This window comes from Thamnophis sirtalis, unplaced genomic scaffold (assembly GCF_051295495.1).
Source record: "Thamnophis sirtalis isolate CommonGarterSnake01/CBP01778 unplaced genomic scaffold, rThaSir2_p1.2 scaffold_13, whole genome shotgun sequence".
Lineage (NCBI taxonomy): Eukaryota > Metazoa > Chordata > Lepidosauria > Squamata > Natricidae > Thamnophis > Thamnophis sirtalis.
In genome coordinates this window covers 2,358,747-2,499,444 of record NW_028261393.1, presented here as the reverse complement: position 1 = coordinate 2,499,444, position 140,698 = coordinate 2,358,747, and the positions used below count along the sequence as shown (strand labels likewise).

The 140,698-nt window shown below is 45.5% G+C and overlaps 5 protein-coding genes and 3 long non-coding RNA genes across 8 annotated transcripts; all 8 read right to left on the bottom strand.

The window, feature by feature from the left end:
- Positions 1-28,490: 28,490 nt before the first annotated feature.
- On the bottom strand, positions 28,491-51,008 carry LOC148042887 (galectin-6-like). The gene is made up of 19 exons (XM_087727946.1): positions 50,764-51,008; positions 49,874-49,906; positions 48,791-48,826; positions 46,794-46,829; positions 44,972-45,010; positions 43,892-43,960; positions 42,592-42,624; positions 39,970-40,002; positions 38,149-38,237; positions 37,582-37,783; positions 37,053-37,187; positions 34,847-34,876; positions 34,009-34,097; positions 33,500-33,698; positions 32,986-33,120; positions 32,352-32,381; positions 30,940-31,028; positions 29,533-29,695; positions 28,491-28,819 (listed from the first exon to the last, which is right to left on the bottom strand). Exons 1-19 carry the CDS (start codon positions 50,812-50,814, stop codon positions 28,673-28,675), a joined length of 1,638 nt encoding a protein of 545 aa, XP_087584072.1. The 5' UTR covers positions 50,815-51,008; the 3' UTR covers positions 28,491-28,672.
- A 2,461-nt stretch (positions 51,009-53,469) lies between these two features.
- On the bottom strand, positions 53,470-68,202 carry LOC106552658 (galectin-6). The gene is made up of 16 exons (XM_087727944.1): positions 68,101-68,202; positions 67,356-67,391; positions 66,837-66,875; positions 65,757-65,825; positions 64,545-64,577; positions 63,888-63,976; positions 62,689-62,899; positions 61,736-61,861; positions 60,230-60,318; positions 59,706-59,904; positions 58,447-58,581; positions 57,708-57,737; positions 56,210-56,298; positions 55,351-55,513; positions 54,078-54,383; positions 53,470-53,502 (listed from the first exon to the last, which is right to left on the bottom strand). The coding sequence occupies exons 1-15, from the start codon at positions 68,200-68,202 to the stop codon at positions 54,237-54,239; spliced, it is 1,557 nt and encodes a 518-aa protein (XP_087584070.1). The 3' UTR covers positions 53,470-53,502; positions 54,078-54,236.
- Positions 68,203-68,263: 61 nt separating this feature from the next.
- Positions 68,264-72,247, bottom strand: LOC106552661 (uncharacterized). The gene is made up of 6 exons (XR_015698330.1): positions 72,075-72,247; positions 71,321-71,356; positions 70,106-70,141; positions 69,609-69,647; positions 69,038-69,109; positions 68,264-68,302 (listed from the first exon to the last, which is right to left on the bottom strand). It is a non-coding gene; the product is annotated as an uncharacterized LOC106552661 (long non-coding RNA).
- Positions 72,248-73,375: 1,128 nt separating this feature from the next.
- On the bottom strand, positions 73,376-77,000 carry LOC148042886 (uncharacterized). Its single transcript, XR_015698299.1, has 5 exons — positions 76,964-77,000; positions 75,792-75,863; positions 75,217-75,255; positions 74,755-74,790; positions 73,376-73,800 (listed from the first exon to the last, which is right to left on the bottom strand). It is a non-coding gene; the product is annotated as an uncharacterized LOC148042886 (long non-coding RNA).
- A 1,750-nt stretch (positions 77,001-78,750) lies between these two features.
- On the bottom strand, positions 78,751-80,702 carry LOC148042885 (uncharacterized). Its single transcript, XR_015698298.1, has 4 exons — positions 80,614-80,702; positions 80,307-80,336; positions 79,993-80,025; positions 78,751-78,781 (listed from the first exon to the last, which is right to left on the bottom strand). It is a non-coding gene; the product is annotated as an uncharacterized LOC148042885 (long non-coding RNA).
- A 3,661-nt stretch (positions 80,703-84,363) lies between these two features.
- LGALS4 (galectin 4) lies at positions 84,364-97,903 on the bottom strand. Its single transcript, XM_087728295.1, has 9 exons — positions 97,749-97,903; positions 93,793-93,881; positions 92,425-92,626; positions 91,185-91,319; positions 90,381-90,425; positions 90,234-90,263; positions 88,223-88,311; positions 86,636-86,795; positions 84,364-84,656 (listed from the first exon to the last, which is right to left on the bottom strand). Exons 1-9 carry the CDS (start codon positions 97,791-97,793, stop codon positions 84,510-84,512), a joined length of 942 nt encoding a protein of 313 aa, XP_087584421.1. The 5' UTR covers positions 97,794-97,903; the 3' UTR covers positions 84,364-84,509.
- A 3,934-nt stretch (positions 97,904-101,837) lies between these two features.
- Positions 101,838-120,381, bottom strand: ECH1 (enoyl-CoA hydratase 1). Its single transcript, XM_087728294.1, has 10 exons — positions 120,239-120,381; positions 115,657-115,855; positions 114,090-114,178; positions 112,176-112,300; positions 112,044-112,092; positions 109,735-109,799; positions 107,060-107,130; positions 105,429-105,500; positions 103,593-103,743; positions 101,838-102,240 (listed from the first exon to the last, which is right to left on the bottom strand). Exons 1-10 carry the CDS (start codon positions 120,282-120,284, stop codon positions 102,136-102,138), a joined length of 972 nt encoding a protein of 323 aa, XP_087584420.1. The 5' UTR covers positions 120,285-120,381; the 3' UTR covers positions 101,838-102,135.
- Positions 120,382-122,336: 1,955 nt separating this feature from the next.
- Positions 122,337-134,346, bottom strand: HNRNPL (heterogeneous nuclear ribonucleoprotein L). Its single transcript, XM_087728112.1, has 13 exons — positions 134,112-134,346; positions 131,865-131,983; positions 131,511-131,748; positions 131,166-131,251; positions 130,648-130,744; positions 129,756-129,828; positions 126,534-126,605; positions 126,175-126,455; positions 125,252-125,373; positions 124,954-125,155; positions 123,874-123,931; positions 123,603-123,698; positions 122,337-122,765 (listed from the first exon to the last, which is right to left on the bottom strand). The coding sequence occupies exons 1-13, from the start codon at positions 134,319-134,321 to the stop codon at positions 122,707-122,709; spliced, it is 1,713 nt and encodes a 570-aa protein (XP_087584238.1). The 5' UTR covers positions 134,322-134,346; the 3' UTR covers positions 122,337-122,706.
- Between the last annotated feature and the right edge of the window lie 6,352 nt (positions 134,347-140,698).

Here is a 140,698-nt window from a genome sequence, read left to right as displayed (position 1 = left end):
CATAGCATGGTTCTTAGAACCAGAAAACAGCTCAATGGCCCATTTTAAGGCTAGGCGTGGCTGTTGGCTGTGAGTAGATTTTGTAGTTTGCTTGCCTGGCATAATTTTTGCCATGGCATGGTTCTTAGAACCAGAAAACAGCTCAATGGCCCATTTTAAGGCTAGGCGTGGCTGTTGGCTGTGAGTAGATTTTAGAGATTTCTTGCCTGGCGTAACATTGGCCATGGCATGGTTCTTAGAACCATAAAACAGCTCAATGGCCCATTTTAAGGCTAGGCATGGCTGTTGGCTGTGAGTAGATTTTATAGTTTACTTGCCTGGCATAACTTTGGTCATGGCATGGTTCTTAGAACCAGAAAGCAGCTCAATGGCCAATTTTAAGGCTAGGCATGGCTGTTGGCTGTTAGTAGATTTTAGAGATTTCTTGCCTGGTGTAATTTTGGCCATGGCATGGTTCTTAGAACCAGAAAACAGCTCAACGGCCCATTTTAAGGCTAGGCATGGCTGTTGGCTGTGAGTAGATTTTATAGTTTACTTGCCTGGCATAACTTTGGTCATGGCATGGTTCTCAGAACCAGAAAACAGCTCAATGGCCCATTTTAAGGCTAGGCGTGGCTGTTGGCTGTGAGTAGATTTTATAGTTTACTTGCCTGGCATAACTTTGGCCATGGCATGGTTCTTAGAACCAGAAAGCAGCTCAATGGCCAATTTTAAGGCTAGGCATGGCTGTTGGCTGTTAGTAGATTTTAGAGATTTCTTGCCTGGTGTAATTTTGGCCATGGCATGGTTCTTAGAACCAGAAAACAGCTCAACGGCCCATTTTAAGGCTAGGCATGGCTGTTGGCTGTGAGTAGATTTTATCGTTTACTTGCCTGGCATAACTTTGGTCATGGCATGGTTCTTAGAACCAGAAAACAGCTCAATGGCCCATTTTAAGGCTAGGCATGGCTGTTGGCTGTGAGTAGATTTTATAGTTTACTTGCCTGGCATAACTTTGGTCATGGCATGGTTCTCAGAACCAGAAAACAGCTCAATGGCCCATTTTAAGGCTAGGCATGGCTGTTGGCTGTGAGTAGATTTTATAGTTTACTTGCCTGGCATAACTTTGGTCATGGCATGGTTCTCAGAACCAGAAAACAGCTCAATGGCCCATTTTAAGGCTAGGCACGGCTGTTGGCTGTTAGTAGATATTATAGTTTACTTGCCTGGCATAATTTTGACCATAGCATGGTTCTTAGAACCAGAAAACAGCTCAATGGCCCATTTTAAGGCTAGGCGTGGCTGTTGGCTGTGAGTAGATTTTGTAGTTTGCTTGCCTGGCATAATTTTTGCCATGGCATGGTTCTTAGAACCAGAAAACAGCTCAATGGCCCATTTTAAGGCTAGGCGTGGCTGTTGGCTGTGAGTAGATTTTAGAGATTTCTTGCCTGGCGTAACATTGGCCATGGCATGGTTCTTAGAACCATAAAACAGCTCAATGGCCCATTTTAAGGCTAGGCATGGCTGTTGGCTGTGAGTAGATTTTATAGTTTACTTGCCTGGCATAACTTTGGTCATGGCATGGTTCTTAGAACCAGAAAGCAGCTCAATGGCCAATTTTAAGGCTAGGCATGGCTGTTGGCTGTTAGTAGATTTTAGAGATTTCTTGCCTGGTGTAATTTTGGCCATGGCATGGTTCTTAGAACCAGAAAACAGCTCAACGGCCCATTTTAAGGCTAGGCATGGCTGTTGGCTGTGAGTAGATTTTATAGTTTACTTGCCTGGCATAACTTTGGTCATGGCATGGTTCTCAGAACCAGAAAACAGCTCAATGGCCCATTTTAAGGCTAGGCGTGGCTGTTGGCTGTGAGTAGATTTTATAGTTTACTTGCCTGGCATAACTTTGGCCATGGCATGGTTCTTAGAACCAGAAAGCAGCTCAATGGCCAATTTTAAGGCTAGGCATGGCTGTTGGCTGTTAGTAGATTTTAGAGATTTCTTGCCTGGTGTAATTTTGGCCATGGCATGGTTCTTAGAACCAGAAAACAGCTCAACGGCCCATTTTAAGGCTAGGCATGGCTGTTGGCTGTGAGTAGATTTTATCGTTTACTTGCCTGGCATAACTTTGGTCATGGCATGGTTCTTAGAACCAGAAAACAGCTCAATGGCCCATTTTAAGGCTAGGCATGGCTGTTGGCTGTGAGTAGATTTTATAGTTTACTTGCCTGGCATAACTTTGGTCATGGCATGGTTCTCAGAACCAGAAAACAGCTCAATGGCCCATTTTAAGGCTAGGCATGGCTGTTGGCTGTGAGTAGATTTTATAGTTTACTTGCCTGGCATAACTTTGGTCATGGCATGGTTCTCAGAACCAGAAAACAGCTCAATGGCCCATTTTAAGGCTAGGCGTGGCTGTTGGCTGTGAGTAGATTTTATAGTTTACTTGCCTGGTATAACTTTGGTCATGGCATGGTTCTCAGAACCAGAAAACAGCTCAATGGCCCATTTTAAGGCTAGGCGTGGCTGTTGGCTGTGAGTAGATTTTATAGTTTACTTGCCTGGCATAACTTTGGTCATGGCATGGTTCTCAGAACCAGAAAACAGCTCAATGGCCCATTTTAAGGCTAGGCATGGCTGTTGGCTGTGAGTAGATTTTATAGTTTACTTGCCTGGCATAACTTTGGTCATGGCATGATTCTTAGAACCAGAAAACAGCTCAACGGCCCATTCTAAGGCTAGGCACGGCTGTTGGCTGTGAGTAGATTTTAGGATTTACTAACCTGGCGTAACTTTGGCCATGGCATGGTTCTTAGAACCAGAAAACAGATCAACGGCCCATTTTAAGGCTAGGCGTGGCTGTTGACTGTTAGTAGATTTTAGAGATTTCTTGCCTGGTGTAACTTTGGCCATGGCATGGTTCTTAGAACCAGAAAAACACTCAACGGCCAATTTTAAGGCTAGGCGTGGCTGTTGGCTGTGAGTAGATTTTAGAATTTACTAGCCTGGCGTAATTTTGGCCATGGCATGGTTTTTAAGAACCATGGGTTAGACCCCCTTGAATTCGGAGAGTAAAACCGACCTCGCCAATGGAGTCCAGCATTAGATATGATGAAACTGGGTGACCTTGGGCCAATCCCTAGGAGACAGTGAGTTCTAGTGCCACCTTAGGCAAGAAAGCAGGTGTAGGTGACTTTGGATGAGCCCCCCTCACAGGGTTGTTTTGTGCTAAACATATTATGTATGATTGCCACCTTGACATAAGTAATAAAGGTGGGATTAATTTTTTAAATATTAGTATCAAAACTTGCACACAGAAATAATTGCTGCTTAACTGAGCTGGAGTTTGGGGTTTCTGTCTGGAAGGCCTTTTCACCACCGCTTCGAAAGAGTCAAAAGCGGGTGATATGACCAACATCTCCCTGGAAACCTAGATAGTTAGCTAGGGAATTATTTGCTATCTGGCCAGATAATCATTTGAACTGGGATGAGGCAGCTTCACATGACTAAGGAGGTGTCTTTTCCAGCAGGTCTCCATGGGAAACATGAATGGTCCACCACCATTGCTTTACAGTGGCAGCCACAGCGCCAGCAGACACTCCAATTTCTAGTTTCTATGCAACTGCATCATGTTATGATTGATATGTAGAAGAACTATATAAACAGGCCTGAAAAGTTGGACCGTGGGTCTGGCTCTTATGTGCAATGTGCTCACAGCAGACACATGGTAATAAAACATGCATTTACTCCTAGGAGAATGCATGCACCTGCCTCCTTACAACTCGTTGAAAGGTGGCCTAGAGCAGTGTTTCTCAACCTTGGCAACTTGAAGATGTCTGGACTTCAAGTCCCAGAATTCCCCAGCCAGCGAATGCTGGCTGGGGAATTCTGGGACTTGAAGTCCAGACATCTTCAAGTTGCCAAGGTTGAGAAACACTGGCCTAGAGAGTGCTTCACATTTGAATTGCCCAGGTCACCCATCTGAAATGGGTTAAGAGCAAGATCAATCAGAACAGAGATGAAAGGGACCCCCAGAGGTCTTCTAGTCCAACCCCTTGCTCAATGCCGTAGCGGACGGTGCCGTAGTCTCTTGCGCCCTGAAGTAATTCTAGCAGAGGCTTAGAGGTGGTGTGGGATGGGGCGCTAAGGTATACCCTATTCTCGAGTAGTAAGGATAGCACCTATGGTAATTTTAATTCTTAAAAGTCCATTCATAGGAGTAAAAATACTCTTAGGAGTAAAATGCCAGGAATGGCTGAGGTAATATCTCTGCATCTTATTTAAAGGACTCCAAAGTACCACAGTTACCTCACTCCATCCCAGGAAAAGTGCTTTTCCCTCAGGGAAATGAGGCAAACTTCTGGGTGCTGAATTCTTTTTTTCAGCCAAGTTTTTAAGGAGTCAAATAAAATATTTGGTGGAGCCTGAGGTAATTTCAGCTGTGCCTTGTTAAAAATTAGGACCAAATCATCCACAGGTGGGGAAGAGTAAAAGAATTACTTCAGGAGGCACAAAGCTGAGGCAGTTTTTCTAGGCAGTTAAAAAGGGCTAAACCACAGCAGGTGAATTCAGTGTTAAAATCAGCTTAAAAAGCCAGAATTGCTTCAGTCTCTGGAATAACAGCTCACTCTCTTGGGCAAAGTGAAGTTGTTGGCCCTTGAGGTAACTTTAGCCAAGGTTTAAGTTCTTCTAACAGATTAGCAGAGTTGGAAGGGGCCTTGCAGGTCATCTAGTCCAACCCCCTGCTCAAGCAGGAGACCCTACATCTGCCTCTACCTAGGGTTGAACTCACAACCTCTTGATTGTGAGGCCAAAAAGAAGCAAAGCATGCAGAGGACCAGCTAAACTTCAAGTAACTAAAGGTAAAATTGCTTTATGTCTATAAGTTGACCTTACTTTCTGGAAATAAAGTTAAAGAAGGGTAATTTTAACCAAAGCTGAAGTTTTTAGAGTAAAATATTGATGGAACTGGGGTAAATCACAAGCCAGGTCCTCTTAAAAGGACCAAACTACCACTAGCAAGAATTAAAAATAACTTTTAAGAGTAAAAATCCCCCAGGAGGTGACCTTCCTCTCTGGAATTAATGAATTCTTGGGACTTGAGGTATAATTTTAGTCAAGGCTCAAGTTCTTAAACTCCTGGGCCAAATAAAGTATTCTATTCTAAAGAACTGCAATTAACTACAATTACTTCAGCTCCAGGAGTTTATCCTGGTTTGTGGAATAAAGTCAATTCTTGGGAATTGAGGCAATTCTAAGCCAAGACTCAAGTCCTTAAAAAAGCAGAATATTTGGGAGACTAGCATCTTCAATGAACTAAAGGCAAAAGTTAACTAAAATTGCTTGAGGTCCAGGAACTGAGCCACCTTTCTTGCAGGAAGGTAAACTCCCAGGGCCTGGGGCAATTTTGGGGATGTCTTCCTGTTCTTGGAGAGAAAGAGAAACTCCAGGGCTGGAGGCCATGTCTCTGGGAACAGGAGAAAAATCTGCTCTGAGCTTTATTCTCAAGGGCACAATATTCAATTCTTTGTATCTTGCTTTTTTCACTGATAGGATAAAAGTTCCTTTGTGAAATTGTTGAATTAGTTTTCTAGTCCTACGGGATTGGGCGGCATATAAATGTTATTAAACTTTAAACTTTAGTCTTTGAGCACCAGGTGGACATTTGGTGATATTGAGTTTTTATTTATTTCAGAGTTACTCACTGAGTAAAATCAGTCAAAACTGAAGACATCAAAGGTAGGACATTGGTTTCTTTAATTATCCAGTGCTGCATTTAGCCAAGAAGCCTGGCAGGTACTATTGGCAACATGAGGTTTGTTTTGGCAAAAACCACCTATGAATAATGCGATAAATGTCTCTAAAACTTACATTTCCAACTGACCCCCTGGCCTGACCCCCTGGAGGCCATTCAGTCCCTGAGTTTCCAGCGTCCGGCGTCCAGACTGAATGAGCCTGGTACTGGGCCTCTGCCTGTCTCATTCAACCCCCCCCTGCACACACACACTGGAGACTCACACTGAATGGCCTTCCGGGGGTCCCACTGGGTGACCCTTCCCAGTCCCTGAGCGAGCAGTGAGGGCGAATCAGCCTGGAGGAGTCAAGAGCGCTCAGCTGCATTGCCTCCTCCAGTCCCTGAGGACCCCCCATTACTCCGACTGGAAGGGAATCCTTTCGGACCCCCTTCACTCCCTTAGGAAGAAGGCCAGTACCAGCCAGACTTCTTAGCCCTGAAAGTAAAGCTGGTGATGCATTTTAATGCGATGCCGTATGCAATGCAGGACAGGATTTGTGGCTGAGGTTTGAAATGAGTTGTCTCTGGTGCTCTCTCAGCTTGGTCTCCTTGCAGATGTTTCATTGAAGGACAAGTGAAGTGCTAGGAGGGAAAGAATTTGCTCTCCACTTGGCATTTTAGTGGCTTGTTGTTTCAGTGTTGGTGGAAGGAGTCTTGGAGGTTCTTTGGTTGAGCTATTTATTTACTGAATGTTGATCTGATGTGAATCTTTGATCAATTTGTTTCCTTTTGGACTTGTTGATTGTCTCTTGTGGAAGGATTATAGACAGTGTTGCTTGATGGCTAATTTGAAAGAGTTGCTGGACTTTTAGAATTTTCCTAATGTCTTGGCATGCTTTGAGTCTCCAGACTGAAACTATGGTTAAGTCTGTCAATATTTGGTGAAGCTAGGGAGATTTAATGAGTTATTTGGATGGCTAGTTGCTCTTATCGCATATATCTTTCTACATTTCATTCCATGGTTCTTAGAAGCAGAAAACAGCTCAACGGCCCATTTTAAGGCTAGGCATGGCTGTTGGCTGTGAGTAGATTTTATCATTTACTTGCCTGGCGTAACTTTGGCCATGGTGTGGTTCTTAGAACCAGAAAACAGCTCAATGGCCCATTTTAAGGCTAGGCGTGGCTATTGGCTGTGAGTAGATTTTATAGTTGACTTGCCTGGCATAACTTTGGCCATGGCATGGTTCTTAGAACCAGAAAACAGCTCAATGGCCCATTTTAAGGCTAGGCGTGGCTGTTGGCTGTGAGTAGATTTTATAGTTTACTAGCCTGGTGTAATTTTGGCCATGGCATGGTTCTTAGAACCAGAAAACAGCTCAATGGCCCATTTTAAGGCTAGGCATAGCTGTTGGCTGTGAGTAGATTTTAGAATTTACTAGCCTGGTGTAACTTTGGCCATGGCATGGTTCTTAGAACCAGAAAACAGCTCAATGGCCATTTTAAGGCTAGGCGTGGCTGTTGGCTGTTAGTAGATTTTATAGTTTACTAGCCTGGTGTAACTTTGGCCATGGCATGGTTCTTAGAACCAGAAAACAGCTCAATGGCCATTTTAAGGCTAGGCGTGGCTGTTGGCTGTGAGTAGATTTTATAGTTTACTTGCCTGGTGTAACTTTGGCCATGGCATGGTTCTTAGAACCAGAAAACAGCTCAATTGCCCATTTTAAGGCTAGGCGTGGCTGTTGGCTGTTAGTAGATTTTATAGTTTACTAGCCTGGTGTAACTTTGGCCATGGCATGGTTCTTAGAACCAGAAAACAGCTCAATGGCCCATTTTAAGGCTAGGCGTGGCTGTTGGCTGTTAGTAGATTTTATAGTTTACTAGCCTGGTGTAATTTTGGCCATGGCATGGTTCTTAGAACCATAAAACAGCTCAATGGCCCATTTTAAGGCTAGGCGTGGCTGTTGGCTGTGAGTAGATTTTATAGTTTACTAGCCTGGTGTAATTTTGGCCATGGCATGGTTCTTAGAACCAGAAAACAGCTCAATGGCCCATTTTAAGGCTAGGCACGGCTTTTGACTGTTAGTAGATTTTATAGTGTACTAGCCTGGTGTAACTTTGGCTATGGCATGGTTCTTAGAACCATAAAACAGCTCAATGGCCCATTTTAAGGCTAGGCGTGGCTGTTGGCTGTGAGTAGATTTTATAGTTTACTTGCCTGGTGTAACTTTGGCCATGGCATGGTTCTTAGAACCAGAAAACAGCTCAATGGCCCATTTTAAGGCTAGGCACGGCTGTTGACTGTTAGTAGATTTTATAGTTTACTAGCCTGGCGTAACTTTGGCCATGGCATGGTTCTTAGAACCAGAAAACAGCTCAATGGCCCATTTTAAGGCTAGGCACGGCTGTTGACTGTTAGTAGATTTTATAGTTTACTAGCCTGGCGTAACTTTGGCCATGGCATGGTTCTTAGAACCAGAAAACAGCTCAATGGGCCATTTTAAGGCTAGGCGTGGCTGTTGGCTGTTAGTAGATTTTATAGTTTACTAGCCTGGCGTAACTTTGGCCATGGCATGGTTCTTAGAACCAGAAAACAGCTCAATGGCCCATTTTAAGGCTAGGCACGGCTGTTGACTGTTAGTAGATTTTATAGTGTACTAGCCTGGTGTAATTTTGGCTATGGCATGGTTCTTAGAACCAGAAAACAGCTCAATGGGCCATTTTAAGGCTAGGCGTGGCTGTTGGCTGTTAGTAGATTTTATAGTTTACTAGCCTGGCGTAACTTTGGCCATGGCATGGTTCTTAGAACCAGAAAACAGCTCAATGGCCCATTTTAAGGCTAGGCACGGCTGTTGACTGTTAGTAGATTTTATAGTTTACTAGCCTGGCGTAACTTTGGCCATGGTATGGTTCTTAGAACCAGAAAACAGCTCAATGGCCCATTTTAAGGCTAGGCGTGGCTGTTGGCTGTGAGTAGATTTTATAGTTTACTTGCCTGGTGTAACTTTGGCCATGGCATGGTTCTTAGAACCAGAAAACAGCTCAATGGCCCATTTTAAGGCTAGGCGTGGCTGTTGGCTGTTAGTAGATTTTATAGTTTACTAGCCTGGTGTAACTTTGGCCATGGCATGGTTCTTAGAACCAGAAAACAGCTCAATCGCCCATTTTAAGGCAAAGCATAGCTGTTGGCTGTGAGTAGATTTTATAGTTTACTTGCCTGGTGTAACTTTGGCCATGGCATGGTTCTTAGAACCAGACAACAGCTCAATTGTCCATTTTAAGGCTAGGCACGGCTGTTGACTGTTAGTAGATTTTATAGTTTACTAGCCTGGCGTAACTTTGGCCATGGTATGGTTCTTAGAACCATAAAACAGCTCAATGGCCCATTTTAAGGCTAGGCGTGGCTGTTGGCTGTGAGTAGATTTTATAGTTTACTAGCCTGGTGTAATTTTGGCCATGGCATGGTTCTTAGAACCATAAAACAGCTCAATGGCCCATTTTAAGGCTAGGCGTGGCTGTTGGCTGTGAGTAGATTTTATAGTTTACTAGCCTGGTGTAATTTTGGCCATGGCATGGTTCTTAGAACCATAAAACAGCTCAATGGCCCATTTTAAGGCTAGGCGTGGCTGTTGGCTGTGAGTAGATTTTATAGTTTATTTGCCTGGCGTAACTTTGGTCATGGCATGGTTCTTAGAACCAGAAAACAGCTCAATGGCCCATTTTAAGGCTAGGCACGGCTGTTGACTGTTAGTAGCTTTTAGAGTTTACTTGCCTGGCGTAACTTTGGCCATGGCATGGGACCCAACCCTGACCTGGGTGACCGAGACTCTCCAGAGATGCTGCGTCTCTTGTGCCTTCGAAAGAGACGCCGCTGCAAGTGCGCAGGGGAGGGGGGGGAGCCCCTCTCCCATCTGCGCTTCCGCAGCTGAAGACTTCATTCCTTGACGGGACGGGCGGCCTCTCGCATCCTAAGGTAATTCTAGCGGAGACTTAGAAGTTGTGTGAGGTGGGGTGCTAATGAATACACTTATTTTAGGATAGTAAGGATAGCACCGGTGGTAGTTTTAATTCTTAAATGTTTATTTTTGGGAGTAAAACTGTGCTTAGGAGTAAAAAAATAAAAAGCAAAAAATGTGGGGGACTAGAATCTTCAATGAACTAAAGGCAAAAGTTAACTAAAATTGCCATGTCTTTGGGAACAGGAGAAAAATCTGCTCTGAGGTTTATTCTCAAGGGCCCAACATTCCTATTCTTTGTATCTTGCTTTTTTCACTGATAGGATAAAAGTTCCTTTGTGAAATTGTTGAATTAGTTTTCTAGTCCTACGGGATTGGGCGGCATATAAATGTTATTAAACTTTAAACTTTAGTCTTTGAGCACCAGGTGGACATTTGGTGATGTTGAGTTTTTATTTATTTCAGAGTTACTCACTGAGTAAAATCAGTCAAAACTGAAGACATCAAAGGTAGGACATTGGTTTCCTTAATTATCCAGTGCTGCATTTAGCCAAGAAGCCTGGCAGGTACTATTGGCACCATGAGGTTTATTATGGCAAAAACCACCTATGAATAATGCGATAAATGTCTCTAAAACTTACATTTCCAACTGACCCCCTGGCCTGACCCCCTGGAGGCCATTCAGTCCCTGAGTTTCCAGCGTCCGGCGTCCAGACTGAATGAGCCTGGTACTGGGCCTCTGCCTGTCTCATTCAACCCCCCCTGCACACACACACTGGAGACTCACACTGAATGGCCTTCCGGGGGTCCCACTGGGTGACCCTTCCCAGTCCCTGAGCGAGCAGTGAGGGCGAATCAGCCTGGAGGAGTCAAGAGCGCTCAGCTGCATTGCCTCCTCCAGTCCCTGAGGACCCCCCATTACTCCGACTGGAAGGGAATCCTTTCGGACCCCCTTCACTCCCTTAGGAAGAAGGCCAGTACCAGCCAGACTTCTTAGCCCTGAAAGTAAAGCTGGTGATGCATTTTAATGCGATGCCGTATGCAATGCAGGACAGGATTTGTGGCTGAGGTTTGAAATGAGTTGTCTCTGGTGCTCTCTCAGCTTGGTCTCCTTGCAGATGTTTCATTGAAGGACAAGTGAAGTGCTAGGAGGGAAAGAGTTTGCTCTCCACTTGGCATTTTAGTGGCTTCTTGTTTCGGTTTTGGTGGAAGCAGTCTTGGAGGTTCTTTGGTTGAGCTATTTATTTACTGCATGTTGATCTGATGTGAATCTTGGATCAATTTGTTTACTTTTGGACTTGTTGATTGTCTCTTGTGGAAGGATTATAGACAGTGTTGCGTGATGGCTAATTGGAAAGAGTTGCTGGACTTTTAGAATTTTCCTAATGTCTTGGCATGCTGTGAGTCTCCAGACTGAAATTATGGTTAATTCTGTCAATATCTGGTGAAACTAGGGAGATTTCATGAGTTATTTGGATTGCTAGTTGCTCTTATTGCATATATCTTTCTACATTTCATCCTAGGTTTAATGTTATCCGTGGTTCTTAGAACCAGAAAACAGCTCAACGGACCATTTTAAGGCTAGGCACGGCTGTTGACTGTGAGTAGATTTTAGAATTTACTAGCCTGGTGTAACTTTGGCCATGGCATGGTTCTTAGAACCAGAAAACAGCTCAACGGCCCATTTTAAGGCTAGGCACGGCTGTTGGCTGTTAGTAGATTTTATAGTTTACTTGCCTGGCATAATTTTTGCCATGGCATGGTTCTTAGAACCAGAAAACAGCTCAGTGGCCCATTTTAAGGCTAGGCACGGCTGTTGGCTGTTAGTAGATATTATAGTTTACTTGCCTGGCATAATTTTGACCATAGCATGGTTCTTAGAACCAGAAAACAGCTCAATGGCCCATTTTAAGGCTAGGCGTGGCTGTTGGCTGTGAGTAGATTTTGTAGTTTGCTTGCCTGGCATAATTTTTGCCATGGCATGGTTCTTAGAACCAGAAAACAGCTCAATGGCCCATTTTAAGGCTAGGCGTGGCTGTTGGCTGTGAGTAGATTTTAGAGATTTCTTGCCTGGCGTAACATTGGCCATGGCATGGTTCTTAGAACCATAAAACAGCTCAATGGCCCATTTTAAGGCTAGGCATGGCTGTTGGCTGTGAGTAGATTTTATAGTTTACTTGCCTGGCATAACTTTGGTCATGGCATGGTTCTTAGAACCAGAAAGCAGCTCAATGGCCAATTTTAAGGCTAGGCATGGCTGTTGGCTGTTAGTAGATTTTAGAGATTTCTTGCCTGGTGTAATTTTGGCCATGGCATGGTTCTTAGAACCAGAAAACAGCTCAACGGCCCATTTTAAGGCTAGGCATGGCTGTTGGCTGTGAGTAGATTTTATAGTTTACTTGCCTGGCATAACTTTGGTCATGGCATGGTTCTCAGAACCAGAAAACAGCTCAATGGCCCATTTTAAGGCTAGGCGTGGCTGTTGGCTGTGAGTAGATTTTATAGTTTACTTGCCTGGCATAACTTTGGCCATGGCATGGTTCTTAGAACCAGAAAGCAGCTCAATGGCCAATTTTAAGGCTAGGCATGGCTGTTGGCTGTTAGTAGATTTTAGAGATTTCTTGCCTGGTGTAATTTTGGCCATGGCATGGTTCTTAGAACCAGAAAACAGCTCAACGGCCCATTTTAAGGCTAGGCATGGCTGTTGGCTGTGAGTAGATTTTATCGTTTACTTGCCTGGCATAACTTTGGTCATGGCATGGTTCTTAGAACCAGAAAACAGCTCAATGGCCCATTTTAAGGCTAGGCATGGCTGTTGGCTGTGAGTAGATTTTATAGTTTACTTGCCTGGCATAACTTTGGTCATGGCATGGTTCTCAGAACCAGAAAACAGCTCAATGGCCCATTTTAAGGCTAGGCATGGCTGTTGGCTGTGAGTTGATTTTATAGTTTACTTGCCTGGCATAACTTTGGTCATGGCATGGTTCTCAGAACCAGAAAACAGCTCAATGGCCCATTTTAAGGCTAGGCACGGCTGTTGGCTGTTAGTAGATATTATAGTTTACTTGCCTGGCATAATTTTGACCATAGCATGGTTCTTAGAACCAGAAAACAGCTCAATGGCCCATTTTAAGGCTAGGCGTGGCTGTTGGCTGTGAGTAGATTTTGTAGTTTGCTTGCCTGGCATAATTTTTGCCATGGCATGGTTCTTAGAACCAGAAAACAGCTCAATGGCCCATTTTAAGGCTAGGCGTGGCTGTTGGCTGTGAGTAGATTTTAGAGATTTCTTGCCTGGCGTAACATTGGCCATGGCATGGTTCTTAGAACCATAAAACAGCTCAATGGCCCATTTTAAGGCTAGGCATGGCTGTTGGCTGTGAGTAGATTTTATAGTTTACTTGCCTGGCATAACTTTGGTCATGGCATGGTTCTTAGAACCAGAAAGCAGCTCAATGGCCAATTTTAAGGCTAGGCATGGCTGTTGGCTGTTAGTAGATTTTAGAGATTTCTTGCCTGGTGTAATTTTGGCCATGGCATGGTTCTTAGAACCAGAAAACAGCTCAACGGCCCATTTTAAGGCTAGGCATGGCTGTTGGCTGTGAGTAGATTTTATAGTTTACTTGCCTGGCATAACTTTGGTCATGGCATGGTTCTCAGAACCAGAAAACAGCTCAATGGCCCATTTTAAGGCTAGGCGTGGCTGTTGGCTGTGAGTAGATTTTATAGTTTACTTGCCTGGCATAACTTTGGCCATGGCATGGTTCTTAGAACCAGAAAGCAGCTCAATGGCCAATTTTAAGGCTAGGCATGGCTGTTGGCTGTTAGTAGATTTTAGAGATTTCTTGCCTGGTGTAATTTTGGCCATGGCATGGTTCTTAGAACCAGAAAACAGCTCAACGGCCCATTTTAAGGCTAGGCATGGCTGTTGGCTGTGAGTAGATTTTATCGTTTACTTGCCTGGCATAACTTTGGTCATGGCATGGTTCTTAGAACCAGAAAACAGCTCAATGGCCCATTTTAAGGCTAGGCATGGCTGTTGGCTGTGAGTAGATTTTATAGTTTACTTGCCTGGCATAACTTTGGTCATGGCATGGTTCTCAGAACCAGAAAACAGCTCAATGGCCCATTTTAAGGCTAGGCATGGCTGTTGGCTGTGAGTAGATTTTATAGTTTACTTGCCTGGCATAACTTTGGTCATGGCATGGTTCTCAGAACCAGAAAACAGCTCAATGGCCCATTTTAAGGCTAGGCGTGGCTGTTGGCTGTGAGTAGATTTTATAGTTTACTTGCCTGGCATAACTTTGGTCATGGCATGGTTCTCAGAACCAGAAAACAGCTCAATGGCCCATTTTAAGGCTAGGCATGGCTGTTGGCTGTGAGTAGATTTTATAGTTTACTTGCCTGGCATAACTTTGGTCATGGCATGGTTCTTAGAACCAGAAAACAGCTCAACGGCCCATTCTAAGGCTAGGCACGGCTGTTGGCTGTGAGTAGATTTTAGGATTTACTAACCTGGCGTAACTTTGGCCATGGCATGGTTCTTAGAACCAGAAAACAGATCAACGGCCCATTTTAAGGCTAGGCGTGGCTGTTGACTGTTAGTAGATTTTAGAGATTTCTTGCCTGGTGTAACTTTGGCCATGGCATGGTTCTTAGAACCAGAAAAACACTCAACGGCCAATTTTAAGGCTAGGCGTGGCTGTTGGCTGTGAGTAGATTTTAGAATTTACTAGCCTGGCGTAATTTTGGCCATGGCATGGTTTTTAGAACCAGAAAAACACTCAACGGCCAATTTTAAGGCTAGGCATGGCTGTTGGCTGTGAGTAGATTTTAGAATTTACTAGCCTGGCGTAATTTTGGCCATGGCATGGTTCTTAGAACCAGAAAACAGCTCAATGGCCCATTTTAAGGTTAGGCATGGCTGTTGGCTGTGAGTAGATTCTATAGTTTACTTGCCTGGCGTAATTTTGGCCATGGCATGGTTCTTAGAACCAGAAAACAGTTCAATGGCCCATTTTAAGGCTAGGCGTGGCTGTTGGCTGTGAGTAGATTTTATAGTTTACTTGCCTGGCGTAACATTGGCCATGGTGTGGTTCTTAGAACCAGAAAACAGCTCAACGGCCCATTTTAAGGCTAAGCATGGCTGTTGGCTGTGAGTAGATTTTAGAATTTACTAGCCTGGCATAATTTTGGCCATGGCATGGTTTTTAGAACCAGAAAACAGCTCAATGGCCCATTTTAAGGCTAGGCATGGCTGTTGGCTGTGAGTAGATTTTATAGTTTACTTGCCTGGTGTAACTTTGGCCATGGCATGGGACCCAACCCTGACCTGGGTGACCGAGACTCTCCAGAGATGCTGCGTCTCTTGTGCCTTCGAAAGAGACGCCGCTGCAAGTGCGCAGGGGAGGGGGGGGAGCCCCTCTCCCATCTGCGCTTCCGCAGCTGAAGACTTCATTCCTTGACCGGACGGGCGGCCTCTCGCATCCTAAGGTAATTCTAGCGGAGACTTAGAAGTTCTGTGAAGTGGGGTGCTAATGAATAAACTTATTCTAGGGTAGTAAGGATAGCACCGGTGGTAGTTTTGATTCTTAAATGTTTATTTTTAGGAGTAAAACTATGCTTAGGAGTAAAAAAAAAAAGCAAAAAATGTGGGGGACTAGCATCTTCAATGAACTAAAGGCAAAAGTTAACTAAAATTGCCATGTCTTTGGGAACAGGAGAAAAATCTGCTCTGAGGTTTATTCTCAAGGGCCCAACATTCCTATTCTTTGTATCTTGCTTTTTCACTGATAGGATAAAAGCTCCTTTGTGAAATTGTTGAATTACTTTTCTAGTCTTTGAGCAGCAGGTGGACCTTTGGTGATGTTGAGTCTTTATTTATTTCAGAGTTACTCACTGAGTAAAATCAGTCAAAACTGAAGACATCAAAGGTAGGACATTGGTTTCCTTAATTATCCAGTGCTGCATTTAGCCAAGAAGCCTGGCAGGTACTATTGGCAACATGAGGTTTGTTATGGCAAAAACCACCTATGAATAATGCGATAAATGTCTCTAAAACGTACATTTCTAACTGACCCCCTGCCCTGACCCCCTGGAGGCCATTCAGTCCCTGAGTTTCCAGCGTCCGGCGTCCAGACTGAATGAGCCTGGTACTGGGCCTCTGCCTGTCTCATTCAACCCCCCCCCTGCACACACACACTGGAGACTCACACTGAATGGCCTTCCGGGGGTCCCACTGGGTGACCCTTCCCAGTCCCTGAGCGAGCAGTGAGGGCGAATCAGCCTGGAGGAGCCAAGAGCGCTCAGCTGCATTGCCTCCTCCAGTCCCTGAGGACCCCCCAGTACTCCGACTGGAAGGGAATCCTTTCGGACCTCCTTCACTCCCTTAGGAAGAACGCCAGTACCAGCCAGACTTCTTAGCCCTGAAAGTAATCCTGGTGGTGCATTTTAATGCGATGCCGTATGCAATGCAGGACAGGATTTGTGGCTGAGGTTTGAAATGAGTTGTCTCTGGTGCTCTCTCAGCTTGGTCTCCTTGCAGATGTTTGATTGAAGGACAAGTGAAGTGCTAGGAGGGAAAGAGTTTGCTCTCCACTTGCATTTTAGTGGCTTGTTGTTTCAGTGTTGGTGGAAGCAGTCTTGGAGGTTCTTTGGTTGAGCTATTTATTTACTGCATTGATCTGTGAATCTTGGATCAATTTGTTTAATTTTGGACGTGTTGATTGTCTCTTGTGGAAGGATTATAGACAGTGTTGCGTGATGGCTAATTTGAAAGAGTTGCTGGACTTTTAGAATTTTCCTAATGTCTTGGCATGCTGGGAGTCTCCAGACTGAAACTCTGGTTAAGTCTGTTAATATCTGGTGAAACTAGGGAGATTTCATGAGTTATTTGGATTGCTAGTTGCTTTTATGGCATATATCTTTCTACATTCCATCCTAGGTTTAATGTCATCCATGGTTCTTAGAACCAGAAAACAGCTCAACGGCCCACTTTAAGGCTAGGCGTGGCTGTTGGCTGTGAGTAGATTTTATAGTTTACTTGCCTGGTGTAACTTTTGCCATGGCATAGTTCTTAGAACCAGAAAACAGATCAATGGCCCATTTTAAGGCTAGGCGTGGCTGTTGGCTATGAGTAGATTTTATAGTTTACTTGCCTGGTGTAACTTTTGCCATGGCATGGTTCTTAGAACCAGAAAACAGATCAATGGCCCATTTTAAGGCTAGGCGTGGCTGTTGGCTATGAGTAGATTTTATAGTTTACTTGCCTGGTGTAACTTTTGCCATGGCATGGTTCTTAGAACCAGAAAACAGATCAATGGCCCATTTTAAGGCTAGGCGTGGCTGTTGGCTATGAGTAGATTTTATAGTTTACTTGCCTGGTGTAACTTTTGCCATGGCATAGTTCTTAGAACCAGAAAACAGCTCAACGGTCCATTTTAAGGCTAGGCGTGGCTGTTGGCTATGAGTAGATTTTATAGTTTACTTGCCTGGTGTAACTTTTGCCATGGCATAGTTCTTAGAACCAGAAAACAGATCAATGGCCCATTTTAAGGCTAGGCGTGGCTGTTGGCTATGAGTAGATTTTATAGTTTACTTGCCTGGTGTAACTTTTGCCATGGCATGGTTCTTAGAACCAGAAAACAGATCAACGGCCCATTTTAAGGCTAGGCATGGCTGTTGGCTGTGAGTAGATTTTATAGTTTACTAGCCTGGCATAATTTTGGCCATGGCATGGTTCTTAGAACCAGAAAACAGCTCAATGGCCCATTTTAAGGCTAGGCACGGCTGTTGGGTGTGAGTAGATTTTATAGTTTACTAGCCTGGCATAATTTTGGCCATGGCATGGTTCTCAGAACCAGAAAACAGCTCAATGGCCCATTTTAAGGCTAGGCACTGCTGTTGGGTGTGAGTAGATTTTATAGTTTACTTGCCTGGCATAATTTTGGCCATGGCATGGTTCTTAGAACCAGAAAACAGCTCAATGGCCCATTTTAAGGCTAGGCACGGCTGTTGGCTGTGAGTAGATTTTAGAGTTTACTAGCCTGGCGTAACTTTGGCCATGGCATGGTTCTTAGAACCAGAAAACAGCTCAACGGCCCATTTTAAGGCTAGGCACGGCTATTGACTGTTAGTAGATTTTAGAATTTACTAGCCTGGCGTAACTTTGGCCATGGCATGGTTCTTAGAACCAGAAAACAGCTCAACGGCCCATTTTAAGGCTAGGCACGGCTGTTGGCTGTGAGTAGATTTTAGGATTTACTAGCCTGGCGTAACTTTGGCCATGGCATGGTTCTTAGAACCAGAAAACAGCTCAACGGCCCATTTTAAGGCTAGGCGTGGCTGTTGACTGTTAGTAGATTTTAGAATTTACTAGCCTGGCGTAACTTTGGCCATGGCATGGTTCTTAGAACCAGAAAACAGCTTAACGGCCCATTTTAAGGCTAGGCACGGCTGTTGGCTGTGAGTAGATTTTATAGTTTACTAGCCTGGCATAACTTTGGCCATGGCATGGTTCTTAGAACCAGAAAACAGCTCAACGGCCCATTTTAAGGGTAGGCACGGCTGTTGGCTGTTAGTAGATTTTATAGTTTACTTGCCTGGTGTAATTTTGGCCATGGCATGGTTCTTAGAACCAGAAAACAGCTCAACGGCCCATTTTAAGGCTAGGCGTGGCTGTTGGCTGTTAGTAGATTTTGGAGATTTCTTGCCTGGTGTAATTTTGGCCATGGCATGGTTCTTAGAACCAGAAAACAGCTCAATGGCCCATTTTAAGGCTAGGCGTGGCTGTTGGCTGTTAGTAGATTTTGGAGATTTCTTGCCTGGTGTAATTTTGGCCATGGCATGGTTCTTAGAACCAGAAAACAGCTCAACGGCCCATTTTAAGGCTAGGCACGGCTGTTGGCTGTGAGTAGATTTTAGGATTTACTAGCCTGGCGTAACTTTGGCCATGGCATGGTTCTTAGAACCAGAAAACAGCTCAACGGCCCATTTTAAGGCTAGGCGTGGCTGTTGACTGTTAGTAGATTTTAGAATTTACTAGCCTGGCGTAACTTTGGCCATGGCATGGTTCTTAGAACCAGAAAACAGCTTAACGGCCCATTTTAAGGCTAGGCACAGCTGTTGGCTGTGAGTAGATTTTATAGTTTACTAGCCTGGCATAACTTTGGCCATGGCATGGTTCTTAGAACCAGAAAACAGCTTAACGGCCCATTTTAAGGCTAGGCATGGCTGTTGACTGTTAGTAGATTTTATAGTTTACTTGCCTGGTATAACTTTGGTCATGGCATGGTTCTCAGAACCAGAAAACAGCTCAATGGCCCATTTTAAGGCTAGGTGTGGCTGTTGACTGTTAGTAGATTTTATAGTTTACTTGCCTGGCTTAATTTTGGCCATGGCATGGTTCTCAGAACCAGAAAACAGCTCAATGGCCCATTTTAAGGCTAGGCGTGGCTGTTGGCTGTGAGTAGATTTTATAGTTTACTTGCCTGGCATAACTTTGGTCATGGCATGGTTCTCAGAACCAGAAAACAGCTCAATGGCCCATTTTAAGGCTAGGCGTGACTGTTGGCTGTGAGTAGATTTTATAGTTTACTTGCCTGGCATAACTTTGGCCATGGCATGGTTCTCAGAACCAGAAAACAGCTCAATGGCCCATTTTAAGGCTAGGCGTGGCTGTTGGCTGTGAGTAGCTTTTAGAGTTTACTTGCCTGGCGTAATTTTGGCCATGGCATGGTTCTTGGAACCAGAAAACAGCTCAATGGCCCATTTTAAGGCTAGGCGTGGCTGTTGGCTGTGAGTAGATTTTATAGTTTACTTGCCTGGTGTAACTTTGGCCATGGCATGGGACCCAACCCTGACCTGGGTGACCGAGACTCTCCAGAGATGCTGCGTCTCTTGTGCCTTCGAAAGAGACGCCGCTGCAAGTGCGCAGGAGAGGGGGGGGAGCCCCTCTCCCATCTGCGCTTCCGCAGCTGAAGACTTCATTCCTTGACGGGACGGGCGGCCTCTCGCATCCTAAGGTAATTCTAGCGGTGACTTAGAAGTTCTGTGAAGTGGGGTGCTAATGAATACACTTATTCTAGGGTAGTAAGGATAGCACCGGTGGTAGTTTTGATTCTTAAATGTTTATTTTTAGGAGTAAAACTATGCTTAGGAGTAAAAAAAAAAAGCAAAAAATGTGGGGGACTAGCATCTTCAATGAACTAAAGGCAAAAGTTAACTAAAATTGCCATGTCTTTGAGAACAGGAGAAAAATCTGCTCTGAGATTTATTCTCAAGGGCCCAACATTCCTATTCTTTGTATCTTGCTTTTTCCACTGATGGGATAAAAGTTCCTTTGTGAAATTGTTGAATTAGTTTTCTAGTCCTACGGGATTGGGCGGCATATAAATGTTATTAAACTTTAAACTTTAGTCTTTGAGCACCAGGTGGACATTTGGTGATGTTGAGTTTTTATTTATTTCAGAGTTACTCACTGAGTAAAATCAGTCAAAACTGAAGACATCAAAGGTAGGACATTGGTTTCCTTAATTATCCAGTGCTGCATTTAGCCAAGAAGCCTGGCAGGTACTATTGGCAACATGAGGTTTGTTATGGCAAAAACCACCTATGAATAATGCGATAAATGTCTCTAAAACTTACATTTCCAACTGACCCCCTGGCCTGACCCCCTGGAGGCCATTCAGTCCCTGAGTTTCCAGCGTCCGGCGTCCAGACTGAATGAGCCTGGTAGTGGGCCTCTGCCTGTCTCATTCAACCCCCCCCTGCACACACACACTGGAGACTCACACTGAATGGCCTTCCGGGGGTCCCACCGGGTGACCCTTCCCAGTCCCTGAGCGAGCAGTGAGGGCGAATCAGCCTGGAGGAGTCAAGAGCGCTCAGCTGCATTGCCACCTCCAGTCCCTGAGGACCCCCCAGTACTCCGACTGGAAGGGAATCCTTTCGGACCCCCTTCACTCCCTTAGGAAGAACGCCAGTACCAGCCAGACTTCTTAGCCCTGAAAGTAAAGCTGGTGATGCATTTTAATGCGATGCCGTATGCAATGCAGGACAGGATTTGTGGCTGAGGTTTGAAATGAGTTGTCTCTGGTGCTCTCTCAGCTTGGTCTCCTTGCAGATGTTTCATTGAAGGACAAATGAAGTGCTAGGAGGGAAAGAGTTTGCTCTCCACTTGCATTTTAGTGGCTTGTTGTTTCAGAGTTGGTGGAAGGAGTCTTGGAGGTTCTTTGGTTGAGCTATTTATTTACTGCACGTTGATCTGACGTGAATCTTGGATCAATTTGTTTCCTTTTGGACTTGTTGATTGTCTCTTGTGGAAGGATTATAGACAGTGTTGCGTGATGGCTAATTTGAAAGAGTTGCTGGACTTTTAGAATTTTCCTAATGTCTTGGCATGCTGGGAGTCTCCAGACTGAAACTAGGGTTAATTCTGTCAATATCTAGTGAAGCTAGGGAGATTTCATGAGTTATTTGGATTGCTAGTTGCTCTTATCGCATATATCTTTCTACATTTCATTCCATGGTTCTTAGAACCAGAAAACAGATCAACAGCCCATTTTAAGGCTAGGTGTGGCTGTTGATTGTGAGTAGATTTTAGAGATTTCTTGCCTGGTGTAACTTTGGCCATGGCATGGTTCTTAGAACCAGAAAACAGCTCAACGGCCGATTTTAAGGCTAGGCGTGGCTGTTGGCTGTGAGTAGATTTTGGAGATTTCTTGCCTGGCGTAACCTTGGCCATGGCATGGTTCTTAGAACCAGAAAACAGCTCAACGGCCGATTTTAAGGCTAGGCGTGGCTGTTGGCTGTTAGTAGATTTTAGAGATTTCTTGCCTGGTGTAATTTTGGCCATGGCATGGTTCTTAGAACCAGAAAACAGATCAACGGCCCATTTTAAGGCTAGGCGTGGCTGTTGGCTGTGAGTAGATTTTGGAGATTTCTTGCCTGGCATAACCTTGGCCATGGCATGGTTCTTAGAACCAGAAAACAGCTCAACGGCCCACTTTAAGGCTAGGCACGGCTGTTGGCTGTGAGTAGATTTTAGAGATTTCTTGCCTGGTGTAACTTTGGCCATGGCATGGTTCTTAGAACCAGAAAGCAGCTCAACGGCCCACTTTAAGGCTAGGCGTGGCTGTTGGCTGTGAGTAGATTTTAGAGTTTACTTGCCTGGTGTAACTTTGGCCATGGCATGGTTCTTAGAACCAGAAAACAGCTCAACGGCCCACTTTAAGGCTAGGCGTGGCTGTTGACTGTGAGTAGATTTTAGAGATTTATTGCCTGGTGTAATTTTGGCCATGGCATGGTTCTTAGAACCAGAAAGCAGCTCAACGGCCCATTTTAAGGCTAGGCGTGGCTGTTGGCTGATAATTAAGGGGTGTATGGGGTGTTCAGGGAGGGGTAGCACCTCTGGTGTAGGGGCGTGTCGTGTCCTTTTAGGGCAGCTCTTCCACCTTTGGTCCCCACCTGTCACTCAGCTCTCACCTGTGGCTCCTAGTAGCTGTAGCATGCGCAGCGGCCACACCCCGGGCAACAGCTTCGACAGGCTGGCTAAACCAGGTTGAGAGTAGCCGCTGGGTCATTGACCTTCGGTGAAATAGGGACTTGTCTCTCCTGAAGACAGATTCTGGCAGACTAAGTGGATGAAACCTACTCGACCTGGACGAGAGTCATGAAGACAGTCTCTGTAAGTGATGGGGTAGACTATGGTAAGACACAAAGATGCCCTGGTCAGTCCCTGCGCCCAGCCCATCTCCAACTGTCTCTTGTCCTGCTATTGGAGCAAGATGGAATCTGGGAAGAGAGAGTGAGGCTGACTAGGCGCACCGCTCCCTCAATCTAATCCAATTCACGCTTGTCTTGAGATCCCCCCAATTCCCATGAGTAGATTTTAGAGTTTTCTTTCCAGCCCCTTGAAGGCGTGTCTCTTTTTCAAACCCCACCCCTCTGACCCTGGCACCTGGGGCTGCTGCCATCCACTGAAAAGACAGAGGAGCCCTCCCTCATTGTGGGGATTGGCTGGCGTTTAGTTGACCCACACCACAAATTGGCGAAGAATATGTTTCCTTGGGTGAATTCGCCATAATCATGCGGAGGTAGGGGGGGCAGGGCACCAGTGTGTGTGGGGGGGTATGGAGTGCTGGCGGAGGGCCAGCTGAAAATGCCTAAGCTAGGTCAGAAGGAGCCGAGGTGGCGCAGTGGTTAGGGTGCAGTACTGCAGGCCACTTCAGCTGACTGCTATCTGCAGTTCAGCGGTTCTAATCTCACCGGCTCAAGGTTGACTCAGCCTTCCATCCTTCCGAGGTGGGTGAAATGAGGACCCGGATTGTTGGGGGCGATATGCAGACTCTGTAAACCGCTTAGAGAGGGCTGAAAGCCCTATGAAGCGGTATATAAGTCTAACTGCTATTGCTACTGCTATAGCTGTGATGGGGGCTCGGCTGAAGTGAGCTCGAAAAACTGCGATTAATTCTCCCATTCCACTTGCTGTATATGATGTCAAACTGAACATTAACCTGCACATTATTAGATGAGCAACTAGGAGGAACATCTGGATGATAAATGCAAACCTACCTGAGCTGTGCAACACCCCCCCACCCCAATGATTCCTGAAATTGTATCACCTGTCTTTGAGCCCACTAGAATATTCAAGCAGGGAATACTGTTGAGAAACTAATGCTGGCTCTCCCAGCTGATCCTTAGTTATCTTTTGGATGGACACTTCATAAACTATTGGCAGTGGGTCTCTGCATTTAGCAATAATGATAAAATAGTCTCTCGGTAAGAATGAGGCTCTAATGGAGTTTCAGGGTAAGAAAGGTGAGGCACACCTGATTTAGTCATCTGGGGGAGCCAGATGAAAAGCAGAGCCCAAAAAATACGATATAAAAGTGTGTGATTTATCAAAGAAAGAACAGGCACCCGAGTTTCCTTATCTCCAGCACAGAGTCTGGAACTGCTGAATGGAATGATTCCGGAGACCAAATTGTCAAGAAAAATTGGAATTTTTTAAAGAACCTTGACCCTATCCAATGCATTGGCTAAGAGAATTGTTCTGTGCAGGTAGAAGCAGGATAATATTCCCTCTCTGAGGGGAGAGAGAGGATTGTCATTTTTTTTGTGATGTAGAGGTGCTCTTTGACAACCTGCCCATCGTGGTCATAAGTCATGGTAGTCGTAAAACAAATCTCCCCCTTATGACTGACGATTTTATGTCTCTTTTTGCAGCAGTCATTAAGTGTAAAGTATAATTAATTTAGACACTGGATCTGAAAGTCCGTTTTTGCTTCTTTGCCCCGAAAACAAGCTGATTTATTTATTCATTCATTTTTTTATACGTAGACCCAAAAGCCACAAACTGGAAGTGAGCACACCCCCATGCTATAAAGCATATAGCTGAGATTGGCACATGCGCAGACCCCCCCCCCCTTTCCCACAAAAGGAGGCATCAGCAGTATAGCATTTCTAGGCATCTGGTTTATTTATCGATGGGTTTTACTGCTTCTAATATACAAAGAAGGGATAAGAAAAGACAATAACCAAATATAAATTGAAGTGATAACACAAAAGCAAAAGAAAACCAGAAAGAGACAGGAATTTTTTTTTAAAAATAGCAAAGAACAAGTAATACCCATCAGAGCAAAAATCTCTATAGAGCAAAATTCAGGGCCTATGATTGTCAGCTCCTCTCCATTTATTAATTAGGAAAGAAAGACCATGAGACTCCATGCGTAGAAATCAAATGTACTTTTACTAATTAAAAATGGTTAAAGGCAATGCATAGCGAAGTCTGATTAATTAGGCGCGAAAGCAGTTGATATATAGAATAGCCCATTCCCCACCCCTTGGCATCACAGCCCCAGCCCAATCATAAGTCTTCCAAGTGTCAGGTGTGAGATAACTTCAAAAGGCATCACGAAGATGGAATGTCGGTGCCGTTAGTCCAGGCGGGAACTACCCACGGCTGCGCAGTCCGCTCAGTTGGTGAACTCCAGAACTTTCCTCCAGCACAACGAGTAACCCCTCCCAAATACCAGGCCCTCCCCGCCGTTTCATGGCAGCTGAAACGACAGCAAAGCAGAAGCTGACAATGATAATTGTCAGCTCTGCCATTTTTGCTATGCTTGCTGGCATCTTGCCATAAACAGGGCCAGGGGGAGGAATAGAGAGAACTGGGGAAGCTGTGCAGGTGGAGAGAAGACAGGTGTTGAGGGGGGACAGAGTGGATAATGATGCCCCGGAGCTGTGCAACTTCAACTTTTACTTCAGTGCTCCAGAAGAGATTTGAAGACCCTCTCATCGATCCTAAAGCCAGACTGCAAATAAAGGCCACCAGCCAGAGCCGGAGACCTGTGGCTGCCTACGCCCAAGAATGGATAAAACGAAGTGCTGCATGTACACCTGTATAAAGGAGCCCCCGTTTGATCCCTGGTGGCGCACTGGTTAGAATGCAATGCTGCAGGTTACTTCTGCTGACTGCTGGATTGCCGGCAGTTTGGCAGTTCGAATCTCACCAGGCTCAAGATGGACTCAGCCTTCCATCCTTCCAAGGTGGGTAAAATGGGGGGACCCAGATTGTTGGGGGCTGACTCTGTAAAACACTTAGAGAGGGCTTTAAAGCACTCTGAAGTGGTATATAAGTCTAAATGCTATTGCTAGTTTACTTGTATGATATTTTAAGCGACATTGAAACCATGGCTGAGCAAGTGAAACTGACCCATATTCAGAAAACTCCTGGCTGTTCAACTGTACGCTAAACACTCCAAGTGCGAATTCCACCAGAGCAAAATTGACCATCTTTGGTTCTGTATCTCCCACAATGGGATAAAAATGGACCCCGAGACGGTCCAGGCAGTCCTAGAGTGGGGTCCTCCTTGCACCAAGAAACAACTCCAAAGTTTCTTGGGATTTGCAAACTTTTGCTGTCAATTAGTCCCGTGATCCTTTGTTCAGGTAGCACTGTGTTTATCACTAGCTTACAGAAAACGAAAGGGGGGGGGGAGAAGCCCAAACCCAATCAGCCACTGTAATGGCCGAGGTGGCACAGTGGTTAAATGCAGCACTGCAGTCCATTTCAGCTGACTGCAGTTCAGCAGTTCGGCGGTTCAAATCTCACTGGCTCAGGGTTGACTCAGCCTTCCATCCTTCCGAGGTGGGTGAAATGAGGACCCGGATTGTTGTTGGGGGCGATATGCTGACTCTGTAAACCGCTTAGAGAGGGCTGGAAGCCCTATGAAGCGGTATATAAGTCTAACTGCTATTGCTATTGCTATTGCCAGGAGGCATTTGAAAAACCCAAAGGCCTATTTGTGGTGGAGCTGGTACTAAAGCGCTGAACTCTAACACCTTCTTCGTCATCCAAGCAGACACCGGGGAGATGACTCTGGACGCAGAGCTGCTGCATAAGGGACCTTGCAGTCGTGTGCCTCCACTTCCAAAAAACTGAGCGAAAACAGCACAGGTGGGTAGTATGAGACAAGGAACCTATGCAGTGAGTTGGGCACTACTGGCATGGCGGCATTTTCTAGAGGAGAACAAAATTCCTTTCGAGGTCTGAACACGGCATAAAGACCTAAAACTGCTTAAAAAAATAAAAATCCCAGACAATTGTCCCCCAAGCAAGTGTGGTGGGCTCAGTACTTTAATTATTTGAATTTCACTTTACGGTACCTCCCAGGCAGTTAGAACTTCTTGGAGGATGCCTTCTCATGGCTGCCCCAACACAGCTCTAAAGCCGAGATTGTTAGACCAATCTAGACCAGAGCCAAGGTGGCGCAGTGGTTAAATGCAGCCCTGCAGGCTACTTCAGCTGACTGCAGTTCTGCAGTTCAGCGGTTCAAATCTCACCGGCTCAGGATTGACTCAGCCTTCCGTCCTTCCGAGGTGGGTGAAATGAGGACCCGGATTGTTGTTGGGGGCAATAGGCTGACTCTGTAAACCGCTTAGAGAGGGCTGAAAGCCCTATGAAGCGGTAGATAAGTCTCACTGCTACAAGCTGCTACAAGACCAGTCATTCCATCCAAGCCATTGGCAGCACCACTCCCTACTAGAGCTCAGGGAAAATGCTTCCCCAAAGGTGCCAGATGATCGTGAAAGTAGAGTTGAAGTGGTTCAGGGATCACCAAATAGACTGTACGGTGCATGAGAACTTAGCCTGGGGGGTAGAGGGGGCAAATTGTACGTGCCTGAAAGCCAACAAATTGTAGTGCTGGAGAAACGCCGCAATTCAAAAACTGCAGGGCGATTTGGCTTTGTGAAAATCTTACGTTTCATAAAGCGCCAATTCTGGGGTGGCTGTCACTAAAGAAGGACACTTATAAGGACACAGCCTTTCCCCTCATCTAGGTGGACACTCATCATGTTAAGCTCCTTCGAAGCTCCTTCATACAAGCCATAGAGAATAACCAGGTAAACCCCAATGAACCCAATCTAATGGTTCTTTCCCTGTTTCTCTGTTTTTTTTTTCCAGGACTAACGTCCATGTCAAAGGAGACCAAATGTCAGCACTGCCATCTTCGCTAACGCTTGCTCGGGGAAGCTGTGCAGGTGGAGAGAAGACAGATGTTAGGGGGATGGGTGAACCCTGAGAGGAACCAGAGGTGCTAAGCAGCTGCCTTCCACTGCTCCAAGGATACCTGGCCTGGGAAAGAATGTGAAACCGCCTAGAATCAAAGTGGTTCTGAAAACTGCAAGCCAGGATGCTATTGGACACTGGTGTTCTGGTCAAGGGGGGGAGGGCCACGAACAGGGGGGGAAATCTGTAACTTTGTGCGGAAATACTCAGACTTTGCCTGGCTTTTAATGCAACCTCTAATCCTTAATAAAAGAGCCCATTGCTTGATCCAAATGGAGTCAAAGATCTTTCTTTTTGTTAGGGACTTACCTTGGGCAGATTTGGCCATAACCCCAAATGGCAAAATATATTTTTGTAAAATTTAAAAAAAGAAGGGGGGGGGGGCTGTAGTGCCAGCTCTGCGAGGCAGGCCAGGCAGGAACACCAATGTCTGCCCCATTAATGCCACTTTCATGATGGTTGCAACTTCAGGATCATGAAAGTCTATCTGGGCTCCCTCCCGCCTTCCTCTTCAGCCTGGTCTGAGTCTCTCTCTGGCTGGATTCGGGTCCCTTTCTCTGACCCAACTTGCCTGGGCAGCAGCTCTTAATCTTCCTTCTGCCCCTTTCAGGGCAGAGCTGGAGGGCAGAACTGTTTGTGAATGGGGCCGAATCCCCCGAAAGAGCCATGGGGGGGAACCCTTCCCTGCTTGCCATTTTGGGGGGCTCTCTAGGACCTCCCCCCCAATCAATCCAAAGCATCTCTGGGGCAGGAAACGGGTGCAAGACCATTCTAATTGGGGGCACATGATGCCTTTCCCTACACTTTCCCTACAGAGACTACCTGGGTTGGGTTCACACAACACATTTAATCGGCTGCCGCATTCCCACATTTGGGGGAATGGATGGTAAATTTGCCATAGGGGTTGAGTTCACTCTAACCAAGGTTCAAACAAGGTGTGTGAATATGGAGCTGCTGGTCTTTAACTGATCCAGTTATAGGCATCCCTAGGCTTTAGGGAAAATGGGGATTCCTTTGTCCTTTTGAAACAGTTCCATTCTCAATCCATCCACCCTGCAATTTGGGGATTATACCAAGCCATAAAAATGGGTCAGTATCCAGTATGACATGGGGATATCTGCAGGTTAAAACCCACCCATCTTACATTTGACAAGTTTGAGAAAGATTGTTCCCACACATCTGGAGGGCACCAACTTTAAAAAAAAAATTGTATCATCTACAGATCCAATTCGGAAGGCAGAAAAGTAAGCCTGCTGCATTCCTTGATCAAATGCTTTATTGAAAATGTTGCTTAATATTCTAAATTATTCTTGAGTGTCTGATTGACTGATTGATTGATTAAAACTGGCAGACCGCTCAAATGCAACAGAATTCTAAATCTACTGGCAGACTAAGAGAGATAGAAGAGGGGGGTCTGTGCTACTACTGATCTCTCCCCCCTTAGTATTTAATGTAGGAAAGGGTGACGTCTCCATCGATCTCCAGGGTGCGGATTTGTTTGATGGGGACATAGCGATGGGTGTAGTCGAAGAAGGGCTGGTCGTTGGCATAAAACTTGAATTCACGGTTGTCACAGTGGATTGAGAGCTGGGGAGAGAGGAAGGATGTTAACATGGCTGAACTAGCACATCTGGATCACCTACGGCCCTCCACGCAGGGGGGCCACGCAATCCACACCATCCATAGCTTGCATCAAAACCAAGAAGCACCCCCTATACATAAGGGATGGGGACTTTAAGGGGGGGGTTCAGAACTGCCATACTGTTTTCTACACAACACACACACACACACACACACACACACACACACTCCTACCAGACTGCCAACTGTTCAGATTTCAAAATTGTGCTAGCTGGGAATTATGGAAGATGGAGTAGTCTGTCACCAGCTGGATCTTGCCTTCCCTACTTCTTGCTGGCAACCAGCCAAGCTCTTTGCTGGAATCCAGGGGTGTCCGCATAACAGTGGTGGGTTCCAGATCCCGTTGTAATCGGTACGGTGCAACGGGGCTGGGCGTTCACCACATGAATGCGCGCAAACGCGCACAACACGCACGTGCATACTTACCACCTGCAATGCTCCACAACGCCTCCGCGATGTTCCAGCTGCTCAGCAGAGCATTGCGCAGGCGCCATATGCTTCCTGCGCATGCACGGGGCGTACCAGTCATAACCCACCACTGCCACATAAGGTAAAATATGGCCAATATATCGATATTTCGTAGCAGTGGCAGCGATATTGACTTTTTTGACCTCCTCCCCGTGAACCCCCCCTCTCTGCTGGAATCAAAGCCAACTCACCTTAAAGTCCTGTCCAGGCTGGAAAGGGTAAAAGGTCAATTTCCGTTCCTCAGTTTCCCAGTCGCCATTCAAAAAACTATTGCGTACTACAGCTCTCCACGGTTTCATGCGAAGTTCAACATGCAGAGCAATATCTTGGCCAGCCATAAAATTGATTTCAAACCTTGGAAAGAGAGAAAAAAGCAGGCATATTAGACTAGGTCTTTTGAAGTAAATAACAGGAAATCCGATCCCCCCTCCCTGCCCCTTAATCCAACAGCAGCCTGCCAGATCCTTCCATGGATGAAGGCTAAAGCAGAAAACAACAACTCTTGTTCCTTTTTCCAAATATTATTTCTTGGTGGGCTACTGCTGAATGTGTAAGTTCATTTTAGTTAGCATTTTAGGTATTTATTTATTCATTGCATTTACATCCTGCCACAGTTTAACCAACTCTCAGTGAGTTATAAATTAGACAAACACATATTAAGGCAGTGTTTCTCAACCTTGGCAACTTGAAGATGTCCGGACTTCAACTCCCAGAATTCCCCAGCCAGCATTCGCTGGCTGGGGAATTCTGGGAGTTGAAGTCCGGACATCTTCAAGTTGCCAAGGTTGAGAAACACTGTATTAAGGAACCCTGATGGTGAGGTCAGAATGCAGTATTGCCCACAGCCTAGAGTTCGACTGCTCCGGGTTGACTCAGCCTTCCATCCTTCCAAGGTCAGTAAAATAAGGTCCCAGATTATTGGAGGCAATAGGCTGACATTGTAAACCCCTCAGAGAATGCTGTAAATCACTATAGGGTAGTGTATAAGTTTAAATGCTACTGATATTGCTAAAATAAATATATATATTCAGCAGCCGTCTAGCAGTGACTAGCATTCTTCTGATGAAGAACAGCTGATCGCTGCTATATGACAATTTGGCTCCAAATCTTTCTTCAAATCCACCTCCTAAGCCAGAATTCCCCAAACTCTTTCCTTGCCAAACCTTTTATCAAATTTCTGATTCCCCCACTTTGGGGGACCCTGCCTTAAGCTAACGGCCCTTGCTTCTTCTTGTGGCACTGAGTTCCACAGACGGTGTTTATACTGTGCAGAATTGTGCTTCCACTCCCCTTAATCTCCTTGTCCTCTGGGTCAAATCTGTGGATGTGTAGAGAGACAGGGGAGTCGGAGAAAGGAGATGAACCGGGAAAGGACTACGAGGGGTTCTAACACTGGTGCTTTGCTGTGCCAACCAGAGTCCCAGTGTCTAACTCTTGGGCAAGGTGGCAAGTTGGGCCGAAATGTGTGATGCCAGGGAGATGCCAGCAGGGTGGGACCCGTGGCTCTGACTGCAGAAAGGCAACTATGCACAATGGTTACGATTCCATTCCTCTGCCTGAATCCCCAAATGCATGTAAAAAAAAATGAGTTTTGAGACCTTTTGCCGTTCTTTGGAATAGAGCCTCGCACTGTGATGGTCCTCTCAGCTCCCAGATCTCCAGGGATGTCGCCTGTGTAGGGCACCGGCTAAAATAAGGCAAGAATACAGGTTACACTTAACACTCTCCAATCCAACCCTGTGGCTCTCGTCCCTGCTAGTTAAGGGTCAAGGAAGTTGCAGTCCACTAGGTCTTGGGGTGCCAAAGGGGAGGCCCACCACATGGGTGGGAGGCAGCTTGCAGGATCTTTTTGCCAGGTGGTTACAAGCACCTCTTCCTTTAACCAGGCAACTCAGCCATTGGCTGCGTTCAAGGGGTTTGTTTGCTCAGTAAAGCTGCCTGCAGTGGGTGGTTCAAAATATTCAAGGTGGAACAAAACAAAGCCCAGGATGTTGTCCCATGTGCAGTGAAAACAGGTGGGCTGGTGATGTTGCTGATGGGGCTGTTGTGTTGACTTTTTGAATCACAGGCTGTGAAAAGACCCTGCATCACAGAAGACTTGAGTTTACAGATGAAATCATCAACCTTGGTTCTACCAGCTGGTTTCCTGGTGCAACATATAGGTCTTTCTTTCTACTCTGCCCCACGTTGAACCAACAGCCTTCTTCCATCCCAATAATTTCTCTTGTGCAACTGGAGATTTTCTGAGTGGCGGAGAACCGGTAGCCTTTGACATGCGGGAAAGGGACCATTATCAATCCTCCCTTTAAGCTAATTTTCCCTTAAAATAGCTCATTTGTTGTTCCTTTTTCTTCCTTCCATCTGATTTGATTTGATTTGATTATATTTATATGCCGCCCTTTCCCCCTGAAGGGGACTCAGGGCGGCTCACAACTCAAATCAGGGAAGGGGGGTACAGACAGAAAACAAAAGACGAAACATAACAATACATAATTTAAAAACACACAACAGTCATACCAATTCGAGACGGGGGCAACAGCTCTTTAGCCCCAGGCCTGTCGGAACATCCAGGTTTTAAGGGCTTTGCGGAAGGCCTGGAGGGTGGTGAGGGTTCGAATCTCCACGGGGAGTTCGTTCCAGAGGGTCGGAGCAGCCACAGAGAAGGCTCTCCTCCGGGTAGTCGCCAGTCGACACTGGCCGGTGGATGGAATTTGGAGGAGGCCTAATCTGTGGGATCTAATCGGTCTAGTGGAGGTGATTGGCAGCAGGCGGTCTCTCAAGTACCCAGGTCCAATACCATGAGGCTTGGTGAAGCATTTGGAAGATTACTTAGTAAATTTCCAGTTTCTAGTCCTTGTTGTTCACCATAAGCATGATCAAAGCCAAACACTAGGAAAAACTAGGCTCCTTGAATTCCACTTGAATGCACACAGACGGACTTCCCACCTCCTGGTTTCTGTCCCATAGCGCAAATTTGGGGAAAGTAAGGAGAGACATGGTGGGTACTCACTGGGTTGTAGATCGCAGGGAACGTCATTATCTGGTGGGAGAGAAACCCAAACAGACTGTTAGCAACCCCACGTTTTCCTCTAAAAATCGCTAGCTCTGGAGGTCCTTGCCCCCTGCCTCCCCCCCTTTTTTTCCCTTTTGAGTATTTACAGGAAGATTTTGTGGTGGCCCCATATCCAGGGTTCATCATAATATTAGAAAGGGTAGGAAAACAACATTGCACACTTCTTGGCCGCTGGTGTTTGTTAATAAGGACGGGCAGTTGTCTTCTGAACCGTCATGGAAGTTCAGGCCGTGCATCTTAAAACTGCCAGGTTGAGAAACGCAGCTTCATGGGCATCTGCAAAGGGGGGGGAGCAGGACCTTGGCCTGAGGGAGATGGGCTCCCAGTTCAGTGGCTGACCCTGGTATCATCCTAGGATGGTTATTTTTGCTAGCATGCAGATTTGTATCCAACTGAGACAACTGAGGGCCCAGTGGGGCAGCCATTCTTAGGGGTCAAGAAAGATGTATGAGAAGAGCAGCTGGAGGGGAGGAAGAGGAAGTGGCCGCATGGGGATTGAACCAACCCAGAATCCATTCTCCCAAACAGATCGAGGTCAGGAGGTGCTGGCTTGTCCATAGCAAACACTTACTCTGTTCTCCATCTTTGGCCCTGCCGTCACATTCAGGGACTGCAGATCCAGGTCTCCAACAACCCTAATGAGCTGCACACTCTGTGGTGGAAATCTGTGGCTGTAGTTGCAGAAGGGGTTCCCGTTCACCTGGATCTGTCGGAGGGAAAAGCAGCAGGAATCATGTCTCATTTGGGATCATCCAATGTCCTTGCAGGGGGGGGGGGAATGTTTATTCTTGCCAGGAATGCAAAGCAAACCCCAAAGCAGAGCCGGGTGGTCAGAAAGGGACTCAAAAGTGTAAAAAATAAGTACATATAAAAAGAGAAAGGCCTTTGATTGCATCATTTTTGCCCCCTGAACCAAAATATTTTCTTTTCCGTTACAGGTCATTCTTGCATTATGATGAAATATTAACCTTGCAATACAAATACATTTGTGGGACATTCCAAACAAATGGTGGATTTGGACGGGGGGTTGGGGGGGATGAAGGGGCCTCTGCAGTCCCAAAGGAGCCTCTGTCACATGTGCTAACCTGGTATTCGGTCTCAGTGACAGTGAAGATGATCTCAAAAGGCTCACCCTTCTGGAAGGGATTCTGGTGTTTCTCTTCCTTTCCCCACTTGTCAGATTGAAACGTGTTGAGCACAAGATCCTCCTGAAAAAAGCGAGGGTTGAAGTGGAGGGGGACGTCAGCCCCCCGATGCTGGCAACGGGCAAAGTCCACTCCGAAGCTAGAGGAAAGAGAGGAAGAAAGAAGAGGGAAATTAAACGAGTACAGGCATTTCAGAGCAGAGTTCTGCCCCTTCCTTCTCCTTTGATCTGGTTTGTGGCTTGAAGGGAAGAATCAGGTTCCTAACCCTCAGGACTTAGCTGGACTTGAAAGAAGCAGGAAGTAGAACTAGCCGAAAAATTAAGAAATGCTTTAATCTTGGCATAGAATTTGGATTATACTTATATCATTAACAACATCATAATTCTATGACTATTATTGTGAGTAAGGTGGCGTTTTGCTCTTCCTGTGGGTCTCCAAAGGAACATTACCTGTGGCTATCTTCTGGCACTGTGCCATTAACATATACAGACATCCCAGGATAGAGTCCACCAAGGACAGTTTGTTCATGAGGGAGAGCCTGGAAGATACGAAAATAATGAACCAAACCAAGGACTTAACTGCAAAACACAACCCTGACTTTCAAACCAACCAACCAACCAACCAACCACAACTCCTGCCTTCTTTCGGCCCCTCCATGTGGCTTCTGAGTCAAAGGAAGACCTCCTGGGAGGGCCTCTGCTAAGGATTAATCCCCCAACGTGGCAGGGGAAGGGAGGGTGTGAGGAAGTGGTTCTGCTTTAGTTTAAGTCCGTGGGTTGATCAGGGGACTGAGTAAGACTGGCTGGGTGCCAGCCTCTTATCAGCTCTCTCCCTGCACTGGAGGAGCCCCTAAGGACAGGAGAAACTTTGCAAGTGTGAGGGACCAAGAGTTGGCCTTTTTCTCTGCATTTCTGGGGCTTCTATAGGGAGAACCATGGTTCATCAGCGGGTGGGTGGGACTTTTGCTGGAACTATGCACACTGGGAGGGAGGAATGGTGTCAAAAAGGCTGGCCAATTTATTTTGACAAACAAGTGAACAATTTTTTCATTACTTCCAATAAATCCGCTCTGACAAAAATCGTAAGCCTTTATGTCATGAGCCACCTCAACTTCACAATCCCCTTGTAGATTGGGAACTTGGCTTGCCTTCATCACCACACCCAGAAACCTTCGCTCCGGCTGGTGGTCAGATGAAGGGAAGCCAGTTCCAAACTACAGCTGTCAGCTGAAGTTATCAGTTTTAAGGAGAGACAGGCTAGCAGGTTAGCGAGTCTCTTGGTACTTACTAAGTGGTAGATTCCAGGAAAGGTCCTTGTCTGGTGGGAGAGAAATCCAAACAGGCTGTTAACAACCCCATGTTTTTCCTCCCCAAATCTCTAGCCCTGGATGTACCCCCCCCCTTCTCCCCCCCCCTTTTGAGTATTTACAGGAAGATTCAGTGGTGGCCCATATGTCCCCTTAAAGACAAGAAGATGCTGTGGCAGAGTTTGTGTGACACATTCGCCCAAGGTCAGTTGAAGCATTCCTGGGTGCCTCTGTACCATTTGCCCAACTTGGTTACTTTTGGGTAACCTGGGTTGGTTTTGCAGAGGTAGCTTAGCCTGTTGCAAATCCCTCTGTTGTGTGAATGGAGGAAACAGATTAAATGTTAATGTTGCAAATCACTCTGTGTGTGTGTGTATGTGTGTGTGTTTTTGTGTGTGTGTGTGTGTGTGTGTGTAATTCCTGCACCAGGACAAGCAGCTGAACTCAGCTATTTATTGGGGATCGTCACCCTATTTTTGAAAAACATGGAAAGCTATTGGCACCAAGCAAAAAATTACACAGTGGCCTTGGCCCACACTTATTTTGTGGATTATTCTCAGAGCCAAGGTGGCACAGTGGTTAGGGTGCAGTACTGCAGGCCACTTCAGCTGACTGTTATCTGCAGTTCAGTGGTTCAAATCTCACCGGCTCAAGGTTGACTCAGCCTTCCATCCTTCTGAGGTGGGTGAAATGAGGACCCAGACTGTGGAGGGCGATATGCTGACTCTGTAAACCGCTTAGAGAGGGCTGTGAAAGCACTGTGAAGCGGTGTATAAGTCTAACTGCTACTACTACTACTCAGTGATCACCCCATTTCTCAGAGTCTGGAAAAAGTGCGCACAACAGACTTCTAAGCTTGTGAAGCAGAGGCAACTTGCCGTGTTCAGTCGCTACACTCTCCCTGGTGTCCCTGTCCGGTAATAAGGACGGGTGGGCATCTTCTACGCCACTCTGGGATTTGAGATTACACAACATAAAAGTTACCAAGGTTAAAGCACCAAAGGTGCTTTTTTGAAAAGGCAACTGGACTTCCTTGTTTTTGTTTGAAAACGTTTCGCTTCTCATCCCAGAAGCTTCTTCAGCTCCGACTGGATGGTGGGGAGTGGAAGGATTTATACTCCTTGCAGACAGCTGGGCATTTGCATCCTTTTAGAAGGTTGTTAAGGGGAGCTGGAAGTTTGTGTCCTTTGGGTCACCTGAGTGGTGCAAATGGGGGTGGACCTTGCTTGGAAATAGCAATAGCAATAGCAGTTCGACTTATATACCGCTTCATAGGGCTTTCAGCCCTCTCTAAGCGGTTTACAGAGTCAGCATATTGCCCCCAACAACAATCCGGGTCCTCATTTCACCCACCTCGGAAGGATGGAAGGCTGAGTCAACCCTGAGCTGGTGAGATTTGAACAGCCGAACTGCAGAACTGCAGTCAGCTGAAGTAGCCTGCAGTGCTGCATTTAACCACTGCGCCACCTCAGCTCTGTGAAATGCAGAAAGGACTGTTTTGTAGATTGGAGATAAATGATATTGCATCCCTCACCCCCTCTGTTGAGAGAGGGCTCTTCAGTTTTGACCCAGATGGCCTCTTTGACCTCTCTTTCAAACCAGAGGTCCTCTCTGTCGAAAATTTGCTGTCTTCAAAAGAGTGATTGAGGGCATGGATAAACATCCAAGGGGCCTCAACGCTCTCTAAAAGAATGCAAGGAATAGAAATCCTCCCTTTCTCCATCATCCAGTCAGAGCTGAAGCAACTTCTTGGATGAGAAGTGAAACATCTTCAAACAAAAACAAGAAAGTCCAGTTGCCTCCTGAAAAAAGCACCTTTGGGGCAACCACAGTCTAGATGACTGAGAATCTCCATAGATGTTTTCCAAGGTTGAGAAACTCTACTTTATGGACATCTGCAAGGTGGAGAGAAGGACCTTGGCCTCAGGTAAATTTTCTCCCTGTGCAGTTGCTGACCCCAGTATCACACTTGGATGGTTATTTTTGTTAACAGGCATTGGTGTAAGCCGTGAAAATTGAGGACCCAGAGTGGCAGCCATTCTTTGGGGTCAAGAAAGGCGCATGAGAAGAGCAACTGAAGGGAAGAAAGAGAAAGTGGCAGAATGGGGACTGAACCAACCCAGAGCCCATCCCCAAAAGAAAGGTCAAGGATCGGGAGGTGCCGACTTGTCGATAGCAAACGCTTACCATGTTCTCTACCATTGGTCCTGCCGTCACATTCACGGACTGCAGCTCCAGGTCTCCCTCAACCTTAATAAACCGCACACCTTGTGCTGGAATTCTGTGCCTGAAGACGTAGAAGTGCTTCCCATTCACCAGGATCTGTCAGAGGACCAAGCAGAAGGGATCAAGTCCCATTTGAGATCGTCCATTTTATTTGCAGGAAACATCTGGCACAAACACATCCCAGCCAAAAGCTGAGCAGAGTGGCCACAGAAGGGGGGTCAAAAAGGTCATAAATAAATAAATGTAATAAGGGAGAGGCCTTTCTTTTCACTGATAACCATCTTGCCCCCCCCACCCTCTCCCCTGGACCAAAATGTTTTCCATTCAGCTACAGGTCCTCCTCCTTTAGCGAGTGCATTACGACAGTGATGAAATATTAACTTGGAGATACAATCTATTTATGGGTCATTCCAGACAAACAGCAAATTCTGGAGGGGGAATCAAGAGGTCCCTGCAGTCTCAAAGGGGGGCGTCTGTCGCACGTGCCAACCTGGTATCCGATCTCAGTGACAATGAAGATGGCCTCAAAATGCTCGCCCTTCTGGAAGGGCATCTTGCGGATCTCTTCCTTCATCCACCTGTGAAACTCGAACGTGTTGAACACAACTTTATTCCCCCACTTGAAGCGAGGGTTGAAGTGACAGGCAATATTGGCCCTTTGAAGTTTTGCAACGGTAAAGTCCACAGAGAATCTGGAGCAAAGGAGAGAAGGAGAGAAAAATAAAATGGGGAAGGAGGGAGGGTTTACAGCAATCTCAGAGGAAAGTTCTGCTCCCCCCTCCTCGCTTCTCCGTTGCTCTGAAGCTACAATCTGTAGGTTAATTTTGTTTTGCTTTCAGAGAAAACTCAAAATTTCTAACCCGCATAGCTTAGTTAGAGTTGGAAGAAGCAGGAAAATTAAGAAAGGCAGAATTTGGATTATACAAGCTATCCTTAACAACACAATAGTCTTATTATTATTATTATTATTATTATTATTATTATTATTATTATTATTATTATTATTTTGAATAAGTTAACATCTTGTCCTTCCTGTGAGCCCACAAAGGAACTTTACCCTTTGCTGTCTTCGGGCACTGTGCCTTGAACATATACAGCCATCCCAGGACGGAGTCCATCAGGGACAGGGTGATAGTAAGGGAGAGTCTGGAAGAGAGAAAATGATGAACCAAACCAGTGACTTTACAAACACAACTTTGACTTCCAAACCAGCCAATCACAACCTGTGCCTGTGCCTTTCTATATGCCTTTCTATATGGCTCCTGAGTCAAATAAAGACCTCCTGGGAGGGCCTCTGCTAAGGATTAATCCCCCCAACGTGGCAAGGGAAGGAAGCCTTGGAGGAAGCACCAGAAGTACAGCCATGGACCAGTGCTGCTTTAACTCTATGAGTGATCAGTGGATTGAGCAAGACTGGCTGGATTCAGCCTCTTATCAGATCTCTCCCTGCACTGGAGGACACCCCCCCCCCCGCCCCGAAGGAAAAGAGAAACATTGCGAGTGCCAACTGGGTCAGGCTGGTGGGGCCAAGAGAGCATCTGTATTTTTCTTTTTTCTTAAAATATATATTTTATTCATTTTCACATTCCATTTTACAGTCACTTATATACTGGATATTTGCTATAAGAAAAGAAATAAAATAAAATAAAAAAGAAAACACAACTCATCATCATTCACAACCCCACCTGACACTTCCATCCTCCATACACCCCATCTTCCCCCTCCAACTTTCCTTTCCTCCCTCTAACACTCCCCTCCTACTTCCCTTTCCCCTCAAACCTTCCTTTCTCCCCTTCCTCCTAACATTCCCCTTACACCCTCCTTACATTCCCCTTACTCCTTCCTTGCTCCTCCCTCTTCTTTCCCTCTACCTCTCCCCTTGGTGTGTTCCTTTATTCAACTCTTATTTATTAATATTGAACTATAATATGATAAAAAATAAAAAATAAAATAAACCAAGGAAAAAAATATAAAGAAAGAAAAGAAAAAAAGAAAGAACAACCGTATACAAGTGCATTCTTCTTCTTATTGAAACTATATTAGCACCCACCCACCCCCTGTAGATCCCCATCCCTAGTCCCCCCGACTTCAGCATCTGTATTTTTCTCTGCATTTCTGGAGCTTTTGTGGGAGAATTGTGTTTCATCTGTGGATGGGTCGGGTGGCTGCTGCAACTGTGCACTTTGGGAGGGAAGAATTGGTTTAAAGTGGGGGGCGGGGGAGAGAGAATCAAGCGCCAAACAGGTATGGGAGATTTGGCCCAATTTTTAAGGGATCAATTGGAAAAAAAAGGTAAAAACAGGCCAAAAACTTGGGGGTCTTTCTGTTGTGATTATGCTGGGGACGGGGGAGTCTGAAGATGTTTTTGGTTCAGGTAGAAGAATGAAGCAGGTTGCTTATTCGGACAGAAGAAGTGTCAGATCCTCTCCATTTATTAATTAGGAAAGAAAGACCATGAGACTCCATTTGTAGAAATCAAATGTACTTTTACTAATTAAAAATGGTTAAAGTCAATGCATAGCGAAGTCTGGTTAATTAGGCGCGAAAGCAGTTGATATATAGAATAGCCCATTCCCCACCCCTTGGCATCACAGCCCCAGCCCAATCATAAGTCTCCCAAGTGTCAGGTGTGAGATAACTTCAAAAGGCATCACGAAGATGGAATGTCGGTGCCGTTAGTCCAGGCGGGAAACACCCACGCATGCGCAGTCCGAACAGTCGGTGAACTCCAGAACTTTCCTCCAGCACAACGAGTAACCCCTCCCAAATACCATGCCCTCCCTCCCCGTTTCATGGCAGCTGAAGCGACAGCAAAGCAGAGGCTGACAAGAAGAATCGGAAAGAAAGCAATGGTAGAAAATAAACAAAAGCTACTTACCATCGCCGCATCCATAGCACCCTTGTTCGAGCTCTAAAGGGAAACCAAAGGCAACATTCTACTCTGATGTGGTTATACTTATGACTTCTCAAACTGTGCCATTACCACCATCTTCAGCATCAAATACATGAATATCTTCATTCTCCAGATTAAAAAAAACATGCATTCTTTCACACAACACACAGTGCTATTTGCTAAAAGAGACACATTAGTATTAACTGTTCGGAGAGACTTTCTTTTCAACGTCCTTCCAAATTATTGACATTTATAGGCCGCCCTTTTCCCTGAGGGGACTCAGGGCGGCTTACAATCAATGGGAAGGGAGTGTAAGACAAAACACAAGAAAGAAAGAAAATGTGAATAAAAAAAAAAATAAACCGATAAAACACAACATTCATTCAGCATTCGGGTGGGGCGAGGTTCGGATCTTATCCCCAGGCCTGACGGGATAGCCAGATCTTAAGGGCTGTGCGGAAGGTCTGGACGGTGGTGAGGGTACGAATCTCCACGGGGAGATTGTTCCACAGGGTCGGAGCTGCAACTGAAAAGGCTCTCCTCCGCGTAGTCGCCAGTCGGCACTGACTGGCGGATGGAATTCGGAGGAGGCCTACTCTATGTGATCTGATGGGACGAAGGGAGGCAATTGGCAGAAGGCTGTCTCTCAAATTCACCCATCCATAATGTGCACAGAGAAAAATGCTTGCATGCCTTGATGCATGAAGTTTGTTGCTGAGAACAGAGGGCCTTTCACAGACCTAGCTCTGGAGTTAAAGCTCTTTTAGGAACCTTGCACAACATGATTGCGCATGATTGTGAATTTGAGTTCAGCTTAGATATACAACCAAGAGAAGGAAAGCCTACCATCAACCGTGACACAACGATTTCAAGCCTGGATATATTTCATCTTGAGGTTTCTTTAAATTGTTATATGGATTACTATGTGGTGTGAACAGAGGTGGGTTCCTACCAGTTCGCACCAGTTCGGTAGAACCGGTTCGTCAAATCTACCGGACCAGTTGGGAAGAGGTTCCACCAGTGGACCCAGAAAGCAGGCCACACCTACAGAAGGGGTTCCAAAAAAATTTGAAACTCACCACTCTCTCTCTCTCTCACACACACACACACAGACTCACACAGAGAAAAAGAAAGAGAAAGAAAGGAAGAAATAAATAAAGAAAAAAAGAAAGAAAAGTGAGAGATGAAAGAAAAAAGAAAAAAAGGGACAGAGAGACAAAAGGAAGGAGAGAGAGAGAGAGAGAGAGAGAGAGAGAGAGAGAGAGAGAAACACATGGCCGGCAAGCCACTCCCACCAGGTCACATGGCCAGCAAGCCACTCCCACAAAGGAGGCCACACCCACAGAGTAGGTTCAAAAGATTTTTGAAACCCACCACTGGGTGTGAATGAGAGCTAATTGATCTGCTTACCATTTCATACGTTAGGGAATTTGCGGAAAGAGGGTTAGATTAATAGCCAGAATAAGTCTGTTGCATGTGCTTTGTAACACAAAGTAGTAGACCAGGTTATTAAAGTAGACTTCTACTTTGTTAAATATTTCAGATGAGTTGAAAACTTCCTTTAAAAAGGGGGTTTGGAGTTTCACAAAATTTCCATGTTAAATAAAAAGCAAGAGAATCTATTACATCCGAAATCCATTCGGTGCAAAGGTATATCTAATGGGAAGAAATTTTGGGGCCCTCTCTCTTCTAGGCCTCCTGCACCCCCATCTCCTTTTACTCCAAAGTAAGTTACAAAAGGAAAAGAGATGGTTGTAGATACAGATGTCTCCATCCATCAAGATCTCCTTTCTAAGATTCCCTGTGCAGCTACTGTATGGGAAGCAACCGGGTTCTGAAACCCAAAAGAAGATTCCCGTGTCCTCTTCTAATTTCTAATAAAATTTCAGCTCGAATTTCAGATTTTTGCTCGTTAGAAAAAGATCCAAAAGGGACCTAGGCCATTCTGAACACAGAACATAGAAAAAGAGGGTTGGAAGCAGGGGTGGGTTTCTCGCCCCATTCCAACCGGATCGGTTGGAACGAGGCCGCCGGCGTCCTCGCGCACGCACGCGGCATCCTTGCGCACGCACGCGGCGCGCGCATGCATACTAGCGTCTGCGCGATGGAGGATCGCGCAGGCGTTCTGCGCATGCGTGGAAAGCGCAAAATTCGAAAAAAACGGGTAAGGAGCGGGCGCGGGTGTGCGCGCGGGCGCGGGGGGGGGCTTCGCCGTTCCCGGAAGTTACTTACTTCCGGGTTCGGCGACCAACCGGATCGCAGGGACCGGTGCGAACTGGTCGAAACCCACCCCTGGTTGGAAGGGACCGTGGAGATCTTCTAGTCCAACCCCCCTGCTCATCGTAATGTGTGTCTTCATCTATGGAAATGCTATGGAAATAGTGGAATTCCCTTGAAGGAAATGAAGAAGGAATTATGAGACTCGAGATCCACAGTGATATTCACAGGGCAAACAACATGGTGTTAAAAAGTGAGGTGTACAGTTTTGCTACACCAAGAACCTGAATGCTGACTAGAATTTTCCCTCCCCTCTCTGTGACCCCTGGATGAACGAGGCAAGATTCACTCTCAGATGCCCCTTCATGTTTTCTGTTTCCAACTACTTACCTCTTTTTCATTTCCATCACCGATATACATACTCTGAAGTGAAAAGGAAAGGATATCTTTAAAATCATGATAGAACAGAGTCTCCTGTGAGGATTTTGTGAACATCAGGCTGGGCTAGTAGTTTGTTCAAATCAAGAACGGGTCCATGAATACCACAGAGGGTATTCATGCCAATGGGATGGTATGAGCAGAGTAGATAAAGCCATTCCAACAAAAAGGAATAGGCAACATCAACAAACAGACACAACACTTAACAAGTGCAGAGATCCAAGGAAATGGCTGCTTTGTAATAACCCAATAATGTAAAATACACGTTTTCTCCCACTATGCTGTCGTTGCCATCTTCAATATTATATATCCATATCCTATATTTATAGTGATAATTGCATTTGTGTTTCATTCCGCAGTTGGAAAGATGGCTTTCTTATCAGAACACAGACCGATTGGGATCAAAGAGACATATTAATGAAGTGTTCTTTGAGGGTTTTATTTTGTTTTCATGAGCAAAAGGTTTTGGAGAATTTTTCTTTCAAAAACAAGCAATTCTTGTAAAGAACTGGCTTTTTAAAAATATGTGTGTCTTAATTAATTGCTTTAAAAAACTGATATGGCCATCCAACTTAAAGCAGACATTGTAAAGGCAAGAAAAGCAAGAAAAATCTGGTGCTACCACCATTCTCCAACCTAGATCTTGCCACCACTTTCTCCCACAAGCACTTCACAGCCTTCCAGAGGGTTAAAAAAGTAGATTCCAGGAGACCTGCTGGATCCCAGAAGGAAAAGTGATCCAGTGGATGGGGGGCTATTATGGAAATGGAATTCTGGGTCCCATTACATCAATGTTTCTCAAACCTGGCAACTTTAGGAAAGTGTGATCTTCAACACCAAGAATCCCATAGTCAGCATACAAGCAGGGGGATTCTGGGAGTTGAAGTTCACTCATGTGAAAAACACTGCCCTAGATGGCAACCTTTATGGGAAGAGACTTTAAAGCATATCTACTTTATCCAATCAGGTGGGATGGGCAGATACCTTCAGGAAAAATATAAATATTTATGGAGTTTCGTGACCTTTTCTTTTACGTCTTTCTTCTAAGACCTGGTGATCTCTCAAATTCTGCTAATAGTCATCCTGATGCTCTCCTTTAAATATTCCCAAGAGTTTCGTGCCGGAATTGTTCCTGAAATGTCTGTAACTCCTTTGGAGGGGGGTATTTAGTCTCAAGAGGGCTACTAGCAAAAGGAAATCAACACTGAAAACATAAAAGAAATGAGACAAAGTTAAGTATGTATCTACTTACCATCAGTTTAGACGCTACTTTGGCACCACTAACTTTCTTGATAATAGGTGTTATCTTTTTCATCATGGACTATAAGGAAGAAAAAGAAAAACCATTACCGATTCTTTCATAAGTTGTGCCAGGGCATCGTATGGGTGAATATTGCCTGGGCCACTGCAGTCCACTAAAATAAACTGGTGAGCCCTTGAGGGCCACGGAGGATATTAATGTGAATGGCCTCACAACACCAGAGTAGGAACGTAATGCTATATCAATTATTTGAGGTAGGCAAAGTCAAGGAAAGCCATGGCAGGGATTTGTGGAAAACCATTATAACGTTGTTGGGTTTATTAGCAGAAACCTGAAAGCCTATTCAAAACTTCATTACTCCTTTTCAAGAAGAACAAAGCCAAGTTGTGTTTCCAAAACAAATTCTGATAAAATTAATCCTGGGAAGGGAAATGAGGAAAGGCATCTCAACAGCAAAATTGCACCTGGCAGAAAGACCATTTGAGCCAAGAATTGGCCATTTTGCAGAGAGAAAAAATCACAAGCAGGGAAAAGTGGTTTTGGAGAAACCCTCCCCATCCCAAAAGCGTTCCTTGGGGTTAGTTCCAAAATATAAGTTTCTCCCTTGGCTACTCACTACCTAAGGGAACCATCGTTCCAATTTGGGAATCATCCTTGTTTTAAAAGGTGTGGAGCTATTTGAAGCTGCTTTAAAAAGGAGAGTCAAAATAAATATTTTGGCTCTGCCTGCTCAGTGACTATAAAAAACAACAATGGATAATCACAACAACCCTTCTTCACAAGGACCCAGATTGTTGGGGACAAAGATGCTGACCACTTAGAGGGGGCTGTAAAGCACTGTGAAGCGGCGTAGAAGTCTAAGGGCTATCCCTGTTTTAGGGCACCCTGTTTTACAGCAGTGCAGGTGTTGAGTGCATTTTATAGGGTAAAGTGGTGCCTCAAGCTGTTTTATCAAGATTTCAACCATGACTTCTTTCCTGAAGCTTTGGGGAGAATGGCCCATAGGGAAACATGATCACATTCAAGGAGAATATTACATAAGGGAAGAACAGAGGATGAAGAGTTACTTACCCTGAAATCAGTCATTTCACACACACTTTCTAAACAATCCTGCAAAGAAAACAAAAAGCATTTCTTCCATTCTGACATGACCTCACAGATGCCTTCTCTAGATTCTGCTTTATAAGATGAGCAGCTATATAAATCTTTGAACTAAAGAAATACTCTGCCGTTACTACCGTCTTTGATATCATATGTGAGAAATGCTTCATTCTGCAGATGAGATACAAGCATTTGTTATCAGAACAGGCGAAGGATGTTCTGAAACATTTTGTTTCACTCTCTTTTCAATATTCCACTTTCACATAACCAGACTCCGCCCAGAGAATCTGTGGAATAATACTTGTATTGAATATCCACCTCAAAAGCTAAGATGGCTTCCTGACAAAAGAAGTCCATTAATGGAAGGGGTATTTGGAGTTCAAGCTGTTTGGCCACCTAGCATTAAATCTTTACAGTCCATATTTATAGTCCTCCACTTATGACTGGCTGCTTTGCATCTATGAGAAGTTATGAATGACCTCCCTGAGAGTATTTACTCAGTTCCAAAGTTCCAACAGCTGAGCCCCTGTCTCCTGCTGTCATGTCCCTACATGTCAGGAACTTGGCAATGGGCCCACATTTATGGCTGTTTGTAGTCCTGTGTGATTATGTGACTGCATTTTACAAGTTTTGCTGAAAACTGCATTCTGATTTTCAGCAAAAATTGGCCAGACTTTAATGACAGCAGGGTTTCTTAACCACCACTAAAATCAGGTCAGTCATGTGGGTGACCTGATTTAGGACTGTCGCAGAGGTGGGTTCCTACCAGTTCGCACCTATTCGGTAGAACCGGTTCGTCAAATCTACTGAACCGGTTAGAAAATAGTTCCACCAGTGGATCCGGAAAGCAAGCCACACCTACAGAAGAGGTTCCAATTTTTTTTGAAACCCACCACTGGTCCTTGGATATGATTATTCTACACTATCATGCTCATATTTATAAAACTCAGTGCCTCTGTGAAAGGTAAGGATGACTACTGCGTTTGTGGTGCAATCAGAACATTGCGTGTGTTGAAGTTGTTTTAACGCAAACCAAAGATGCCTTTTAAAAAACAAGTTTACATCCTATTCTTATGCATGCCAGTGCTATGTGTGAGGTAATTTAAGGTGGTTCTAACAAGTGTCGTCGGCATCTTCATATCCGGTCACATGGGCAGCAAGCCACTCCCACAAAGGAGGCCACACCCACAGAGTAGGTTCGAACAATTTTTGAAACCCACCACTGGACTGTCGTGACTGACTCCAGTGATTGGCGAGCTTCACTGGAGACATAAGTGGGATGAGGGAGTAACATAGCAACTGCATTAGCATAACTTCTTAAACACGATAATTTTAATTTTGGTTGGGTTACTGGATTGTGGAAATTCAGGCTATTTGGTCACCTTAGTATTTACTACATTATGCAAATTCCAGAAATGTAGCCAAGATAAGAGGGTTGCATGAAATTTCTACAACACTCAAAGTGTAGACTAAGTAACCTGGACAAAGATTTAGGCTTCCTTATAATTTTTTAAACCGTTTAATCCAAATTACATTTGAACCACGCAGATCAGTCACACCAGAAAGGAACAGGAATTATAGGGAGAGAAAGAAATTGTCTCGCACAATCTTCCCCAGTGCAAAACTTCCTTGGGGACATTCTTAAAAAGGACTTGCACACACACACACAACCAAATGAAGTAGGTTTGAGTTTGGGGTCAGGGTTGTTATAATAACACAGATGCTTCATTGCAGGCAGGAAGTCTGTTATTTAAAAAAAGGCAGAATATGGAGAAACAGCTATGGTACTTACCATTAATTTTTGAAAATCATCTGCATTCAAATGACTCTACAAAGGAAAGAAGCAAGTTAAATTACATTCTAACCAAAGACCTCCCAGGACCTCTCTATCCCTGCCATCGCTACCATCCTAAGACACCATTTACATGAATTGCTGCTTCCCTCTGTGGGCCATGGGAAATGGAAATCGTAATATTTGCACTTTTTGTAGAATTGCACTGGCAATTTTGTAGTTGCACTGGGCCAACTAACAGGGGACTTTTCTTGTGTATTTTCAATTTGCTTTCTTCAAATGTATTGCTAATAATCTGTCATAAGCCTTAACTTTCGAAAAGAACGTAAAAAAACCCTTTTAAAAAAAAACTAGGACTGGCAGAAGTACTCAATGCATTGCAGATAAACCATTTTAGTTTCCAGCTGTTCCCAAGCCTCCATGAACAAAGCAAGTATTCACGGCCAGGGTGGGGAAGCATTGCAAATGTATTTTACCCATACCCATTTGAGGTTTTTCCCTTGCAAATGTTTCTTTCACTTTTATCCAGAGTACAGGGCTCTTTTCTATGGCTATGCTCACGTAATATTGGATGTTTTAGTTCTAATAATGTCACTGGACAGTTGATTATTTCTAAACCAAAATTTCTTTGTTGTGCTAACTATAAAAGTAAATGTAAGCCATTTTAACAGGTTCTCTCTCCACTTTCACAGAGACCCACCTTTATCACAGTAATCTAATAAATTGCCTTTAAATGACCTTCTGACTTAGTTGCTTGTTGGAGAGAGCATACCAAGGCACAACCTGGATTTGATCATTATCTCCAATTAAGAAATGGACATTTCTTATAAAAATAGGGAGTGGTAAGACTAAAGAACAAATTAACAATGTCTCAGGGCTTTTTCCCCCTTTTCTTTCTCTTTCCAATGTTCTTTCACATTTGTGGAAGCATATTACGGATTGAGAAAGCCGAGGGGTAATGCTTATACCTTATTCATCAGCATGTAAGATGATTGCTTGGAAAAGAGCTTTAAAAGACATGGCACTTGGGGAGACAACATTATTTCAAGAATATGTCTCTACCTGTCCATATTTTGTACTCAAATCTAGATTCGCATTAGTTATACTGTACACCTATACAGAGATCCTTAGGACAGAATGCTGTTTCTTTACTTCGCTTCACGTAGCCCTCCTTCTTCCTACCCCTTTTGCCTCTTCCTCCTGAAATAGACACAGTATATGAAATATGCAGTTTTGTGTGTTCACCTATATGTGTCCCTTTTTCTAGGTAGTCCTGTGAGGAAAAGGAGCTATTGAAATACCATCATAGCAACTCATTTCCTCTTCCAAATGCTACAAGAATGTCAGTTCAGATTCAGAGCACTTTCTGGTCAGAAAAACTTCTGAAAAAGATTTAAGCCATCCTGAGTGTTAAAGATTAGGCCTCCTCCGAGTTCCATCCGCCAGTCAGTGTCGACTGGCAACCACGCGGAGGAGAGCCTTCTTGGTGGCAGCTCCGACCCTATGGAACGATCTCCCCGTGGAGATTCGTACCCTCACCACCCTCCAGACCTTCCGCACAGCCCTCAAGATCTGGCTATCCCGTCAGGCCTGGGGTTAAAGATTATAATCCGTCCCCTCCCGAATGATGAATGAATGTTGCTTCTACTTTTAATTACGTACTGTCTTTATATGTCATTGTGTGTACTCCTTTCCCTATACGTTGTAAGCCGCCCTGAGTCCCCTCAGGGAAAAGGGCGGCCTATAAATAAATTTATCTACATCTACATCTACATCTAAAACCCTTATTTGAGAGCTCAAAAGAACTCCACCTACTCCCCAAACTGTGGAGGTAGATGGAAGTATGCAATTTTTTTTTAAGAATGAGTATTAAAGCTGCTAGATTTTGAGACAGGGTGTGTGTGTGTGTGTGTGGAATCCCTAAAAGGGCTGCTTGATCGAATACAAATAATGTTTTTCACTAGGAAAGAGGAGATGGTGGTCATAAAGCTACTTACGATTACTTTTTCTCGACCTTCCGCCCCAATTGTATTCTACAATGGAAACAAAGTGTTTTATCATATGAAAACATATGTGACTCTCCAACCATTCCATCTGTGCCATATGATACATGATAACAATGAAGTCCTTCCTTCTTCAGATCCATTCACATTCACCAGCAGTCCACAAGGGAGCCCTCTGCCCACCTGTAAGGGAGGGGGTGTTTGGGGTATGCCAGAATGGGGAGAGGGGTGCAGTTTTCCATGTAGTGTGTGACTCCCTTTATGGCATTTTTCTGGAGTGGAATTGATCAATGAAGCCGGGAAGCGAAGAGTAAGCTTAATTTAAAAGTGAAAGAGCTAAAATTCATGACAGCATATATGAATTTATATTTTATGAGTGTAGGTGGAATTAAGAATCCAGTGTTTAGCGATAGAGCCCCCGGTGGCTCAGTGATTAGAATGTGGGATTGCAAACTCTGCCCACAGCCTGGAGTTCGATGTGGATGGGGCTCAAGATTTACTCAGCCTTCCATCCTTCCAAGGTCGGTAAAATGAGGACCCAGATTGTTGTTGTAAATATGTTTTATTTTCATTTTCATTTCATACAGTCACATATATACTGTGCATAACCGGGGCCATATAACATTGAGCAATAAACACAGCCATTCTTGTCAACAATACTCCCCAAAATAAAAACCCAATATACCACTTCAACCCTCCATACACCCTTTCTTTCACCCCCCTCCAACTTTCCTTTCTCCCCTCCCAACATTCCCCTCTACCCTACTTCCCCTCCCCTTCTATCACTCCTCTCTCCCAATACACTCCCTCCCTTCCATCTCACCCTCCCTCCGATCCTCTCTCCCACCCTCTCTACCCCTCTTTCTTCTTTCCCTCTGCTCCTCCCTTCGGTGTATTTCTACTATCTATCAATATATTCAGCTTCCTATTTTTACACTAGAATTAAAAAAGGCAACAGTATACAAAATGAGGACCCAGATTGTTGAGGGCTGACAATATGCTGACATTGCGAACCGCCCAGAGAGTGGAGTGATATTACCCAAGGAAAGAGCACAAGATGAATGAAGAACTACTTACCATAACTTTTTTCATCATTTCATTGCCGCTTTCCTACAAAGGAAATGAAGGGCATCAGTCTGATCCTCACATGATAACATATATGACTTATCCAACTGTTCCATCACTAAATAGAACACACCTGAATGACTGCGTTTCTCCACATAGAAAACTTTTTTTTTTACTAAAAGTGTGCCAGCCCCCCAAACTTGAATTAATAAAGTCCTGAGACCTCTTTCTCTTTTCAATATTCTTCTACATTCATCCAACCACAAATAAGCCTTGTCAATTATATGTCAAACATTAAGCTTCCTTAGATGTTTTCAGGTAATATAAACCAGTGTTTCTCAACCTTGGCTACTTGAAGATGTCTGGACTTCAACTCCCAGAATTCCCCAGCCAGCGAATGCTGGCTGGGGAATTCTGGGAGTTGAAGTCCAGACATCTTCAAGTTGCCAAGGTTGAAAAACACTGATATAAACCACACATAATATGCAGCTTAGGTGCCAGTGAACCTGTGAATTTTGCTCTGTCCCTTATTTTTATTCATCTTAAACTCTTCCTATACCTTGCACAGTTAACTTATAACTTTCCAAGCAAAGAAAATGTCAGCATTGTATATTGGTCCAACTCAGTAGGTCTAACAAAAGGTTATCTCTGAACTCTCATGATAATGTGAACACTGAGGAAGCTAATGCAGAGAACAGGATGCCAACCCAAATCCAGAACCACTGATGGGGTTGAGTTCTCGATCATTAAAAGACGGAGTACTCAAAGCCCTCTGCGTTACATTTCAATCCCTTCATGAAGAAATGTGTAAATTAAAGAGTGGGGACAAACGGATGCAGGCTCATTTGATCTTCAGGCACCTCAGCTGAAAAGCTATTGAGACCCACAGAATTTAGTCTTACCCGCTGTGCAGAAAGCGTAAAAAACAAAGCAAAGATTAAAAAGAGACGCATCTCCTTGGTTAATCTTCAGCTCTTCTGGTCCTTATGGTTCTTCTAAGTGACTTTATCCAGCCCTTCTGCCACCTTTTAATATCTTAATTTATAGGCCTCATTGCCCAAACCCAATGACTCTATTGTTACTTGATTTACAAGGAAACGTTATGCTTCCATTGCATCATGTACAAGTCCATCATCCATGCTCAAATTGAAGCTAAAAAAACAGAGATTGTATCTCTGCTGTCTGTGAAGTTATAACTTCATACAGGTAATGTATCTTTCTCCAATTCCTCCATTCCACCTCATTCTGTTCCCTGTGAGTCAAATCTAGGCTCCTCTTGAGGAATATTTCTTCTAAAAGGAGAGGCATTTCATAGCTCCCTATTTGTGCTTTGTTTCTGGTGCCAAAACCCTGATATTTTGATTCATCAACCTTCTCCAAATGGCTTTATGTAATCACAATGCTCTTTCCATCCGATGTCTTTTTATAATCCTTTATCAGGGCTTAACTCACTTTTCCAAACAAGAAGTTAATCCCTTCTGAAAGACTTCCAAAAGCAGCAAAAGTCCTTTTGATGGAAAAGAGTGTGTGTTGGCTTAATTGATTGGCTTTATAAAATACAAGGAAGCTACGCAACAAAATATCTAATACTGAGATAAAGATAAAGAATGAGTGGCCCCACAAGTCCCATGATGTGATTGTACTTGTACTTGTAATCTTAGACAACCGAGCACAAACAGTTCCAAAATGGTGCTAAACCAGAATCGGAGAAAGTAACAAAAATTGCACAAAGATGTGGCAAAAACAAATAATCCTGCATAAACAGAAGGAAAAGAACAGGTTTCAGGTCGTTGCATTTCTTTAAAATGTAGTACATTTTACCTGAAACCTGTTCTTCTAGTCCTCGACTTACAACAGTTTATTTAGTGACAGTTCAAAGTTACAACGGCACTGAAAAAAGTGACTTACGACCATTTTTCAGTTATGGCCTTTGCAGCATCCCCATGTTCATGTGATCAAAATTCAGATACTTGGCAACAGGTTACGACGGTTGCAGTGACCTGGGATTATGCGATCCCCTTCTGTGCCGTTCTGACAAGCCAAGCTGATGGGGAAGCCAGATTCACTTAACAAATGGTTTCTAACTTATCAACTGCAGTGATTCACTTAACAACTGAGGCAAGAAAGGTTGTAAATTAACATTTGCAATTGACAAATGTATCACTTAACAACATAAACTCTGAGCTTTATTGTGTCTGTAAGTCGACACTACCTGAACTTTGGAGGTGACAAGTTTTAGGACTCCCTGTAGAAGAGCCTAATGCTGGGAACGATGGAGGGCAGAAGAAGAAGGGGACGACAGAGAATGAGGTGGCTGGATGGAGTCACTGAAGCAGTCAGCATGAGCTTCAATGGACTCCAGAGGATGCTAGAGGACAGGAAGGCCTGGAGGAACATGGGCAATGGGGGCGTGATGGGTCGGACACAACTTCACAACTAACAACAAACGTTTTAGTCATGGCACTTAACCTGCTTTTATCTGTGTTATGTCTTTCCAGAAAATCCAAAGCCATCAATGCCCAAAGCACCCACATAATTGTTATCAGGAAGACAACCCTTTCAATCCCATATTCCAACTGCAATATAATTCAGAAGAAGGGACTAGACAGCCATTTGTCCAGAATGGTAGAGGATCTCCTACCATGGACACGTGGTTGGACTAGAAGACCTCCAAGGTCCCTTCCAACCCTATTATTCTATTTTCTAAGTGTCTCAAAGCAAGCAAGCACTGCATTCCCTCACAGCTGGTACTTACGTAAGTAACTTATAGATAGTGGTACAACTTTGAATTTGAAGCTATATTTTTAAGGTCCAGACCAGTAATTCTGGCCTAGAGAAGTGTTTGAACTGCTGGGACTTTCTAAGAAGTAAAGACACTGTTTTCTCCTCAAGAGGACTAGAAGCATTGTGCACCACTGGTCATCTCAATTTTTCACTCCGACAGCACATGCTGTACAGTTGGGCCATGGGGATCTGGAAGGCCTCATTCTGAGGCAAAGGATAATTCAGCAGCAGTCCCTTTAATTGGATCAACTATTTGTGTTGGTTTCACACAACATATTTAATAGACTACTGAATTCACACATTTTGGAGAATGAATGGAAAATTTTACACATGGGTTGAGTTCACACTAAGCTCCCACAAGCTAACCAGGGTTAAAACAAGCTGTGTGAATGGAGAGACTTGGTATTGGTATTGGTATTTTATTATTTGTATGCCGCCCTTCTCCGGGAGGACTCAGGGCGGCGAACAATTCAAAGGGGAAAAAAAGGGGGAACATAAAAGACAAAATACAAATAATAAGAGTGGACAACAGTGGACTTGGTCTTTAACGGATCCATTTATGGGCATCCTAGGCTTTAGGGAAGTTGGGAATTTGTTTTCCCCTTTGAAAAAGTTCTATTCTCAATCCATGGACCCTGCAATCTGTAGATTATACAAAGCTATAAAATGGATCAGGACCCAATAGGAGGGTGGGATTTCTGGGGATTGAAATCCACACATCTTAAATCTGCCAAGTTTAAGAAACGTTGTTCCCACATAACTGGAAAAAAAATGTTTTGTATCTTCTACAGATCAAATTCAGAAGTTGGAAAAATAATGTTCCATTCCTTGATCAAGATGCTTTATTGAAAATGCTGCTTAATGCTGCTTAATGCGGCCGCGCGAGTGATTGTGGGTGCACCTCGGTTCACCCACATAACACCTATCCTCCGCGAGCTGCGCTGGCTACCTGTCGATCTCCGGATGCGCTTCAAGGTGCTACTAGTCACCCATAAAGCCCTGCATGGTAGTGGATCTGCGTACTTGAGAGACCGCCTTCTGCCAATTACCTCCCTGCGACCAATTAGATCTCATAGATTGGGCCTCCTCCGAATTCCATCGGCCAGCCAGTGCCGGCTGGCAACTACAAGGAGGAGGGCCTTCTCAGTAGTAGCCCCGACCCTTTGGAACGAGCTCCCCGTGGAGATTCATACCCTCACCACCGTCCAGGCCTTCCGCACAGCCCTTAAGAACTGGCTAGCCCGTCAGGCCTGGGGACAAGGATAGTTGCCCCTCCCGAATGATGAATGTATGTTGCTTATTACTTTTATTATATGTGTCTACGTCATTATTTGTATTTCCCCTCCCTGATTTTTATGTGAGCCGCCCTGAGTCCCCTCAGGGAAAAGGGCGGCCTACAAATGTTAATAAACATTCAAACAAACATTCAAACATTAATATTGTTATTGATTCTCGGATTGATTGATTAATTGACTGATTTATTTACTGGAGCTTGTAGATTTCCAGCAGAATTCGAAGTGTACTGGCAGACAGAGAGAGAGAGAAAAGAGGGGGAGGATCTGTGCTGCTACTGATGTCTCCCCCACATTGCTTAATACTTGATATAGGAAATGGTCACATCTCCTTTGATCTCGAGAGTGCGGATACGTTGAATAGTGGCATAACGATGGTTAAAGTTGAACAGGTGACGGCCGCTGGTATAAACCTTGAACTTTTCTTTGTCACAGCAGATCGAGACCTAGGAAGAGAGGAAGGTTATTAGTCTGGCAAATCAGCATATCTGGACCACTTTTGATCCCCCAGACAGGAGGGCCTGCCGCCCACACCATCCACAGTTTACATCAAAATCAAAACACATGCCCAATTCATAAAGGGTGGAGATTCATTGAGAGGGATTGCCACTGCCACACTGTTTTCTCCCTCTCCCAAAAAACCCCAAAGGCAACGCAAGGACAATTTTCCAGGAGAGAGCTAAAATCATGACATCAAGCTTCGAAATTGGGCTTTTGCTGTTACAACTATTATCGCTTCTCAGCTTGCCAACGAACCAATGGGGAAGGAAGGGGGAGATGGATTGCAGGCTCCAAACATCAAGGAGCCATCCGTGAGAACCGAGGACACTTCAACGGGAGTTTATCAGAACCAAAGGACTTTCTCACAACAATACCAGGAGACTCCCTTGGACAATGTGACCTGATCTAACAGGGGGAAGGAGAATCTAAACTTTTAACTATGTGGGTTTGCGTGGGAAATGGTTAGATCTGATTTTGCCCTCATCTTTGCTGAAATGAAGTACTCAATAGAGTTTTGAATTAAGAGATGGTATCCGCTCGGCTGTGCTTGCTTTTGTTGGGTTCATCAGTCGAAACGTTGACACGTTGTTCTGAATGCCCTTCTGATGAGGCAATTCCACTCTTCTCAACCAGAGGTTCAGATTGCAATTCCTAAAAGCAGTGCTATCTAGGGAATTATGGGGGATGGAGTCTTACACTCCTGGAAAGCATCTGCTGGGTCTTCTCTCCTCTCCCCACTGCCTGCCTGCTTGTCGGCCAACTAAAAGAAGCTCTTTGATGGGATCCAGGGCTGTCCTCCCAAGTCAGGTAAAATAAGGGCGATAGCATTACTTGAATAGCTGTGGCTGCCATCTTGACTTTTGTGACCTCCTCCCTGTTGATACCCCTTCCTGCTGGAATAGCTCAACTCACCTCAAAGTATTGCCCGAAATGGAAAGGGTTAAAAGGCAAATCATTTTCCTCATCTCCCCAGCTGCCTTTCAGATAAGTGTTGCGCACCACATATCTCCTTGGTTTCATGCGTGAATTAAGGTGCAGAGCAATATTCTGGCCAGCCTTTAAATTGATTACAAAGCTTGGAAAAAGAAAAAGAAAGCAGGCGTTGAAGACTAGATCTTGGACTAAATAAAAGGAAATCTGATTGCCCCCGCCCTTAATCCAATAGCAGTCTGACAGATCACTCCATGCGGGAGGACTAAAAGGAAAAAAAAACAGCTCTTCTTCCTCTTTGTAAATATTATCTATTGGGAGACTGTTGCTGAATGTTTTATCATTTTAGGTATTCATTCATTGCATTCACGTTCTACCACAATCAAACCCACTTTTTGTGAGCAATAAATGAGACATATGAAAAAAGAATACATATTCAGCTCCAGTCTTCTAATGACGAACAGCTGATCCTGCTTAATGGACTATTCCGGTCCTACTCATTCTTTACAGCCACCTCCTTAGCTAGAGTTCCCTAAACAATTCGACAATCCTTTCATGACATTTCAGACGTCCCCTTTCGGGGAACTCTGCCTACAGCTAACTGTCCACGCTTCTTCTTGTGGAAGTGAGTTCCAAAGACTACATGTGGAATATTGCTTCCACTCCCCTTAACCTCCTTGTCCTCTGGGCTGACCCTGCGGATACGCAGAGGAGATGGGAGAGTCAGAGAAAGGAGATCAACCAGGAAAGATCTGCAACAGGCCCTAACGCTGACATTTTGCTGTGCCAAATCCAAATCAGCCCTGCAAAAAAAAAAAAAAATGAGTGAGAGATTCGAAACCTTTTAGCGTCCTTCAGAATAAAGCCTCGCACTGTGATGGTCCTGCTGGTTCCCAGACCTCCAGGAATGTTGCCCGTGTAGGGCTCTGGCTAAAATAGACAAGAATCCAGGTTACATTTAGCGCCCCTTGTCCAACCATGCAGCTCTTGTCCCCGCTAGCTGGGGGTCAAGGTAGTGGCAGTCCAGTAGGACTTGAGTTGCCAAGCGGGAGACCCACAACAAGGCAGAAAGCAGCTTGTGAGATCTTATATTGGATCTTTTCTTTTCCTGCATTCCTTGTGGTTACAAGCGTCGCTGCCTTTGACCAGGTACTGTATATACTCGAGTATAAGCCTAGTTTTTCAGCCCACTTTTTGGGCTGAAAAAAGCCGCCTCGGCTTATACTCGAGTCAGTGAAAAATTTGCCCGAAAGGGAGGAGAAAAAGGGGCGGGGCCATGCCGCTGGGTGACACTCGTGAATGGCCCAGTGCCCCTGTGAGTTTCCCCTCCCTCTGTGTCAGTTTGACGCGCAGCGCGCACCGCACCATCCCCCCTCCTCACGTTCTAATGTAATGCAGGGCTGTCTTACGATTCCCCTTCCTCCCCCTCCTGCCGCTCTGCAACGATGTCCCACCTCCTCCTTGTTATGGCAAGCAGCCACATAGCGATGTCCCACCTCCTCTGGTACAGTGATCCAATGATAGGAATCACTGTGCCGTGTGTCATAGGAGGCGGGACATCGCTCCCGCGGCTGCACGGGACATCATCATCACAGCGGGACATCAGCATCATGAGGTGAGTGAAGTATTTCATTGAATACACCGCTAGTTTACTGTTTTTCTTTGAAATAAATATTCAAAAACATTATTGGTATCTATTTTTATTTTTGAAATTTACCGGTAGCTGCTGCATTTCCCACCCTAGGCTTATACTCGAGTCAATAACTTTTCCAGTTTTTTGTGGTAAAATTAGGTGCCTCGGCTTATATTCGGGTCGGCCTATACTCGAGTATATACGGTAAGTAATTTTTGGCCTCAAAAGTAAGATACCAGCTGGGTTCAACCTTTCGTTTGCTCAGTAGGCTGTCCGCAGGCTGTGGCCAAACAGTCAAGATGGCAGTGTGGACAGACCCACCCAAGCAATGTGCAATGAAAACACACACACACACACAAATAGATGGGGTTGTGGTGGGGTTGGCGTGGCTGCTCAGTTTTATTTATCAAACCTGTGAAAGCCCCTGGGTTATGACTTCACAACGGACTAAATTTATAGATCAAATCATAAACCTTGGCTCTAAGAGCTGGTTTCATTGTGCAGATTGTAACATGGGGCAAATGGGCTAATATTAACCCCCCTTCTTAACCATAAAGAAGCTAATGTTCCCTTAGATATCCCACTCACTGTTGCTCCCTCCCCCCAACCACACACACACTTTCTGTGTGATTTTATAGTCTTGGTGAACCAAACCAAACATTAAGCAGGTGAGACAGGCTGAATTAGCAAGTCTTTTGATACTTACTGGGTAGTAGACTGCAGAGCCTGTCAACAGCTGATGGGAGAGAAATACAAAGAAGATATTAAAAACTGTGTGGTTTTTTTTTATTAGACTTATTAGACTTATATACCGCTTCATAGGGCTTTCAGCCCTCTCTAAGCAGTTTACAATTTTTTTAGCAAATTGAGTCAGCAACTTGCCCCCACAGACCGGGTCCTCATTTCACCCACCTCGGAAGGATGGAAGGCTGAGTCGACCTTGAGCCGGTGAGATTTGAACCGCTGAACTGCAGATCACAGTCAGCTAAAGTGGCCTGCAATACTGCACTCTAACCACTGCGCCACCTCGGCTCATTGTTCAGCCATTGCACACTTCTTGGCTGATGGGGTTTGTTAATAAGGATGTAGGGGGATTTCATAAGCCATTCCGGGAGTCGAGGTCCCACATCTTAAAATTGCCAGGCTGAGAAACTGCTTTATGGACAGTTGCAAAGGGGAGAGCAGGACAAGGGCCTGGTGTAAAACTCCTCCCTGTGCAGTTGCTGGTCCTACTCTCGCTGTAGGACTTTTATTTTATTTTTGCTTGCTTGTAGAGTTGTAAGCCAAGACAACTGAGGACCAAAAGGGACTGCAATTCTTAACGGTTAAGAAAAATGTACGAGAAGAATGATTGGAGGGGAGAAAGAGAAAGTGACAGCTTGGGGATTGAACCTACTCAGTATTTATTCCCAAAAAGTAATCAAGGGTTGATCTCAAATACTTACCATGTTCCCCACTATTTGTTCTCTCACTATGGTCAGAGATTGAAGGGTCAGGTGTCCATGAAAGTTAACGAACTTTACAAATTGGGGTGAGATTCTGTGCTCGAACTTGCAGAGGGGGCTTCCGTTCAGCAGAACCTGTCAGAGGGTAAAGTTGAAAGGATCAAGCCTCAATTGGGAGCCTCCATTTTCTTTGCTGGAAAAACCTGCTTAGTCTTGCCAGGAACACATCCCACCCTAAAGCTGAGCAGATTAAGCAAAGTCATAGAAGGGATCACAAGGGTTAAAATGAATGCATGCGAAAAGGGAGAGTCCTTCATTCCACTGATATCTATTTTTTTCCCCATGGACTAAAAGGTTTTCCATTCTGTAGCAGGATGCCCTCATTTAGTGACTGTTAGCAGTTAAGACACTGTTGAAGTAGTAACTTCGCAACTAGTCCTGGCATTTACAACCCTCACAGGATTGCAAAGCAAAGAAAAGCTGAAGTCCATTCAAAAACAGTCATGTTTTTGACCCCATTGATGGCTAAGTTGCTGGCCGTATTATCGCTAAACAAGGACTGCTTGCATATCACTTAAACTTTATCTAGACGTTGAGAAAGTCAGTATTCCCAGAGCCCATGTATGTATGGGCTCTGGGAAGTCAGGGGGAGGGAAGGGAGGTGGGGATCTAGGGGGAGGGGGGAGGGGGGAAATATAATATGTGTTAAATTTTAAAGCATGATTGCACTTGTATACTGTGGTTTTTTAATGTTAGTGTCAAAACAGAACAAACTGAATATATTGGAAGGTAATAGAAGTATACCGAAGGGAGGAGCTGAGTGAAAGAAGAAGGAGAGTAGAGAGGGTGAGAGAGAGGAAGAGGAGAAGGAAGGGAGGGAATGGATTAAGAGAGGGAGTGATAGGGTTAGGGTTACATAGAGGGGGAGGGGAAGTAAGTGTAGAGGGGTATGAGAGAAGGAAGAATGAAAGTTGGAGGGGGATGAAAGAGGGTGTATGGTGGGCTAAGGCGGTATATTGGGTTTGTATTGTAGGGGGCATTTTCTATAAAAGTGAGGGCTGTGTTTATTACCCAATGTTATATGCCTCGGTTGCACAGTAAACATGTGATTGTATAGAATGAAATGGAAATAAAAAAGACTTGTGGAAAGAGAAAGTCAGTATTAAATTCATTTGTGCTTCATTCTAGACAAATAGTTAATTTAGGAGGGGAGGAATGAACAGGTCCCAAATGCAGTCCCAAAGGAGCCTCGTACCAACCTGGTATTCGGCCTCATTGACAATGAAGATGATCTCAAAATTCTCACCCTTCTGTAAGGGTTTCGTATATCTATCTTCTTTTCGCCAGCTGCGAGATTCATATGAGTTGAGCACAACTATCCCTTGATTAATACGAGGGTTGAAGTGGAGGAGAATGTCGCCCTCCTCAAATTTACCAATGGCAAAGTCTATCCTGAAACTGGAAAGAAGAGAGGAAAAGGGAAGAAGGATTTTAAATGGGAGGGGCAGGAATCTCAGAGTAGAGGTCTCATTCCCCCTTTCTCCTTTGCCCTGAAACTAGAATCTATAGGATGCTGGGTTTCTGCTTGAAGAGAAGAATCAAGTTCCTAGCCATCATGCTTAGTTGTACTTAGAAGAAGCAGGAAGTAGAACTCTCCAAAGAATTAAGGAAGACTTTAATCTTGGCATAGAATTATTTAGCCTTCCCTTAACAACATGTTAATCTTATTACTATTGTTTCGAGTAATCTTGCCCTTCCTGTGAACCCCCCAAAGTAACATTACTTGTGGCCCCTTCTGGGCACTTTGCCTTGAACATATACAGACATTCCAGGATGGAGTCCATCAGAGACAGGATGACTGTAAGGTGTAGTCTGGAAGACATAAGATGATGATCAAAACCAATAACTATTGCAAAACAGAACTTTGTGTCAAGGTTCTGACTGCGAAACCCAATCAAGCCAGCATAGTTGAATTGATCCAATCTCTTAATGCAAAACTTTATTGAGTACATCATTTCAGCACAGCATGAGAGCAAAACCAGCTCTAACTAACTCCACTAACTCCCGTATAGATAAAGTATAGAACTTCCCCTCCCCCCCCCCCATTAATGCAGTCCATATTGTCCAATTAGGTGCAGAAGTATTGTTGTGAGAAGATGTCCATGGCTCTATCAAACACCTGTTGAAATGACCTTGCTTCCCATAAGATGGTTTCTTGTTATTGTCTGGCACTGACGTTCCAATTTTCCCCTCCCCGCCACCCCTTGATGATTGGCAAGTTGAGAAGCAATAATGGCTAAAACAGCACGAGCACACGTCAAACTTCACATTTTGACTTTCAAACCAGCCAACTGCAACCTGTGCCTTGTATCAGCCTTTCCATGAGGTTCTGAGTCAACCAGAGACCTCCTGGGAGGGCCTCTGTAAGGATTAATTCCCCCAACGCGGCAGGGGAGGAAGGCTGGAGGAAACACCAGAACCGCAGCTACGGACCGGTTCTGCTTTAGCTCTATGGGGGACAGGTAGAGGCCAAACTATTCACCGACTGTATTGAGACCTCAGCATCTCCTGGACAAGGTAGGGAAGTCCCATGAGCCACTCCCAGGGACACCTTCCCACCCAGGCTAATCTCATGCTTCCAACATGTTGGCTCTCAGGTTTTTTACCAGCCCAGATCATATACAGGATGATAGGAATTCTAATAACAGATCAGACAATGTTCTGACCTCGGAAGGATGGAAGGCTGAGTCAACCTTGAGCCACTCAGGATTGAACTCCTAACAGTGGGCAGAGTCAGCCTGCAATATTGCATTCTAACCACTGCGCCACACCACAGCTTCCCTTGTGACTGAAGACATAGGCTGCCATGTTCAGCCATCACATAATTCTTGGTCCTTGCGTTTGTTAATAAGAATGTGTGGGCATCTGTTAAGCCATTCTGGGAGTTGACGCCACGCATCTTAACATTGTTAAGTTGAGAAACACTTCTTTATATTCATCTACAAGGGTAAAACAGGATCTTGGCCTGGGATAAATTTCCTCCCTGTTCAGATGCTGGTCCTAGCATCACTCCAGGATGGATTTTTTTGCTAGCATGCAGAGTCATAAGCCAACACAACTGCAGACCCAAAAGGGCCATGATTTGTAGGGATGAAGAAAAAGGTGTATGAGAAGAATGACTGGAGAGGACAAAGAGAAAGTGATAGCTTGGGGAATCAATCCCCAAAGGGAGATCCCCAAAGAGAGATCAAAGATCAGGAGGTGCTGACATCTCAATACAAATACTTACCATCATTGCTCCTCCCATTACGGACACAAATTGCAGTTCCAGGTCTCCATCAATCCTAATGACCTGGACGTTTTGTGGGGGGATCCTGTGGTGATAGTTGCATATGCTCTTCCTGTTCATCAGGACCTGTCAGAGGACAAAGCCAAAAGGATCAACTCTCAGTTCGGATCATCCATTTCCTTTGGGGGGGAAAAACCCCTGTTTATTCTGCCCAGAAACACATCCCACCCCAAAACTAAGCAAGGGAGCCCCTAGAGGGGGTCAAAAAGATCAAAATATGTACATGTAAAAAGGGAGAGGCCTTTATTTCAACGATAGCAAGAGCAGTAAACTTATATACCACTTTACAATGCTTTACAGCCCACTCTAAGTTGTTTAAAGAGTCTGCATTATTGCCCCCAGCAATCAGGATCCTCATTTTACCCACCTCAAAAGGATGAAGGGCTGAGTCAACCTTGAGCCTGGTGGGATTTGAACTGCCAAATTGCAGTCAGCGGCAGTCAGCCGAAGTAACCCGCAGTACTGCACCCTTACCACTGCGCCACCTAGGCTCTTGAATACCCATTTTCCCCTCCAGATCAAAAGCTTTTCCCTTCAGTTACAGGTCCTCCTCATTAAGTGACTCTTTGCAGTTAGGACACTGATGAAATTGTAACTTTGCAACCAATGCTTACATTTACAGCCTTCACAGGACTGCAAGCCAAAAAAAGCTAAAGTTTGATCAGAAACACAGACATGGTTTCACTTAACAACGTCATCAATTACTCAGTTGTTACTAAACGAGAACATTTGTACATCACTTGAACCCTACATGGAAGATATGAAGTTGGGGAAGTCGGTATTAAGTACATTTGTGGCTCATTCCAGGCAAAGGGTGAATTCGGGGGGAGGGGGGACGAGACAACCAAAGAGGCACCTGAAGCCCTAAAGGAGCCTCAGTCACGGGTACCAACCTCGTATCCGAAATCACGGACAATCAAGATGACCTCGATTTGATCGCCTTTTTGGAAGAAATTCATATGTTTCTCTTCCTTTCCCCACCTGCCAGCCTGAAATGTGTTGAGCCCAAACGTCTCTGCATTGATGTGAGGCGTGAGGTGGAGGGGAACATCAGCCTCCTTATGGTGGCCACAGGCAAAGTCCAGCTGGAAATTCACCCAGGTTCTGGAAGAGAGAGGGAGAGAGGAAAAGACAAGCAGAAAATTAAATGGGAGGTGCAGGAAAGAGTAAAGTTCTCCCCCACCTCCTCTCCTTTGTCTTGAAGCTAGTATTTCTAGGAGACTGTCTTGTTTGCTTAAGAGAAGAATCAAGTTCCTAGCTATTGTGGCTTACTTGGAGTTAGAAAAAGCAGGAGGAGGAACTATAAAAAAAATAAGAAAGGATTTAATCTTGGCATGCAACTGGATAATATAATCTAGTCTCGACATAATAAACCTATGGCTATTATTTTCAGTTAGGTAGCTCTTTTTTTTTGTTTGTTTATTATTTATAGGCCGCCCTTTTCCCTGAGGGGACTCAGGGGGGCTTACAATTTGTGGGGAGGGGAATACAAGACAAGACATGAGACAATACGTAAGTAAAAATAGAACACAACATTCATTCATCATTCGGGTGGGGACAGATTATCTTTATCCCCAGGCCTGACGGGATAGCCAGGTCTTAAGGGCTGTGCGGAAGGTCTGGACGGTGGTGAGGGTGCGAATCTCCATGGGGAGATCGTCCCAAAGGGTCGGAGCTACTACTGAAAAGGCTCTCCTCCGTGTAGTTGCCAGTCGACACTGACTGGCAGATGGAACTCGGAGGAGGCTTAATCTGTGTGATCTAATAGGTCGTAGGGAGGTAATTGGCAGGAGGCGGTCTCTCAAGTACCCAGATCCACTACCATGGAGGGCTTTATGGGTGGTAAGTAGCACCTTGAAGCGCACCCGGAGATCAACAGGTAGCCAGCGCAGCTCGCAGAGGATAGGTGTTATGTGGGCGAACCGCGGTGCGCCCACAATCACTCGCGCGGCCGCATTCTGGACTAGCTGAAGTCGCCGGATGCTCTTCAAGGGCAGCCCCATGTAGAGCACGTTGCAGTATTCCAGCCTAGAGGTCACAAGGGCCCGAGTGACCGCTCTTGCCCTTCTGTGAGCCCCCAAAGAAACCTTACCTGTTCCTGTGTCTGGGCACTGTGCCTTGCATATATACAGACATCCCAGGATGGAGTCCGCCAGGGACAAGCTGATGGTAAGGGAGATCCTGGAAGACAGAAAATGATGAACTCAGCCAATGACTTTACTGCAAAGCACAACACTGACTTTTGAATCAGCCAACCGCAACATGTGCCTTGTTATCAGCCTTTCCAAGTGGCTTCGGCCTCTGCTGAGGATAAATCCCCACAACATAGCAGGGGAAGGAAGGTGTGCAGGAAGAACCAGAATTGCAGCCCCGGACCAGTTCTGCTTTTACAAGAAGGGGAAAGAACAGACATCCTGTGTTATAGATGCCTTTGGACCAGGGGTGGGATCTGGACGGCTTTACTGCCAGTTCACTTGTCCGCACGCTTCACGCAGTTCATTTAAAATTGTTCTGCGTATGCGCAGAACACAAAAAGAAAATGACAGTGGCAGCGGGGACCGGGGAACTGGTTCGGGGGCATGGCAGTTCTGGGACACCACTGCTTTGGACGAATATTTTGGCTCTTCCTGTTGTGATAATGTTCTGGGATGCTTTTGCTTTAGGCAGAATAAAGATAAAATTGTGCTTGTTCAGATCAAAGAAGAATATGAAAGAAAGCAAGGACAATAAATAAACAGAAGCTACTTACAGTTTTTTCATCTTCATCATCAGTAAATAGTCTCTAAAATGGAACAAAAGCATACCGTTATAATTACGATGTGGCTGTGAAACCTGTGAGGATTTGTGTGCCACTGCTCTTGGTTCAAATCAAGAGTGGGTCGGTGAGAACTACAGAGGGTATTAATGTCAATGGGATTGTTTGAGCAGAGTAGATGAAGCCATCCCAATCAAGAGAAATAGGCAATATCAACAGAGAGATGCAGCATTTAACATCTGCTGTGATCCAAGGAAATGGCTCCTTTCCAATAATCCAATAATATAAAACAGCGGTGTCAACTCCAAGGCCCACAGGCCAGATCCAGCTCACAGGGCCACCCTGGAAACGGCGAAGGACTGGCCCACGGTGCCTCTACCAGTGAAAACATAGGTCAGAAGGGCTGCACCTGCTCCCCTGAGTTCCATTTTCGGCTGCAACAGCCAGTAGTGGGTTTGCAATTTATTTTACTACCGGTTCGCTCATGTGCTGCGCAGAAGCATCCGGGCGGGTGGGCAGAGCCTTCCACCACCACCACTGCCAGTTTGTCTGATCAGGGCAGACCCCCACCTCTGGCAACGGCCTCATGCAACCCTCTGCCAGCGAAAACAGAGCGGAGAGCTGCGTATTTTTGCTGGCAAAGCCCTCGGGCTGGCACAGGCACCCCTGACACAAGTGACATCGAACTGGCCATGCCCACCCGACCCACTGAGATCAAACAAAACTCTGATGTGGCCCTCAATGAAATAAACGTTGACATCCTTGATCTAAAAACACATGACTTCTCTCTCCGTGCTGTCATTGCCTATTTCAATATTAGATATACGTATCATATTTTTATAATTATAATTTCATTACTCAGATAAGAAACATGCATTTCTTATCATAACATAGAGTGATTAAAGCCAAACAGACACCTTCAGGAAAAGTACAACTATTGATGGAGTTTCTTGACTTTTTCCCTCAGGAAAGGCCTATGAAGCCAGAATCTCTCAAGCCTGGTCTTGACGATAGTGATAATATTACCCTCCTTCAAATATAACCAAGAGTTTTTAGTTTCCTGTTGGAATTGTTCCTGAAATGTCTGTAAATCCTTCGGAGGGGACGAGGGGGTAGGGTAGGGGTCTCCAGCAGTCTCCAGAGGACTACTATGGACCTATCTCAGATGTATAACATTGAAAACATAGAAGAAATTAGACAACTTACCATCAGTATAGACACACCTTTATCATCCTTAACTTTCTTGATAATAGGTATTATCTTCTTTCCGATTGACTATAAGGTGGAAGAAGAAAACCATTATGGATTCCTTTAGAAGTTGTTCCAGTGTACGATACCTGTGGGCCTTGTCTGGGCCACTACAGACCACTAAAATAAATTGGTGAGCCCTTGAAGGCCACAGAGGATATTGATGTGAATGGCCTCACAACACCAGAGAAGGGTACGGAAAGCCACATCAACCCTTCAAGGCAAGCTAAGTCAAGGAAATTGTTGGGATTGCAGGGAAAATACCATAATATATATTAGCAAAATCTTAGAACCTATCCAAAAATCCATTATTCATTAATCCATTAACAACTGAAGTTGTTCCAGTGTACGATACCTGTGGGCCTTGTCTGGGCCACTACAGACCACTAAAATAAATTGGTGAGCCCTTGAAGGCCACAGAGGATATTGATGTGAATGGCCTCACAACACCAGAGAAGGGTACGTAAAGCCACATCAATCATTCAAGGCAAGCTATGTCAAGGAAATTAGAACCTATCTTAGAACCTATCCAAAAATCCATTATTCTTTTTCATGGAGAACAAAATGAAGCTGGTTTCCAGAGCAAATTCTGATAAAATTAATCCTGGGAAGCAAAATGAGGAAAGGCATCTCACTAGCAAAATTGTAGCTGACAGAAAGAGCATTTGAGCCGACAATCTACCATTTTGCAAAGAGAAGAACCACAAGTTAGTAAAAGAAAAACTGTGGGGAAACACTCCCCATCCTCAAAATGTCCCCTGGGGACAATTCCAAAATATATGCTTCTCCCTTTGCTATTCAGAACCCAGGGGATCCATCACTCCAGTTAAAGAGTCAGTGTTTTTTATAATAGTTATTTGAAGCTGCTTCACATGAAATATTTGGCCCTGCCTGCTCTTAGTTTCTGCTCCAAAGTCTCTGAAGATGGTAAAAGAAGATGTCATTCTAGGAGATATGAATAATAAAAGGTATATTCTATGGCATGCAAGAAGAATATTACACACAAAAAATCATGACACATGAGAAAAATCTACTTACTATTATCTCAGATTTTTTAACTTCACCTTTACCTATGTTCTGTAAAAGAAACAAAAGGTATTACTTTTATTTTGGAAAGATACGACACATGATTTCTCCAACTATGCCATCACTACAATCTTTGATTGCCCCCATTTGAAGTTATGGCTGTGCCCTGGAGATATTTAGGACTCAGTTCAAAAATTCCAATGCCACCATCGCCCTGTGTCCCTGTGCTTGTATGTCAGGAAATCAGGAATCAGCTCACAGGTGTAGTCATTTATAGCATCCCAGGGACCCCCTTAAGCAAAATAGTTTTAATGACCGCCATAAAAAAGGACATAAAATTGGGTCAGTCGTGTGTGTGACCCCAATTAAGACTGTCACAATTTACACCCAGGATGGGCAGCTCCATTGTGGTCCTAAATCAAGGACTACTTTTGTGTGATTTTAAGACAGGTGAATAATATAGTGGTTGCATTAGAACAGCAGAGAAAAATATCATTCACCCAAAAGGTAGATGAAGAAAGTGCTACTTACCATTAATTTATCAATGTCTTTTCCATTCAAAGCATTCTACAAGGCAAACAAACACTTCATATTTGAATTAAAATCCAAAAATCACATTTGAATTAAGTGCTGAGGCTTATTTAACTTTTTCTCTTTTCAATTTTCTTCAACATTCAAAATATGCATTGAGAAATCTAAAGTTAGTAAAGGTTGCATCTAATCATGAACAGATAGAAGATTGCTTAAAAAAGAGAAGCCAGACATGGCACTTGGGAGATAACACTCTTTTGTGCACATTGCCTTAAATATCCAGATTTCTTTCCTGAATTTAGATTCACATTAGTTCTACACCTTTATGATGGAATGTTGTTTTTTAATTCTGCTTCATGTAACCCCCCTTCTACTTCTTGTGCCTGTTCCTCCTCCAAGTAAGTTGAAATGTGAATATATATATATATAAAATAATTAAAGCGGATTTCAGTAACCCCTTTTCACACAAATCTGCAATATATACGGTATATTCTTATAGCAGCTACAAGAGGATTTTGTGTGGCGGGGGGGAGGAATATCAACTTAGATTCAGAACATTTTTTGGGGGGGGGGAGAACAAAATCCCAAAAAGATTTAGGCCATCCTTAGTCCTAAAGCCCTTCTTTTACAACTCAACCCATCCCACTGGGATGTTTGGGAAGTGAGAAATTTTTAAAAAGTATGGTTGCATGCAAGAAAGATATTTCACATGGAAAAGAGAGAAGATGGTCAAAAAGCTACTTACAATTATTTCCAATGTATATTCCTCACTCAGTTCATTCTGTAATGGAGACAAAGTGTACCAAAACTCTATTCTGACATGAGAAGATATGACTCTTCCTATCATGCTATCCCAACCATTTCATATGCCATAAAAATGTATTTCTTTATAAATAAAAACTACTTACCAACAGTTCAGCCAGAGGACCATGTTTGAAGATTTCTTTCTACAAAGGAAACAAAGGGAATCAGTTCAGTCATGAAATTCAATTTTTCCCCCCTATCGCTTTGTGGACATGGCTCGGGGTGTAGCAGGGGAAGGATTCTGCAAAGTCTCCATTCCTTCCCCACTCCTGGGGCCAGCCAGAGTGGTATTTGCCAGTTCTCCGAACCACTCAAAATTTCTGCTACCAGTTCTCCAGAACCTTTCAGAACCTGCTGAATTTCACCCCTGGATCAGTTCTATTCCGATACCTATTATTAATTATAACTAGACCATCACAGATAACTTCAATACCACATATCAATTTCATCTATACTTTTTATTCTCCAGAGATGGGCTTGTGCCTTTCTAATCACAGATTGAGTGATAAAGCCTAAAAGACACATGAATTAACAGCAACCTGAGACTTGTTATTGTGAACAAAGCATTTTATGGGAGTTTTTTTTTCTTAAAAGACACATTATTGTCAGATCTTCTAAAGGTTTCCTGGTATCCTTGTTTAAGCCTTTCTCCTAAGGTAAGGAATGTGAAGCCGGACTCTTTAAACTTCCGACAATAGTCAAAACAATGCCTTTCTTTAAACGTTCCTAAGAGCTTATATCTTCCTGCTAGAATTCTTCCTGAAATGTTTGAAGATCCATTGTGGGGAGTGAAGCTCAAGAGGGCTGATCAGATTATATCCAAGGATAACAAAGAAGACATACAAGAAATGAGAGAACATAAGTATGTACCTACTTACTATCAAGTTATATATCAGTTTATCACCATGTGATAGTCCCTTAAGAACATTTAACATCTTCTCCAAGATTTTCTACAAGGAAGGAGAAAAAAATATTATCCTCTTTATGGATTCCTACATACCTACAATGTGCCAATGCAGGACATAAATATCTGGGTGGCTCTTGCCTGGGCCACTGCAGTCCATTAAAATAAACTGGGGAGGCCTTGAGGGCCATGGAGAATATTGATGTGAATAGTGAATAGAGCCAAGGTGGCGCAGTGGTTAAATGCAGCACTGCAGGCTACTGCTAGATCAGCAGGTCAGCGGTTCAAATCTCACCGGCTCAGGGTTGACTCAGCCTTCCATCCTTCCGAGGTGGGTAAAATGAGGACCCAGATTGTTGGGGGCAATATGCTGACTCTCTGTAAACCGTTTAGAGAGGCCTGAAAGGCCTATGAAGCGGTATATAAGTCTACTGCTATTGCTATTGCTATTGCTATCACCAGAGAAGGTACGTAAAGCTATATCAACATTTTGAAGCAAGAATATTTCACAAGAAACAACAGAGGATAAACAAAGAGGTATTTACCACAGAATCAGCCGTTGTACACTCGTGTTCTAGGCAGTCCTACAAACAAAACAAAAGGAATCACTGCTTCTTTCATATCACAGAAGACATAACTTCTACAACCACATTTTCAACAATTTTGCTGAAAGCGGCATTCCAGTTTATGGTAGAACTGGTCCTACTGACTGAGGCATCTCTTAATGACAATCACACCAAAAAAGTCATAAAAGCTGGGCAGTCATGTGGGTAGCTCGATTTATACCAACTGAGCAACAAAACTTCATTTGGACCACACAGATGTGTCACATCAGAAGGGGTCAGAAATTATGAGGAGAGAAAGAAATTGTTCAGAACAGTCTTCCCCAGTGGAAAAATGCTCCTTGGGGACAGTTCTGAAAAGCCTTGTCCATACATAGAACCAAAAGAAGTGGGTCTGGGTCTGGGGCCAGTGTTTCATTGCAGGGAAGAAGAATATGACTCAAAAAAAAAAGGCAGAAGATGAAGAAAGAGCTACTTACCGTTAATTTTTCAACTTCATTTGCTTCCAAAGCGTTCTACAAAGGAAACAAGCACATCAAATTCTATTCTAATAGAAGACACCAATGACCGTTCCATCCATGCCCTCACTACCATCTTAGATGGCATTTACATCACTTGATGCTCTCTTCCACTTAGGAAACAACCATTCTTTTTTCAGAAAGAGAATCTAAAAAAGAATTTGAATTGAATTTGAATTCTAAAAAAACATTTAGCAAAAGGGCACTTGGAGTCACCCTTTTCAGAACATTGCCCTACATGTCCACATTTCATTCCTTACTCTAGATTTGCTTTAGTTATACACCTCTACAGGGAGTACTAGACTTACAACAGTTCATTTAGTGACCGTTCCAAGTTACAACATCCCTGGAAAAAGTGACGACCATTTTTCACACTTACGACCATTGCAGTATCCCTGTGGTCACATGATCAAAATTCAGCCCTTTGGCAACTGATTCATAGTTATGACAGTTTCAGTGTCCCTGGGTCATGTGATCGCCTTTTGCGACCTTCTGACAAGAAAAGCCAATAGATAAACTAGGTTCACTTAACTATCATTATTAATTTAATAACTGCAGGGATTCACTTAACAAATATGGCAAGTTGTAAAATGCAGCAAAACTCACTTAATAAATTTCTCACTTAACAACATAAATTTTGGGCTCAATTGTGGTTGTATGTTCAGGACTACCTGTAGATGCAAGATATGTGTTTGATGGAATGTTTTTTTTATTCTGCTTCACCTAGGCCCCCTGTCTTTTCCTCTTCCAAGAAAGTTCAAAGGTATTTATGTCTCCACCTACACTGCTCTTCTTGATTTTCAGTGTAGCCACACGAGGAAAAAGGGGCTACTGAAATCCCTCAATAGCATCAGAATGTCAGCTCAGATTCATAGCATTTTCTGCTAGGGAAAAAGGTTAAAAATAGATTTAGATCATCCTGAGTCCTAAAACTCTTATTTTGGTTCTCCACACACCCCTAGACGCTCCCCAGATTTTGAAGGTGGGTGGAAGGGTGGAAGTGTGTAATATTTTTAAAAAGTGAGTATCTGAGCTTTCATCATAAAATTCTCCTAAATATGAAACCATGGTATATCTACTAAATTTTGGTGGGATTGAATCCGAAACAGTCAGCTTAAACGCATGGAAGAAAGATATTTCCCATGGAAAAAAGAGGATGGTCAAGGAGCTACTTACGACCATTTTCATTGTATGTTCCTCACTCAGTGCATTCTACAATGGAAACAAAGGGTATCCGTTCAATTCTTACCTGACAACGTATATGACTTCTCCAATAGGGCTATCTCTGCAATTGCATATAAAAATGAATCCCTTCCCGGTTCACAGAGGTCCTTTAACAGACATACATGTCTCTTGGGTTAAAGACTGTGACTTCATGAAACGTTTGAAACAAATCTCTCATCCTGGATTTGCAAATGTGACTCAATAAAATAATCGATTCAAAATGTGGGAATGAAATCCATTTTACCAGCAAAGTTGCAACTGATGCCAGGAACATTAGATAAGTCACAACCGTTAGGGATAGAAACTCCCACATATATTTTTCACCCTCGGCAACTTTAAACTATGTGGACTTCAACTCCCAGAATTACCCAGACTGCATGCTTTAAGATGTGTAGGCTGTAATAACTTCCCTTTATCGGCTGGGGAATTCAGGCATTGTAGTCCACACATCTTAAGGTTGCTAAGGTTAAGAAACACTTCATTAGAAAAGAGAACTCTCCATAGCCCCTTCCTCTATTCAGAAGGATATAAGTTTAATTTAAAAGCTCAAATTCATGGCAGCATCTATGAATTGGTGTTTGGTGAGTGTTGGTGCAAATAAGAATCCATAGGTTGATATACAGTTGTTTTAACCCTCCAGAAAATTGAATAATAAGGACTAGGATTACCCCATGAAAGAGCACAAGATAAACAACAAACTACTTACCATAATTTTTTCCAACTTCTGATTGCTATTTTCCTATAAAGGAAATGGAGGGTCTGAGTCTGAGCCTCACATGATAACTTCATGATAACAAGATGACTTCTCCAACTGTTCCATCTCTGAATACTAGTGCATGTGAACGGCTTTTTAACCATCCCAAATAGAAAACCCATAGTTCTTACTAAAAGCGAGACACGTCAGTGTTTTAGGTGGTGGAATAAAGATAAAATTGGTGCTTGTTCAGTTCAAAGAAGAATATGAAGGAAAGAAAATAAACAAAATGTACTTACCGTATTTCCATCTCCACCAGCGGTGAATATACTCTAAAATGGGAACAAAAGCATACCTTTATAATTATGGTATGGCAATGTATCCTATTGGGGGGGTGGTGGCTCCAGAGAGTTATTATGGTCACATCTAAGAAGACAACATAGAAAGCATAGAAGAAATGAGACAAATTAAGTGTGTATCTACTTACTATCAGTTTTGGCACTCCTTTGCCACCATTGGCCTTCTTGATAATAGGTGTTATCTTTTTTCCGATTGACTAAAAGGAGGATGAAAAACCATTATGGATTCCGTCATAAATTGGGCAAATGCATGATAGGTGTGGGCCTTGCCTGGGCCACTGCTGCCCACTAAAATAAACTGGTGAACTCTTGAAGGCCACAGAGAATACTGATGTGATTGGCCTCACAACATCAGACTAGGAACATAGAGCCACATCAACCTTTGAGGTAGGCAGAATCAGGGAGGCTACAACAGGGATTGCAGGGAAAGTATCATAATATATATTAGCAGAATCTTGAAACTGCATTATTCCTTTTCAAGGAGAACAAAGGGAAGCTGGCTTTCCAAAACAAATTCTGATAAAACTAATCCTGGGAGGGGAAATGAGGAAACATGTCTCACTAGGAAAATTGCATCTGACAGAAAAACCATTAGAGTCAACAATTTACCATTTTGCAGAGAACAAAACCCACAATCAGTAAAGTAACTTTGGAGAAACCCTCCTCATCCAAAAAAATGTCCCTTGCAACAATTCCCAAATATAAGTTTCTCCCTTGGCTACTTGGTGTAGTGCTATTTGAAGCTGCTTTAAAAAGAAAAGTTAAAACGGATGAAATGTTTTGGCCCAGTCTTCTCTGTTTCTGCTGTGGAGTCTCTGAAGATGCTTTCTGGGAGTGGGAATTAACAAACAGAGTGTTTTTCGGATGCAAGAACAATATTACTCAGAAAAAGTAAAGAATTATGAAGAACCGTATACTTACAATTAGCGCAAAAATACTGATTGGACCTTTGCCTATATTCTATAAGGGGGGGAAAAGATAACACTTTTATTTTGAAAAGACATCACACGTGATTTCTCCAATGATGGCATCTCTACCATCTTTGATATCACATATATGAATCACTTTATTCAACAGATAAGATACATGCATTTGTTATCAGAACAGGGACTGACAGAGCCCAAAAGGCACACATGGGTGAACTGTGTTCTGAAACACTTCCTTGCATTTTCTTTTTAATACAATCTTCCTCAGTGCAAAACATTCTTGACGTCCTTGTCCACACATACAACCAAATGAAGTGAGTTTGCGTTTGGGTCAATGTTGTCATAATACAGAGAGGCTTCATTGCAAGAAGTATATTACTCAAAGAAAAGGCAGAAGATGGGAAAAGAGCTACTTACTATTAATTTTCCAATTTCTTTTGTAGTCAAAGCATCCTACAAAGGGAAGAAGCATGTCAACTTCTATTCTGACTCAAAGACTCCCAGGACATTTCTATCCCTGCCATCACTACCTTCTTAGATATCATTTACAGCCATTAGGAACTTAGGAAACATACTTTTCTTATCACAACAGGGAATGCTTAGTCTAAAAAGCACATTTAAATTAACAGAGTCCTTAGGCTTTTTTTTCCTTTTTGTTCCATTTTTCCATTTTCTTCACATTTATTATTCACCTATACATCTAAGGTATCCTTATGGTGGGTGTTGTTGTTATTTTATTCCTTTTATCCAGGGGTGGGTTTCAGGAGGTTCGCGGCGGTCCCTGCGAACCGGTTGGTCGGCGAACCCGGAAGTAAGTAACTTCCGGGAACGTCGAAGGATCCACCTGCCCGCCCGCGTTTCTTACCCGGTTTTGACGAGTTCTGCGCTTCCACGCATGCGCAGGACGCATACAGCGCCTGCGCCATCCTCCAGGAGCAGCTGGAGCATCGCACAGGCGCTAGTACACATGCGTGCACTGCGCGCGTGCACGAGGATGCCGCCAGCCCCGTTCCAACCGAACCAGTTGGAACGGGGCGAGAAACCCACCCCTGCTTTTTTCTACTTCCTCTGCTTCTTCCTCCTCCAAATAAGTTCAAATGTGAAATATAGACATAAAACATGCAGATTTCTGAGAAAATGGGCTTCTGAAATCCCACAATAGCATCATATATCCTCTTTAACTGCTACAAGAATGTCAACTGAGATTCAGAGCATTTTCTGACCAGAAAAAAAATCCCAAAATGCTTTAGATCACCCCGAGTCCTAAAGCTGTATTTTACCACTCAAACCATTCCCCCATTAAGGTTTGGGGATTGTTGGAGGTGGGGATTTTTTAAAAAAAGGTACGATTGCATGCAGGAAGATATTTCCCATGGAAAAGGAGAAGATGGTTAAAGAGATACTTACAATTATTTCCAATGTATGTTCCTCACTCAGTTCATTCTGCAATAGAAACAAAGGTTGCCTTAAGCTGTTTAAAAAAACAAATGCAAAGACAAGGCAAATGTTTTCATTGCACCTGCTAGGTTTGTGCTCTCAAGATTATGGAGATGCACAACTGACTCATCACAAAACGTGTCCCAAGGTCCTCACTTGACACACCCGCACCCGAAGCCCTTATAAACAGAATACTGACATTGACACCCCCTGAACTCCACTGAAGATGTTACCTAGCCTGGTAATGAAACATTCGGAAATCAATCCACAAGCTCGGAGAATGAACCTTTATCCTCATCCTACACCTGAGCTACAGATATTCGCCACCGTTGCAATGCTCTAAGTACTGGGGGAAGAAAAATGGAAGAGATGCTTCTTTAGACGCAAGAAGTTAAAGAAAGAAACAGAAGAAGAGAAATCAAAGCTACTTACTACCAATTCAGCCAGAGGACCATGTTTGACAAGTACCTTCTATGAAGGAAACCAAGAGGATCAGTTCTATTCTGATCAGATAACTATCAATAATTATTACTATAATATCGCAGGTAACTTTAGTGCCATATATCAATGTCATCTATATATTGCATTCTCCAGAGAGAACCTGTGCCTTTCTGATGGGAGTGATAAAGCCTAAAAGATATATGAATTAACAGCATTTTGAGACTTGCTAATGTTGTGAGAAAAATAGATTTTATAATTTTACTTCTTAAAAGGCTCATTATTGTGCAGCTTTTCTAAAGGTTTCCTGATATCCTTGTTTAAACCTTTCTCCTAAGCCACAGGGAAGACCTGTGAAGGCGGACTCTTTCAACTTCAGACAATAGTCAAAGCAACACCCTCCTTTCAATGTTCTCATGAGCTTAGAGCTTCCTGCTGGAATTCTACCTGAAATGTCTGGAGATAATTTGGTGGGCATGAGCTCAAGAGGTCTTGATCGGGTTAAATCTAAGAAGGATAACATAGGACACAAAGAAGAAATGAGATAATGTAAGTGTACATCTACTTACTATCAAGTCATATATTGGTTTATTACCATGTGGTATTTTCTTTAAAAAGTGTAATATCTTCTCCATGAGGTCCTAAAGAAAAGAGAAAAATCTTTATCCTCTTTTATGGATTCTTTCTCACTACGCTGTGCCAGTACAGGGTATGAGCATCTGGGTGGGCCATACCTGGGCCAATGCAGTCCATTAAAATAGATGGGGAGGGCCATGGAGGATATTGATATGAAAACCTCACATTAGCAGAGAAAGTACGTAAAGCCACATCAACTCTTTGAAGTAACCAAGTTACCAAGGTCAAGGAAAGCCACGGCAGAGATTCCAGGAAAGCTGCTATATTGTTGTCACATTTAGTAGCAGAATCTTGAAAGTCCATCCAAAGTCTTCATTACTTCTTTTTAAAGACAAGGAAGTTAAGCTGGGGCTAGTCTGACTCCATTTCCCACCCATACTACTTACACAGAGCTGAAGGACCATTTTCTTCTCCTTCCCTTTCTCAAGGTCAGAGCTGATTTTCCCTAAAAGCTGTATCCCAACCTGAATATTGAAACCCATTTTTTTACCACCAAGTCATCAATTTGAGTGCAATTTCGATGTCATTGTTGAGTTAAAAACATTTGACATTTTGCAGAGAGAAAAACCACAAGTAAGGAAAAGAAATTTTGTAGGGACCCTTCCAATGGTAAAACATTTCTCCTGAGGGTAATTTCCATAGGGCCTTGATGACACATACAGCAAAGTAAATAGGTATTGGGGTTTGGAGCCAGAGGTATATGGTTAATAACAGCAATAACTCCCAGAATTCCCCAGGTACATGCTGGCTGGGGACTTCTGAGAGTTGAAATCCACACATATTAAAGTTGCCAAGATTTAGAATCGCTGAGACTGATAATGGCAACAACAACAACAATAATGAATAATTGCACCAACCCTTCCTCATTTTAGGGCATCCTGCTTTAAAGCAGTGCAATGGTGGGTGCGTTTTAAGGAGTAAAACAGTGCCTGAAGTTCCTTTATCAAAACAGGCCTAAGATTTTAGCCTGGCCTTCTTTCTTAGGCCCTGGGGACAATGGCGATGGTTGCTGGGGTGGGAGAGGAATCCCAAAAGGGGTCCTTGATCACATGGAAGGAGCTTATTTCAGAAGAAAAGAACAGAGAAGGAACAAAGAGGCATTTACCACAAAATCAGCCATTTTACACTCGCCGTCTTCCATACAGTCCTGCAAATAAAACAAAATATATTGCTTTTATTTATTATTTATTTATTTTATTATTCTGACATAAACCTGATTTAGGACAGTTTTTCAGAAAACCTTACTCCAGTTTGCAGCAAAGCCCTAATGACTGAGACATTTTTGACAACCATCACAAAAAAGGTGATAAAACCAGTCCCAATGTCTATCTGTTCTGTACAGTATGTGATCCTAGGACAAAAGAATAACATGGCACCTGTATCAGCACAACTTCCTAAATTTAGATAGTTTTAAGTATGTAATATATTATGCAAACCCCAGAAATTCACTTGAATTTGTAGCCAACAGAAGTGAGTTGCATGAAATTTATACAACACTAAAAGTGTGGACCAAGTAACCCAGAGAAAGATTTAGGCTTCATTATATTTTTTTGGATCCTTTGAAAAATCCCAATTTCTCCTTTCCACATTTCCTGGTGAAACAGAGACTGGAAAAGGAGATGAGGAAATGCACCAACTGACACACAAAATAGCATTGGACCACACAGGTGAGTCACACCAAAAAGGGACAGAAATTACAGGGAGAGAAAGAAATTGTTCAGGACAATCTTCTCCAAAGGCAAAGATTCCTTGGGGGCAGTTCTGAAAAGACATACAACCAAATGAATTTGGTTTCGTGTTGGTGTTCTTATAACACGGGGATGCTTCATTGCAGGCAAGAAGTATATTTATTACTCAAAGAAAGGGGGGAAAGCAGACAATGAAGAAAGAGCAACTTACCGTTAATTTTTCCACATCGTTTTTATTTAAAGCATTCTATAAAAGAATCAAGCACATCAAATTTTGTCACAATGAAAGTACCCAGGATATTTCTAATCCATGTCATCACTACCATCCTAGCTACCATTTACATGAATTTGTACTTCGCTCCACTTAGGAAATACACATTCCTTATCAAAACAGGAAGTGACTCTAAAAGCAATTTTAATTAATGGTGTTGTGAGGGTTCTTTTTTTCTGCTCTTTTGAATTTGCTTCGACCTTCACAGAATCAAAATATGCCTTGAGAAACCCGAGGAATAATGGTTGAAACAGATAAGATTAGGAAACAGGAGCTATATCAGACATGGCACTTGGAGGTAATGTCCACATTCCATTCCTTAATCGAGATTCACATTAGTTATACAGGTAAGACATCTTTATGATGGAATGTTGTTTTTTTTTATATACCCCTTCATGTGCCCCCTTCTACCTCCCCTGCCTCTTCCTCCTCCAAATAGGTTCAAATGTGAAATATACTCATGATTAAATATGCAGGTTTGTATCTCTATCTACATGTGCTCTACTTGATTTTCAATGTAGCCAGGTGAGGAAAAGGAGCTGCTGAAATCCCTCAATAACATATTTATTCTCTTTCAACTGTTACAAGAATATCGTTCAGTTTTAGAGCATTTTCTGGCCAGAAAAGGGATCAAAAAAGATGTGGGCCATCCTGAGTCATAAAACTCTTATTTAGGTTCTCAACACACCCTAAGCTATTCCCAAAACTTTGGAAGTGGGTGGAAGTGTGCAATATTTATTAAGAATAGCTTTCATCATAAAACAAGATAGCTGTCCTTCTAAATATATAATCTTGCCATAGTTCACTTCTTTGTATATACGTATCTGCTAAACTTTGGTGGGGCAGAATCCCAAAAGGGGACTCTTGATTGCATGCAAGAGAGATATTTCACAATGAAAGGGAAAAAGATAATCAAAGAGTTACTTACGATTATTTCCATTGTATGTTTCTCACTCAGTGCATCCTACAATGGAAACATAGTGTATTAGATTAACTTTCACATGAGAATATATATGTATGTATGTATATATATATATATATATATATATATATATATATATATATACACATACATACATACATACATACATACATACATACATACATATATATATGTGTTTTGTTTTGTTTTTTATTTGTGCACAAATATAACAAAGGCAACAGTAAAAATATTGGGTTTCTGTCGTGATGGACTCTTGTGACGAGCCGATTGACAGATGATGGAAGCAGTTAGCTTCCTCCCATAATTGGGGCTTACCAGGGGTTGTAAAAATCTAATATATATAGTTATATATATATAATATATATATATTATATATTATATATTATATAATATATATAGTTATATATATATATAACTCTCCAACCACGCTATCTCTGCCATTTCATATATCATAAAATTAATGTCTTCCTTCTTTAGATACCTTTTCAGTACACTTTCCAAACCCCATTTCCAAAATATAGGTTATGTGGCACAAGGAAAGAAAGGAGGGACCTGTTCTTGATGTTTTTCCCAACTCCCTCTGGCCCCTGTGCCCAATCAGCTGGCAGCAAGGCTGATGGGCTAGAGGCCATTGTCTGCTTTGGAACAAAGGCCAAAATCTGAAATCAGGGTCGGCTAGGGGACTCCGGCTGAGGTGGGACTGGCCAGGAGGGAAGGCAGTCAATGGGGAAGCCCTCTGCCTATATGGATGAAGGGGGCCTTTGGGGAATATATTGGAATGGGGAGTGGGATGCAGTTTTCCTCGCAGTCTGTGCTTCCCTTTGTGGTATTTCTCTGAAGTTGATCAATTAAGCAGGGAAGTGGTGTAAGTTTAACTTAAAAATGAAAGAGCTGAAATTCATTGCAGTAACTATGAATTGGTGTTTGGTGAATGTGGGTGGAAATATGAACCCTTAGGTTGATGATAGTTACTTTTTAGCCACCAGGAAATTCAATAATTGTGATTACTCAAAGAAAAGAGCTCAAGATAAGGAAAAATCTCCTGACAGTGAGAACAATCAGTGGAACAACTTGCCTTCAGAAATAGTGGGTGCTCCATCACTGGAAGCTTTTAAGCAGAGATCGGACAGTAATGTGTCCGGAATGGTAGAGTCTCCTGCCATGGGCAGGGGATTGGACTAGAAGACTTCCAAGGTCCCTCCCAACTCTGTTATTCTGTATTCTGTACTTACTAGAACTTTATTCATCATTTCATTGCCACTTTCCTACAAGGGAAATGAAGGGTATCAATCTGATGCTCTCATAACAACACATGTATATGACTTCTCCAACTGTTCCATCATAGATAGCACACATATGAATGGCTGCATTTTTCAAAATAGGAAACACATATTTCTCATTACAGGAGGGAGCGATAGAGCGACAGGGCCAAAAACCCCAAACTGGAATTAATGGTCTTCTGAGACTTTATCTTTTTTTTCTCTTCATTAGGGGATATTTTCCCAAAGGCAAAAATAGGACATCCAGCATGATGTAACTTACTTACCGTAGACTCTTTATTGGCATTATTGTTATCCTGAAAAGAAAACAAGAAAATTTTAGGGTTAGGGTTGGCTCCCTTAGATGTTTACAGGTAATATAGCCACATATCCATATGATATGCAGCTTAAGTACCAATGAATTTTTCTTTAGATTAAAAGACTAATTACTCAAAACCCTCTGCCTGCATTTTCAACCCCTTGATCAAGAAATGTTAATTAAAGCATGGGGACGTGCTCAACAAAAGTTTCAACAGTTTCATCTGTTAGCACCCCAGCTGAAAGGCTATTTCAATCCATGAAATTTAGCCTTACCTGCTGTGCAGAAAGAGTAAAACTCAAAGCGAAGATTAAAAGGAGACGCATCTCCTTTGTTGCTTTTCACCTCTTCTGGTCCTTGCTGTCCTTCTAAGTGACTTTAATCAGCTCCACTGCCACGTTTTAATATCTTAATCCTTATAGGCTTCATTGCCCAAACCCAATGCCTTTATTGTTATTTTATTTACAAGGAAATGTTGAGCTTCCATTGCCTCGTGCACAATTATTCTATTGTCCATGCTCAAACGGAAGCTAGAATGCGCCCTCTGTGAAGACCTAACCCCATTCAGGTATCATACCTTCCTGAAATTTTTTTCGTAACATACAAAATTGATTGAGAACGACTGAGCCAAAGTCACTTCTGGAAACTACATGGCCAAAAGTGCCCCATGACCTCTTCTCGCCTGATTCTACTCCAAGATTTAACAATTCAGTCTGTCCAAAAATAAAGAAAGCCCCATCCCTCAAAGAATGAAGAGTTGGGGGGGGGGGGCGGCAGAGGTGGGTTCCTACCAGTTCGCACCTATTCGGTAGAACCGGTTCGTCAAATCTACCGAACCGGTTAGAAGAGGTTCCACCAGTGGACCCGGAAAGCAGGACACACCTACAGAAGAGGCTCCAAAATTTTTTGAAACCCATCAATACCACACACACACACACACACACACAGACTGACAGAGAGAGAGAGAGAAAGGAAGAAATAAATAAATAAAAAAAGAAAAAAGAAAGAAAAAGAGTGAGAGAGAGAGAGATGAAAGAAAAAAAGAAAAAAGGGACAGAGAGACAAAAGGAAGGAGAGAGAGAGAGAGAGAGAGAGAGAGAGAGAGAGAGAGAGAAAGAAAGAAAGAAAGAAAGAAAGAAAGAAAGAAAGAAAGAAAGAAAGAAAGAAAGAAAGAAAGAAAGAAAGAAAACACATGGCCAACAAGCCACTCCCACAAAGGAGGCCACACCCACAGAGTAGGTTCCAAAAAATTTTGAAACCCACCACTGGGGGGCGGAGTCATGACTAAATGTAATATGTGTATTTTTCTGCCCTGAAAGTTTAAGAGAAGATGGACCGGGATAGACCCGTGATGGGGAACCTATGGCATGCGTGCCACAAGTGGCAACCGGAGTCCTTTCTGCAATCATTTGAGCCATCGCCCAGCTAAGCTCCACCAAGCATGCACATGCCTTCAGGCCTCTGCAAAACATTATACAAGCCATGGAGAATATAATTATACACATCCAACAGGAACAGGAAGTGCCCCACAGAAGCAGGTAGAGGTTCATCCCAGAGAGGTAGGAAATGCATCACTGAACAATGGAGATGAATGCTAGAGTGGAATAAAGAGGCATACAAGGTCGACATAAGCAGTCTTCCAATATCTCAGGGGTTGCCACAAAGAAGAGGTAGTCAAGCTATTCTCCAAGGCACCTGAAGGCAGAACAAGAAGCAATGGGTGGAAACTAATCAAGGAGAGAAGCAACTTAGAACGGAGCAGGAATTTCCTGACAATTAGAACAATTAATCAGTGGAACAGAAGTTGCCTCCAGAAGTTGTGAATGCCCCAACACTGGAAGTCTTGAAGAAGATGTTGGATAGCCATTTGTCTGAAACAATATAGGGTTTCCTGCCTAGGCAGGGGGTTGGACTAGAAGACCTCCAAGGTCCCTTCCAACTCTGTTATTCTATTCTATTTTATTCTATGGAAGGAAGGAAGGAAGGAAGGAAGGAAGGAAGGAAGGAAGGAAGGAAGGAAGGAAGGAAGGAAGGAAGGAAGGAAGGAAGGAAGGAAGGAAGGAAGGAGTAAGGGAGGGAGGGATTCTTCAAAGCATCTGAGGGTAGAAGAAGAAGCAATGGGTGGAAACTAATCAAGGAGAGAAGCAACTTAGAACTGAGGAGGAATTTCCTGACAGTGAGAACAATTAATCAGCGGAACAGAAGTTGCCTCCAGAAGTTGTGAATGCCCCAACCCTGGAAGTCTTTAAGAAGATGTTGGATAGCCATTTGTCTAAAGTGGTATAGGGTTTCCTGCCTAAGGCAGGGGGTTGGACTAGAAGACCTCCAGGGTCCCTTCCAACTCTGCTATTGTATTGTATACACATTTGTACACACACATACACAATTCAATTTGGGTTATTTTCTTCCCACGCTCTTCCTCCATCTTATTTTGCAACAACCTTACTCCTTCTATCTTCTCAACCTCCCTTCTCTGCCTTCTTCTTTCCTCCCTCCTTTCTTTCCCCCCCCCTTTCCCCCCTCTCCTCTTCCCTTCTCTTTCTTACCCTCCCTCCTACTCTTCGTTCCTCTATTTTCAAATTGCAAGACCTTCAAGGACTGTTTGCTGAGCAGCATCTGAGATCCTAAAGGGAATCGATCGTTGCTCCTAAAACCCCTGAAGAATTCTCCGTCCTTTTCACATCCTTGGGTTTACAAAGGTGGGACTGAGGGATGCCAAGTGATGGTAGAGACGAGGAAGAGGAGGCCAGGAGTGAAAGGCATCACTTGCACAACTGGTGTGCCTCCAATTAGAATGGTCTTGCACCCGTTTTAAAGTAGGATGTAAAGTGAGATTTGGACATAGCAATAGCAGTTAGACTTATCTACCGCTTCATAGGGCTTTCAGCCCTCTCTAAGCGGCTTACAGAGTCAGCATATTGCCCCCAACAACAATCCAGGTCCTCATTTCACCCACCTCGGAAGGATGGAAGGCTGAGTCAACCTTTGAGCCGGTGAGATTTGAACCGCCGAACTGCAGAACTGCAGTCAGCTGAAGTAGCCTGCAGTGCTGCATTTAACCACTGCCCCACCTCGGCTCTTAAGTGGACATTAAGCGGACATTAAGTGTGAAACCTACTGGGTCAGGCTGGACAGCCTCTCAGGGTCCCTTTACTTCTATATTAAAAGCCACATAGGCAGAGTTGGAGCTTGCAAAAGAACAGGAAGCCAGTGCCTAACCACAAGATGTCCCTATGTCAAAAGCCTATGTCAAAACCCATGTCAAAAGTCCAAGGTTCAATTAAATTAAAATTCCCCCAGGCTGGGGAATTCTGGGAGTTGAAGTCCACGGGACTTAAAAGTCGCCAAGGTTGAGAAACACTGAGTTTAAAGAATGCATTTAACAATGAAATTTCTCAGCATATTTGAAAGATTATTCAGATGAGAAACACGAGTTGGAATGGAGAAGATGGATGGACTACATTCAAAAGAAACATTGGACTGAGAAATTTCAATTAGCTTACGAGCGAACAAGGAATGTTATAATTTACCTAAATTTAGCTTAATAAAAGGGGAGTTAAAGTACAAGAGGGAGGCAGGATGTTATAGTTAAGTTAGTTCAGTGTTTCTCAACCTTGTCAACTTGAAGATGTCTGGACTTTAACTCCCAGAATTCCCCAGCCAGCGAATGCTGGCTGGGGAATTCTGGGAGTTGAAGTCCAGACATCTTCAAGTTGACAAGGTTGAGAAACACTGAGTTAGTTTATGTTAGTGTATGATTGTTAAATGTTTATACCCTGTATTTTGCTCTGGGAAGTTGTGGGGGGGGGGCTGGAGGGGGGGCAGGGTTGGGGTGGAGGGAGGGAAGGGGAAGAGGAAACATTTGTAAAACTTATTAAAACTTTTCAATAGGAAAAAAAAACAATGAAATAAAACAGCCCGTTGTGGTTTAGGCAGCCAAGGAAACATGGCTTGGAGTGAACGATACAACAGTGCCTTTATTTTGTCACTTGTATGTTAACTGCTGATCCAAAAAAAAAGCCAAGTTAATTTAAGCATTGAAATCTTTATTAAAATCTTTACGTGGAATATATCAATCCAGCAGGACTCGGGAGTCGCCTGGCAGACCTCGAGAGACAGAGAGAAATGGAGGGTCTCTGCCAGCGCTGCCCTCTGCACCCCCTCCCCATGCTTAACACTGGATATAAGAAAGGACCACATCTCCATCGATGTGCAGGGTGTTGATCTGTGGGAAATTGTGGTAACGATGGGCATAGTTGAAGAAAGGCTGGCCGTTGACATAAACCTTGAATCGGTGGTTGCCGCAACGGATAGAGAGCTGGAAAGAGAAGGAAGATGTTAGTGCGGTTGAAGCGGCACATCTGGGTCAACATCGGTCCTGGAGCCTGCATCAAAATCAGAAGAGAACCCCAACACATAAGGAACTTTATTAATATGGGGGGGATTTTCTCCTCTCCCCCTAATGCACCAAGAGCATCCGCAAAGAAGTGTAAAAAAGTACAAGGGACTTATTATCACATATGGTGGACCTGCCCGGAAACACAAAAATATTGGATTCCTAACGTAGATGAATGGTTGCAGAAGTTGATGGATGGCAAAATCGGCCACTTTGATTAAAGAGAAGAACATAAATACTTGGGTTTCCACACGGAAACCACTTCTGAACCTCGTGCTTTCGAAACCACTTCTGAACTTTGCTCTTGGGTTTTACCGATTGCTAAGAGCTTTACAAGAAATGGCTCGTTCATATTATGATGAAAAAGCAAAAAGTTACACGATCAGCAGCACTTAAAGAAAATATATACAAAATGTTTTATCGTTGGCATTTGTCACCAAGAAGATTGATGTACCCAAACATGAAGCCGACCTGCTGGAAGTGTAAAAAAGTACAAGGGACTTTTTATCACATATGGTGGACCTGCCCGGAAACACAAAAATATTGGACAGAAATTTGGAAATGGGTGCAAGAAGTTACAGGAGAACAGATAAAATACAAACCCAAAATCTTTCTACTGGGAATAATCAAAGGGAAATATACAAAGAAAATTAAGTACATATTAACACATCTGCTAACTACAGCTAGAAGAGCATTTGCCCAATGCTGGAAACAAAATAATACCCCCTCGGACGAATTAGTGATTTAAAAAAAACTTTGGATTGTGCAGAGATGGACAAATTAACACTGAAATTAAAAGATAAAGAAGAGTCGGAATATTATGAAATTTGGAACAATTTTGGCTGCAAAACAAGAATAAAATTAATTAAGCCAAAAAAACTATATATAAATATATATCGAACTGTGTATAAAGGTGTGTAAATATAGAAGCAAAATATTATATACATCTACAGGTATGATGACATAACAATGTTGATGTAATGACTGTAAGGTGTTGTAGAAGGGAAAAAATAATTTGCTAAAATAAAAAAAGAGCAATCACAAGGACAATTTTCCAGGAGATAAATAAAAACGGGATTCTGAATGGCTTTTTGGAGAGGCAGTTCCACTCTTATCCACAATTACAGATTAACAGAGTTGGAAGGACCCCTTGTAGGTCATCTAGTCCAACCCCCTGGCCAAAGAAGAGACCCTACACCATTTCTAACAGATGGCATCCAGTCTCTTCTTGAAAGCTTCCAGGGATGAAGCTCCCACAACTTCCGGAAGCAATTTCTCTTCCATGGGTTGATTGTTCTCACCATCAGGAAATTCCTCCTCCTTTCTAGATTGAATCTCTCTTTGGCCAGTTTCCATCCATTATTCCTTGTCTGGCCTTCAGGTGCTTTGGAAAACAGCTTGACCCCCTCCTCTCTGGGGCAGCCCCTCAAATATTGGAAGGCTGCTATCCTGTCTCCCCTGGTCCTTCTCTTCACTAAACCAGCCATGCCCAATTCCTGCAACCGTTCATCGTATGTTTTAGCCTCCGGTCCCTTCATCATCCTGGTTGCTCTTCTCTGCACTCTTTCTAGAGTCTCCGCATCTTTTTTTGATAGTGTGGTGAGCAAAACCACCCTATATTGGGTGATTCGTTCCAACATCCTTCCAGAGGTTCAGATTTCAATTCTTCACAGCTGTTGTTTGCTGGGAATTATGGGAGATGGCATCCCACTGGATCCTCTCTACACTCCTCATTGCCTGCCTGCCTTCTCACTTGTCTGGCTCTTTTCCGAAATCCAGAGATATCTCCATGAGCCAGATAAAATAGGAAACCAGGCATCATTTGCCTAGCTGTGGCTGCCATGTTGAGTTTTTTTGACCTCTCTGCTTGATGAAGACCCCTGGAATCAAAGCCAACTCACCTCAAAGTACTGTCCAGGCTGGAAAGGGTTAAAGGGCACATCCCTTTCCTCAGGACCCCAGCTACCATTCAGAAAACTGTTGCGCACGACAGTTTGCTCTTGCATGCGTGGATTGATGTGCAGAGCGATATCCTGGCCAGCCTTAAGATTGATGCAGAACCTTGGAAAGAGAGAGGGGGGAAAAAGCGAGCATAAAGACTATTGAATGAAATTAAGGGAAATCTGATTATTCCCCCCTCCCCCTTATCCAGTAAGATGCTTCCATGGGTAAGAGGGGGGGAAAACAGCTCTTGTTCTCCTTTGCAAATAGGCCGAGGTGGCGCAGTGGTTAAATGCAGCACTGCAGGCTACTGCTAGATCAGCAGTTCAGCGGTTCAAATCTCACCGGCTCAGGGTTGACTCAGCCTTCCATCCTTCCGAGGTGGGTAAAATGAGGACCCAGATTGTTGGGGGCAATATGCTGACTCTCTGTAAACCGCTTAGAGAGGGCTGAAAGCCCTATGAAGCGGTATATAAGTCTACTGCTATTTATTTTTAGACTGCTGCTTTATGTGTAAGTTCATTTAGCATTTTTTGGTATTTATTCATTGTAGTTAGCTCCTGCCTCATCCAAATCAACTCTCGGTGGGCTATAAACAAAGCACGCAAATATAGGGGATGGGGGGAATCTTGCAGTGAACAGCATTCTTCTGATAAACAACAGTCGATTTCTGCTTAATGACAGTTCAAGACCTAATCATTCTTTAATGGGGCCTCCAAATTCTTCAGCTTTATCTATCTCCAGCTTGTCTATCTCTTCATGAAGTTTGAGGTTCTCCACGTAGGGAGCCCTGCCATAAAGTTAGCAGCCCTTGCTTCTCCTTGTGGCAATGAATTCCACAGACGTGTGTGTGAAATTGTGCTTTTATTACCCTTAGTCTCCTTCTCCTCTGGGCTGTCCCTGCAGGGGTGGGGAGATGGGAAAATCAGAGAAAGGAGCCGTCGGGCCTGCAGCCATCTCTGTTTGATCTTTGGCCTGCCACAATTTACTCTGCATTTTCTACGGTGGTAAAATGGGAGTTGGGGATTGTAGATGATGTGTAGCCATAACAACATTCTTTCTAGAAAGCCAAGGTCATCCTTTGTCTCTGCACCTGCCCGGAACTGGATGGGTGGAAGCTGCCAGTATGACAGCGGGAGATTGGACCATGGGATGGACTTGTGGGTGTGGGGGCAGGATCTTGAACTTTCAACTGGGTGGAGAAAACCGGGAAGCCTTCAGATTCGGGTATTCCCAGATGTGCCAAAATGACTCTCTTAATAAGTTGGAACTTTGAGCAATACATTGCCTTGGACTCTGATTTAATTTTGGATGACAGGAGATGAACCGGGAAAAGTCTACGAGGGGCCCTAACATTGGTGTTTTGTTGTGCCAAAGCAGAATCCTGGTGTCGTATTTACAGGCCGGGGGCAAGTCGATGCCAGGGACACACTGACAGAGTGAGGCCGGTGGCCCTGATTGCAGAAAGGCAGTGATGCCCAATTGTGAGAACAGTTCCATTCCTCTGCCCGAATCCCCAACTCCACGCCCAAAAAGAGAGCAGAGACCTGTTGAAGTTCATCGGAACAGAGCCTCGTACGACAATGGTCCTCTTGGCTCCCAGACCCCCAGAGATGTTGCCTGTGTAGGGCACCGTCTGAAATAGACACAAACCCAGGTTACACTCAATGCCCCCCACAACCGACCGACTGGCTCTTGGCCCCTGCTAGCAGGGGATTATGGTAGCTGTAACCCTCCATGTGGCGCAGGAGGCAGCTTGCAGAATCTTGTCATGGATGGGATTATTCCTTGCATCTCTTCCTTCAAACCAAACCAGTAATTTTTGGCCTCAGAGGTAAGGCATGTTCAAATGGCTTGTTTGCTCACCATGGTGAGGTCAATATAAACCAAGATGGCAGCCATCAAAGCCCAACCTATCGGGCAACAATACTTATAGCAACCGGAATACCCGTTGTTGGGCAGAGTTATTTAACTACCTTCGTTGGGCACAGCAGAATAAACAGTGGGGCAAAATAATTTAACTACCTTTGTTGAGCATAGCAGAGTAAACAGTAGGGCAAAATAATTTAACTACCTTTGTTGAGCATAGCAGAGTAAACAGTGGGGCAAAATAGTTTAACTACATTTGTTGGGCACAGCAAAGTAAACAGTTGGGCAAAATAATTTAACTACCTTTGTTGAGCATAGCAGAGTAAACAGTTGGGCAAAATAATTTAACTACCTTTGTTGAGCACAGCAGAGTCAACAGTTGGGCAAAATAATTTAACTACCTTCGTTGGGCATAGCAAACAGTTGGGCAGTCATTTGAACTGCCTCGTTGAGCACGTACTAGTGTAGTACGATAACTTTGAAACTGGACAAGTGTGTACATAAATATAAAGGAACTAATTAAGCTTAGCTGCACCCCTGCCTTGCTTTTTGTCCAAATAACACGAAAGCGCTGGGAAAACTCGCATTTTGAGTGGCTTGAACCCAATTTTATGACAGCGCTCCAGTGCTAAACAGCAGGCGATACGAGCCTCCTTCAACTCCGCCTCAACACAGGCGCAGCCCTCAACTTACGACCACAAGTTTAGGTTGCCAAGCGAGACATCTGTCAAGTGAGTTTTGCCCCTTTCACCTTCCTCGCCGCAGTTGTTAAGGCAGTGTTTCTCCGTGACCCGTCAAAACCGCGGAGGACAAAATAGCGCTCGACGAAAGCGCGCATTTGACGTCATCACAGCGCGACGAAAAAAATTAAAAATTGAAATAAAATTAAAATTAAAGCAAGCCGATTCACATAAAGGTAAAGGTTAGGGTTAGGGTTAGGGTTAGGGTTAGGTTAAGGGTTAGGGTTAGGTTTAGAGCGTTAGGGTTACGTTTAGCGTTAGGTTAAGGGTTAGCGTTAGGTTTAGCGTTACGTTAACGGTTAGGTTTAGGGTTAGATTTAGGGTTAGGTTAAGGGTTAGGTTTAGGGTTAGGCTTAGGGTTAGGTTTGGGGGGGTTAGGGTAAGGTTTTTGATTTATTTTTACATTTTTCGATCACAGCGCGATGTTTTCGTCGCGCTGTGATGACGTCAAATGTGCGCTTTCGTCGAGCGCGATTTTGTCCTCCGCGGTTTTGTGGTGGAACCGTGTTTCTCAACTTTGGCGACTTTAAGTCCTGTGGACTTCAACTCCCAGAATTCCCCAGCCAGCTATGCTGGCTGGGGGATTCTGGGAGTTGAAGTCCACAGGACTTCAAAGTCACCAAGGTTGAGAAACACTGTGTTAAGGGAATCCCTACAGTTGTGAAGTTAGCATATAGCACAATGGTTATAAGTGAATCTGGCTTCCCCATTGACTTCGCTTGTCGCGAAAGTCTTATCACATGACCCCGGGACACAAGTCCCCTTTTTCAGTGCCACCGAACTTTGGTCACTAAGCGAACTGTTGAAAGTTGAGGACTGCCTGTACACAAGACACAGACAGACACACACACACCAACTAACTCTCCATCTCCTGGTTTCTGCCCCATCCTGCAAATCCAGGCTAAGATAAGGAGAAATAGGCTGAGATGGAAAGTCTCCTGGTACTTACTGGGTGATAGAGTGCAGGGGATTGCATCATCTGGAGGGAGAGAAATCCAAAGAGGTTTTTGTTAACTCCGTGTTTTTCTCCTAAAATCCCCAGCCTTGAATTTCCTTGCTGCTCCCCTTCCACCCCTCTCCCCTTCTGAGTACTTACGGGAAGATTTTGCGGTGCCCCACATCCAGGATTTGGCATCATGCCCTAGTGGATAGGAAGACAACAAGGGTGTCAGACTTGGGTGGGTTCTGGAGAGATGCATCTTCTAAGCCCTTCTTGGGAGTTGAGGCCACGCAACGCAAAATAGCCACGTTTTGAGAAATTCTCGTCTTATGGACCTCTGCAAAGGGGGGGAAAGCGCAGGACCTTGGAGAAATTCTCTCCATGTGCAGTTGCTGGACCCAGAGCCGAGGTGGCACAGTGGTTAGGGTGCTTAACTGCAGCCACTTCAGCTGACTGCTAGTTCTGCAGTTCGGCGGTTCAAATCTCACCGCCTCAAGGTTGACTCAGCCTTCCATCCTTCCGAGGTGGGTAAAATGAGGACCCAGATTGTGGGGGCAATGTGCTGACTCTGTAAACCGCTTAGAGAGGGCTGAAAGCCCTATGAAGCGGTATATAAGTCTAGCTGCTATTGCTATTCATGGATCAGGGGTCTCCAACCGTGGCAACTTTAAGCCTGGCGGACTTCAACTCCCAGAATTCCCCAGCCTGGGGAATCCTGGGAATTGAAGTCCGCCAGGCTTAAAGTTGCCACGGTTAGAGACCCCTGCCTTGCATGGTTATCTCTGCTAGCATGTAGAGATGTAAGCCACTCCAGGACCCAGAGGGGGCAGCCATTCCTGGGGGGGGGGGAGAGTGACTGGGGGGGGGGAGAGAGAATCTGGGCTCCAACCAACCCAGAATCAATTCCCGAAACGAGATCAAGGATCCGAAGGTGACGACTCGACCATACCAAACCCTTACCATGTTCCCCATCATCGGTCCTCCTAACAGGGTGAGAGACTGCAGCTCCAGGTCTCCCTCAGCACTCACGACCTGCACGCTTTGCGGGGGCATTCTATGCCCATAGCTGCAGAAGGGGTTCCCGTTCACCACAATCTGCCAATCAGAGGGCAAAGCCAAAGGGATCAATGCTCAATTGGGATCATCCATTTTCTTTGCAGGAAAAAAAAACTTGTTTGTTCTGGCCAGGAACAACCCCCCCACACCCCAAAGCTGAGCAAAGTGGCCCCAAAGGGGATTAAAAAGATCAACATGTGGGCGTTTGATAAAAAAGGGGCAGCTCTTTATTTCGCTGAGAGCTGAGAAATCCCCATTCCCTCCCCACTCCAGGGGAAGGATACTGCAAAATCCCCATTCCCTCCCCACTCTTGGGGAAGGATACTGCAAAATCTCCATTCCCTCTGCACTCCAGGGGGAAGGATACTGCAAAATCTCCATTCCCTCCCCACTCCAGAGGAAGGATACTGCAAAATCTCCATTCCCTCCCCACTCCAGGGGAAGGATACTGCAAAATCCCCATTCCCTCTGCACTCCAGGGGAAGGATACTGCAAAATCCCCATTCCCTCCGCACTCCAGGGGAAGGATACTGCAAAATCCCCATTCCCTCTGCACTCCAGGGGAAGGATACTGCAAAATCCCCATTCCCTCCGCACTCCAGGGGAAGGATACTGCAAAATCCCCATTCCCTCTCCACTCCAGGGGAAGGATACTGCAAAATCCCCATTCCCTCCCCACTCCAGGGGAAGGATACTGCAAAATCCCCATTCCCTCCCCACTCCAGGGGAAGGATACTGCAAAATCCCCATTCCCTCCCCACTCTGTGGCCAGCCAAAGGTGGTATTTGCCAGTTACTCAAAATTTCTGCTACCGGTTCTCTAGAACCTGCTGAATTTCACCCCTGGTTTGAGGGTGAAACCACAGAGTCGGGTAGAGCATTCCAGGCGTTAACCACTCCGTTTCTGAAGTCGTATTTTCTGCCGTCGAATTTAGAGGGGTTTACCTTGAGTTTGTATCGATTGTTTGCCCCTGTGTTATTTGTGGTTGAAGCTGAAGGAGTCGCTGACAGTTAGGACGTTGTAGCAGACAATTTTGTGTACTACACTTAGGTCATTCCAGGCAAAGGGTGAATTCTGGTGGGGGGGGGCAGGGAAGGAAGAGGCCCCCGCGGCCCCCTAAGGAGCTTCGGTCAGGTATACCAACCTGGTATCCGGCATCATTGACCACGAAGATGACTTCGAAATGCTCGCCCTTCCGGAAGGGCATCTTGTGAATCTCTTCGTGTCCCCACTTGCCGCCCTGACGGGTGTTGAGCACAATTTTGTCCTTCCCATCAAAGCGTGGGTTGAAGTGGAAGGGAATGTCAGTCCCCTCATGCTGGCTGCAGGCAAGGTTCAGCCGGAATCTGGTAGAGAACGAAGGGGGGGGGGGGAAAAAGGAGAATTAAGAGAAAAATCAAGGAACCTCAAGAGCAGAGTTTTGCCCTTCTTTCCCATGAAGCTAGAATCCACATAAAGCCAGGGTTTTTTTTGCCTGAAGAGAAGAATCAAGTTCCTAGTCCTCAAGGCTTAAGAACTCCCTGAGGAGTTGGAAGAATCTGCAGAATTAAGAAAGGTCAGAATGAAAACTTTAACCAAGATCCTTGAGTCACATGAGCAGAAAAATGTCCCATTTCTTTGTCTGCAAATGCATCCGTGCCATAGTTTTGGGACAATCTTGATATCGAATTTGGATTATATAAACTCCCCATCACAAAATGATATTTTGTTATAGCAATAGCCATAGCAGTTAGACTTATATACCGCTTCATAGGGCTTTCAGCCCTCTCTAAGCGGTTTACAGAGTCAGCATATCGCCCCCAACAACAATCCGGGTCCTCATTTCACCCACCTCGGAAGGATGGAAGGCTGAGTCAGCCTTGAGCCGGTGAGATTAGAACCGCTGAACTGCAGATAACAGTCAGCTGAAGTGGCCTGCAGTACTGCACCCTAACCACTGCACCACCTCGGCTCTTATATATATTGTATATTTTTAACAAAAAAAAAATTTTAGTTGAGAATTTTGAAAAAAAAACCTTTTACAAATATTTACTTCCCTCCCTCTCCCAACTCCCCCCCCCCCCAACCTTCTCCCCCTCCGACTTCCCAGAACCAATACAGGGTATAAATCTTTAACAAAAACATTCTAAAATAAACTTTAAAAAAAAAGTTATTATCATCTTTCATTTGAGCTTTAACTCCTCTTTGCTAGGCTAACTCTAAACAGATTGTATCATTCCTTGTTTCTTCAGTCATAAACTATCTGGAATTTCTTAGTCCCATATTTATTTTGAGTATAGTCAATCCATCTTCTCCACTCCAGTTTATATCTCTCGTTTGAGTGGTCCTTGAGATATGCTGATATTTTAGCCATCTCAGCTAGGTTTGTTACTTTCAGTGTCCATTCTTGAATAGTAAGCAAATCTTCCTTCTTCCGGTATTGCGCCACCAGCAGTCTTGCTGCGGTTATTAAATGCAAAATCATATTTTGAGTAACTTCTTGCCCTTCCCGCGAGACTCCAAAACACATTACCTGTTGGTATGTTTCGGCACCGTGCCTTGCACATATACGGACATCCCTGGACGGAGTCCACCAGGGACAGGTTGATGGTAAGGGAGTTTCTGGAAGACAGAAAACGATGAGCCAAACCGGGGTAAACTTTATTGCAAATAGCAGTTAGCAGTTAGACTTATATACCGCTTCATAGGGCTTTCAGCCCTCTCTAAGCGGTTTACAGAGTCAGCATATTGCCCCCAACAACAATCCGGGTCTTCATTTTACCCACCTCGGAAGGATGGAAGGCGGAGTCAACCCTGAGCCAGTGAGATTTGAACAGCCGAACTGCAGAACTGCAGTCAGCTGAAGTAGCCTGCAGTGCTGCATTTAACCACAGCGCCACCTCGGCTCTTTAGTTAGCAATAGCAATAGCAGTTAGACTTATATACCGCTTCCTAGGGCTTTCAGTCCTCTCTAAGTGGTTTACAGAGTCATCATATTGCCCCCACAGGTCCTCATTTCAGCCACCTCGGAAGGATGGAAGGCTGAGTCAACCTTGAGCCGGTGAGATTAGAACTGCCGAACTGCAGATAACAGTCAGCTGAAGTGGCCTGCAGTACTGCACTCTAACCACTGCGCCACCTCGGCACAACTGTGACTTTTGGATCAGGCAACCACAACTTGTGTGTTGTATCAGCTTCTCCATGAGGTTCTGAGTCAAATAAAGACCTCCTGGGAGGGCCTCTGCTAAGGATTAATCCTCCCCAACGTGGCAGGGGAAAGAAGGCATGGAGGAAGCAATAGCAATAGCAGTAGACTTATATACCGCTTCATAGGGCTTTCAGCCCTCTCTAAGCGGTTTACAGAGAGTCAGCATATTGCCCCCAACAATCTGGGTCCTCATTTTACCCACCTCGGAAGGATGGAAGGCTGAGTCAACCCTGAGCCGGTGAGATTTGAATCGCTGAACTGCTGATCTAGCAGTAGCCTGCAGTGCTGCATTTAACCGGTGGACCGGTGCTCTGTTAACTCTATGGGTGCTCAGTGGATTGAACAAGACTGGCTCAATCCAGCCTCTTTATCAGATCTCTCCATGCACCGGAAGAACCCCGAAGGCAAAGAGTAACGTTGCCAAGTGCCAACTGGGTCAGGCTGGTAGGGCCAAGAGAGACTTTGCCTTTCCTTCTGCGTTTCTGGAGCCTTTTTATAGCAGAACTGTGTTTCAACTGCAGATGGGTGAGAGGCTACTGCATTGGTGGGAGGAATTGTATTGAAAAGAGGGAGGAACATTGTGTTTTAGGATGTTCGGCCAATGTATTTTGAGAAATAACGGACAAATGTTTTCATTTCTTCCAATAGAACAGTGGTTCCCAAACTTGGCCACTTTTAAGACTGGTGGACTTCAACTCTCAGAATTCTCCAGCCAGCAGAGCTGGCTGGAGAATTCTGAGACTTGAAGTCCACCAGTCTTAAAGTTGCCAAGTTTGGGAACCACTGCAATAGACGAGAAGATCTGAAGCTCAGGATTTCAACTGTGAAGTTCTGGGTAGTGTCTGAACCTTTGGAGTTTGCTTGGTGATGTCCGCAAGGTTGTCTCATTATAAGACAAGAGGTCTTCAAACGTGGCCACTTTAAGACTTGTGGACTTCAACTCCCATAGCTGGCTGGAGAATTCCGGGAGTTGAAGTCCACAAGTCTTAAAGTGACCACGTTTGAGGACCTCTGCTATAAGAAACAGTATTTCTTCAGTTTCCTAGTCTGGTCTACTTCGAAGGGCTGACCTCCGTCTTCCCAGTCTGAATGCGTTTCCCCCCCCCCCTTCCTTTTTTTCTACTAGAGAAGGAGGAAGCAGCTTGGCTCAGCCGGTTTCTCACATTAAATTTCTACCGCAAACTCACATTTATTTTATCCCCTTATTTTTCAAGACAAAACTGAAAAAAAAAACACAGAAAAGTGAGGGAAAAGACAAAAAGAAAAAGAAAAAATGAACAGGGGGGAAAAAAAAGGAAAACAGGTGGTTAAATAAGGGATTTTCCCACCTTCTATAGGAGTTTCAAACCAACCTATTATCCCACGAGAAGAAAATATACGTGGCTCAGGGTTCAACTCAACTCTTGGTGGAAGGAAATCACCAAGTTCAGAAACCACCCAAAACTCCGCCAATTGATTCTCTCTCCTCCTCCTCCTCCTTTAATATTATGTGACAATATCCCACATTCGAGACATTTTTCCATCAGCAAATCCAGATGTCCTTTCCTCTCGTCCGTTTTCAGCAAAAAGTCCACGCAACACACGTCCAGTCTTTTACAAAAAGTAGAACTTACCGTTTTATATCCCTGATTCAGACAGGTCAGTTCCTCCACCTCTATTATCTCCATAGACATTTTTTATTTTTATTTTCCATTTTCATAGCATATAATCACATGCATACTATTACATAGTCAATATCATGTTGTATTATTAAGTAATTACATCAATTCATCTTACCATAAAACTACCAAAGGGGGGGGAAAAACAGTTATTGGCTCTTCTGCTCTCCATACACCGTATTTATACCTTATCCGACACTTTCTTCCCCCTTTCTCCTCCCCCTTTCTACATCCTTTCTTCCCTCCATCATTTTCTACTCTACTTCCCCTTCCTTTCTCCTTCTCCTCTCTCCCCTTACCACTCCTCCTTATAGACCTCATTTTCCCCCTTCACCCTCTCTTCTGTCCCTCTCTTCCTATCTTTCTTCTCTCCTCTGCTTCCCACTCTTCTACATCCTGTCTTCCCTCCATCATTTTCTACTCTACTTCCCCTTCCTTTCTCCTTCTTCTCTCTCCCCTTACCACTCCTCTTTATACACCTCATCTTCCCCCCCCTCACCCTCTCTCCTATCCCTCTCTTCCTATCTTTCTTCTCTCCTCTGCTTCCCACTCTTCTACCTCCTTTCTTCCCTCCATCATTTTCTACTCTACTTCCCCTTCCTTTCTCCTTCTCCTCTCTCCCCTTACCACTCCTCCTTATACACCTCATCTCCCCCTTCACCCTCTCTCCTGTCCCTCTCTTCCTATCTATCTTCTCTCCTCTGCTTCCAACTCTTCTACATCCTGTCTTCCCTCCATCATTTTCTACTCTACTTTCCCTTCCTTTCTCCTTCTCCTCTCTCCCCTTACCACTCCTCCTTATACACCTCATCTTCCCCCCTCACCCTCTCTCCTATCCCTCTCTTCCTATCTTTCTTCTCTCCTCTGCTTCCCACTCTTCTACATCCTGTCTTCCCTCCATCATTTTCTACTCTACTTCCCCTTCCTTTCTCCTTCTCCTCTCTCCCCTTACCACTCCTCCTTGTACACCTCATCTTCCCCCCTCACCCTCTCTCCTGTCCCTCTCTTCCTATCTTTCTTCTCTCCTCTGCTTCCCCCTCTTCCTCTAATTCACTTGGTGTATTTCAGCTTCTGAGCAAACTCCCTTTTGTGTTGATGGTATTTATAATTCCATTTCAATATACATAAAAAAGAAAGTTGGAGGGGGAGAAGAAAGGGTGTATGGGGGATCGAAGTGTCATGTTGGTTTTTCATGGTGGAAGATTTATTGATTTTTTTTTATTATGCACAGTATATAAGTGATTGTGTAAAATGAAATGAAAATGAAATAAAACAGTTTTAAAACAATATACATAAAAAAGAAAAAATAGCAGTATACATGTACAATCATACCTTAAAATCCAACACCCCTCCTCCAACTTAGTAAACTCTGCTCCCTCCCACCCTCCCCCCCAACCTTCCCCCCCCCCGACTTCCCAGAACCAATACAAGGTATAAATCTTTAACAAAAACAGTTCAAAATATACTTAAAAGAAAAAGTAGAAAATTAATAACGTCTTTGAATTGAGCCTCTATTATCCATTGCTCCAATTTTCAGCATTTCTCCATCCGGGAGGGGGTGTATAATGGCTTTTGTTGCGAAGGTGTATAGTGAGAGTAAGACCAGGTGGGCGAGATACTTACCGGGTTATAAGTAGGCATGTATCCGGGTGCTGGGAAGTAAGTCATGCTGATCCTGTTTGAAGGCGCTGGTCCAGATCAATGCCCAAATAAGAAGCGAAGCAACCGAATCTATTGCTTTTATAAAAGAAGGAAGAATGGGTGGAGCACAAGGGAGGTGGCACCCAGTCCACCTCTCCCAACAAATAAGAGGCCACTTCTCTGGTAGCTCTGCGTATCCAGGGCGAGGCAGGAAAAGTCTCATGGACCTTTCCCGCAATGGGAGGGAGAAAGGACTGTATGGAGTTAGATGCTATGTAGCCATAACAACATTCCTTTCTAGAAAGCCAAGGTCATCCTTTCTCTTTGCACCTCTGCACCTAACCGGAACTGGATGGGTGGAAGCTGCCAGCATGGCAGTGGGAGATTGGACCCTGTGATGGACTTGTGGGTGTGGGGGGGCAAGATCTTGAACTTTCAACTGGGTGGGGAAAACCGGGAAGCTTTCAGATTCGGGTTTTCAGAGACATGCCTAGACAATGCAGGTTTAGGTTTAGGTTTAATTTTATTTATATGCCGCCCTATTCCCAGCGGGACTCAGGGCGGCGCACAAACCCAAGGAGGGAAGGGAAACACAAAGACTACAAATACAGGCATTTAAAATTGAGAGGAGAAGGGAACTCATCAACCCCAGGCCTGCCGACACAGCCAGGTTTTGACGGCTTTTCGGAAGGCCTGGAGAGAGGTGAGGGTCCGAATCTCTGCGGGGAGCAGGAATGGATTCCCAGAGGGGAAAAATCACAGGCTACAGGAATCAGGAGCACCATTCGGGTGACCCTGAGGACACAGATAAATCTCCAAGTGGCCTCAACGACTCTCTAAAAGGATGCAAATGACCAGCTCTTTGCAAGAAGCATAAATCCTTCCATTCCCCACCATCCAGTCCCGGTTGAAGAAGCTTCTGGGATGAGAAGCGAAAATGTCTTCGAAGAAAGAATAAGGAAGTCCTGTTGCCTCCTGAATAAAGCACCTTTGGCACAACCATGACTTGGAGGAATCTCTACAGACTTTTAGCTATACAATTTGGGATGAAAACCTTTGGAATGGTGTGGGAGCAGGAATGGATTCCCAGAGGGAAAAAATCACAGGCTACAGGAATCAGGAGCACCATTCGGGTGACCTTGAGGACACAGATAAATCTCCAAGTGGCCTCAACGACTCTCTAAAACAGTGTTTCTCAACCTTGGCAACTTGAAGATGTCTGGACTTCAAGTCCCAGAATTCCCCAGCCAGCATTCGCGTATAAACAATTCAGTGTGTAGGACAGTGTTTCTCAACCTTGGCAACTTGAAGATGTCCGGACTTCAACTCCCAGAATTCCCCAGCCAGCATTCGCGTATAAACAATTCAGTGTCTAGGACAGTGTTTCTCAACCTTGGCAACTTGAAGATGTCCGGACTTCAACTCCCAGAATTCCCCAGCCAGCATTCGCGTATAAACAATTCAGTGTCTAGGACAGTGTTTGTCAACCTTGTCAACTTGAAGATGTCCGGACTTCAAGTCCCAGAATTCCCCAGCCAGCATTCGCTGGCTGGGTAATTCTGGGACTTGAAGTCCAGACATCTTCAAGTTGACAAGGTTGACAAACACAGCTCTAAAAGGATGCAAATGACCAGCTTTTTGCAAGAAGCACAAATCCTTCCATTCCCCACCATCCAGTCCCGGTTGAAGAAGCTTCTGGGATGAGAAGCGAAAATGTCTTCGAAGAAAAAAATAAGGAAGCCCACTTGTCTCCTGAATAAAGCACCTTTGGGACATTTCTTCCGGAACTTTTACCAAGCAACAGCCATTTGGTGGGCACCAACAGCTGTGCCCTGCAAACCTCTGAGCCCTACCCAGTTTGTTAAGTCAGCCCCATAAAAACTCAAAACTGGGTTAGACTTAACGGGTGGCTTCTGTGGTTTGCAGAGGCCGAGGCAGGGAGCGGCGCTGGAGGGAGAGGTCAGCAAACAACTTTGTAGGGTTTAGAAGTGTCAAGGATACGCTTGACTAAACAAGGTGGACAGTTTTATGGAGTGTAACATGGGAGACAAGAGGGCTGGGCAGCTTGATGAACTGGGAGAGAGGGCAGGATGAGGCTGGGGCAGAGAAGTGAAGCCATAAAAAGACGCAACTACGCCCTGCCAGTTGGATTCTGGCCCACCTTTGTGCCCAGAGGACAGGAGGAGGAGGAGGAGGAGGAGGAGGAGGAGGTGGCGAGATGGAAGAAGATATCGCGAGCCTGTGTCCACCCCAGCTACAAAGCGCTTAATTTCTCCAATGCCCCCCCCCCCAGATTTCTCTTCAATTGAACTACAGGACCATTAAACTCTTGTATTTGTATTTGTATTTAATAGATTTATAGGCCGCCCAATCCCGAAAGGGTGGCACGACAAAACCGCGCTCGACTAAAGCGCGCCCGATTAAACCGCGTCGCTGACGTCATCAACAGGGCGACAACAGCCAGCTCGGAGAAAGAAGGGCGCTTTAAATAGCGCTTTGAAAGCAAGCCGATTCAAGTTAAGGTAAGGGTTAGGTTTAGGGTTAGGTTTAGGGTTAGGTTTAGGGTTAGGTTAAGGGTTAGGATTAGGTTTAGGGTTAGGTTAAGGGTTAGGGTTAGGTTTAGCGTTAGGTTTAGGGCTAGGTTAAGGGTTAGGTTTAGGTTTAGGGTTAGGTTAAGGGTTAGGGTTAGGTTTAGGTTTAGGTTTAGGGTTAGGTTAAGGGTTAGGGTTAGGTTTAGGGTTAGGTTAAGGGTTAGGGTTGGGTTAAGGGTTAGGGTTAGGTTAAGGGTTAGGGTTAGGTTTAGCGTTAGGTTTAGGGCTAGGTTAAGGGTTAGGTTTAGGTTTAGGTTTAGGGTTAGGTTAAGGGTTAGGGTTAGGTTTAGGGTTAGGTTAAGGGTTAGGGTTGGGTTAAGGGTTAGGGTTAGGTTTAGGGTTAGGTTAAGGGTTAGGATTAGGTTTAGGGTTAGGTTAAGGGTTAGATTTAGGGTTAGGTTAAGGGTTAGATTTAGGGTTAGGTTTAGGGTTAGGTTTAGGATTAGGTTTAGGGGGGTTAGGTTTAGGTTTAGGGGTTAATTTCAGGTTTAGCGTTTACAGCGTGCTTCTGTCTCCGCGCTGTTGCCGCCCTGTGATGACGTCAGCTACGCGGTTTCGTCGAGCGCGCTTTAGTCGAATGCGGTTTTGTGGTGGAACCATCCCGAAAGACTCCGGGCGGCTTTCAGCAAAGAACAAACCATTAAAAAAACAAAAGAGTTAAAAACAAAGGAGACAGATTAAAAACCTCATCATGCACCCAATCTGGTCGGGGCTGGACCTCAATCATGAGGTCAACAGCTCCGGGCCTGCCGGAATAGCCAGGTTTTGATAGCCTTTCAGAAGGCCATGAGAGTGGGCAGGGTCCGGATCTCTGGGGGTAGTTCATTCCAGTTCCACCACAAAACCGCGTTCGACTAAACCGCGCTCGACTAAACTGCGTAGCTGACGTCATCAACAGGGCGACAACAGCGCAGAGACAGAAGCACGCTGTAAATGCTAAACCTAAAATTAACCCCTAAACCTAAACCTATCCCCTCTAAACCTAATCCTAAACCTAACCCTAAACCTAACCCTTAACCTAAACTTAAACCTAACCCTTAACCTAACCCTAAACCTAATACTAACCCTAACCCTAACCCTAACCCTAAACCTAACCCTTAAGTTGAATCGGCTTGCTTTCAAAGCGCTATTTAAAGCGCCCTTCTTTCTCCGCGCTCACTGTTGTCGCCCTGTTGATGACATCAGCAACGCGGTTTAATTGGGTGCGGCTTAGTCGAGCGCGGTTTTGTCGTGTCATGGTTCATTCCATGGGGTCGGAGTGGCTACAGGCATTTACTCTGTTCTCCCAATCACAATTGTGCCCTCCCCCCATAGGTCTGGGCTCCATTCCTAAAGTTAGCCCCAAGCCCCAAAACCCCCATGTTTCCCTCCTGCTCTCTAATAAAGCAGCAGCAGGAGCAGATAAATGGCCACGAATTAGAATCGCTTTAGTCATAGGATGAAATAACTGTTGCAAAATAAAAAACCAAAACAGACCACATCGCATAACGAAAACAGGATTTAATCTTTGTTAAAAATCAGCTTTTTCGGCATCTACATTCATCTGCTCTTCTGCTGCTAACCTGCGTGCTTGAGGAAATACTCCCCCCCATTTAAAAAAAGGGGGGGGTTCTCGCTTCGCAGCACCCCAAAAGAAATCGGCAGGTGAGCCAGAAGGGAACAGGTAGGCGGTGGGTGATTCAAAGGCACTCCATGTTGCTGTCCTGCTTGGCCTCTGCAAAGCCACTGTGTGTGACCCCCCCCCCCTCATCTCCCCTTGCTTCGGGGCAAGTTGCCACCTACAGTTTCGAAAAGACCACCTCCTTGGGGGTCTTCTTCTCCATCGCAGCTTGGGCGGATTTGATGATGTCCTCCGTTTGAAGCATGCCCATATTCCAGGCGGCCTAAAGGGGAGTCAGAAGGCAGGGAGGAGTCAGAGGAAGTGACTTTCGCTTCCGTGCCCCAGAATCTCAAAAGCGGGAGGGACGCGTTCACCTCTCACCCGGGAAAACAGCCTCTTCCTGACTCCGCAAAGCCAGGGACAATCCAACATTAGAAATTACGTTTGGTCCGGACATTTTCCCCTTATAAACAAATGCCCAGGCAACGCCAGGTTATCAGCTAATAGAATAACATAGAAGATCAGAATGGAATGGAATGGGATAGAATAGGAAATAGAATAGGAAATAGAATAGAAAATTGAAAATAGAATAGAAAATAGAATAGGAAATAGAATAGGAAATAGAATAGAAAATAGAATAGGAAATAGAATAGGAAATAGAATAGGAAATAGAATGGGAAATAGAATAGGAAATAGAATAGGAAATAGAATAGGAAATAGAATAGGAAATAGAATAGAAATAGAATAGGAAATAGAATGGGAAACAGAATGGGAAATAGAATGGGAAATAGAATAGAATGGGAAATAGAATAGAAAACAGAATAGGAAATAGAATAGGAAATAATAGAATGGGAAATAGAATGGGAAATAGAATAGGAATGAAAGGAATAGGATAGGAATAGGATGGAATAGGATAGGACAGGAATAGGAATAGTATTGTGGCCCAGCAGGTGCCGTTGGAGCTACCACCAGACTCCGACAGCGAGGGGCCCTATGAGTCGGCTCTGGAGGATGTGGAGGACCCTGGACAGGGTTTCCGACTCCGAGCAGAGCGCACAGAGGCTGGTTGGCCACCAGGAGGCACCTGAGCCTTGGACCAGTGGGGAGGAGACAAGGGAGAGTGAGCCGGACGCCTGTAGTGAGTTGTTCCTGGATGCACGCCATCGAAGAGCTACTAGGTGTCAGGAACAATTACACAATTACAGGAGGTAATTGCGCTCAGCTGGTGGTCATTAGGCTCCTCTCCAGACTATAAAAAGGCTACTTGTGCACACGGCCCTCTTTGCAGAAGTCAACACAGAATCGAATGTCGGAGAACTTTGTATGAGCTTGGCAGGCTGGATTGCTGCCAAGCCTTATCTGTGTTTATTGCTGCCCAAGCTTGTCTGTGCTGGGTTGCTGTCAAGGACCTGTCTGTCTGTTAATTAAATGCTGTAATTTATCTCTGACTCAGAGTGTGCTTTGGTGTGGAACGAGGTGGGTCAGAATAGGATGGGATGGAATAGAACAGAAGAGCAGAGAAGGAAGGGACTAGAAGACCTCCGAGGTCTCTTCCAACTCTTGTTATTCCCAAACGCCCAAGGCCTTCCGATACGCAGTCCACCAGCTGCACGTATAAAGACGCCCACCACTCACCATGTATTTCAAGCCGTCGGGCACCGAGTGGTCTCTGGAGTAAACCAAGTTCATTTTTGTCCCCTGCACCGCGACCGGGCTCTTGCTGGCAATTTCGGTGGCCAAATCAAAGGCGCTCTGCAGCATCGTCTCGTGATCGCGGAACACCCGGCTGGGAAAGGAAGGCAGAGGGATTTCTGAGATTTTTGGGCGCTTCCTCCAGCCCAAGCCTTGGATTTGAGGGAAGAGTCGAGGTGGCGCAGTGGTTAAATGCAGCACTGCAGGCTACTGCTAGATCAGCAGTTCAGCGGTTCAAATCTCACCGGCTCAGGGTTGACTCAGCCTTCCATCCTTCCGAGGTGGGTAAAATGAGGACCCAGATTGTTGGGGGCAATATGCTGACTCTCTGTAAACCGCTTAGAGAGGGCTGAAAGCCCTATGAAGCGGTATATAAGTCTACTGCTATTGCTATTGCTAAGAGTCTAAATAAACTTTAAAGGCCCCCAGGCAGGGAAGGGCTGCCAATCCTCCTTTTCTTTCTCAGTCCGAGGGAAGTAGGAGAAAAAACTTAACTCTCTCGCTCAAGAATCTACTTTAGCTCATTGTTTCTGAAACTTGGCAACTTTTAAGAGGGATGGACTTCAACTCCCAGAATTTCCCAGCCAGCAAAGCTGGTGGAATTAATTCTATTTCTCCTGGTTACGGTTGTTGAGAAGATGATGGTGTTCGCTCAACTTTGCTTGGCCTTGAAAGCTAAGCCTGTTTAGTTCCTGGATGGGGAGAATAGCAATAGCAATAGCAGTTAGACTTATATAGCGCTTCATAGGGCTTTCAGCCCTCTCTAAGCGGTTTACAGAGTCAGCATATCGCCCCCACAGTCTGGGTCCTCATTTCACCCACCTCGGAAGGATGGAAGGCTGAGTCAACCTTGAGCCGGTGAGATTAGAACTGCTGAACTGCAGATAGCAGTCAGCTGAAGTGGCCTGCAGTACTGCACCCTAACCACTGCACCAAAAAACAGCCAGGAAATCTTCTACAGAAAAGACGGGGAATGCCAGACAATTGTGGGAGAATGAAAAGCACACAGCTCTGGGGGCGCCTCTGTGAAAACATCGAGAAAACATCGTGGCAGGAGGTGAGGATCTTTTGCAACTGGGCAAGGAAGACTCAAGATAATATTTAGGGTTTCATTTTTTTAAAAAGATGGGGGCTAACTAATTGGAAACTAATCACGGAGAGAATCAACCTGGAACTAAGAGCCGAGGTGGCGCAAGTGGTTAGAGTGCAGCACTGCAGGCCACTTCAGCTGACTGCTATCTGCAGTTCGGCGGTTCAAATCTCACCGGTTCAGGGTTGACTCAGCCTTCCATCCTTCCGAGGTGGGTGAAATGAGGACCCAGACTGTGGGGGCGATATGCTGACTCTGTAAACCGCTTAGAGAGGGCTGAAAGCCCTATGAAGCGGTATATAAGTCTAACTGCTATTGCTAACTAAGGAGAAATTTCCTGACAGTGAGAACAATTAATCAGTGGAATGACTTGCCTCCAGAAGTTTTGGCTGCTCCAACACTGGAAGTCTTTAAGAAGACGTTGGATAGCCATTTGTCTGAAGTGGTGGGTGTAGGGTTTCCTGCCTAAGCAAGGGGGTTGGACTAGAAGACCTCCAAGGCCCCTTCCAACTCCGCTATTCTGTTTCTGTTTCAATTTTATTCTATTGGAGAAGATATTTCCCAGTTTCCTGCCCCAACGAGATGGGAAAATCAGGGAGCTGGTTCTGACAAGGGGGCTCTCCGAGTGGGAACCACAAGACTGAGAAACATCCACAGCCCCCAGACTCGGGCTTCAAGGCAGAACCCACCTGACAAGGCCACAGCTCTCTGCTTCTGGAGCCATCAGTTTCCTGGCAGTGAAAGCCAGCTCGTTCACTAGGCTGGAAAGAGATGGTCAACAGTGGGTTAAAAGAGACCTCGGTCACATCTTAACGGAAAAAGAACTGGAGGGGAAAAAAAGAACTTTGTCAACTATATAGGTTGACAGCAGCAAGGCTACTGAATGCACAAAAATGGAGAGACACTTCGATTCCTAATGTAGATGAATGGTTGCAGAAGTTGATGGATGGCAAAATCGGCCACTTTGATTAAAGAGAAGAACATAAATACTTGTGTTTCCACACGGAAACCACTTCTGAACCTCCTGCTTTCGAAACCACTTCTGAACTTCGATCTTGGGATTTACCGATTGCTAAGAGCTTTGCAGAAATGGCTTGTTCATATTATGATGAAAAAGCAAAAAGTTACACGATCAGCAGCACTTAAAGAAAATATATACAAAATGTTTTATCGTTGGCATTTGTCACCAACAAGATTGGCTAAAATGTACCCAAACATGAAGCCGACCTGCTGGAAGTGTAAAAAAGGACAAGGGACTTATTATCACATATGATGGACCTGCCTGGAAACACAAAAATATTGGCCAAAAATTTGGAAATGGGTGCAAGAAATTACAGGGGAACAGATAAAATACAAACCCGAAATCTTTCTACTGGGAATAATCAAAGGGAAATATACAAAGAAAATTAAGTACATATTCAGACATCTGCTAACTACAGCTAGAATAGCATTTGCCCAATGCCGGAAATAAAATAATACCCCCTCGGACGAATCAGTGATTAAAAAAAACTTTGGATTGTGCAGAGATGAACAAATTAACACTGAAATTAAAAGATAAAGAAGAGTCGGAATATTATGAAATTTGGAACCATTGGTACAAATGGCTGCAAAACAAGAATAAAATTAATTAAGCCAAAAAAACTATATGTAAATATATATAGAACTGTGTATAAAGGTGTGTAAATATAGAAGCGAAATATTATATACATGTACAGGTATGTTGATGTAATGACTGTTAGGTGTTGTAGAAGGGGGGAAAAATATGCAAAAAAGGAAAATAAAAAGCAGAAAGTTGCGATTTGATGTTAACGCCTTATTTTACTGCAACAGAGTCGGATAGCGAATGCTTCTTTTTCTTTTTTCCTAATCCTTCTACACTTCTCTTCCCTCTCTTCCTCCCCACCTTCTTCCTGTTTACTTTTGCATTTTTTATATCTTGTAATATTTTATAACTCAATAAAAATGTTAAACCAGGGAGAACTGAGTCACAAGCAGGCAGGGTTTGTTTGGACAGAAGGAACCGCGGAGACTCGATTGTTTACCCATCCCCAGACTATATTTGGGGAATTGACCTCTGACCCCCACTTCCAGCACACCTAGCGGGCTTCCCTTGATGTGCTGAGGTGGCGGTTCATGGGGGGCTTCCAAAATACCCCAAATCTCAGATGCAGATCATCTGCGCAAATGATGGGCTCGATGTGCCTGGTTCTTTTAGGCCAGAGAAAAATTCCAACTGCCCCTTTCCAAAGTAGGGGAAGACACACTTCCTGTCCTGCAAAACCCGGAAGACGGCCGAGCCGACAGGAAGCGAAGGCCTCACCTCTGATTTCCAATGATACGTGGCAAACGCTGCAATGTACCAACGTCGGCTGCCAGCCCGACATCCACTTCCTGAAGAAAGGAGACACAAGGAGGTGGTGATTCCGTGACTCGTCAAAACCGCGCTCGACTAAGCCGCGCCCGATTAAACCGCGTCGCTGACGTCATCAACAGGGCGACAACAGCCAGCGCGGAGAAAGAAGGGCGCTTTAAATAGCGCTTTGAAAGCGAGCCGATTCAACTTAAGGTTTAGGGTTAGGTTAAGGGTTAGGTTTAGGGTTAAGGTTAGGGTTAGGGTTAGGGTTAGGTTTAGGGTTAGGTTAAGGGTTAGGTTTAGGGTTAGGTTAAGGGTTAGGGTTAGGGTTAGGTTTAGGGTTAGGATTAGGTTTAGGGTTAGGTTAAGGGTTAGGTTTAGGGTTAGGTTAAGGGTTAGGGTTAGGGTTAGGTTTAGGGTTAGGTTAAGGGTTAGGATTAGGTTTAGGGTTATGTTAAGGGTTATGTTAAGGGTTAGGTTTAGGGTTAGGGTTAGGGTTAGGGTTAGGGTTAGGTTTAGGGTTAGGTTTAGGGTTAGGTTTAGGGTTAGGTTTAGGGTTAGGTTTAGGGTTAGGTTAAGGGTTAGGATTAGGTTTAGGGTTAGGTTTAGGGTTAGGTTAAGGGTTAGGATTAGGTTAAGGGTTAGGGTTAGGGTTAGGTTTAGGGTTAGGTTAAGGGTTAGGATTAGGTTTAGGGTTATGTTAAGGGTTATGTTAAGGGTTAGGTTTAGGGTTAGGGTTAGGGTTAGGTTTAGGGTTAGGTTTAGGGTTAGGTTTAGGGTTAGGTTTAGGGTTAGGTTAAGGGTTAGGATTAGGTTTAGGGTTAGGTTTAGGTTTAGGTTTAGGTTTAGGTTTAGGTTTAGGATTAGGTTAAGGGTTAGGATTAGGTTTAGGGTTAGGTTTAGGGTTAGGGTTAGGGTTAGGTTTAGGGTTAGGTTTAGGGTTAGGTTAAGGGTTAGGTTTAGGGTTAGGTTTAGGGTTAGGGTTAGGTTTAGGGTTAGGGTTAGGGTTAGGTTTAGGGTTAGGTTTAGGGTTAGGTTAAGGGTTAGGTTTAGGTTTAGGGTTAGGGTTAGGTTTAGGGTTAGGTTAAGGGTTAGGTTTAGGTTTAGGGTTAGGGTTAGGGTTAGGTTAAGGGTTAGGATTAGGTTAAGGGTTAGGTTTAGGGTTAGGTTTAGGGGGGTTAGGTTTAGGTTTAGGTTTAGGGGTTAATTTTAGGTTTAGCGTTTACAGCGTGCTTCTGTCTCCGCACTGTTGTCACCCTGTTGATGATGTCAGCTACGCGGTTTAGTCGAACGCGGTTTTGTGGTGGAACCGATGATTCATCCGCTTTTTACTCCCAAGGGTGATGTGGGCACCCACCCCGGCCCTTATAATACCCAGGGGTCACTTTGCAATGCCAGCCCAAAGGGTGAAATCGGCTGTTTTTCCCATCTGAATAAACCCGTATCTGGCAAGCCTGTGGCCTGGAATAAACATAAGAGCCAAGGTGGCGCAGTGGTTAAATGCAGCACTGCAGGCTACTGCTAGATCAGCAGGTCAGCGGTTCAAATCTCACCGGCTCAGGGTTGACTCAGCCTTCCATCCTTCCGAGGTGGGTAAAATGAGGACCCAGATTGTTGTTGGGGGCAATATGCTGACTCTCTGTAAACCGCTTAGAGAGGGCTGAAAGGCCTATGAAGCGGTATATAAGTCTACTGCTATTGCTATTGCTAAACATACGTGTATTCATGTATGTTCTTTGTGTGTACGAGAAGAAAAAGACAAGAGACCGAGGAAGGGAATACAGCAGATTGGGCAAACCGGCAGTAGCAGCGGCAGGAGGCTTTGCCTCCCTGCCCGGACGCTTCTGTCCATGCGCATTCTTCTGAATGCGCAGAAGCATTGTGCACGCACAACAGCGCACCAGTAGGAAGGAATTTGGAGACCCAGCAGTCTTTTGAGTTACCGCTCATTTCGGGACGATTCGAAGTTACAATGGAGTAAGGGAGTTATGACCCATTTTTCAGACTTGGCCTCATCCTCCTCCCCCTCCCCATCATGTGATCAACATTCAGACGCTTGGCAACTGCTTCATACTTATGACCGTCGTTGGGTCCCCAAGGTCACGTGATCCCCTTTTACGACCTTCTAACGAGCTAAGACGACGGGGAATCCAGATTCACTTAACGACTGGGTTACTAGCTTATCAACCGCAGGGACTCCCTTAACAACGTAGGCAAGAAAGGTCGTCAAATAGCAATAGCAATAGCAGTTAGACTTATATACCGCTTCATAGGGCTTTCAGCCCTCTCTAAGCGGTTTACAGAGAGTCAGCATATTGCCCCCAACAACAATCCGGGTCCTCATTTCACCCACCTCGGAAGGATGGAAGGCTGAGTAAACCCTGAGCCGGTGAGATTTGAACCGCTGAACTAGCAGTCAGCTGACGTGGCTGCAGTACTGCACTCTATCCACTGCGCCACCTCGGCTCTACCCACCTCTGGGCCGCAACTCGCTTAACCAATGTCTCACTTAAGAACAGAGATGTTGGGCTCAGCTGTGGTCCCAAGTTGAGGACCGGCTGTATATCTGGTGCCTTGTTAGCGTCATTGGTGCTTATCAACCAGACGTTTCTAGGGTAAAACTGTGTCTGGGGCAAACCCACCTTCACCTGGAACCAAGCGTCTTGTGTGCAGTAGCGAATATCGCAGGCCGAGATGAGATCCACACCTGGGAAGGAACAAGAGCCAGAGTTTGTTTTCCACTTTTCTATCCCCTCTTTCTCCACCCCCCCCAGCAACACAAGGCGAAGGAGGGGCCAGGCTCAGGGCCCACCCAGCCCACCTTCCAGGAAGATCCCGCATCACCTGTCCTCTGCCTACCCCCAGGGACTCAAGTGCGGCGACAGGTTGGAAGAAGACTCAGTAGCCCATAATGCTGCAGCATCAAAATGGCCCGAGTTGCAGGGCATTCGCCATTTTGGGAAACTGCTTTTAAACAGCCGAGGTTCATAGCAATAGCAATAGCAGTCAGACTTATATACCGCTTCATAGGGCTTCCAGCCCTCTCTAAGTGGTTTACAGAGTCAGCATATCGCCCCCAACAACAATCTGGGTCCTCATTTCACCCACCTCGGAAGGATGGGAGGCTGAGTCAACCTTGAGCCGGTGAGATTAGAACCGCTGAACTGCAGATAGCAGTCAGCTGAAGTGGCCTGCAGTACTGCACTCTAACCACTGCGCCACCTCGGCTCATGACGAAGGAGGCGGCAGGGGTGAAATTCAGCAGGTTCTGGAAAACCGGCAGCGGAAATTTTGAGTAGTTCGGAGAACCGGCAAATGCCACCTGTGGCTGGCCCCGCCCCCATCTATTCTCTGCCTCCCGAGCCCCAGCTGATTGGGAGGGAATTGGGATTTTGCAGTATCCTTCCCCTGCCATGCCCACCAAGCCACGGCCACAGAATTGGCAGTAAAAAAAAAATTTGAATTTCACCCCTGGGGTATCTAAGAGCGTTCCTTTCTTCCGTGAGCAGGAAAAATAAAACACCTCTTAAAACCCCACATCCCCGATGCGTCAGCCAGGAAAAAAAAAACCAACATCCTTCTCCTTCCAGAATTCCAATTTTACTCATAGATTAAATAAGAGCAGAATTCCAGCCAGGCCGACACTAAAATCACACAAACATTCCTAGGCCTGGCAAAGAGATAACAAGATGAGGCTTTATATTCTTCCCAACAAGGATAATTGTAGTTTTTTCCCCATTTTTCATCTCTCTCTATATGCTACGCCATAGTGGCTCATAATTATACTTATATAGTTTCCCATTTGAGGTTGAGATATAGACTCCTAGATATTTAACCTTTTAAAATATTTCACATCCTGTCATTCCTTCTAATTCTTCCCTTTGATTCATATTTTTAACTAGTATCTTTGTTTTCCCTAAATTTATTTTAAATCCAGACACTTGGCCATCTTGATTAATCATATTCATGTTTTAAAAAGGCGCAAGGTTAAGAAACACTGAATTATGGAGCCAGTTTAAGACCTGCACCACTTGTGCAAAGCAAGATCCTACTGTTTAGCTCCTGGAATTCAAACGGTGCAGAATCTGGAGTTGGGCCGATTCCGCAGCCCCGTGACCCGTCAAAACCGCGCTCGACTAAACCGCGCTCGACTAAGCTGCGTGGCTGACGTCATCAACAGGGCGACAACAGCCAGCGCGGAGAAAGAAGGGCGCTTTAAATAGCGCTTTGAAAGCAAGCCGATTCAACTTAAGGTAAGGGTTAGGTTTAGGGTTAGGTTAAGGGTTATGATTAGGTTTAGGGTTAGGTTAAGGGTTAGGATTAGGTTTAGGGTTAGGTTAAGGGTTAGGATTAGGTTTAGGGTTAGGGTTAGGGTTAGGTTAAGGGTTAGGATTAGGGTTAGGGTTAGGGTTAGGTTAAGGGTTAGGTTTAGGGTTAGGATTAGGTTTAGGGTTAGGTTAAGGGTTAGGATTAGGTTTAGGGTTAGGTTAAGGGTTAGGATTAGGTTTAGGGTTAGGTTAAGGGTTAGGATTAGGTTTAGGGTTAGGGTTAGGTTAAGGGTTAGGATTAGGGTTAGGGTTAGGGTTAGGTTAAGGGTTAGGTTTAGGGTTAGGATTAGGTTTAGGGTTAGGTTAAGGGTTAGGATTAGGTTTAGGGTTAGGGTTAGGATTAGGTTTAGGGTTAGGTTTAGGATTAGGTTTAGGATTAGGTTTAGGGGGGTTAGGTTTAGGTTTAGGGGTTAATTTTAGGTTTAGGGTTTACAGCGTGCTTCTGTCTCCGCGCTGTTGTCGCCCTGTTGATGACGTCAGCGACGCGGTTTAGTCGGGCGCGGTTCAGTCGAGCGCGGTTTTGTCGGTGAACCCCGCAGCCCACCTCTGCAGCCCAATCCCAGGAACTGAAGCCACTTGAAGTTCCAGGTTCAGACACGCCCTGACTGAGGTAGGGGGCTCACCTCCTCCGATGCAGGCCCCGTGGACGGCCGCAATGATGGGCTTGGGACACTGCAAAGCAGAGAGGACAGTAAGTCCCGGTGGAAGCGGTTTTCTGGCACACCGGCCCAACCCCAGCCCCTCAACCCAGGCACCTTCTCCAGGACCGTGAAGGACTCTTGGTAGTCACGGATCTGCTTGTGGATGTTCCAAGCCTTCCGAGCCACGTCGTCACCTCCTGCCATCAGAAAAACGCTGCCCATCTCCATGAGGTCGATGCCTGTGGAGGGGCAGGGATGGAGAACAACAGGAGTGGCTCTATGTTGTGGCCCACCAGCGGCCAGTGGAGCTGGCGGCAGATTCGGACAGTGGGGAGGTTGGGGAGGAAGATGGGCCAGTCCTGGAGTCTGGGGAAGGCTCGGATGAGGGCTCTGTGTCGGAGGCAGAGAGGGGGCCAGGGCCGTCCGACAGTTATCAGCTGCCTTCGGAGTCGGACATCAGTGGGGCAGAAGAACAGCTGGAGCCTGTTCCCAGTGTGCACATGCGCAGAGTGACCAGACAAAGGGAACAGCTTAAGAACAAGGGTCGACTTGGGAGTAAGGCCACAGGTGGATGATGAATGGCCCCTCCCAGAGGAAATAAAAGAGGAGCGAAAGGGGAGTGGAGTTTGCAGGAGACCATTAGTTCTCTTCATTGGTTCGTGACTCTCCGAGATTCCTTGCCAAGATTTGCAGATATCGGGCCTGGCAGCTCTCCAAGCCAGATAAGGTCTGTGACTGTAAATCCTCCCAAGCCAGATAAGGTCTGTGACTGTAAATCCTCCCTTGAAAGACTTTGCTGGATGTGAATGCGCAGAATCCACAATCAATTAATAAAAGGGACAAGGAGTTTGCTTCATGCTCTCGGGAAGCCTCGGTCAGAACACTCTAGCCTTCTAGCTCAATCATTGAACACCTGCCTATTCACACTCTAAGCCATGTTTACCTGGCCGCCCTCAGCTAATTAAGCCCCCGTGGACTGCGTTATTTGTTAAATGCATTCCTCAACTCCCCCAAACGAGGCTGCAAAACTTTGGGACCTATCTGGGAGATCATTGGGCCCTGGAAGTTTCTCCAAAGCTGGTGGGACCAAATTTTGCATCCAATTTTGCTACTTATCGGAGTCACTCAGCAGCACAAGCAAAATTGTGACTGTATCTTGCAGGTGTTATTAAAGTACTCACACATTTCTCCTTAAAACTTGGGATTGCCTTCCCCACCCTCTCTCTTTAAACTTTGGAAAGAATCCCTAAACGTGATTTGCAGTATAAACTGTAACTTCCCAATACGCAAAACTGAGTCGAAGGATCACTTAAGAGTGATTGTGTAAATTGAATTCTTTTTGGTTCAAATGTTTTATTTTCATTTTTCATTTTCATTTCATACAGTCACATATATACTGTGCATGATTGGGGCCGTATAACATTGGGCAATAAACACAGCCATCCTTGTACTCCCCAAAATACAAAACCAATATATCACTTCAGCCCTCCATACACCCTTTCTTTCTCCCCCCTCCAACTTTCCTTTCTCCCCTCCAACATTCCCCTCTCCTACTTGTGTAAATTGAATTCTGATAGCATTTAAAGTTTGATCTGAAACGGCTAGGGCAGTGTTTCTCAACCTTGGCAACTTGAAGATGTCCGGACTTCAACTCCCAGAATTCCCCAGCCAGCATTCGCTGGCTGGGGAATTCTGGGAGTTGAAGTCCGGACATCTTCAAGTTGCCAAGGTTGAGAAACACTGGTCTAGGGGGATTCTCAGCCCTCCAGGTCAACGGCTGCCCCAATGGTGCTTTTATTTTCAACTGGACTTTCTGGTTCTTTCTTCTGAAGGCGCTTCGCTTCTCATCCGAGAAGCTTCTTCAGCTCCGACGGGATGGTGGGGAAGCGAAGGATTCATTCTCCTTGCAGAGAGAAATCTTTTCCAAGAGAAAGACCCCAAGAGGTGTACCCCAGGGAGCTCCTTGCTAGATTTTCCTGATCTTAAGGAGGAGGGCTCGCTCGGATGTAACGCCTCCGTCCTTCTTACCTGAAGTGAACATTTTCCCAGCTCCCGAGATCACCACTGCATGGCATTCAGAGTCCTGCGCAATCTTGTTGAAGCACTCCACCATCTCTCTATGACAAGAGGAGAGCACGTCGGACTGAGAACCTTGGAGGTAGAAGGCTGGCTTAGATTTTTCACAAATACAGACTTACGGCCGCAACATTTCTGTTGCCGAGTGAGAAATCTGTTAGGAGAGTTTTTGCCCCGTCGTACGGCTTTCGTGAAGCGAATTGCCACGCTTGTAAAATTAGTCATGGCAGCTACTGAGGATTTAATAGCTGCCAGCTGATGTAAGGTTGTAAGCTGTAAACCGGAAGCTGATGCAATGAGGAGGATTCAGCAATATAGGTATCACCAGTTTAAGGCTCTGATGGGGTCCACACAAGTCATTTCCCTTTTAAGAGGTGTCTATATATAGGTGGCCATTAGAGGGCGTTTCTTTCTCGTCGTGTATCTCGTTTCTCTCCTTGTATCCGTAGCTGAGTGATAAGGGATTTTTCTACCATATGTATATCTGTATATATGTACTGTATATATGAACCACTATTAATTGTCTAAAAGCTCTGTGTGCTGTGTTGTGCTCCTGGGCTTATCTCATATAATAGTCAGGCTGCCAAAACTCTGACATTGTTGTTAAGTGAATCTGGCCTCCCTGTTGACTTTGAAGGTCGCAAAAAGGGGATCACGTAACGCCGGGGACACGGCGACCGTCATAAATATGAACCAATGGTGAAGCATCCGAATGTCAATCACCATGGGGATGATGCTGCATGGTCGTAAGGGTGAAAAACAGCCATAAATCACTTTTTTCAGTGCCTCTGTAAGTTCGAACGGTCACTAGGTGAATTGTTGTAAATCGAGGACTACCTGGACTTGAAACAGTGTAGTGACCAAAGGCGTTTATCTGGGACACTGAAGGCCCAGGACCAATGGGGCAGAGCAATCGTGCCTTAGTCTTCCCCGATTAATCCTCATTAAAAAAAAAGAAGTACCACCACAGGTAGTCCTCACTGAGTACAGTTCATTTAGTGACCAAAGTTACAACGGCAGTGAAAAAAGGGACTTACGAGCATTTTTCACACTTACGACCATCGCAGCACCCGCGTGGTCACATGATTTACATTCGGATGCTTGACTGATTCATATGACTGATTCCTATTTATGACGGTTGCAGCGTCCCGGGGTCATGTGATCAATCTTTGCGACCTTCTGACAAGCACAGTCAACGGGTAAGCCGGATTCACTTAATGACCGTGTCACTAACTTAACCACCCGCAGGGATTCCCTGAACCCCTGCGGCAAGCAAAGTCACCAAATGGGATCGACCTCACGTCACCCATTTCTCGCTTAGCAACATAAAATTCCGGGCTCCATTACGGTCGTAAGTCGAGGACCCCCTGTGTCTCATTTTCGGGTTGGCTACTCCCGAGCACGATAAGGATGGCGGGTTAAAAGCCAAGCCAGACGCCTCCGAGGCTTCTCCCGCAGTGCCTCCCTCTGTCCCGGGAGACTCCCGTCAGCGGCGCAACGAAATCCGATTTCCCGTTACCTCCAAAAGGCGACATTCATGGCGTTCCTTTTCTCCGGCCGGTTGAGCTCTACGTGCAGCACTTTCTCGCGGACTCGTTCCAACTTCAAGGTCTCGTAGGCGGGCAAGGAATTAGGCGGCGGCTGTTGCTGCTGCTGCTGCTGCGGCTTTGAGGCCATGATTCTGAAGCCGCGGCAGGAAGCAGGATGAATGGAGAGATCTGGGAAGATAGCAATAGCAATAGCAGTTAGACTTATATACCGCTTCATAGGGCTTTCAGCCCTCTCTAAGTGGTTTACAGAGTCAGCATATCGCCCCCAACAATCCGGGTCCTCATTTCACCCACCTCGGAAGGATGGAAGGCTGAGTAAACCCTGAGCCGGTGAGATTAGAACCGCTGAACTGCAAATAACAGTCAGTTGTAGTGGCCTTCAGTACTGCACCCTAACCACTGCACCACCTCGGCTGCAGTGGCGGGGGGGGGGAATGGACAGTGGGTGAATGGACGGTGAAAAAAGCAACCGAGGGCCGAGCTTCCTCGAAGGAATCCACCTGTGCTCAGGTGCAAACTCCATGCGTGCAGGCAGAACGGTGGGGTCAGGTTGAGTTCTGGATGCCCAATAAACCAGTGTCACCTAGACTGGGGGGGGGGTGTCTCCAACCTTGGCAACTTTACGACTTGCGGGCTTTGCTGGCTGAGGAATTCTGGGTGTCAGCCTCTGCTTTGCTGTTGCTTCGACTGCCATGAAACGGGGAGGGAGGGCATGGTATTTGGGAGGGGTTACTCGTTGTGCTGGAGGAAGGTTCTGGAGTTCAGCTGCCTGTCGGACTACGCCTGCGTAGGAGATTCCCGCCAGGACTAACGGCACCGACATTCCATCTTCGTGATGCCTTTTGAAGTTATCTCACACCTGACACTTGAGAGAATTATGATTGGACTGTAACTGTGATGCCAAGGGGTGGGGAATGAGCTATTCTATATATCAATTGCTTTCGCGCCTAAATAATCAGACTTCGCTATGCTATGCCTTTAATCATTTATAATTAGTAAAAGTACACTTGATTTCTACTCATGGAGTCTCGTGGTCTTTCTTTCCTAATTATCTAATGGAGAGGTGCTGACACTGGGAGTTAAAGTCCAGAAGTCGTAAAGTTGCCAAGGTTGGAGACCCCCCCCAATCTAGTGCGAGAATGAGGAGCAAAGCTGGCCTGAGGAATTCTGGGAGTTGAAGTCCAGAAGTCGTAAAGTTGCCAAGGTTGGAGACCCCCTTATAGTGCAAGGGGCAGAGGAACCCTTTCATAACTTGTGGACTTCAACTCCCAGAATTCCAGAGCCAGCCATGCTTGCTGATGGGTTTAAAAAACACACACCCGCACACACAGAACTTGCTGGCTGGCTCAGGAATCCTGGGAGTTGAAGTCCACAAGTCAGAAAAGGGCCCTTGATCTAGCGGGACCTCTGGAAAGGACTCGCTCCAGAGATCCAGGGGCTTAAAATCCCGTGTCCTTCGGGAAGCTCCTTCCTGAGGACTTGGCTCTCCTCCCAGGCTCTGGCTCAGGATGATGGTTGAGCTTAAAATGGATGGATGGATGTTTCGTTTATATCGTCGTCCCTGGGAGCCTCCCGACTTCCTTTCTACTGCTGGATTATTCAACGCCTGGGGATAATTAAGACTTAGGCAACCTCTAAATCTCGGTTTCTCAACCTTGGCAAGTTTGAAGATCGCTGAAGTTGAGAAACATGGATTTACAGGTTTGGCATCTTCTACCTGCCGAAGGTGAGAATCAGGGCTCTCTACTTGTATCGCAAACCAACAAAATAACTCTCTGGTGAGTCCAGTGGGGCTGAAACCCTGAAATGCGGGAGGCCTGACTTACCGTATTTTTTGGAGTATAACCTTTTTCCCCCAAAAAAGAGGGTGAAAATATGGGTTATGTCTTATACACTAAATACAGCATTTTTGGCCTTCCGAACCCCCCCCCCTTTGTAAAAATGGACGTGCAGAAGCTTTGGGAGGCTTGCAAAGTGCTCCGGGGGCCTCAGGAGAGTAGAAATGGGCAAAAAAACGGGCTGGTTTTGCCTGTTTTTGCCCACCACACCCCCTCTGCCAGCCCCCAGGAGCACTCTACCAGCCTCCCAAAGCTTCTGCATGCCCCCCCTTCTTTTTTTTGTGTGCAAAAAACGAGGCCTGCAGAGTTAAAAAAAACTTTTTAAAAAAATTACCTCTTCAAAATCGTGGTGCATCTTATACTCCGAAAAATACGGTATGTCGTAGTCATATGAAGACCCCACCTCCCTGCCCCCAAGCCTTGATTCTACCTAAGCCCCTCTTCCCCCCCCTCCCCCCTGCTCAGCCACAGAAAATCCCTGGGAGATTTCCAAGAATCCTAAAGCCTTAAGATTCTTCCCCGCAGGAGCACGAGGGACCTACATGCAGGGAGTCCTCGAGTTACGACCACAATTGAGTCCCAAAATTTATGCCAAGCGAAACAGTTGAGCGAATTTTGCTAAGCGGAACAGTTGCGAAGTGAATTTATTTTATTTTTTTTGCCCCGTTTTGCAACTTTTCTTGCCACTGCTGTTTGGTGAATGCCCTGCCGTTGGTAAATGAGTCCCACGGCTGTTGTTCAATGAATCTGGATTCCTCCATTGATTTTGCTGGTCAGAAAGTGACCCCCGGGGACATTGCGACTGTCATAAATACGAGAAAGTTGCCAAGCATCTGAATTTGGATCGTGTGTGTGTGGATGCCGCAACAGTCTTCCATGGGGAAAAAATCACGTCTCTTCTGTCTGTGATGTTGTAACTTTGAACGGTCACTAAATGAACTGTTGTAAGTCAAGGACTAGCTGTACCTTTTCTGTTCTCCTCAAGACACATTGCTGTGGCCGGGACACCCCAAAGGAGAGATGGGACCACATCTAGAAACCAAAGAACTCTTCGGGAAAGTTCCTGCACAAGGGATTGGGCTGAAGAGCCGAGGTGGCGCAGTGGTTAGGGTGCAGTACTGCAGGCCACTTCAGCTGACTGTTATCTGCAGTTCGGCGGTTCTAATCTCACCGGCTCAAAGGTTGACTCAGCCTTCCGTCCTTCCGAGGTGGGTAAAATGAGGACCCGGATTGTTGTTGGGGGTGATATGCTGACTCTGTAAACCGCTTAGAGAGGGCTGAAAGCCCTATGAAGCGGTATATAAGTCTAACTGCTATTGCTATTGCAAACCTCGCTGAGGAGGAGGAGGGAAGAGGCTTTTTCCCTGCAGAATAAGAAGAGTTTCTGGCAAAGGAGGAGATCCCAGGGAAGGGCAGACCCTGATGGCTCTTAAGCCCACCCACTCGCATTCACAGCCTCCCTCCCTTCGCAGGCGCCCATGCACTTTTTTTTTCCCTGGGAAAACATCCTGCCTGTCCTGTTCCATGTTGCAATTCCACCACAGGCAAAGGAGATAAAAAGAGCAGCCTGAATCCCCAAAAGGGAGAGAAGCTGCAGGTTGCACGTAGGCAGAAAAAAAAAATATGGGGGTGGGAAGAAGAGCAGGGCGGGGCAGCAATGGAAGCAGGAAGGGGCAGAAGGGGGCGGGGTGGGCATCAGCTCCAAAAAGGCTGCAAATTCAGAGGGGTTCAAACAGCAAGGTCAGCTAGTCCTCGACCTACGACTTACAACCCCAACACTTCCGTTGCTAAGCGAGGCATTTGTTAAAGGGAGTTCCGCCCTGTTTTCCGAGGCACCGTCGTTAAGCGAAACCTTTCACCACCATCGTTAAGCAAATCACTGATTTGCTGATTCAGTCAGTCACACGGTCGTTGGAAGTGAATCCAGATGCCTCATTCGACTTCGCTCGTCAGAAAGTCGCCAAAAAGGGGAATCGCCTGACCCCGGGAGACTGCGACCGTCATAAAGAGGAGCCAAGGGTCTGAAGGTTGACCGCGGGGGGGAAAGCCGCAACGGTCAAACGTCTTTAAAAGAGCGATATCCCTTTGTTTTTCAGGTGCTGGAAAACGGTCACTAAACGAATGGTTGTAAGTCGAGGACTACCTGGAGAGAGGAGGACCCTCTCCTGGGAATTCCTGGGAGGGGGGGGCTCAAAGACACCTGCTGGGGATTTTGGGGGGGGCGTGGGGAGGGGGGGGCAGAAGGAGCCAGCCAACATGGCTTGCAGAGAAGGTAAGGGAGGACCCCCCCCCCTGCCCACTGCCCCACTTCCAGAAGCTGCAAACCCCTGGCAAGCTGTTGGAGCAAGCTGGCTTCTCCCTGGCCGGCTGAGGATGATGGGCACTGAGGTCCAAGGCCTTGGGAGGCTGAGTTGGGGTGAGGAGGGGGGAGAGGAGCAGGGAGGGGTTGGGGGGGGGGTCAGCAAGAGCAGTGTTTTTCAACCTTGGCAACTTGAAGATGTCTGGACTTCAACTCCCAGAATTCCCCAGCCAGCGTTCGCTGGCTGGGGAATTCTGGGAGTTGAAGTCCAGACATCTTCAAGTTGCCAAGGTTGAAAAACACTGAGCAAGAGAAGCGAGGGGGGGAAGCAATGGGACCCCCCCGGGGGTGGGAGAAGGGTCTGAAAGCGCAGGAAAGGAGCCGGGAGGGACCGGGGAGAACAAGCCCACTCACGCCTCCGAAGCAGCCCCCCGAGGACCCCCGACGCCGCCACCGCCATGGCTCTCGGCTCTCCTACCGCAGGCGAGGGCAGAGGGACGGGCGCCACCAGTGAGCGGCTGCGGCTAGACGGGCTCCGTTCTCCTCTCCGCGAGGAGGCGCCGCTTCCGCGCTCCGCCTCTGTAGCCGGATAGGGAAGGAGCCGCTCCTCCTCGGCCGCCCCCTCGTGGCCGAAAGTGGGAAAGCCGCGTCCGCAGACTTCTGTCAAGCGTGGCTGGCAGGGAGGCTGCTGGGAGTTGTAGTCCCATTATTATTATTTTTAAAAAGCAAGTGATGCAGAGACCCCCCCACCTCCTATCCCATGAACCTCAGCGATTTTAAGATGGGTGGCCTTCAACTCCCAGAATTCCCTTATCTCAGAAGGCTGGAAATTATTTTTCGATCTAAAAATGGCTTAAATCTAACCCAAAAAACTGGAAGCTCCATGGAGGAAAATAATCTTCCCCTGTAAAAAAAGGCCTTTAGACTAGTGGTTCCCAAACTTGGCAACTTTAAGACTTGTGGACTTCAACTCCCAGAATTCTCCATCTAGCTCTTCTGGCTGGAGAATTCTGGGAGTTGAAGTCCACAAGTCTTAAAGTTGCCAAGTTTGGGAACCACTCTGCTTTAGACAAAACTTCCACTCATGCAAAAATGTTAAAAAGTCCAAAAACGGCAGCCAGAGACACACAACCACACCCTTCCTCTTTGGAAGCATTTTTACCCTCTTCCCCCTTGGCATAAGCATTGGCAGCTCTCAGCCATTCAGTTTTTTTTTGCCATTCCCAAAATGTTTTAAATGCTGGTTTTGAAGGAAGTCATTGTAGGGTGTGTGTTTTTTTTTAAAATAAAGGTAGCAAAGGTGCTCGGCCTTACATTCCGTGGAGATTCTCCGTCATCCAGGCCAGGGTGGTCTCAAAAGGTGCTTTTTTCAGGAGGCAACTGGACTTATAGACATAACCCTAGCTCAGTGGTTCCCAAACTCGGCAACTTTAAGACTTGTGGACTTCAACTCCCAGAATTCTCCAGCCAGCTCTGCAGAGCTGGCTGGAGAATTCTGGGAGTTGAAGTCCACAAGTCTTAAAGTGGCCAAGTTTGAAGACCCCTGATTTTTAGAGCTACAGGGGGTGCCTCAAGTCAATGACGAAGGCTCATCAGGGTTCTACATTGGACGCAAACTGAGGGAGGAGACCAACCTGAAACCTGACAGGGATAGGCTTTCCTAAGACAGAAGCTCAATCGGTTGAACTTCTGCCTGCTAAATAACACCCCCCCCCCAACCTCCCAAAGGCATTAAAAGGAGGAATGCAGAAAACGAGCTGGCTGGAGAATTCTGGGAGTTTGAAGTCCACAAGTCTTAAAGTTGCCAAGTTTAGGAACCACTGCCCTAGCCCTATCCGGTCAGAGCTGAAGAAGCTTCTTGGATGAGAAGTGAAACACCTTCAGAGAAAAAACAAGGAAGTCCACAGTTGCCTCCTGAAAAAAGCACCTTTGGGACTTCTATGTTCTTTAAGCCCAGAAAAGCTAAAACTAAGCATGAACGCTGCAGTAGCATTCAACACTGCATTGCATAATGTGCCATATATTTAGTAACATCTCCCTGCTCCCTTCTTTAAATTATAAAGCCACCCAGCAGACAATGAAGCCAGGGAAAAGAATAAAAGGTTTGCATTCAACAACGGTTAAACGGTACCTCCCTTTTTAAAATTTAGCCTGGGCTTCCATGGGAACAAGGTAAGGGATACCCAGACCCACGTAATTCCCTTCAAGAAAAAAATGAGCCTCAACACGGACTTGACTGCCTCTCTTCTACTGCCTCTCTTCTCTCTTCCTGTCAGGCCTGGGGTTAAAGATTATAATACGTCCCCTCCCGAATGACGAATGAATGTTGCTTCTATTTTTAATTACGTACTGTTTTTATATGTCGTTGTGTGTACTCCCTTCCCTATACGTTGTGAGCCGCCCTGAGTCCCCCTCAGGGAAAAGGGCGGCTTATAAATAAATTTATCTACAATCTATCTACAATCTACAAAAAAAACAAAACACACAACAACATCCCGAAGGGGTTTCCAGGTTCAGTTTTTACAACAATTTATTGTCCAAACAGCTTTATTAAATGTGCCAACTAAGCACAGGCAGCACACATTGTATGAATGGGGGGTGGGTGGGGGGGTGGGGGGAGAACATATCACAGGTACGAGCTTTTTTTAAAATTCGATGTCCTCAGGCGGCCACGGGGCTTCTCTCTTCCCAGCTGACCCAGCTGCAGGCAGCCTCTTAATGAAGCTTTTTTTTTTTAATTGGTTTCTTTTTTTACAAAAAAAAAAAAAACACAAAGGGAGACCGGAGCTTTGCCAAACAACAACCAAAAAGAAAAAAAATATAGATCACACACAAGTAAGTTAACGGAGCAGTCTTCTTGTTGGTCAGGAAGCAAAGAGCGATTAGGAAGCGTGCTGGGCTGTTGAGAAGCAGAGTTTCAGGGTGTAGGGGTAGGGCCCATCTAGGAGAAAGCCAGACAACTCTATTTACTCGAAAACCAAAACGTCATCATCCACAGGGGGGGGGGAACCCATTTCTCCAGCTTTCCCCCAATGTCTCCCACGGTGATTCACTTTGGGTTGAATAGTCAAGAAAAGGAGTCTAAACAAATGAACCACTCATAGAATTCAGATTTAGAGTAAAAACCATAGATGGTGGGGGCGATAGGCTGACTCTATAATCCGCTTAGAGCATCGTGAAGCGGTTATATAAGTCTAAGGCAGTGTTTCTCAACCTTGGCAACTTGAAGATGTCCGGACTTCCAACTCCCAGAATTCCCCAGCCAGCATTCGCTGGCTGGGGAATTCTAGGAGTTGAAGTCCGGACATCTTCAAGTTGCCAAGGTTGAGAAACACTGGTCCTAAGGGCTATTGCTATTATAAGTAACCCTCAATTTATGAGCTCACAACTTGAGCCTCACATTTCTGTGGCTAAGCAAAGACAATTGGGTTTTGCTCCATTTCAAAACCATTTTGCCACCGTTGTTAAGTGAACCCCTGCTGTTGTTAAGGGAATCTGGGAGATGAACTCCGCAGGCCTTAAGAGTTACCAAGGTGTGATGAGCCACAGTTCAGAACGTGCCAATGGCTGCTTTTTCCTTCCAAACCGATTCATTTAGCCAGGTCTCCAACACGGTCAAAATCGGTTGGTGTTTTTAAGACCTACTAGCGTCTCTTCCCTACTACCACTGACATTAAACCAGAGGAAGGGGGAAGAGCAGGGAGATCCCCAAATCCTATCGTCATCAAGGCCTCCCCCCCCCCTCCTTCAGCACCTACAAAAGGCGACAGGGGCTTACTTGGGTTTTTCATCTGATAATGGTTGAGGAAAGCCAGAGTCTCCAGCGCATCCCCTTTGGTTTCCCACTCCAGTAGTCCCGACGAGCTCCTTTCACCTGCAGGCGTTTCAAGCAAGACACGGGTTAAGCTGGAGCAGGCCCACTTCCTTGGAACACGGGCGGGCCAACTCTCGAGGGATGGATTACAGTTCCAGTCCCCCTGAGCCACTCTGCGTGGCCCTCGGTCCCTGCTTTCCAAGAAGCAGCATCCTCAAGACAGAGGGATACTTACTCTTCCCTGAAAACACCTTGACGGACGCCGGTCTCTTCACTCCCAGCTCATCGCATATCTGAAAAATGCCACATAAGTAATAGGAGCGTTAAGCCACTGTCCTGATCCCAACAATGTATATTTTAGGATTCGCCTCTTTGGTCAAGTCCCATTCCCAGGGGCTCCTGCAGACGCCACCGCCTTCCCCGTACAATTTTCAGCCATTGTGGAACTGTGTTTTACGTATATCTCTGTGCTGGGTTGAATATACATTGGTAGGAGCCCAAAGGAGAGGGGCTTTTAAGCATTATCTGACAGCAAAGGAGCTCATTTAAATGGTTGGGTCAGTGGGAAAATAATGAACAAGTCACTGTTGTTTTGGGCCAAATGTTTGTTAGAATCACTTCACAGATACTGCTTTGGATTGTTGGGGGCAATATGACCCGGATTGTTGGGGGCAATATGCTGACTCTGTAAACCGCTTAGAGAGGGCTGAAAGCCCTATGAAGCGGTATATAAGTCTAACTGCTATTGCTATTATTAGTACTTCTGTCAAAAAGGAGGGTTAATCCGTTCTCATCTTCCAAGGCCAAATGAAGAGCAGCTCAGGACCCGAGAGGGGCCCACTAAGGAGGACCAGCAAAGGGCCCAACTGGGTCCAATCCAGTTGCTACTTCTAGGCACACCAGAACCTCTGCTAGTATCATGTTAAAGCCTGTTTCTCCTCCCCCCTTTAACATTACTGCTTCCTGCTTTTTGGAATGGAAGCTACATTTGGGAGAGAGACGCTGTCTGAATCCATTAAAGCAGGGGTCTCCAACCTTGGCAGCTTTAAGCCTGGCGGACTTCCAACTCCCAGAATTCCGGGAGTTGAAGTCCGCCAGGCTTAAAGCTGCCAAGGTTGGAGACCCCTGCATTAAAGTCATCATCATCACGTCATACATTAAGGATAGCAAGTTTTGCTTATCCTCCGATTCTTCCTAAACCCTCTAAGGAAGGACGAGCGGTTAAGAAACACAAAATATAAACAAATAAGCCAACTTTTGAATTATTCCGCCCTCCCTCCTAATTATGGCCAACTCCAGGCCCCCCCATCCTCACCTCGTAGAAGTTGTCTTCCGTCACTTCCAGAGGCGCGTTGAAGAAATGGAGCACGTTGCTGGGATGCTGGATTCGGTTCTTGGCGGCTTGCTCCGGGGTGGAGAACCGATTGTTCCGGGAGCCGCTGAAATCTTTGTAGCTGCAGGAGCCGTCCTCGAGACCGTAAGACTGGCCGGGCATGATGGCTTGTTGCTTGGACACGCTGCGGGCAAAGCGAGGCAGGCTGGCTCAGTCCCGCCCTCCTGGCTTTAACCCGAATGCCTCAAGGCGGCCTGGGAGTAAAGCAGGGGGAACTCACCAGACGTTCAACTTCTGATCAAACATGAAGTTATTGTTGAGGTGGGTGATGGCTCGGTCCACTGCGTAGCCGTCTGCCATCTCCACCATGGCTGCCCCGGGCTTGCTTTTCATGAACTTCACCTGAAACAAAAAAAAAAGGATTATTATTAGATTATTCAGAAAATAATGGAATGTGCTGAAATGAGTAAATCGACATTTGGAATTAGAGAACAAGCAGATAAACAATATTACAAGATATGGGATTTATTTTATCAGTGGTTAAGATTAAAAAAACATGGAAATGAAAGACACTAGAGAATTTTAGGATATAAGAATTATAGAATGATACAGAATACAATATAAAGATACATTATTATTGGATATTTATGATGTAATGAATTGTTATAAATGAATCCAGTATCTAGAATATCTCACTTAAAATGAAGGAATAAGTTATAGTCAAATAAATGACATACAATGATAATATGCATACATATATATTTGATTGATAATATGTGATTTCATATAAGTTGTAAGTGAGGACTAAGGAAAGGATGCACAAAAATCTTGTAACCAATTGACACGCTGTATGTAATTGAAGATGGTCCTGTATTTTATGTTTTATTTGTCTATGTCTTTCTAAAAATAAAAATTCTTTTAAAAAAACCAAAAAAGGATTTCTTGATTCAAACCACAAAAGAGGGCAGAAGAGCCAAAAGGCAGGTATCCAGAGATGGTACCTGGGCTTTCCAAACAACGGATGGGAGGAGGATCTCAGCAGCACCTTGGCCAAAGACTTCCAAAGCAAGCAAAACTCTGTGTGTGTGTGTGTGTGTGTGGGTGATTGCGGGAGGGGTTCGAGGCTGGGATTCTACGAAGGCCAAACTGGGCTCACCAGCAGCTCTGCCGCCGCCAGAACCGGCCCCTCCCTCGGTTGCTCACCTTCTCCACGTTTCCATAGAGGCAGAAGACGTTGAAAACACGATCGCAGTTCATCTTAGACTGGTCCAGGCCGTAGACCATCAAAACGGGGCTGTCGGCGTGGGGGCCGTACTCCGGAGGGGGTGGCGGAGGTGGGGGGTGCCCATACTGAGGCCCGTAGCGGCTGGGTCCTCTGTGGCGGCCCCCCACGGGCGGCCCCATCCGCCTCCCTTCGTAATGAGGAGGAGGAGGGCCGTAGCCCTCGTCGTGGTAGTGGCCGTGGTAGCCCCCGTGAGGTCCTCCTGCAGGCGGAAGCCAAAGTCAGCCGGGGCAAAGGAAGACGAGGGCCAGAGATGCCCCACCCACCGACCGGGCCTCACCGTATTCCGCAGGATGATCCCCGAGGAGAGGAGGCTGCCTCTGGCGCTTGTTTGGATTCCCGCCCGGCTCCCCTGTCAAAAGCAGACCAACATTAGAAGCTCCTGGAAAAGGCTCAGTCGCCTTGATTTCTGGGGCTGGCACCGGGGTTGGGAGACCTTGGTTAGGCCATGAAGCCAGCCCGAGGCATTCTCCATATTAAAAACTCCAGATTCCTCAGAATGCGTCTCTTTTCTTTCCACCATGGGAGAAAGGGGAGTGGGGGCAGTTTTAAAAACACTTCCTTTTCAGGGGCACACTGTACGACCCACTCTCCTCCCAGTCCACCCAGTTAGGCGAGTGCCGGAAGAGGCCCTTTGGGACGGATCCTGACACTACCTCGAACTGACGTGTCTTCCGGATGTTTATTTAAGCAGCAAACCTGATGAACTAGAACTCTCTTGGACGCCAAGCCTTGCTCTCAACCATCTACCTGGCTTAACAAAGGTTCTCCTCCATCTTATCTTAAAGCCTGCCCCCCTTTCCTCCCGAAAATTTAACCCTGTAGCAGGGAAGTCTAAAATATATATATACAAGAATCAACAGAAGTCAATTTCACCACCAGTTCGAACATTAGGGCAGCAGGGGGGGGGGGAGGAAATGAAAGTCCTTGCCAGCCCACTCCCCACCTCTAGCAGAGCTCAAAAGATTAAAACAAGACCAAGAAGATGGCAAAGCAAAGCAAAATTTGTCCAAGTTTTAAACACAAATCGATCTACAAAAGACAGAAGAATTTAAAGCAAGTCATACAAATCTTCCCATTTTTTTTAAAAACAAAAAAAAAAAGTAAAAAGAGCTTCGCAGTTTATTTCAACAGGCATTTTTTTTACAAAGATTGAAAAGGGCTACTTACAGCAGGAGTTTACAGTACAACTGTCCCTTGTCACAAATATATTCTGCATTTCTCTTACCATTGGACGCTTCAACAGTGTGTAAGCACAGTTCTGAAAGATGGCGTCCCATCAAACATACACTGCGACCCTGCGTTACATGGTTTCAGAGTCAAAGTCACGTCAAAAGGCACCAAACTGACACAAATCAAATTTCTTTTTTTAAAAAAATGTAAATGAAAAAGGGCTCACAGATTTTTGTTTTTGTTTTTTTTGTCTTCAGATGGTATCAAGGAAAAAAAGGACATGACAAAAGGTGTGAATGCGTGTCCCTTCCGTGTTGCGTCTCCTGATGTTGTTTTTTTTGTCATGTGCTGTTAACAGGTTTTGATTTGGTGCTTCTGGCTGTGTAGGTCTCCCGTGTGCGTGTCTCTCTCTCTCTCTCTCTCTCTCTCCTCTGTTAATGGAGTGTGCCTTGAATCTCAAGTGCCCCTGAAGCGGAAAAAACACGCCCAGTCTCTAGGGAACTGGGGGCTCTCGGGGACTTGGGGGTTTTTTTGGTCTGGGGTTTTGAATCTCTCTCTCTCCGCTTGGCGCTGATAAAAATGTCGGCAGCCGAGGACTGCAAGAAAAGAGTAAATGGGAGGCCCTCCCAAACCAAACCAAGTTGATATGGAGAGCGTCTTATGTCTTGAAGGGTCTCGGGGATCTACTCCGTTCTCCGTTAAGACCGCTGGCGCGCTTTTGTCTGAGACCCCTCGGGTGTTTTTTTTCCTAGTTTCTGTGTTCCCTTCTTGGGTTCAAGGTTTTTTTGTCTGTTTTTGTTTTTGTAAGCATGTCGTGGCCTGGTGAGCCTCTCTCTGTCTCTCTCTCTGTCTCTCTTTTTCTCTGTCTCCCTCTGTGCTTGTAGATGTCTCTCGGATGGCGGTGTTGTGTTCTTGATGTGAGGACATGAACTCAATCTGTTGCCTTTCGGGTGACACTTAAGATGCTGCGTGTTTTCTCCAGGAAGAGCTAATGCAAAGTTGAGCTTTGTTTTTTTTGTTTTTGCTCCTACACTGTGTAGTGTTGTTAAAGAGAGTGTCTAGCAGAAGGCAGATCCCAGGCAATTCAGAACTTCCACGGCAGCTGCGCGCGAGTCCCCCGGGGTCATGTGGGAAATCGGTTCAGAGCTGGGGAAAGGCCAGATATATCGCCCCTCCTCTTGTGCCCAGCCCGAGGGAGAAGGCAGAGAGCCGGGAGGCAGCTTCTGAACTGCCCAGCCCTGCCAACTTAAGCCACTGCCAATCTGCACAGCGCCTAAGTATGTACCTTGGAGGAGAAAGTGAGTCATGTTCATGTCAAGTCATGTAATGCCATTGCTTGCTTCGCCAGGAGGGTGGGGTCAAAAGTGACCTCTGTTAGAGCCTCACCCGCCTGCCCCCACACTCCCACCCACCGCCCGCCCGCAATCCAACCGCTTCCCCAGGATTGTTTGGTCCATGGAGCCAAGCAACTCAACACCTGCTGTCAAAGCCCAGCCTGTGTTTAAGCTGCGGTCGTGCTTGGAGGGGCAACGCTGCCCCCACCTCACAGAAGGAATGTGCTTTTTTTCTGCACATGTGCAGTAAGCAGGCCGGCCAAGGCAAGGCTTCCAACTAGCTTTAGACTGAACTGACGCAGATAGCGACCCCCCCCCTCCTCAGTCCCCCTCAAGGAAGTGGCATTGGAGACCCCCCCCCCTTTAGCCCCCAAGCCCAAGAGTCTGCATGCAGAAAACATTTCCCTTGAAGCGCTTTGCCCACCACCCTCCAGCCACGGAGTGGAAGAAATGCAGTATCTGCTCCAGACCCACAAGGGAGGTGGCTAGATTAGCGCCAGAGCCAAAGGCTGCACAAGGCCTAAGACTGGCAGGAATTGTCATCTCTGGACCTCCCAGGAGTTAAAGCTCCCCAGCATCCATCCTGGGATCCCCCAGAACTTAAAATCAGAGCGCAGCCTGCTTTTCGACTCCTCTCTCCGCTGCATCCCCAACCTTCCTAGTAGCTGCAATACACACACACACTCTCTAGAGATGCAATACTGGGAGGGGAATACTTGACCAGATGCAACCAGGGAGACGGAGCTGCCCCAATTCCCTCGCGGCTGTTCTCGACCCACCCACCCCCACTGCGCCTCCAGTCAGGAGGCTCGGGAAGCCCCCTGTGCTGAAGCCAGGATGCGGCTGCCCTGCCCCTCCAGGCTTCCCCAAATCGGGCCCCATGTTGGACAGCAGGCAAATGGCATTACATCACACAATTCAGCTGGAGGAAGTGTGCTCTTCAACAGGAAAAGAAAGGGTTTGTGTCTAGCTTGAGAGCAGGCGATCAAGGTTACCTTGCCCGCTGAGGTTGGGGTTGGTGTAGTCCCAGGTATCCTGGTCGTTCTTGAAGACATTCAGGCGAGTCGGCTAAAACAGAGCACAAGTGTTCAGAAAACAATAGAGGGAGATCAAGAGGGGGAGCTGGAGAAAGAGAGCAACAAGGCCACACGCTGTGATTATACGGGCCTGTGGTTATAAACCTAACTGGCTCATAACCATAGACATCTCATTATCTGTTCCAGTTTAGCCCATAATATAGGAGAGTTAGCACAACTGTTATTAAAGCAGAAGTAAATTAAGCTACGGGCTCAGTCTTGATCCACTTCCTATTAAGGATGCTGGACTTACAACTTTTGTAACATCTCATTTACGTTTTTGCTGGCAACCAGAAGTCCTGGAGTTTGCTTAACGACTACTGCACGACAGATTGTCAAATCGGGTTGGTCACGTAATGACCCAACTGGGAAGACTTACAACTGGAACTTATCCCCATTAACTGAGGACTAGATGTATTTTACAGATTAGCTGCCCTACTGGTAGGAATTCCTGCCATTCTGTAACTTAACAGAGAGGAAATGCCAGACCGGTTTTCCCAATTTTTCAACCCATACCAGATGCCTTGTCTCTACTCGCAGGGTTATTTTACGCAAAGGAGTAAAATCGAACAGCTACAATTGTGCTGTTTGGTATCAGGACTATTGTTGGGAAGAGCGAGTAACCTTCGGGACAAGGGTACGTAGCTAATTAGGGGGAATCTGTGTGAAGCAATTTCGTTGGGGCGGTTTGTAAATCCCTTCGGATTCAGAAAAGAAGCATTTGCTGATTTTCTTGGGGGGGGGGGTGGAGGCCGCAGACCCTCCTGTGCAACCCAGGGCCCCGCCCTCTCTTCTGCAACCCCCCACTCACCTTGGCATATTCAATCTTCAGCGTACAGCAGCCAGAGTAAATGTCGGCCCCGTTCAAAGAAGCTTTTGCCCTCTGAGCACTTTGCACAGAGTCAAATGTTTGCAGAATTAAGGAAACCTTGGCTGGGTGTTTCCTAGTCAATGCTCTCCAAGCTACGAGCCTTCCTTCTTCCTTTACCCCAGGAGCTTTCTAGCCCCCCCCCCCCACCCAAAAAAGTGCTCCATCTCCCCCAGCCCATGCCGAGGCAGACAATAGCAATAGCAGTAGACTTATATACCGCTTCATAGGCCTTTCAGGCCTCTCTAAGCGGTTTACAGAGAGTCAGCATATTGCCCCCAACAATCTGGGTCCTCATTTTACCCACCTCGGAAGGATGGAAGGCTGAGTCAACCCTGAGCCGGTGAGATTTGAACCACTGAACTGCTGATCTAGCAGTAGCCTGCAGTGCTGCATTTAACCACTGCACCACCTTGGCTCTTTCTGCTTCGCTCTGCTCAGCCATCAAAAATAAAGGATATTCCACCATAGCTTGGACCCCATTTTTTCTAAAGATAACAATGCGCTGGACTGGACCACACGGGTTGCAGATGGTATACAGGACATCCTACAAGACAAAGACTGTAAAGCCAACAGGGCCTCACCAGAACGGCCCCTGCGAGTCTCCTAGCAGCCCTGCCCGCCACAGACTCCAATGCCCAGTTTATTGAGACAAGGAGGCAGACCCGCAAACCATTCAGACATGATCTTAACCCTCGGTCTGCTCTTCCTGCCTGGTCCAAAGCATGCTTGGAGGCCCAAGGAAAGCCGGGACCGCCGTGTCCTAGATTTGGGTCCCCCACAATAAAGCCGCCTCGTAAACGCACCGTCGTAATGGAGTAGATGGGGTTCAGAATGGTGAAGAGCAAGACATTGTTTACTCCTCGCGAATCATCCGAGTCCCCGGGTCGTGAAATCTTCTGGCTGGTAGAATAGTTGACGAAGGCCGGATGCCCCGCAATGTAGATCTGATTGTCCGCTGCATAATTCACAGCATTGCATGCTCCGAGTATGTCCTCAAACTCTACTAGAGCCTGCCTCTTTTTGGGCATCACCACCACATAGCTTTTTGGGGGGGGGGGACGAAATGGGGGGAGAGAGAGACAAGAACTAAGTCACTGAACCTGCACAATCTGTCATGATATCCACCCCTCTGGATGTTCTGGCTGCCCCTTCCTCACCTGATAGGGCCAAATTCTTGCAAGGCCTCCACCAGATCAGCTTCCACCACACCATCAATCAGACCCCGGATATGGACCACAGGAGAAGCTGCCGGCTTGTGCGGATCATCATAGTTCTCCTGCGAGAGAAGAGGAGGTCATGTGACACTTCCCTGGGAAAATTCTAGTGCAAAAGCAAGTGAATGGAGTCTTTCACAAAAAGGTGTTTCTGGGGGACTGCAACTTAGCAGGACACAGTTCAATGGAATTCCCCGTCATCAGAGGTAATTAAGCTATTCCTTTATTTTCCTAGTGGGTCTAGGGAAATTAACCAGGAAAAGATCATTCTTGGCTACTTTTATACGTTGATGGGAAGCAACAGAAGCAGCCATTGGTTGAATCCACCCCAGCTCTTCTGCTCCCAGCTTATGTTAAAAGAGCACCAGTTACATTTCTTTGGCCAATTCATGCTCAAAATCCCCCCCTAAATCTATGCAAATGCTTCTTGTTCAAGAGAGAAATATATGCCACATATCCTTTGACCGTTCCAGTAAATTTGGCCCCACAGTCTAGATGTTCTGGGATCGACAGTTAAATGCAGTAATTGGTTTATTGAATTTATACGCGGCCCATCTCATTATGCAAAGCGACTCTTACTTTACAATTAAACCACGCTACCCAGGAAACCGCTACTGAAACCCTGCAAGATGCACACACCCAAACTGGGGAGGGGAAAGGCAGCTAAGAAACCATTTTCTCCCCAAAAAGGAAAAAGGGCTGGGCCACACATCCCAACCCTTAAACAAGATTAAACGACTCTCCCTGCAGACGGAATTGGATGCTGCAGAATGAGTTGCTTTAATCCTGATCCCGGCCCTTAATCTGGGCACCAGAACCAGAGTGTGATAAATCATAATTAAGCACGCAAACAAACCACTCCTTCCCAAAACTAAGGAGCTTTGTTCACAAGGTAAATACACCCGCCTTTCCGTTCCAGGGAATGTGAAAGTAATGACTTGCCTGGGCTGAGCCTCAGAGGCGTCTTTGTGGATCCATAAGGCTCTGCTAGTCAAGGCCATCCTTTCCTTATGGGCCTTCGGGTCCTGACTCGAACCTGGGGCAAACCTAAGTCTGCCCCTCTTTTAAAGGACCGCTCAATGCGGTCATGTTAAGGTTATGGATGGGCATTGATCTGGGGACTTCAACTCCCAGAATTCCTGGCTCAGAATCCCTTCCTGGAATTCTGGGAGTCGAAGTCCCCAAGGTCAAAGAAGGGGCCTTAGGGGCCCAGCCATGTTAAGGCATCACAGCACAAGGAAGGGATCAGCAAAACAGGCCCATTGTCCTTCCTGGCAGCAGGCTGGTAGAGAAAGCCCTGCAGGAAGTCCTCGACTTACAACAGTTCGTTTTAGTGACCGAAGTTGCAAAAGCACTAAATGTAACGGAGGACCATTTCTTCAGACCAGTGTTTCTCAACCTTGGCGACTTTAAGTCCTGTGGACTTCAACTCCCAGAATCCCCCAGCCAGCTATGCTGGCTGGGGGATTCTGGGAGTTGAAGTCCACAGGACTTAAAGTCGCCAAGGTTGAGAAACACTGCTTCAGACTACACAGCATCCTCCCAGGGTCGCGTGATTCAAAATCCACACGCCTGGCAAGTGGTTCGTCTTTATGACCGTCACAGTGGTCCCAAGGTCACGTGATTTCCCCCTTTTGCGACCTTCCCACCAGCAAAGTCAAGACAGGGGGGGGGAAACGGGACAGGACCCGATTCACTTAACAACTGTGCTACTAAACCGCAGGGATTCCCTCAAGAACCGTGGCCAGAAAGGTCGTAAAACGAGGCAAAGGTCACTGGAACCAATGCTGGCCTCCGTTGCGGTCGTAACGTGGGGGACCGCCTTCGAGGTCGTAACTTGAGGACCACCCCCACCCTCGGAGGACGTCACCGCTTTGGCCCCTCCCACCCAGGGAGGGGGCAAGGGGCGGGAGTCTAACGGTAGACTGCGCCTACCCGTGGAGGCTCGTCGTCCCGTGCGTCATGACTACAACTCCCATCTTTCCAAGCCACCACGCAGCCCGCCGACCTTCAACAGCCCCCCCCCATCGCCCTTTATATGAGGGACGATGGGAGTTGTAGTCCAGCGCCAGGCGCGTTTGAAAGGCACCTGGGACGTCTCGGGCCGGAAACGCCACCCTTCTCCCCCCCCCACGCCCCGGGACCTTTTCTTCTCTTTTTTTCCCCTCAGCCCGGCGGCCGCTCTCTCACCCCGCCTCCGCCGGCCGCTCCCCCCGGCCCGTGGTCCGCGTTCTCCGTTTTCTGGCGCTTCGGGGCGCGCCCACCTTCAGGGCCGCCCCCGTAATAACGTCCGGAGCCGCCGCCGCCGCCACCGCCCATCTTCACCATGTCCCCTCCGCGTCCCGAGCCGCCGCCGCCGCCTTCGCCGCTCTGCGAACCTCGCCACCTCCGCCGCGACATGGCGCCCACACTACACCAGCCCACCCTCGCTCCCACCTCAGGCACGCCTCTATTGGGCTGGCCCGACGTCGCTCAAGGCCGCTCGGCCTCTCATTGGGTCGAGGCGGTTCCTTACCTACCCTTGTCCCGCCCTCCGCCGCCATAGGGTCGACTGTCTCCCGCCTGCCGATATGATTCGCTCTCGCATCCGTTTATCAAAAGCCTTGGCCTTTTCCGTTGGCCAGCAGGAACATCCGTCCTCCCTTTCTTCAAATTCATTGGCTCAAGGCGACGTCTCTCCTCGCGGCATCCCGCCCCACCACATTGCTCCTTATGAACTTCCCTCCTTCTTCTTCATTAAAACCGTCGGGACCCCTGAAAAGCTACGGTACGACCCTGAAATCCCATTGGCTCAAGGAAGGGTCAATCTCAGCCGTTCGAAACCTGATTGCGCCAAATCTGAAACGGACGCCCCGATTGGGTCCCATAAAGGAGAAGTGTTCGCCCCAAGGAGATAAACGTATTGGCAGATTTTTATGCCCGTCACTCTTCTCTCTGGAAACCCATTGGACCGGCAACGCTCGAGCTTTATTTTAATTGGTAGACGTGACTTCGGTCCCAACCCTGCCCCTCTTCTTCTTCTGAACCAATGAGAATCCCGGTTCCAGAATAGAAAAGGGGAGGGGGGGGGAGATTCTCCAACGGTCGTCTTGAACGTTCAACCAAGAGAAGCCCCGCCCTCCCTCCTTTAACGTCGAGACGGTGGAGAAGCAAAGGCTCATGGGAAAGGCCTGGTGCTGAGCCAACCCTGCACGGGGATTGGTCAAAAGACCTCTGGGCCGCAAAGGATCATGGGAGCTGTCTTGAACTTTGGCCAAGGAGTTGCATGCAAGGCAATGCTGGTTAAAAGATGGCTTATGGAGTGTAGGAGTTCGTGCAATGCACTAACCCTAATTTAGCCACATGAACTGGGTCAATGCAATACTAGAACCATCCTCTTAATGCAGTGGTTCCCAAACTTGGCAACTTTAAGACTTGTGGACTTCAACTCCCAGAATTCTCCAGCCAGAAGAGCTAGAGGGAGAATTCTGGGAGTTGAAGTCCACAAGTCTTAAAGTTGCCAAGTTTGGGAACCACTGTCTTAATGGTTAACCCCATGCTGGCCCAGGGGTTGTGTGAACCCAGCTTGCCTCTCTATTGCTTTACACCTAATTGCAGGGGCTTAGGAGCAGCTCCCACAGATCCCAGCCAAGCAGTGGGAGACGTGCCCCCCCCCCCCCACCAGGGCCTGTTTCCGCTCCCCGACAGCTTCCCCTGGCTTGTCTAGGGCAGTGTTTCTCAACCTTGGCAACTTGAAGATGTCTGGACTTCAACTCCCAGAATTCCCCAGCCAGCATTTGCTGAAGTGGCCTGCAGTACTGCACTCTACCCACTGCGCCACCTCGGCTCTTGTCAAGCTATCCTGTCAAGCTATCCTATCAGAGCTGAAGAAGCTGTTTGGATAAGAAGCGAAACGCCTTTAAAGATTGATTTGATTGATTTGATTTGATTACATTTATATGCTGCCCTTTTCCCCCAAAGGGCACTCAGGGCGGCTCACAATTCAAATCAGGGAAGGGGGGGGGGGTACAGACAGGAAATAAAAAGACGAACATAACAATACATAATTTAAAAACACACAACAGTCATACCATTCGTGGCGGGGGGGCAACAGCTCTTTAGCCCCAGGCCTGTCGGAACAGCCAGGTTTTAAGGGCTTTGCGGAAGGCCTGGAGGGTGGTGAGGGTTCGAATCTCCACGGGGAGTTCGTTCCAGAGGGTCGGAGCAGCCACCGAGAAGGCTCTCCTCCGGATAGTCGCCAGTCGGCATTGGCCGGCGGATGGAATTCGGAGGAGGCCTAATCTGTGGGATCTAATCGGTCTAGTGGAGGCAATTGGTAGCAGGCAGTCTCTCAAGTTCCCCGGGTCCAATACCAAGAAGAAAGAACAAAGTCCAGTTTCCTCCTGAAAAAATAGCACCTTTGGGGCAACCTGGAGGGCTGACAATCTCTACAGACTTTCAAACACAGGGAAGGCTACTGAAAAGGACCTTGCTCCTTCACGGGGCAGGAAAGGAAAAAGAGGACAGAGTTATCATTTGCACCCACGGCTGTCAGCAACATTCCTGAGTGTCAAATCAGGATTTATGGTAGCTCAGCAATTCATAACCCTGAGATGTTTGCACAACAACCGTTTGCTCAGCAAAAGAAGGCAAGCTAGCCAGCTCTTCAGCTTCAGATTATTACTTTGATCCCTCCCTTCTTCCTCTCCGGAAAGGGGAAGGAAAAAAAATTGCTTACCTTTTTAAAAATTCTACATTTAAAAGCATTACCCAGATGGAATCAGAGCTGGTTGGGAAAAAACACTTAGCAATCCAAATTTAAATCCAATTTCTGCTCCTCGCTTTTCCCAATCGTCTGGACTGGTGTTTCTCAACCTTGGCAACTTGAAGACGTCCGGACTTCAACTCCCAGAATTCCCCAGCAGTGGTTAGGACAGTGTTTCTCAACCTTGGCAACTTGAAGACGTCTGGACTTCAACTCCCAGAATTCCCCAGCCAGCGAATGCTGGCTGGGGAATTCTGGGAGTTGAAATCCAGACGTCTTCAAGTTGCCAAGGTTGACTAACACTGGTCCGGACAGAATGTATTTTGTGCAGTTCTAGTGATTTTCAAGAAGCAACTGGTTGGAAAAGGGGTGGGTGGGTGGAGTAGAGTTTGGGCAAGGTGGGCATTTGGGTCTGAAGTGCAGAAATCGTAAAACTAGAATAGGAATTAAGTAAACCGCCCAGATTGTGAGCCACGCGGAGCCTCTGGCTGAGCTGGGTAGCCATAGAAATGGAAGAAATAAATAAGCAAAGATTACAGCCAAGTGGCTATTTTGCCAAGCTCTTCAGATGCATCGTGTCAGGAATTGGTCGGCTCAGCTGCAATCCTCACATCCATTTTGTAGATGGGAAAATGAACAATTCACACTGATATAGATAAAAGATAGATAGATAGATAGATAGATAGATAGATAGATAGATAGATAGATAGATAGATAGATAGATAGATAGATAGATAGATATTTTTACCTGTAGCTCAGCATTGATATGAGGGGTCCTTGGTGCTCTCTGAGCTTGGTGGTTTTCTTGCAGACGTTTCATAACCCAACTAGGTAACACCATCAGGGCTAGAAGAGAGGGGGGTTGTGGGGAAGAGGAGGGGAGGAGGAGAATGATGAAGGAGAGGAAGAGGAGGAGGAAGAAGAGGGCTCTGGGGTCCTTGATGCTCTCTGAGCTTGGTGGTTTTCTTGGACGTTTCATAACCCAACTAGGTAACACCATCAGTGCTAGAAGAGAGGGGGGTTGTGGGGAAGAGGAGGGGAGGGAGGAGAATGATGAAGGGGAGGAAGAGGAGGAGGAAGAAGAGGACTGGAGCTTGGTGGTTTTCTTGCAGATGTTTCATGACCCAACTAAGTAACATCACTCGTGCTAATATGGATTGGGATTTGCTCTGTCTGTAACGCTCAACCCCAACATTATTTGAATCCCAACACTGGTCAGTTGCCAGGTGCCTGAATTCTAATCGCGTGATTTTTTTATGTTGTCGTAACTTCAGACGGTCACTAAACCATAAGTTGAGGACTACCTGTTCCCCCCACCGGATTGTGGTCCAGGCTATTCTACGTCCCTAATATCTGCACATTTTCTTTAGAGATGCCCAGACATTGGGGGGGGGTCAAAAGAATCTGTGTTTTTCTCCATCTCAATCCCCCTTTTTTTTCACTCTCCTTTTTCAAGGGGACGGCAAATTCAGGCTCTGCAATTTAAACAAAAAAAATCAAAATATCAACTGAGGCAAGGAAGACCCCCACCCCACCCCACCCACCCCACCCCGATTCTGGAAGGAAGCTGTGTGTACGAGGCCGGGGAACAGCTGCGGACAGCTTGGGCTGGCTGGTTGTTAAAAGCCAGATCCTGCTGGCCGCGCGGTTGAAGGGGGAGGGAATACAGAACTGGAAGCTTCCCCCCTTACTTATTATTTGACTTTTGCGTCAATTTTTCCACTTGCTCCGATTCTGCCTTTTCCCCCCCCCTCTAGCGCAGGATTTAGGAATGGCCAAGGGGGGGGGAGCGAGCTGCTTCCTGCACCCCCCCCCCTCTCTTCTAGAATTGAGAGAGAAAATCTTGCAGCTGCCTGAATATAATTTAGCATCTTAGGCTGCTTAAGGAAACAAATGAATTTGGGAGGGCAAACTGGGTCGGTGTTTGTGAATGAAGGCAAATATAGGATTGGATAATACTGCAGGATCCAATCTGGGCCGGTCACCGGGATGAAAAGTTTATTCTTCTAGATTCTCTCTCTCTCTCTCTCTCTCTCCCTCCCTCTTTCCCGCTCTCTCCCTTCCTCCCCCTCCCTCTCTCCCTCTCCCTCCCTCCCCCTCCCTCTCTCCCTCTCTCTCCCTCCCCCTCCCTCTCTCTCTCCCTCCCTCTCCCTCTCTCCCTCCCTCTCCCTCTCTCCCTCCCCCCTCCCTCTCTCTCCCTCCCTCCCCCTCCCTCTCTCTCCCTCTCTCTCTGTCCCTCTCTCTCCCTCCCTCTCTCTCTCCCTCCCTCCCTCCTTCTCTCTCTCTCTCTCTCTCTCCCTCCCTCCCTTTCTCTCTCTCTCTCATTCGCATCCTCACACAGGTTCCGAAGAGAGGAAAGTTATCTGAAGATGGGCTCCTGTACCAGCCCCCAAAACTTGGAAGAATAAACTTTTGGTTCCAGTAAGCAATTCAGATTGGATCCTGCGTCTGAACATAGAACATAGACATCAGAACATAGCAATAGCAATAGCAGTTAGACTTATATACCGCTTCATAGGGTTTTCAGCCCTCTCTAAGCGGTTTACAGAGTCAGCATATCGCCCCCAACAACAATCTGGGTCCTCATTTTACCCACCTCGGAAGGATGGAAGGCTGAGTCAAACCTTGAGCCGGTGAGATTTGAACCGCCGAACTGCAGAACTGCAGTCAGCTGAAGTGGCCTACAGTACTGCACTCTAACCACTGCGCCACCTTGGCACATCGGAGACGTGGGCAAGATAAAGAGAAAAAAGCCAGGGGCCAATCCAGCATTCACCCTTTGGAAGTTCAGCTGTTGTTTGCAAAGATATATCACGCGGTACAATGAATGCTAAACTCTTGAAGAGCCCCTGGGGTGGAGGCGTGTTTCGTTTTGCCCACCTTCAGCATTCCACCAGGGGTCAATCTCTCCCCACCCCCCACCCCGGCAGCCCCTTCTGCAAGTTTCAAGGTTAGCTGACAACGCAAACTCAATGGTAGGACGGGCTTTGAACAAAGGTGGAATATTAACCACGCAGGAGTTAACCTGTTTGGCTGTTTTTAAAAGCTGCCCAGGCTTGACAAGGGAACAAGCTTTCAACCTGTCACATGTCAACAGGTGTGGAGTGGGGGGGGGTGCAAACATCCTGCCCTCTGCCCCACTTTCTGAAAAGCACCAGGGATTAATCCAGGAGGGTGCTCAGTTTTCTTTTAAATCATGTCATGCAATATTATAATTGCAATAGGAAAAATTAGAGAAAGAAGGAAGGTAGGAGAGAGGGAGGGAGGGAAGGAAAGATATAGTAAATAAAAATAAATAACTTCTGACCCTCATCACAATAAGTGTAAGCAATTTTAATAATTTTCAACTCCTCTTAAATTGCAACAATGATCTTTCCCCCCGTATCTTATCTCTTATCTATATAAACCATAAAGTATTAGCATTTCAATCCCTATGTTAGCAAAAGTCCAGTAAAGCTTGGCAGAAATAACTATATCTGTTTTAACCTTGGTCATGTAAACCAACCTTATATTCCTTCCTTATACTTCTAAAATATGATATTGTCCATTCGAGTAACATAGAATTGGAATTTTTTGGGGGTGAGATGAGATTGGCTGGGAGGCCGAACGCTCGTTTATAAACTGTAGATGACAGTTCACAATGGCCCAGGCTAAGCCCGCTCTAAACCAACCACAGTTATGGCATTAACACAGCATTCCCCAGAATTGTGGACTTAAAACTCAACCCGGTTGAGGAATTCCGGGATCTGCCTATTTGCAAAAGAACACACTGATCTCTTTTCTGAAGCTAGGTTCCTGCAACATGTTAGCCTTACTGTAAGAGTGCAACGCGGAGCAATGCGCCATGGTGCAACTGTGCATTGCTTGCTTCGGATCATTCGGTCCCAATCCAGCCAGGGAGCAACCAGGAGCATTGGTGGCGTGACTTATTGCCTCATCGCTTCCTGCAACCAGCAGCAAACATTCCTCCGGGGTTTGGCAAAGCCGCAATCCAGCTCCACTGCATTCTTCTCGATGCCACTTCCTGCCTGTC

Excerpts from the sequence above, each read along its gene's own strand:
- HNRNPL (XM_087728112.1), bottom strand. The coding sequence starts at position 134,321 with ATGTCGCGGCGGAGGTGGCGAGGTTCGCAGAGCGGCGAAGGCGGCGGC. Across the intron at positions 123,699-123,873 it reads CAAGGTGTTTTCAGGGAAGA|GTGAAAGGAGCTCGTCGGGA; the intron begins GTAAGTATCCCT and ends AAACGCCTGCAG. Across the intron at positions 122,766-123,602 it reads TTATCAGATGAAAAACCCAA|ATGGGCCCTACCCCTACACC; the intron begins GTAAGCCCCTGT and ends GCTTTCTCCTAG.
- LOC148042887 (XM_087727946.1), bottom strand. The coding sequence starts at position 50,814 with ATGCGTCTCTTTTTAATCTTTGCTTTGTTTTTTACGCTTTCTGCACAG. Across the intron at positions 49,907-50,763 it reads TTACGCTTTCTGCACAGCGG|GAAAGCGGCAATGAAATGAT; the intron begins GTAAGACTAAAT and ends TTTCCTTTGTAG. Across the intron at positions 29,696-30,939 it reads ATTCCAAAGAACGGCAAAAG|GTTTGAAATCAATTTTATGG; the intron begins GTCTCAAAACTC and ends TCTCTTTCCAAG.
- LGALS4 (XM_087728295.1), bottom strand. The coding sequence starts at position 97,793 with ATGACTTACTTCCCAGCACCCGGATACATGCCTACTTATAACCCG. Across the intron at positions 91,320-92,424 it reads TCAATGATGCCGGATACCAG|ATTGTGGTGAACGGGAACCC; the intron begins GTTGGTATACCT and ends TCTGATTGGCAG. Across the intron at positions 88,312-90,233 it reads CCCCTGCACTCTATCACCCA|ACGGTGCCCTACACAGGCAA; the intron begins GTAAGTACCAGG and ends TGTCTATTTCAG.
- LOC106552658 (XM_087727944.1), bottom strand. The coding sequence starts at position 68,202 with ATGATAGGAAGAGTCATATCTTCTCATGTCAGAATAGAGTTTTGGTAC. Across the intron at positions 65,826-66,836 it reads TTAAAAAATCTGAGATAATA|TCAATCGGAAAGAAGATAAT; the intron begins GTAAGTAGATTT and ends TCCACCTTATAG. Across the intron at positions 58,582-59,705 it reads TCAATGAGGCCGAATACCAG|GTTCTGCTGAACGGAAGCCC; the intron begins GTTGGTACGAGG and ends ACCCTCTGACAG.
- ECH1 (XM_087728294.1), bottom strand. The coding sequence starts at position 120,284 with ATGGCGGTGGCGGCGTCGGGGGTCCTCGGGGGGCTGCTTCGGAGGC. Across the intron at positions 114,179-115,656 it reads ATGAATGTCGCCTTTTGGAG|AGAGATGGTGGAGTGCTTCA; the intron begins GTAACGGGAAAT and ends CTCTTGTCATAG. Across the intron at positions 112,093-112,175 it reads CCTTCACGGTCCTGGAGAAG|TGTCCCAAGCCCATCATTGC; the intron begins GTGCCTGGGTTG and ends TCTGCTTTGCAG.